The 136002-nt window shown below is 33.6% G+C and overlaps 26 protein-coding genes, 1 non-coding gene and 2 pseudogenes across 46 annotated transcripts; 15 read left to right on the top strand and 14 right to left on the bottom strand.

The window, feature by feature from the left end:
• The first annotated feature begins 10594 nt into the window (after window positions 1-10594).
• Window positions 10595-12389, top strand: LOC103864561 (probable WRKY transcription factor 17). Of its 2 annotated transcripts, none has more exons than XM_009142315.3 (3): window positions 10595-11499; window positions 11850-11975; window positions 12067-12389. In XM_009142315.3, exons 1-3 carry the CDS (start codon window positions 10820-10822, stop codon window positions 12233-12235), a joined length of 975 nt encoding a protein of 324 aa, XP_009140563.2. In that variant the 5' UTR covers window positions 10595-10819; the 3' UTR covers window positions 12236-12389. The 2 variants fall into 2 exon arrangements, with proteins under 2 accessions (XP_009140563.2, XP_009140562.2); XM_009142314.3 differs by having other exon boundaries at window positions 10712-11499; window positions 11847-11975.
• Window positions 12390-14972: 2583 nt separating this feature from the next.
• Window positions 14973-16549, top strand: LOC103864560. Its single transcript, XM_009142313.3, has 2 exons — window positions 14973-15748; window positions 15934-16549. The coding sequence occupies exons 1-2, from the start codon at window positions 15393-15395 to the stop codon at window positions 16352-16354; spliced, it is 777 nt and encodes a 258-aa protein (XP_009140561.1). The 5' UTR covers window positions 14973-15392; the 3' UTR covers window positions 16355-16549.
• Window positions 16550-16760: 211 nt separating this feature from the next.
• LOC103864644 (RING-H2 finger protein ATL67-like) lies at window positions 16761-19204 on the top strand. The gene has a single exon (XM_033289880.1). The coding sequence runs from the start codon at window positions 18412-18414 to the stop codon at window positions 19042-19044; it is 633 nt and encodes a 210-aa protein (XP_033145771.1). The 5' UTR covers window positions 16761-18411; the 3' UTR covers window positions 19045-19204.
• Window positions 19205-19500: 296 nt separating this feature from the next.
• LOC103864643 (E3 ubiquitin-protein ligase Iruka-like) lies at window positions 19501-21364 on the top strand. Its single transcript, XM_009142407.3, has one exon. The coding sequence runs from the start codon at window positions 20421-20423 to the stop codon at window positions 21048-21050; it is 630 nt and encodes a 209-aa protein (XP_009140655.2). The 5' UTR covers window positions 19501-20420; the 3' UTR covers window positions 21051-21364.
• A 461-nt stretch (window positions 21365-21825) lies between these two features.
• On the bottom strand, window positions 21826-23677 carry LOC103864559 (replication protein A 32 kDa subunit A). Its single transcript, XM_009142312.3, has 10 exons — window positions 23447-23677; window positions 23275-23370; window positions 23092-23192; window positions 22965-23006; window positions 22814-22891; window positions 22650-22728; window positions 22480-22551; window positions 22302-22387; window positions 22155-22223; window positions 21826-22063 (listed from the first exon to the last, which is right to left on the bottom strand). Exons 1-10 carry the CDS (start codon window positions 23561-23563, stop codon window positions 21982-21984), a joined length of 822 nt encoding a protein of 273 aa, XP_009140560.1. The 5' UTR covers window positions 23564-23677; the 3' UTR covers window positions 21826-21981.
• Window positions 23678-24203: 526 nt separating this feature from the next.
• On the bottom strand, window positions 24204-26151 carry LOC103864558 (cytoplasmic 60S subunit biogenesis factor REI1 homolog 2). Its single transcript, XM_009142311.3, has 5 exons — window positions 25895-26151; window positions 25178-25759; window positions 24937-25106; window positions 24646-24855; window positions 24204-24563 (listed from the first exon to the last, which is right to left on the bottom strand). Exons 1-5 carry the CDS (start codon window positions 25997-25999, stop codon window positions 24407-24409), a joined length of 1224 nt encoding a protein of 407 aa, XP_009140559.2. The 5' UTR covers window positions 26000-26151; the 3' UTR covers window positions 24204-24406.
• Window positions 26152-28664: 2513 nt separating this feature from the next.
• On the bottom strand, window positions 28665-30774 carry LOC103864557 (annotated as a pseudogene).
• A 298-nt stretch (window positions 30775-31072) lies between these two features.
• Window positions 31073-32963, top strand: LOC103864556. Of its 2 annotated transcripts, none has more exons than XM_033289877.1 (3): window positions 31073-31259; window positions 31562-31659; window positions 31692-32963. In XM_033289877.1, exon 3 carries the CDS (start codon window positions 31782-31784, stop codon window positions 32682-32684), a length of 903 nt encoding a protein of 300 aa, XP_033145768.1. In that variant the 5' UTR covers window positions 31073-31259; window positions 31562-31659; window positions 31692-31781; the 3' UTR covers window positions 32685-32963. The 2 variants fall into 2 exon arrangements, with proteins under 2 accessions (XP_033145768.1, XP_033145767.1); XM_033289876.1 differs by having other exon boundaries at window positions 31074-31259; window positions 31562-31656; window positions 31689-32963.
• An 856-nt stretch (window positions 32964-33819) lies between these two features.
• On the bottom strand, window positions 33820-36355 carry LOC103864554. The gene has a single exon (XM_033289878.1). It carries the CDS (start codon window positions 34872-34874, stop codon window positions 34314-34316), a length of 561 nt encoding a protein of 186 aa, XP_033145769.1. The 5' UTR covers window positions 34875-36355; the 3' UTR covers window positions 33820-34313.
• A 3513-nt stretch (window positions 36356-39868) lies between these two features.
• LOC103864552 (fasciclin-like arabinogalactan protein 3) lies at window positions 39869-45065 on the top strand. Its single transcript, XM_009142306.3, has one exon. It carries the CDS (start codon window positions 43425-43427, stop codon window positions 44280-44282), a length of 858 nt encoding a protein of 285 aa, XP_009140554.1. The 5' UTR covers window positions 39869-43424; the 3' UTR covers window positions 44283-45065.
• LOC103864553 (transcription initiation factor TFIID subunit 11) lies at window positions 44515-46630 on the bottom strand. The gene is made up of 4 exons (XM_009142307.3): window positions 46126-46630; window positions 45767-45863; window positions 45618-45677; window positions 44515-44845 (listed from the first exon to the last, which is right to left on the bottom strand). Exons 1-4 carry the CDS (start codon window positions 46536-46538, stop codon window positions 44765-44767), a joined length of 651 nt encoding a protein of 216 aa, XP_009140555.1. The 5' UTR covers window positions 46539-46630; the 3' UTR covers window positions 44515-44764.
• A 7561-nt stretch (window positions 46631-54191) lies between these two features.
• Window positions 54192-60219, top strand: LOC103864551 (protein CUP-SHAPED COTYLEDON 3). Its single transcript, XM_009142305.3, has 4 exons — window positions 54192-56279; window positions 56582-56821; window positions 58037-58308; window positions 58854-60219. Exons 2-4 carry the CDS (start codon window positions 56635-56637, stop codon window positions 59346-59348), a joined length of 954 nt encoding a protein of 317 aa, XP_009140553.1. The 5' UTR covers window positions 54192-56279; window positions 56582-56634; the 3' UTR covers window positions 59349-60219.
• On the bottom strand, window positions 60007-63572 carry LOC103864550. Of its 2 annotated transcripts, none has more exons than XM_009142304.3 (15): window positions 63317-63572; window positions 63092-63219; window positions 62924-62995; window positions 62723-62836; window positions 62283-62351; window positions 62153-62209; window positions 62003-62056; window positions 61854-61916; window positions 61712-61774; window positions 61477-61632; window positions 61219-61374; window positions 61025-61105; window positions 60873-60934; window positions 60657-60748; window positions 60007-60322 (listed from the first exon to the last, which is right to left on the bottom strand). In XM_009142304.3, exons 1-14 carry the CDS (start codon window positions 63456-63458, stop codon window positions 60670-60672), a joined length of 1296 nt encoding a protein of 431 aa, XP_009140552.1. In that variant the 5' UTR covers window positions 63459-63572; the 3' UTR covers window positions 60007-60322; window positions 60657-60669. The 2 variants fall into 2 exon arrangements, with proteins under 2 accessions (XP_009140552.1, XP_009140551.1); XM_009142303.3 differs by having other exon boundaries at window positions 60015-60322; window positions 60629-60748.
• A 4449-nt stretch (window positions 63573-68021) lies between these two features.
• LOC103864549 (auxin-responsive protein SAUR71) lies at window positions 68022-75615 on the top strand. Its single transcript, XM_033289554.1, has one exon. It carries the CDS (start codon window positions 73680-73682, stop codon window positions 74211-74213), a length of 534 nt encoding a protein of 177 aa, XP_033145445.1. The 5' UTR covers window positions 68022-73679; the 3' UTR covers window positions 74214-75615.
• A 192-nt stretch (window positions 75616-75807) lies between these two features.
• LOC103864548 (protein BUNDLE SHEATH DEFECTIVE 2, chloroplastic) lies at window positions 75808-76637 on the bottom strand. The gene is made up of 3 exons (XM_009142300.3): window positions 76383-76637; window positions 76158-76307; window positions 75808-76073 (listed from the first exon to the last, which is right to left on the bottom strand). Exons 1-3 carry the CDS (start codon window positions 76545-76547, stop codon window positions 75987-75989), a joined length of 402 nt encoding a protein of 133 aa, XP_009140548.1. The 5' UTR covers window positions 76548-76637; the 3' UTR covers window positions 75808-75986.
• Window positions 76638-77235: 598 nt separating this feature from the next.
• Window positions 77236-78372, bottom strand: LOC103864547 (AIG2-like protein D). 2 transcript variants are annotated; one of them, XM_009142298.2, is made up of 5 exons: window positions 78154-78372; window positions 78012-78084; window positions 77849-77941; window positions 77676-77759; window positions 77236-77592 (listed from the first exon to the last, which is right to left on the bottom strand). In XM_009142298.2, the coding sequence occupies exons 1-5, from the start codon at window positions 78282-78284 to the stop codon at window positions 77503-77505; spliced, it is 471 nt and encodes a 156-aa protein (XP_009140546.1). In that variant the 5' UTR covers window positions 78285-78372; the 3' UTR covers window positions 77236-77502. The 2 variants fall into 2 exon arrangements, with proteins under 2 accessions (XP_009140546.1, XP_009140547.1); XM_009142299.3 differs by having other exon boundaries at window positions 78012-78078; window positions 78154-78335.
• Window positions 78373-78410: 38 nt separating this feature from the next.
• On the bottom strand, window positions 78411-78483 carry TRNAR-ACG. The gene has a single exon. It is a non-coding gene; the product is annotated as a tRNA-Arg (tRNA).
• Window positions 78414-83490, top strand: LOC103864543 (U-box domain-containing protein 52). Its single transcript, XM_033289543.1, has 9 exons — window positions 78414-79004; window positions 79336-79829; window positions 79904-79998; window positions 80076-80403; window positions 80478-80592; window positions 80950-81247; window positions 81324-81425; window positions 81492-81920; window positions 82495-83490. The coding sequence occupies exons 2-9, from the start codon at window positions 79616-79618 to the stop codon at window positions 83200-83202; spliced, it is 2289 nt and encodes a 762-aa protein (XP_033145434.1). The 5' UTR covers window positions 78414-79004; window positions 79336-79615; the 3' UTR covers window positions 83203-83490.
• Window positions 83491-83494: 4 nt separating this feature from the next.
• On the bottom strand, window positions 83495-85130 carry LOC103864544 (40S ribosomal protein Sa-1). Of its 2 annotated transcripts, none has more exons than XM_009142297.3 (5): window positions 84896-85130; window positions 84447-84709; window positions 84163-84360; window positions 83863-84076; window positions 83495-83768 (listed from the first exon to the last, which is right to left on the bottom strand). In XM_009142297.3, exons 1-5 carry the CDS (start codon window positions 85023-85025, stop codon window positions 83704-83706), a joined length of 870 nt encoding a protein of 289 aa, XP_009140545.1. In that variant the 5' UTR covers window positions 85026-85130; the 3' UTR covers window positions 83495-83703. The 2 variants fall into 2 exon arrangements, with proteins under 2 accessions (XP_009140545.1, XP_009140544.1); XM_009142296.3 differs by having other exon boundaries at window positions 83511-83777.
• Window positions 85131-85252: 122 nt separating this feature from the next.
• LOC103864542 lies at window positions 85253-86834 on the top strand (annotated as a pseudogene).
• Window positions 86835-88190: 1356 nt separating this feature from the next.
• LOC103864640 lies at window positions 88191-102568 on the bottom strand. Of its 12 annotated transcripts, none has more exons than XM_033289545.1 (12): window positions 101025-102556; window positions 100478-100641; window positions 100202-100376; window positions 99885-100121; window positions 99714-99801; window positions 99151-99626; window positions 98965-99073; window positions 98659-98714; window positions 98380-98466; window positions 98004-98268; window positions 97756-97850; window positions 88191-95008 (listed from the first exon to the last, which is right to left on the bottom strand). In XM_033289545.1, exons 4-12 carry the CDS (start codon window positions 100053-100055, stop codon window positions 94781-94783), a joined length of 1575 nt encoding a protein of 524 aa, XP_033145436.1. In that variant the 5' UTR covers window positions 100056-100121; window positions 100202-100376; window positions 100478-100641; window positions 101025-102556; the 3' UTR covers window positions 88191-94780. The 12 variants fall into 12 exon arrangements, 10 of the variants coding, with proteins under 10 accessions (XP_033145436.1, XP_033145437.1, XP_033145440.1 ...); XM_033289546.1 differs by having other exon boundaries at window positions 100342-100376; window positions 101025-102554; XM_033289549.1 differs by lacking the exon at window positions 99885-100121 and having other exon boundaries at window positions 99714-99836; window positions 100342-100376; window positions 101025-102568.
• Window positions 95224-97121, top strand: LOC103864540 (serine/threonine-protein kinase STY13). The gene is made up of 4 exons (XM_009142293.3): window positions 95224-95366; window positions 95512-95571; window positions 95717-96636; window positions 96724-97121. Exons 3-4 carry the CDS (start codon window positions 95747-95749, stop codon window positions 97061-97063), a joined length of 1230 nt encoding a protein of 409 aa, XP_009140541.2. The 5' UTR covers window positions 95224-95366; window positions 95512-95571; window positions 95717-95746; the 3' UTR covers window positions 97064-97121.
• Window positions 102569-105713: 3145 nt separating the features above from the next.
• Window positions 105714-106154, top strand: LOC103864539 (F-box/kelch-repeat protein At2g22050-like). Its single transcript, XM_033289373.1, has one exon. The coding sequence runs from the start codon at window positions 105714-105716 to the stop codon at window positions 106152-106154; it is 441 nt and encodes a 146-aa protein (XP_033145264.1).
• A 918-nt stretch (window positions 106155-107072) lies between these two features.
• LOC117133358 (putative F-box/kelch-repeat protein At2g41360) lies at window positions 107073-107793 on the top strand. Its single transcript, XM_033289372.1, has 4 exons — window positions 107073-107095; window positions 107173-107554; window positions 107653-107725; window positions 107789-107793. Exons 1-4 carry the CDS (start codon window positions 107073-107075, stop codon window positions 107791-107793), a joined length of 483 nt encoding a protein of 160 aa, XP_033145263.1.
• A 6014-nt stretch (window positions 107794-113807) lies between these two features.
• On the top strand, window positions 113808-116219 carry LOC103864538 (uncharacterized protein At2g24330). The gene is made up of 5 exons (XM_009142289.1): window positions 113808-114252; window positions 114329-114473; window positions 114586-114695; window positions 115174-115597; window positions 115680-116219. Exons 1-5 carry the CDS (start codon window positions 113950-113952, stop codon window positions 115910-115912), a joined length of 1215 nt encoding a protein of 404 aa, XP_009140537.1. The 5' UTR covers window positions 113808-113949; the 3' UTR covers window positions 115913-116219.
• A 1975-nt stretch (window positions 116220-118194) lies between these two features.
• On the top strand, window positions 118195-119634 carry LOC103864536 (alpha/beta hydrolase domain-containing protein 17C). The gene is made up of 5 exons (XM_009142287.3): window positions 118195-118552; window positions 118630-118666; window positions 118738-118974; window positions 119084-119131; window positions 119196-119634. Exons 1-5 carry the CDS (start codon window positions 118251-118253, stop codon window positions 119454-119456), a joined length of 885 nt encoding a protein of 294 aa, XP_009140535.1. The 5' UTR covers window positions 118195-118250; the 3' UTR covers window positions 119457-119634.
• LOC103864537 (cell wall protein RBR3) lies at window positions 119412-120999 on the bottom strand. The gene has a single exon (XM_033289455.1). It carries the CDS (start codon window positions 120569-120571, stop codon window positions 119672-119674), a length of 900 nt encoding a protein of 299 aa, XP_033145346.1. The 5' UTR covers window positions 120572-120999; the 3' UTR covers window positions 119412-119671.
• Window positions 121000-121258: 259 nt separating this feature from the next.
• Window positions 121259-127381, bottom strand: LOC103864534 (calmodulin-binding protein 60 E). 4 transcript variants are annotated; one of them, XM_033289454.1, is made up of 8 exons: window positions 124189-127381; window positions 123913-124002; window positions 123541-123616; window positions 123396-123454; window positions 122820-123316; window positions 122581-122741; window positions 122284-122487; window positions 121259-122214 (listed from the first exon to the last, which is right to left on the bottom strand). In XM_033289454.1, exons 2-8 carry the CDS (start codon window positions 123996-123998, stop codon window positions 121504-121506), a joined length of 1794 nt encoding a protein of 597 aa, XP_033145345.1. In that variant the 5' UTR covers window positions 123999-124002; window positions 124189-127381; the 3' UTR covers window positions 121259-121503. The 4 variants fall into 4 exon arrangements, with proteins under 4 accessions (XP_033145345.1, XP_018513698.1, XP_033145344.1 ...); XM_018658182.2 differs by having other exon boundaries at window positions 123913-124039; window positions 124425-127381; XM_033289453.1 differs by having other exon boundaries at window positions 124425-127381.
• A 240-nt stretch (window positions 127382-127621) lies between these two features.
• On the bottom strand, window positions 127622-130448 carry LOC103864533 (lysosomal Pro-X carboxypeptidase). The gene is made up of 10 exons (XM_009142283.3): window positions 129730-130448; window positions 129459-129639; window positions 129221-129354; window positions 129026-129138; window positions 128809-128932; window positions 128586-128741; window positions 128320-128472; window positions 128153-128232; window positions 128016-128065; window positions 127622-127948 (listed from the first exon to the last, which is right to left on the bottom strand). The coding sequence occupies exons 1-10, from the start codon at window positions 130183-130185 to the stop codon at window positions 127815-127817; spliced, it is 1581 nt and encodes a 526-aa protein (XP_009140531.2). The 5' UTR covers window positions 130186-130448; the 3' UTR covers window positions 127622-127814.
• Between the last annotated feature and the right edge of the window lie 5554 nt (window positions 130449-136002).

Here is a 136002-nt window from a genome sequence, read left to right as displayed (position 1 = left end):
TAGAGGCTGGCCCGCATGAATTTGTTTTTTGGACTCCATCCCGAAAGGCCTCATACTAATTAAAGTGAACATCTCTTTATATATTAGGGCATCTCCAACCCTACTCTATTTTTTGACTCTAAAATAGAGTTTAGAGTAAAAATGCTCAAATTTCTCACTCTATAATAGAGTGATAATAGGTTTACTCCAAATATATAGTGACTTTTCTTTTGTTCATCACTCTATTTTTTACTCTAAAATAGAGTACCATTGGAGCAAACTTAAACTCTATTATAGAGTTATTCTATTTTAGAGTAAAAAATAGATGAAATCATTGGAGATAATCTTAGACACTTTTTGTCTAATTTTCCAAAGTGAGACTTAGTTTAATATCTCACAGAGTTCTCAAAAATTATTTGGATAACATAACTAAGTAAGTATCTCAAAATTGAGAATTTAGAACATTTCCAATGTACATTTCTATATCTTATTCTAAAATAGAAAATTGTATTATAGAGATGATTTTTTTTAATATATAATTTTATGATAAAATTTCTCTAATTCTAGGAAAAATATATAGGAATGGTACTTTGGCCTCTATATTTAGAATGGAAATAACATTTATATATATATTTTTTTTCTAAAAACCAAAAAACACTATTATAAAGACATATTGAATCAAACCTATTTTATAATATTTTTTCTATTTAAAAAAAATGTAGAGATAAATATAGAGGTAAGTTAGAGATAGTCTTATAACATCGTATGTAAAGTGAGGTTCTAAGTATAAAAAACTGATATATATATATTAAATTAGTTTTGTCTTTAGAAAAAAAAAACTGGACACATGTCAATATAATTTCTCAAAAGTATTTTAGAACATCTTCATGAGTTCTAAAGGATATTAAAAACAGTTCTCATGTTAAAACTCACGAAACTGTTTAGATACTTTTATGATACATGTATTATTTTGAGTGGTTTATTTCGTCTTTTACAAAAGAAATCTCCAATATATTAATTGAAAAACATTACAACTTATTTTTGTAGATACATGTCAACACTAGGATGATTCTTAGAATCAGTAGATAAATAGGTTGGTTCATCTAATTATATAATAAGAGTTTTATTAAACTCACCATAAATTTATTATTAATTATTATTTCCTTAAATAAAAGTTACTAAAACTATTAATCCCATGGTAAATTTTTGTTATCAGTAATTTAATTTTTTTTCAATAAATTATACATATTACAAAAAAATCATGTGAGTAGAAAACATCATTTAATACATTAATATTAAAAATATACTATGTATGTTAATATCATTTAATTTTAATTATATATCCTATCAAATAGAAAAAAATATTGTTTGGATTAATAAAATTGATTTATATGTTCACACTAATTTTATTATCCTACTATATAAAAGCTACTAATTTTGAAGCTTCTTAGGAGTGCCACATAGGACAAAATATTTCCCACCAATCAAATTGCCACGTCATCGCAAATGTTTAGATGATGGGTCTCGAACTATCCAAATCCATCAAAATAGTGAGTCCATTGTATAACTTATAGCTACCTTTTCTTTAGCCTACTCGCCTCAGACGTCTCCAGCGACTCCAAATCTGTTCGTCTACCCAATTTCACCGGTGTAACTCCTACGACTACAACAATGGCACTTCAATGCTCCATTATAACTCATCAAGTGAAGACTCTTTGTACATCTCCACATCCCTCCTCTCAATCTCTTGCCCAGTTCCTTAAATTTGATTTGTCACAAAAGTCAGTGCATCAGATAGTTTTTGAAATTCAAGTAATACTAGGTGTTTTCCTGTACCATGTGCAATGATAATTTTTTTAAAGTTAAATTATATTTAAAATGAAATTTATTAATATTATATATTTTATTATTTTTGACTAATATTTAATATAAAGTTGATTATTTTTGAGACTATAATGTTTGCTATTGTGATCAACACATTTTTACAATACTCTGTTTGTATTTTTTTTATTAGTCATTTTCATGTTCTTTTTTTCTTTTTGGTAAAATAATTAAAAAAAAGAATGTAACTAAAATTAATCTTTCTGTTCTTGATCATTCACGTTATCTTCAAAGTTAATAACATGGCCAACGTAAATGATCGACGTTGAGATTTCAACTTTTTCTGATTTTTACTATTCTAATGTTTCAATATAATTTGAATATTCTATTTGTTTTATAATATAATGGTTTAAAAGTATTTTTTGTTTCACTATATAAATTGTTTTTATATTTCAATGCAACTTTATATTTATTGGATATTGTGTGACCAATTAAATTATGTAGATTACTGTGTAATTGATTAAATTTATATATTAAATGACAGTTTTCTAAAGTAATAGCTTTTAAATATTACATATTTTAATTAAAATTGATTACATTTTGAAACATGTAGAGTAATATATAAACTAACTCTATATAGATATGATGACAAAATTGTAAAGTGGTCTCATCTTGAATTTCTCTCATTCTGTGCATTCCTAATTGGGAAAAGATAATCAACATCTAATTTTATGTTACTCTCAGTATATTAGAAATAGTCGAACCGTAAACCAATTAAGAATGATGTAAGGAAGACATAAAGATGTATTTCCAGTTATCACAAATATAGAATCAATTGACAACAACTTAATTATGTCCAGCGTAGGACAACATAGAAGAGTTTTTATACCTTCTAATATTATAATATCTCACTATATTATTGGTTAAATCAGTTTTCTCTAGCACAAATACTCACTCTATTTTTAGAGTTTAAGCTTTTCTATCTGATGATATTAGTAATTTGATCCAGAAAAAAAGAAACGATTGAACTGTACATTATAATTGGAGAAAGAAAACAAACAAAAATCAACCGAAGACTTTTAAGGTATATGAAACAAAAATTGAAAATATCAATTCTCTGCAATTAAATAGTAATGCAATAAAATTGTAAAAATACAAAATAAAGCAAAAAAATACACAGAAAGAAAGATTTAGTAAAATAAAATCATTATATAATTTCCATAATTGATAGTGCTCAGCTACACTAACTGTCTAAATTTACAACATACACAGTTTTATTTACATCTTGAAACCTATTATCTAATTAAAATGATTCTAAAAAAAGTGACAGCACGAAGAGTTAAAAAATATACTATAAAATATAATACATAACGTTAAAAATATATTACCACTAATCACTAAGAAATCATGTTAGTAGTAACAAAAATGAAATGACAACACATTTATTAAAACCATAGAACGACACGCAATAAGGTGTTATTAAATATACAAATTACAAATTAAATATGCTCAACGCAAACACACACAAAAATGAGACATCATATTTGAATATATTTAAATAAATAATTTTAAATATATTATATTCTACATAATTTTAAAATTACTTAAAATAAACTAAATTATTAAAAAAAAAAATCAAATAAAACTAAAGCAATATTTTGTAACGTCAAAATAATAAATGAATAAAAAATATAGTATGCTAATAAAACAGATTTTAGATTTTAAAGACTTCTAATTCATGTAATATTACAAAATTCAAAATTTGTTTATTACAATTAATATTTTACATTAGATATATTAAAATAATATTCTAGATCGATATTGAATTGTCAGTTTTCAACTATTACACTTAAAAAATATTATTAAGTACGTTTTTTTTTTGAAAAGGAGGTTTTATATTTTAAGTAGGTTATTGGAGTATTTTTTATTTTCGTAAATTTATTCAAGATGAGATTCCGATCTTTTAAACTAATATAATTTGTGTTCTATACATAATTATATTTTTTTTACATAACTCTAAAATCTCGGACTTGATTCTTCATATTTTATTAGTTAATTGTGTTACATATAATAGAAATATTTACTTCAATCTAAAAATATAAAAAAAATCAAATTTAAAAATTAGTTATATATAATTTAATATATAAAAATTCACGTACAAATAAAAATGATAAATGTAACAAATTTAAATATATTATCCGCGCGTAGCGCGGAAAAAGGATCTAGTATATGTAATAGTTACTGACTTTTAGTTATTCAATATATATTTATTATTTCATAATATGTAAAAACATAAAATACATAAAAAAATTATATATATAATGTTCATTCTTTGCAAGGCGCGGATCTGAATCTAGTTAAATCATAAACCTAAATCATATCAAAAAATTGTTAAATGAATGTGAACTTCACTTCGTTATCTTTTAGGTGGGGGTTGCTCTTAACCTAATAGTTTATGTTTGAGTTCTTATGTCTCATCTTAATCTAATAATAGACTTTAATATCAAATATGCGGCTGATATGGACACACTGCTCTATGTTTTTGGTACAGATTTAACAAGTCTTATCAAGACGAGGAATTATCGTATGCGTTAACTGCTCGAACCATCAACATTTCAAGAGCATAAAGGCCCTCAAGGATGCTTCTGATATAAAAATTAGTTTATCTTCTATCGTATCTGTTTAATTTTAAATTATTAAAATAAATGAAATAATCATATTAACTATATAATAAAAATAGATTTTATCTATATGTTATATTTTGAATTTTTAAAAATGACTATAAATTATTAAAATTGTTAAAAGTTTCACATTCAAATTTTGTAATCCATAGTTTAAATTTTTTAATATGACAAAATACAAATGATTACAAAATTATATAAGTAAAAAGTCAAATTTAATTAATTATTAATATTAAAAAATATATATATATATATCATTTTAAATTAAATTATGTACCATATAAAATACATAAATATTTTAATTTCGAAATTTACTTAGAAATTATTTTTTGATAAAAACTTTGTACAAACATTGACAACTTAATCTTAACAAAATTATAAATTACTCAAACTATTAATCCCACAGTGAAGTTTTGTTATCAGTAATTTAAATTTTTGCTATAAAAGATACAAGTGATCAAAAAAAGTTTGAGTAAAAAGCATTATTTAATAGACATTAATATTAAAAATATACTATATTTGTTAATATCATTTAAATTTAATTATATATTCTATCAAATAAAAATAATTATTGTTTGGATTAATAAATTTAATTTTTATTTTCACAATAATTTAATTATATATGTAATAGTTACTGACTTTTAATTATTCAACATATATATATACATATATACATTGTTTCATAATATGTAAAAACATAAAATATAATATATATATATATATATATATATATATATATAATGTTCATTCCGCGCAAGGCACAAGTTTTAATATAGTTATAGTAGTATAAAAGATATCAAATCTACAAAGATCAAAATCACATACAAAAATCTGCAAGCGTAGAATCAAGATAAGAGGAAAAGTTATTTTCCTAGAGCTAAGCAGAAAAGTAAATATGCATATATAAACAATGGAAAGACATTTGGCATCAAAAAAATTCACAAAAAAATCAGACCACAAATGTAAATAATTAGGTGTTTTTCTTCTTACGAAAATACTTCATAAGCAAACATGATAATTTATTAATATTCTCAAAAAGTTTAAATTAAACATCAAATCATTTACATATGACAAAGTTTTCATCAATATATATATTTTTATTGTGTTGAAAATTTTAAAATACTTACATATTAAAAACACTCACATATTGAAGACATCGTTCTATGGAACTCAACTTCACAGCGCATGAGTATGTCTTTTAGAAGCTCTTATATTTTGGTTTCTAATCACTTTATTTGCAGGTTTCGTTCCAGCTTCTTTGTGACGTTGTCTCCATTCAACCGTGCGTTTTAGTATCGAGTTTGTCCTTGTTGTATGGTTAGGTTGTTGTGTGTTTAGGTCTCAAGTATTGTTGTAGTGAGTTAAACAGTAAGGAGGAAGCATAAGCTTATCTCTCCCACCCACGGAGCTGGCTCTTACGCATGGTAACATGGACATTTGTCATAGGTCTATGGTCTATAATTTTGTGTGTGTTGTTTTGAAGGTCCATTCAATCTGTTAAAATTATCAAAAAAATTCATAATTAAGTAAACTGAATTTACTTATTAAAACAAAACAATAAAAAATCTTTATTTTTGTAATTAGTTTTGAAATACTTTTTACTTGTTTCAAATCTTAGAGCTCAAGTTAAAATATAGAAAATAGTTATAAAAGGGTCTATATTACGTATTTCTTCCAAGACTATTATATTAGTTAAGACGGCACTGCTACCATATTAATCGGTACCAGCTGAGGATCATGGATGTCGGATCTAAAGTTAGGAGTTATGATAAGCGGCTTGTATGTGTTGTCTTTTTTCAGATTTGGGTTCGGGGTTTAACGAAGTAACTAGATTTTGATCCGCGCTTCAAAAGCGCGGATTATTTTGGATGATACACAAATTTTGATATGAAATAGTATTTAGTGATGTTGTACATTATTATGTTAGAAAGTCGTATTATATCGAAGAGAATTTTTAAATTTTGTATAATTTATGAATTAGTTTACAGATTCAAATTTTGTATGGATCCATGACAAAGTACCTATTGGGTAGTTTTTGGACCGCAAGTTTTTATCGAGTCCATGTCTTATTCGAGATCCAATCGAGTATCCAAAATAGTTTTTATTTATTAGGTATATTTTAATATTTTGAATATGTTTTTGAAATTACGGATAATTTTAAATTTTCATGTTTAGATTTTTGTTATAGTTTCGGGTTTAGGTAAAATTTTATTTACAAAAAATTGCATTTTGATATAAATTTACGTATTTGTTTTTTGTTTTTGGTTTTCGGATCAGATTTTGAGGTAAAATTTTAGGTCTTTTTAGATATTTTAATATTTTGGATATTTGTTTGAGTTTTCAGGTATGTTTTTGTGTCAAGTATCTTTTGGGTTTTCGTGTACTTTTTAAAATTTTTTGGATATTTCAAATCTTTTTGGGTTTACAATATTATAACCGATCAGACCCGTTATGTATCCAAAAGTTAGAGTTATTTACATGTATTTGAATTATGGATTCGGACCTGAAAGAAACCAACCTAAACCCTAAACCAAATGTTTTCAAATACCTAACTGGGTCCAAATGTCTAGGACTTTAAGGATTTATACCCAAAATGAACCGATCTGTTCCAAATCCGAATATTCGATGCCTATATTTCTTATATTTTATGTGCATTTTATAGTAGTTACATTTGTTAAGTTTATGAGAACCAAGATTAATTAGAAGATTTTTGGCTAATTTAAAAATATAGATTTATAGGGTTTTAAATAGTTTCTAAACTTATATTAAGTAACAAAATTTATTATAAATATTTTTAGTTTTAGTTAATTTCCGTACCTATTCCCCAAAATTGTTAGATTAATGATTTTACTATTATGATTTTGTTTTCATATCATACTATGTGCTTTGTTATTGTGCTTCTTTATTTAAACTCTAAGAAATAATGTAATATCTTAAGTACATATGTTATAACATAAATCAATTAGTTTCGTGAGCTGCTAGTGTTTGGCCGTAGTGTTTGTTTTAAATCGATTAGTAAGAACAATTAACATAATCAACTTAGTGTGTTCCTTATAAATTAGAGATATTTTGATTGATTAAAGCAAATATTAAATAAAACATATTATTAATGAATGGGTCCAACAACCTTGTATAAGTAGATTTTTTTAAAATCTTTCCTTTTTAATAGTATAGATTCTACCGTGTATCCTTTGGAAATGTAGAGAAACAGTTCTATGTCGTAAAATATTTGAATCACTATTTTGGACGTACAACTTATGTTCAATTGGGTCGATAAATGAAATTGTTTTTTTAAGTAAGGGGAAAATAGGCACAGAAAAAATGGTTTTAATAATTTGTTAAATCAGAAATAACAAAAGAAGTAGACGTGCACGACAATCATATATAAGTCGGTCGGGTCAACTATTCCCACGTAACCAATTTATAATGCATTCCGTTGACAAATATATCAAAATGTTTCACTCCACTTTCAACACTCTAGGGTCTGTTTTGCCCACATAAAACGTCAGATGGTTGATGTTCTAATTAGGTCAACTGTATACTTTCTACAAGTGTAAAACTTATAAATCTTTAATAAAGTACCTTTCAATTTAAAAGCAAATTGATAAAATTTGAATCAAGTTAACAACCATTGCACTCCGTCTGTTTTATATTATAAATAATTTAATGATATTTTTGTTTCAAAACATAAGTAGCTTTCATATTTTTAGATATTTTTTTATATTTATTAAATATAGTATAACCAATCAAATTATATAGACTTTTTTTTTTGAAACTTAATTATATAGACTTATTTGTTATTAGTTCAATTATATCTAATATATACATTAAGTGAAAATTAAAAAAAAATACTTTCTCTATTCTTAAATATAAGATATTTTAGCTGAAGCACATATATTAAAAATATATTTTTTTATTCAAAAACATCATTAAAATTATAAACTAAATGTACTCAATCAATTCAAAAGAGACTATAAAATATGATTGATTTCACAACTTTTGATAAGTTAAAATTTATCGAAAATATTTTAAAACATTTTCTATATTAGAATATCAAAAATCCTAAAAATATTTTATATTTCAAAACGGAGAGAGTAATAACTTCTAAAATCTTTTTATTTTTAGTTAAAACTATTTACATCATTCATTCATGAAACACAGCGGTTAGTATATAGCCTAGAATTTTCTTATTAACATGCACATTTCCTTACAAAAAAGTAAAAAAAAAAAGAGATGTAAAATATCAATATTTTAAATATTTCACAGATTTTATGTACGAATAAGATAACGTTCATTTATTTATGCACTGGGATGCTAGAGCTAGAGCTCTTACTGGCTCAACTTTGTTATGTCCTTAATTTATCTTAAATTATGGTTGGGTATGGATGAATGAATGATTACAGTTTAAGCTTAAACCTTGATTCTTGTTTTAATAAATGTGGATGTTCTCTGTTTTGGTTCCTGACAATAGTGTTTATTCTGGTTCTCATATGAAGATCCAAGTGGTTTTAACTGTGTTGCGGTATGACTGGAGCGAATGGAAATACCAGCTTATAGTTATGTGAGCTTTGAAGTCTATGTTAAATTGGTTCTTTGGATAAAAATTTACTTCAAGTCCGTAAACAAAATTCCTTGACATGGAAATTGTTTCCGTGTAGTTTAAAAACTGACGCGTTTTTCTCCAATGGTTGTTATCATCAGGATTTCCGCTTTAGTTTTTCTCTATAAGATTCTAAGCTTACATTTTAGTGTTCTATCTTTTCATTTTTTCCATATTCTTGTAGTTTTGTCGGGCTTCAAAAGAATTACGATCCTTGCCGGCTTATACTCCAAAAGGAATGTGTTCATTGCCTTGCCCGTTGTGTAAAAAAAATCATGTTTCTATATAATTCAACACATGAAGAAAAAAAAAGATAATGTTAAAGAAAAAGAGAGCATGCAACTCTGCAATATCCAAACTATTCAACTCAACACTTTTTAGTTTGTTGAAAAAATGGAAAAAAAAAGAACTGTGGACGGGTGACAACGTATGAGTCATCTCTAAAGCCACGTGGCCATATGTCTTTTTTTTTTTTAAACACTGGTTGATATTGATAAACTTTCTGAGAGTACTACAATGGAAGCCAAGATATGACTTCAAAATAAGAAAGGATGAAAGGGAAGCCAAGATATGTCTTGGTGGAGATTTTTTAGGTTCCCATGAAAAGAAAAATAAAAGTTAAAGAGAACAATACGTATCGTAAAGTCAACTCCACAGTTTACAGATCCACCGTTGGATCCTATTTTGCAATATCAACGGTCTAGATAATATAACCGGGAACATTCGGTTACCAAATTGGTCAATAGTTCTGAGTTTTTTTTAATGGGAATGGGTCCATGATCACTTTTATTTTGATTTGTTTAGTCAGCTTTTTCTTTTTCTACTTTGTCGTTTTCTTTATCATCGCTGTTCTCAACTAAAGAAAGACTAGTGGACTCCACTTATTGCACATAGTCAACGATTATCGCTGCTATTATGACATTTAATTTCTTTTAATGATTTTAATTTGTTCCACAATCTGTGTAGACTAATTAGGTTAACTAAAAAGTCAAGAAGGGCTTATTTTCATCTAGTAGTTTCTCCGACTTTCCCAGTCAAAACAATTTTATAGAAGGCTAAATCTGGTTAGAAATTCTTGTTAGAATATCTGAATTTCAAATATCAGTTAAAAGTCTTAACAAAACCTATCTTAATTTATAAAAATTGAAGTATTACATATTTATTTTTAACCTTAGGAATAAGTAAACTAGTAATAATAAATAAATGCTAAAGTCGTCTATCTATACATTTAAGTATTCTTTACAACCATTACATATTTATTTATATTTTATTTGGTCAATGCTGCAACAATTTTAGAAATACATTGTTTGTATATTTGCGCCATATATTTTTTGACAAGTTGTAGTGTTAAAATAGAACAGAGAACAATATTAAATTAGTCTCTTTGAAGCCAGATTTCAAAACGATTCTTCCAAATTCAATATTACGCACTGACCCTTTATTTTGAAGATTGCTTTGTAATCAAGAGGACCCCACCCACTTTAAACTCGAGGAGACCAACATATTTGATTGCTTTATTCCACAGAAATCTTTTTCAATCTCAACCGTTGGATCAAAAAATGCAGTTTGACTAAAAAAGCTTTGACCTGATCTCCCGGTCACCCGGTTGCAACTTCATTCCCCATATATCACGACCTTCCTTCATCTTCCATCTTCCACTTTCGCTCTCATAATTAAAAAAAAACTTCCATTTTCCCAGATCTTCAAACTTTTCTCTCTTTCTCTTGATAACTTCATCATGACCGTCGATATCATGCGTTTTCCTAAGATGGAAGATCAAACGGCTATGCAGGAAGCTGCATCGCAAGGCTTAAAAAGCATGGAACACCTGATCAGTGTTCTCTCTAACCGTCCTAAAGACCATAACGCTGGCTGCTCTGAGATCACCGACTTCACCGTCTCCAAATTCAAAAAAGTCATCTCTCTCCTTAACCGGACCGGTCACGCCCGGTTTAGACGCGGACCGGTTCAGTCCCCTCTTTCATCTTCATCCTCCTCCGCCGCATCTCCTCCTCTTCCACCCGTTTCTCAGCCAACGCCTCCTTCTCAGCTATCTCCTCCGGCACCGGTAGTAACTCCGGGGAGCTTTGTTCAGTCGCATCCGCAAAGCCTGACGCTAGATTTCACCAGACCAACCGTATTTGGCGCCAAAACCAAGAGCACGGAGATTGTTGAGTTTGCAAAGGAGAGCTTTAGCGTCTCCTCGAACTCTTCTTTCATGTCTTCGGCGATCACCGGCGACGGGAGTGTATCCAAGGGATCTTCGATTTTTCTTGCTCCGGCGCCTGTAGCTTCCTCGGGGAAACCGCCGCTTGCTGGTCTTCCTTACAGAAAGAGATGCTTTGAGCATGACCACTCTCAGAACTTTTCCGGCAAGATCTCTGGCTCCGGCAGCGGAAAGTGTCATTGCAAGAAAAGGTATTGTTACGAAATACCTGTAATAAAATTATAGTCCGGTTTACTACTTTCTAAACCGGTTTAATCATCTTGCTTGGGTAGTATGGTACTAGTGTAAGTTGATTCGTGAACCAAATTGATATTCCGGATTCTTAACCGGTTTGGCTTAACCAGACAGTCAACGTACTTCGTAAATATCAACGACATAAACTTAAAGCACGCCAGACGATGACTAGTTAATTGTTTTGTTGTCGTTTTGTGTAGGGAAGGTTAATGTTTTAAAAAGTATTTATTTGACCGTTGACTTGTTTAACATTTTGTGTTTGTTAAAATCATTTAAATTAACTATAATTATTTATTAACTACAGCAGGAAAAATCGGATGAAGAGAAGCGTGAGAGTACCGGCAATAAGTGCAAAGATAGCCGATATTCCAGTGGACGAGTATTCATGGAGGAAATACGGACAAAAACCGATTAAGGGCTCACCACACCCACGGTAACTATCGGACTCTCACTATCCACCGTTAATATAATTGTCTGATTTGATCGTGTAGAGATCTAACGGTGGTGATTTGTTTATGATTCAGGGGATATTACAAATGTAGTACGTTTAGAGGGTGTCCAGCGAGGAAACACGTAGAACGAGCATTGGATGATCCAACCATGCTTATTGTGACTTACGAAGGGGAGCACCGTCACCAAAAGTCCGCGATGAACGAGAACATATCTTCCAGTTTGGTGTTTGGCTCGGCTTGAATGGTTGAGAATTAGAAAAGAGAATGAAACTAATTAGTTTGGTAGACGTTGTAATATTTTGAAAAATAGAGGGGTGATTGTATTTTTAGAATTCTTAGTACTTTAAATGGATTTTAATCTTACAAAAGTTTATATTTAGTATACTTTCAAGTAATTGCTTGCAAGATGAAAAAGTAGTAATTACCACATTAGTTGATCTAGTAGACTAGTAATGACTTTTGGTTGAGTTGTTAATGTAGTGTTTGACTAACTTACGGGTTCTTTAAAGTCAAAAAGAATGTTCGATGAGTTGTTGGAAAGATAGGGAGGTTGAACAATGAATTGAAGCGAATTAAAGGCGGTTTCAGGGTCAACGAAATCATAATGATGTTGTAAGATAAACTAGATTGGACGGGTATATTTTTTGTTTTAAACTTTTTTTATAAATTTAATTTTTATTTTAATGCTTTTTTTGCAATCGTATTTGTATTTTTATTTGTAATAATATTTTTTATAAATTTTAATCAAAATCTATTTTATAAAATAATAGCAATTTAAAAATTGATCCGGCATATGTTCGGTTTTTTGTTATCACATGCACGTATGCTCTTTTTTTTGTAATGATATTTGTATATTCTAGATCTTGATTCGTAGATATAATGTTGGTTTGTAACTTTTTGTTTTTTTTTGTAAATATGTAACATTTTCTATAATTTTTCTTATATGTTAAAGAAATTTAATATATATGTTTGAGTATAGTACTTTTTAAAAACTATTAGTAAGAGGTTTTGATAATTTATTGAATTTGTGATGTTCTATAATTATATTATAAATTTTAATCAAAATCTATTTTATAAAATAATAACAATTTAAAAATTGATCCGGCATATGTTCGGTTCTTTGTTATCACATGCACGTATGCTCTTTTTTTTGTAATGATATTTGTATATTCTAGATCTTGATTCGTAGATATAATGTTGGTTTGTAACTTTTTGTTTTTTTTTGTAAATATGTAACATTTTCTATAATTTTTCTTATATGTTAAAGAAATTTAATATATATGTTTGAGTATAGTACTTTTTAAAAACTATTAGTAAGAGGTTTTGATAATTTATTGAATTTGTGATGTTCTATAATTATATAATTTTGTCAGCCATTTCACATATTAATTTTGTATTTTATTTCTAAACAGCAATTGTTTTTTTAAAGAGTAATAAAATATAGTTACAATTTTGTTAAATAATCAAATAGTAATCGTGGAACTGTTTTTGACATATACAATCAAATATTCCCTTATTTATTGAATAAATAATTTTATATATCTACATCATTGTTACTATGTGGGTAGTTTGATTTACCCTTCTCTAGATAAATTCCATATGTGAAAAAAAAAAGATAAATTCCATATACTTGGTCAAATGAAGGAGCAATTATTCAGTTCTTTGGTAAAAGAAAATCATCGTACGAGAATTGGGTTCCGCGCATTTTGTATTATTCAGTTGAGAGAAATAATGTTACGGTTACAATAGGGCAGACAGTTGGACAGGGAAGTCCATTACCCAAATTACGATAAGACTTTTAATGAAGGGCAAATATCTATTTGAAAAGCCAGTGGCATTTTAAGTAATATGACACGGTATTATGAGGGTAATAAATAAGAGTGATCCTGTTTTAATAATATTGATTAATTTGATGAATTGATACTGTAACCTCTCCGTTTGGCAAAAAAATATTACTTTCATATTTTTGGTATAAATTTAGTATAATTAAAAACATTTATATTTTTCATTAATTGCTCATATGCGGAGTATTATTTAATATAACTTAAATTATTTATAAATCAGTATATTCTATAATTAATATTAGACATAAAATAAGTATAAATTACATTAGAATCCTAAAAATATATTTTTAAAATTATTTATAAATTTATAAATTTTCTTTTTTTTTGAAGTTTATATAAAAAGTTTGGACCAGTCGTCACCTCACGTCTAATGTAATGTTGAACACAATTTATTGTCGCGAATTAACGCTTCAAATGTGGTCCATATTTTTGTTTCGAAGAAGGGACGTGGAAATCGTTACATTGATCCACATGAATTTGAACTTCATCCTCTTCTTGACTCAGAATTGGGCTTCTACGAGTTGCCTTTCGAGTTTGACATCGAAGCAATATATGGGCTTTTATAGGCTCAAATACTGTTCGAGATCCACAGCAAATTTTAACAAAATAACTCTCTAAAACATAAGTCCATCATCCCTTTCATGGGTATGAGGGTATCTCATGACTCAGCAAATTAATCGACTGCTTAAATATTAGATTTGTAGGTGATTTTGGCCGCGAACTCATGACTCAGCATAATTAATGACTGATTAAATAATAAATATAGACTAATCCATATTCTCATTTTGAACTAGTCCAAGTTCTTGCGTCCGCACTAATCCAGCATTAGCACTCTTCATTTTAATATATTTTTCTTACCATTAACGATAATGGTTTTTAATTAATTTTAGTAAAAGTAAACGGGATAAAGTTTAATTTGTCCACTTGGTATAAACAAATCATCCTACTACTTAAAACAATATATTTATCAACATAGTACTTTCCATTTTTAAATATAAAGTAAATATACACGAATATTTTTGTATATCTTTGACTTATCATCGCCAATCAGCGTCTCCTTTTGCAACCCAAAATATTATCCGATGAATTGGCTCGAGATTTTTTCCTCTTTTCCTGCATTTCTATAAATTAAAAGACAAAATCAAGAAACATATAAACAAAAAATATTCAGACAGTAATGAGAACTGGATAAGGTCGAGATATGGTGTAATAGCGACCACCGAACTTTCGGTACAACGACATAATCTGATTTAAACGGAGACAGTAACCCGTAACGTCCGGCAAAGGTCCGAAAATAACCAATATCTATCCGCCAGGTCAACAAGACCGTCATAGTCGCCGTTAGCGTTTCCATATCTAGAACATGTGCGTCTACCCGTAGCCTCATAATACGTATAAAGATACGTATTTCAATAGCATTTAATACGACATTTGTCATTATAAATGTTAATAAGAACTGATCCTTTCTCCATCTTTATTCCATTTTTCTCGATCGGTGGTGTTTGAGCTTTGAGCCAAGAGATCGTATCAGGAGAAAAAAGATAGAAAGGTTAGATGGAGGTCATGGTGGGTTCTCCGTTTGGAATCGGCATGGCGGCGTGCGTTAGAGACCGGACCAGTGTCTCGGCGCAGGATAAGTCCGTACCGGCGGCGGCTCTGTTTTCGGCAGATGAATCGGGACGAGGCGGATCGCAGATAGGGCTTGCTAGTAGGATCGGATTAAGGATGAATAAAAGATCGCCGGAGGAATCGCCGGAGGAATCATCGGAGGATAGTGTATCGTCGATCGGAGAGTGCAGCGAAAACGAGGAGGAAGAAGAAGACGACGCCGTTTCATTCCAGAGAGGAGGAGGAGGAGGAGGAACACTTGTTTCGTTCACTTCCTCTTTAGAAGACTCTCTGCCGATTAAGTATGTTCTTGTCTTCTTGATCTTTTATGTTTTGTCTTTAGCCACCAATATTTAAGTTTTTATTTTTAAAATTTAGAACACCCAGCTTGTATAGATGATCTAGTTTAACCTATTGAATATTATAGTGAAACATGTAGTTTTGTTTGGTTGAAAACTGATGAAAACATGTTGGTTTGTTTGTTCAGGAGAGGATTATCAAACCATTACGTAGGGAAATCAAAATCTTTTGGTAACTTAATGGAACAGACGAACATCAACGCAAAAGATCTTGAGAAAGGAGAGAATCCATTCAACAAGAGGAGGAGATTGCTTATTGCTAATAAGCTGAGGAGTAGAGGAAGATCCATGTCAGTTTCGAATTTTTATTCTTGGCAAAACCCTAATTCTATGTCGTTACTTGCAGTCCAAGAACACAATGAAGTGAATCATCATAATGATGATGACTATGAGGAAAATGAAGGTGGTGATCATCAAACTATGAAGTTGTTGGAGAAGAGGAATATGTTGATGAAAAATAAGAGAGATTTGATGGCTCAGACTCGAAGTTGTTTCTGTCTTAGTAGTTTGCAAGAAGATGATGATGAGGGTGGAGTTGATAATGAGTGATTAATCGGTAACATGGTTTAGTGATACTTGTTCTTCAATTTGTTCTTCTCTTGTGAATTTGATTAGAGTAAGTTTCAGTTGTCACACAAGTGGTCGAAGATTTGATTTGTTAGAATATTATTATTTATTAGTAGACTTTTTCCTACCTACAAAGGACATTTTCTTCTTTTGTGTCGATCATTCATTTTTTTTAATCATCTGAAATTAAATTACAGAACATGTTTACATGAACATTTCAACATCCCAGAGAAAAATAAATAAAGGGGATAAAACTCAAAACCAAACAAATAAACAGTACAAACACAGTTCTTACTCAAGAAAAGCAAATCGAAAATATGAAGAATCACACAAGATTTATTTATTCAGTTGCCGTCAACAATATTAATAAACATTCTCAAGTGTATAATAGGATAAGTTAGGAGATTGTCCACATACGCTTGAGTGATGTTGTGCCAACTATTTAAAACATAATTAGGCTCCGAATGGTAACATTCGTCCCGCTCCGCACTGCAGTTAACAGTAACAAAAATCTCTACATATACTATATATCTATATGTTTTTATAACTGTCTGAACCGCACCGCAGTCAAACCGCTCGTCCCGCACTGCTCAATCCGCTCTTACCATTCGGAGCCTTAATTTTTTTTTCAGTTATTCAGTGAACAGCTTTTAGCAGTGAAAACATGTTCGGTCATTCTTTTTCTTTCATTATTTCATTTCATTTTTTGTTGACTAATATTGTTGTTTTTGTTTATTTTTGGAAGGAATTTTTGAATATATATTTTAAAGACTTTTACAAAGCCAATACTATAGTACCGTGATGATGGAATGGATGGGAAGAGCTATTAGTTAGCAACCCTATGTGCTACATACATGTCTTTAATATTACAAGCTTCTCCAAAAATTCAGTATTGTAAACATTTTTTTTCTTTGTTGATAAATAAATTTAACATTTCAACAAAAAAAAAAGCCAATACCTAATATTACAACTTATGGGTATACTTTGGCGTCAGTCATCCTCCCTGCCGCTGCGTTCTTGAAACGAACAGGGCTATCGTTTAACCTTGATCAAATCAAGTTTGGTTTGCCACAAGGCTTAAGCTTCTGTTTTATGCTATATCCTCTGTTTTCTGCTTCTCTCAAATACTAGTGGCAATTGATGTAAAAAATGATGTGGTGACTTTATAAGTTACAAAGATATTGAAGGCTCAGAAACAATCTTCCGCAGTTTTCGTCACAACTCAGTAGGATCAAACAACGATAGCAAGAGCTTGATATATATACGTTATTTATCAAATACTTAATCCACCCTCACGTTGCGAGTCTTATCTACAAAACACAAGGAAAACACCAAAAGTAGAAAATTCAGTTCAGGCCTACATACGGAGAAAACTCAATGAAAACAAGTGAACTATATTCATTTCTCCCCCTTGGCCCTAATCCGACAGAACTCTATAAAGCACTCTCTAGCTTTGATAAGTCTTACTAACGAAACCTAATCCGTAAAGGTATAACTGAAAAACAGATCATCAGAAGAAAGAGCAAAGTATAATATAAATCTCACGGAATTTGTTGAAAGCAATAAAGACCTGTTCAACAAATCTCTGGATGTCCAAATTTTAGCAAAACAAAAAAAAACTTTGGATGTCATAATTATTGGTTGATAAGTTAATTAAAAATACAAAGACATCAGGTATAAACCATCTTTAACCGATTAACAATAGTAGTTCCAAATTTTACTTCTCTTAAAAACCGGTAGAATTAAAAAATGGAAAACAATGAACTTGACTGTACCAAATACGAATAGAAGGAAATACAAAATTAAATTAAATGACCGTTACAACTTTTCCCAGGAAAAGGAAATAATATGAGAGGTAAAAAAGGAAAGTGAACATTGGCATTGGCGCGTTTGATGTTACGCTCTTTTCTTTATAAATACAAACATCAATCCATTCATTCTTTCATTCACCAACACACTTTTCTTCTTTCACAACACTCGCTCTCTGTTACGACACAATTTCTAACGATTCGTTGTGTTGTCCAACTTCAAGGAAGAAGATGGAAACTAGCTCACTCAAAGTAGAAATCAGTGCACAGGTAACGTCTCAAGGTCTGTCATTAGGGTTATTAAACTCTGTCTTGATTAGTCAATGTCGGGAAATCGAAGAGTTTCTCATAGACGAGAGCGATGATGGTAACATCACGAGCCTCGGTTCTTACACCGATTCTTCTGTTCGTGCCCAATTATCGCTTCTCAGGTTCAAAGACTTAGAACCAACCACAGTTCATCAGCAAATCAAGACCCGCTTCAACGACCTTGCCTTGTCCCGACTTATCACCGATCAGATTGTTCTCGAATCACAACGGAAAGACTTGCCACAAGGACCCGTGTTGATCACGGTATTTCTCAAATTTACAAAAAAAGAGTACATTGTCGCTCCTTTTAGTTCTGCTCCTTGGACGACAGCGAAAGTAGAAGGATCTTGTGCGATTTGTCTAGAGGATATGTCTGAAGAGGAGTCGGAACAAGTCCTATGCCAACCGCCTGAATGTTTGCATATGTTTCATGAAGATTGCTTGACCAATTGGTTAGATCGACATGACTCTTGCCCTCTCTGTCGCCAATCCCCAAACCCTTTAACCAACAAACCCAGTGAAGCTTTGGAGAAGTTAGGACAAGGTTTCGAGTAATGATCCGTATGTTGCAAGTCTAATTAGGGTATTCTTTTAATGCTTTGTCTCAATTAGGGTTTCTTTCAATTCTCTTCTTCTTCTTTTTTTGTATTGATCTCGGTAGTAATTTTGTTGGCAAAAAAGTATACTAATTTTTAATGAAATTGAAATTAGTTCACATTAATTCTCGTCTTAAAACTCAAAAAATTCATTGGCTCCTAGTTTGTACCAAAACACAATTAACAATGGGTGTCAATTAATCTTATACAACTATTAACTTGCTAAGATTGTTGGAGATAACAAAAAGGAATGAGTCTCATCTGGTTTATGCATAGTCGCCACCATCAGCGTTCTACATTTATACGTCAATTACATTTGAACCTAAGACACTATTCTACAGCTGAGTGCTAACTACTAATCATTGAGAAATATACAAAACCTTGGTGCAGTACACTTTCATGTCGACATCTCTTCATTGATAATTTTTTAGAAAACCCAAGGGGAATGCTCGAGAATGACATCATGCAATACGTACGGGATCTCTTGTTCTTGGACTATTCAAGATAATTTTAATGAAACTTAGATATGGGGCTCTCTTCATTATTATTTTTTTCTGTCGTTGTTAGTAAGTTGATTGAGAAAACCATAAACCACGTTAAATCGGCCGACAAAAAGAAAAGTTAAACCGATAACAAATTTAATTTGGTTAAACCACCGGTAGAGTCACCCACAAACAAACCGGTAGAGTCAAGAAAAGGAAATAATGAACACGAAAAAAGAAATACATCATTAAATTAAATGACCGTTATAAAATTATTTCAAGAAAAGGAAATAAGGGATGTAAAAAAAGAAAGTGAACATTGTGATTTACGCGTTTTTCAGCCTTTTTTTTCTTGTAAATACGAACATCAATCACCAACGTACCACCTTCTCAACTTTCTCTTTTTTTTTTTTCTTTTTGAATGAATGTTAAGTTTATTCAGAAAAGCCTTATTACATAGAATGCATACTGTTTACTTAAAAGAAAGCTATACCACTAACCCATAGCTATTCAGTACTAAGAAAATTACATTCTAGTACTAAACCAATACTGCATTAAACCCTCCATTCCCTTGACCCCATATCTGCTCATCAAAGTAATTCTTTTTCGAATCCCCTTATCGATCATCCGTATCAGAACAGGAAGTGGTAACAACTTGTCACCATGCCTGAGCTTATTCCTCTCCCTCCAGACGGCTTGGAAAGCATATCGAATACAGAACAGACTTTTCTTGTCTCTAGTCAAATTTGTTAGAATCTCCAAAATCTCAGACCAAGAATTAGTGAAGGAGTTACACACAATCTCTTTCTCTCTTACGACTCTCTTGTGTTGTTGAGTTTCAAGGAAGAAGAAGATGGAAACAAAATCGCTAAAGGTAGAAATCAGTGTACATGCAACGCCTGATCAAGGTCATCTGTCCTTAGGGTTTTTAAACTCTGTCTTGATTAGTCAAATTTGGGTAATCGAAGAATTTTTCGTAGACGAGAGTGGCGATGGTAATATCACGAGTCTTGGCTCTTACCCCGATTCTTTTTCTTTTCCCGACATGCCATCCCTTCTCAGGTTCCATGACTTTACACCAAGCAACGTTCATCAGCAAATCAAGGGACACTTCAACGATCATGTCTTGTCTCGACTTATCACCGATCATATTGTTGTCGAATCCAGAAGAAGAGACTTGCCTCAAGGACCCTTGCTGATCACGGTATTCCTCAGATTTACCAAGAAAGAGTACATTGTCCTGCCTTGTAATTCAGCTCCTCAGACAACAAAAGTAGAAGGAACTTGTGCGGTCTGCCTAGAGGATATGTCGGACACTAAGGAACAGGCCCTATGCCAACCGCCTGGTTGTGCACCTTTGTTTCATGAAGTTTGCTTGATCAAGTGGTTGGATCGACATGACTCTTGTCCTCTCTGTCGCCAATCTACAAATTCCTTGACCAACAACCCCAGTAAAGCTTTGGAAGAGTTAGGAGAGGCTTAGCTAGGGATGATTTTGTTAATCCGTTTGTGAAAGTCTGTTTAGGGTTTAAATCATTTATTTTTGTGATTTGGTTGATATTTGGCGTATAGGTTATTGGTTTATTATGTATCGACATTTTTTGCTGCCAACAGTGTAATGCAGTAGTTTTTTTTTAATGAAATTGGTTCGCATTGATTCCCGTCTTAAATTCATTGCATTATCAATTTTTCATTACAAGCCTTGTTTCTGGCGTGGAACTGACAAAACATTACCTATGAAACCAAGTTATACTTTATCGTATGCGAGCTATGATAAGGCCGAAGCCGAAATACTAAACTAAGAGCATCAGCATTAGTGAACCCCTTGGAAGGGGGTTCACAAAGCATTTTTTTATTATTATTTTTTTTCTGTTTGATTTTTGTTTTTAAAAAAAAAAAAAAAATTTATAACCGGACCAACCGCGGGCCGCTACGTGTCGTGGGGCCCGCGCTACAGTGATGATCCGGGTTCAGTGCAGTGAACTTCTAAGGCTTCGAATGGTAACATCCGTCCCGCACCGTACCGCAGTCAACAGTAACAAAAATCTCTACATATACCATATATCTATACGTTTTTATAACTGTCAGAACCGCACCGCAGTCAAACCGCTTGTCCCGCACCGCTCAATCCGCTGTTACCATTCGGAGCCTAAGAGAGAGGTTCATTGCTTTTGTTTATTTTAATATTTTTTTTTTTCAAAAACTGTGTGAACTCCTCATGGAGTTCACTAATGAAGATGCTCTAAGGGCTTGAGAATATGGAACATCAAAGTAAATGGAAAACTAAACCAATAAACATAATAGGAAAATCAATCCATTTTCAGTTTAAGCAGGCAGGCACATAGCTAGATCGTCATAAAAAAAGAAAGAAGATAAAATGCAAATTTCTAATGATAAACCGCACTCTAGACTGATCAAAGCTCGACATGCTTGAAGTGATACTCGTCGATTGTTGAGTATATAAGACCATCTCCTTCCAGTGACTGAATAACACCCCTGAGTAGAGACAAGCCAACTCATTAAAAGATCAAGAATTTGTAAGTGTAGAGATGGAGATTATAAGAAGAAAGAAAGAAAGAGGAATTACTCAAGCTTGTTCTTTGGAACCTTCAACTGCTGGGCAATTTCATCCAGGTGTATCCCCTGTTGTCTTGCACTGCAGTTAACAAAACAACAACAATTATCAGGCACAACTTTAGGTGGATTGCAACAGGTGAAGGAAACTGAAACTCACGTGCAAGCAGGTTGCTTTAGATAGTCTAGAATCATATCATCCAAGTTCTTCCGCCCATTTCCATCACTGTTTTGAGAGGGCATCACCTATAAACGAGTATAAAAGATAAGATTTTTTAATGCACATGTACCATAAAGTCATGTAGAAAACAGAAAAAACTTGGTAAATCTCAACGTACAGGGTTCAATGTGGTTGCCTGGTTTGTGTTAACCGTATGGGATTGAGTGACATCACCAACTTGCTGTCCCGACTGAGAAAACCACACATGTCAAAGGCGAAATGAATTGTCAACTTACAACAACAACAACAGAGTTAATTATATTGCTATATACTACCATTTTCCTTTACCTGTGAGTCAGAGTTCTTGGAATAGAAGTGTATACACTCAATATAGTGAAAGGTCACCTCGTTGAAATCCACAATAGGTCTGCATTAATAATCAATAGCTTATCTAAATAACTAGTTAACAAAGCCTATAGCCAATGCTAAAAGGAAGCAAAGATTTGACAAACCTGACAGAGAAAACAAGAAGCTGTTTATTCCCTTGAAAAGTCTTCAAATGACCATTGAGACGCACATAGGTTCCATCTCTGTTTCACAAGATTAAATTTAAACCCATAAGAAAACAGCTTTACCAAGACAAGTGAGGAAAAGAAGACTCACTGAACTGACTCCATTTCTCTAGCGTCGAAACTCTCATTCACCCTAATAACGAAAAGTCCACAACCCCAATTACAAACCATTATCTAAGTTCCACTTCATACCTAAAACAAATGTTGAATAAAGTTACCATCTTTTACAGTCGATGCGTCCTGTGCCATCATCAAGAGCGAATCTAACTTCAGTGACTTTAGAGATGTCTTTGTCACACACTAGCCCAACGAGTGACACCTGTACCAAGACCAAAAACATCACCACACAACTGAGTAAACTTTCGTAACAGAAGAAATCTGGAGATTGGAAGAGAGTGTACGTTTGTAAGTTCGATTCCGTTGATGACGATACCGGATTTTTCACCACCGGAGTGAGAAGATTCATTGATTTGCTTCACCGTCACTGGAACTAGTCCCTAAAAGTCACGAAAAGTGGATTTAGCATCCCTAAATCGACAAATCTAGGGCAAAATCAACAAATAGGAAGCGGACCTTAGTAGTGGAGGAGGAGGAGGAGGAGGAGGAGTCGTAGGGCTGAGAAGGCTGAGAGGACATGAATCCGCCGCCGGAGAAAGCTGAATTCGGCTCGAATTGACTGCTGGAAAACATCTTCTCGATGTGGAGAGTGAATACAAGGGAAGCGATCGGAAAAGGAGAAAGGTGAATGAGGAGAAGTTCAACAAGAGAGAGAGAGAGAGAGAGAGATTAAAAATACTATTTTTCCCGCCGGATTCGATTCAGCTTCCCGCCTATTAGGGCTTCTTCACTGTTGGGCTCTCTCCTTTTTTTTGGGTCAACTTTGTCTTTTAAAGCCCAAAAGGCTACGAAAGTACACGAACCAGCCCAATTACATCAACCTTTATCTAATCTAATTTCCTACACTTTTGAACAAAAATAAATACAAAATATCTTGCTGTAAAGGTCAGACTCTCTGTTGGATTCAACCAGTGTTCAAAAAGGCGGCCGCCTAGCCGATTAATCGCCCGGCTAGACGCTCGACGGCAAGGGACCGCAGCGACTATAGCCTATGCGGTGCAACTACTCGGTCGACCGAATAATCAGACAATTAACCGATTAATCGGCTTTAAACCGATTTTTCAGCCGCCTAAACCCGATCAAATTTGGACTATTGGGCTACCATTGGGCTACCATTCAACACACTGAACACACAAAACTATATTGTTTCATGTTTGTTTTTAAAGCTTCCCAGTCAAGGAAACACAGACAAATTACGTGGAGAGAGTAAAATATAAGAAACTGTTGTCAAAAAATAAGAAAATAGAAATAAAGTAATGTGTAAGAGATACAAAACTCGGACAAAATCGGCCTTAAGAGACCCTTTGAAAGTATACAAAGCTTCATCTCATATAAGGTTTTAGGCTTCACTCCACCAACACAAGTTCCATTTAAAAAGCGTTTACAGAAATTAAAGAGCACACTAGTTTGGAAAGACTAGTACGTGACGTTGTTGGGCAAGTTTCTGATGACGTTGCTCTTCATTCCAAGCTTAACACGACTCCTAGCTCCTCTCTTGTTCATCTCTCTCATCACCTTCATCCTCACTATATCCTCCTTCGACTGCACCGTTGCCAAACCCATGCTCTTGTACCTGCGTTTGTTTTACATCCGTTGTCCAAGTCAGATTCTGCAAAGAGAGTAGTAACAAGAGATAATCTCTGATGGGTTCAAACCTGTTGGCTAGAGAGTTGACAATGTGTTTCTGAGAAGATGGTGGCGGCTTCTGTTTGTAGTAGCGCATGAACTCTCGAGACCCAAGAGTCCTCGACGTTACTTTGTTATCCTCTCTTTTGGTGATCACAAGCTCCAACCCACCAAAGAGCTCAACGGTATTAGCTGATTCACCAGCTACAACCATCTGATTCTCCCCTTCATTGCCGTAACTATACAACACACACATTTCAATATAAAACAATAGTTTCTATTTGATTACAAGATACCAAGCAGAGGAAGCGTAAAGAGACCTGCTGCTGTAGTCATAGAACTCTTCTAGCTCTGCATCTTCCTCATCACCACCATCACCGTAATGCACTTTGCAGTGACTCTTGGCTTCCATATGCTTTCTAACAGCTTCCAAACTGGTGAATGGATGGCGCAGTTCGTTGCAGTACAGACAAAAGAAGTCCCTCTTGACCTGTAAGAAGAGACAAAGATCTTTTAACTGTCTGAACATAAAAAGTGACGAGACAAAACAAAACTACATACCTTTAGACCAACGTAGGTTAGAAACCCTTTAGGATCCTTGAGGTACTCGATGTCAGGAATGAAGAACCCATGGAGCTTATGCATATGAACCATACACTTCTCTATCGTCTTATGCTTCTTATCACACATCAAACAGCTAGTGGGGTCCAACTCAAACTCCATATCATCATCCTCATCTATATCTTCACCAGAACCCTCCTCATCATCCTCATCCATATCTTCTTCACCCTCCAAGTCTTCGTCAGAGTCAACCTCAACCCATTCATCCTCACTCTCTTCACTCTCTTCCTCAATCAAACCCTTTAGCCTAGCAGGGCCCTTCTTCTCAACACTTCGAGGAGGAGGAGGAGGAAGCTCCTTGATGATGGCTTTATCCTCCTCTCCGTTGCTGCTTGAAGAAGCCTTGAGAACGTGGCTCTTTGACTTGAGATGCTGCTCGTGAGCTTTGGAGCTTCTGTAAGATTTATTACAGACTCCACAGGTGTAAAGCAGAGGCGCTTCGTTGGATTTGATCTTCTGCTGAGCAATCGCAGTTTGTCTAGCTTCAAACAAAGCTTCTGTAACTCCAGGAACACCAGCGATCTAACATTTTTCCGACAACAAAAACAACATCATAAGAACATGTTAAAGTGTTTTCTTCTTCGTTCTTTGTCATTTAAATTACAGAACCATAAGCATATAAAAACCCCCTAACGAAGCTACAATCACAGTACTGACCTTGCGCTTGAGATTGTAACGGTGCCATTCTGACTTGTAGTGGAGCTTCTGGTCAGAGTCGTCTTCGAACTCCTTGTTACACGAGTTACATGCTAAGCCTGACATCTCTCTCTCTCTCTCTCTCTCTCTCTCTCTCTCTCTAGCAGGAGCTCTGAGGTTAGCGATGAGATATTTTATTTGCGGCGACGGCTCACCTTCATATAGGTCGGTCGGTCGGTCGAGGGAAGAAGGTTAAAGAAACGACGATAAATATGTGTGTTTTGCGTTACCAGGTGATGTATTATGAGTCGGGTCAAGATCCGTTTAGATTTTAATATTGGGCCTAAATTAAAGTTTACCTGGCTCTTTATTCCAGGCCCGTTTCTTATTTTTACCCCTTTTTTTTGTTTTTCAAGTCAATATTTGTTTATGAAATGAAAAAATTTTACCAAACAAATTGTACTCACTTATACAAAAAAAGACATATCATGAAAATGTTCAGCAGATGATGTGAAAGTTTTATTATCGTACATTAAAAAAACTATTACATGCTAGATAATTAAAAAAAAACATGAAAATAATTAGTATGTGGATCCAAAAAGCTTTCTCCAGTTGATTAATATTCCCTCCGGATTTGAATATATGATGTTTAAGGTTAACACATATTAAAAGAAATTAAATACTTACTTATATCAAATACTTTTTGGTTTTACTTTTAGTTAGTTTAAAGATTTATTTGAATCCTAATAAAATTCAACCACTTATATTGATTACATTTTATTTTAAAAACAAAATGCATTAATGAAAAGTAGAACATCATACATTTCTTTTTTTTTCCACCTGATTAGTTTCATTCCAAACGGAAAACCAGAAGTTATAATACATAAGCTGGCGGCTTAATCGAAAAACCCCAGAACCAAGAGCCCACATGAAGGCGGCAATTAGAACCCACACAGGGGCGACTTAAGCCCATAACAGGGTGACTTAAAAAAAAACATAAAACTTAAAATGCTACTATACAAGGATGTTACTGTATTCGGATCTAGTAACATCATACATTTCTATACAAGGAAAAAAACTAAAACATCATATATTCAAATCCGGAGAGAGTATATACTGCCACATAAACTAGCAAAATATAGACTTTCAGAAGTAAAGGCTCGAAAAGAAGCACCCTGGATACTTTTTGTTCTTTGTGACATCAGAACCAGATTGGTTGTTGCATTGAGAGGCTGGATACTCTCCCAAGTACAACATTGCCAAAAGGACAATAATATTGACTTTACAATCTAAATGTTTTTACAAAATTGTTTTTTTCTTAAAATAAATTAGGATGAATTCCTTTTTCTGTAAGTATCATCTTCAATTGGTAAAACTACGAAAATGACCTGTCTTCTATTGTTTATTTTTTAAATGTGACAAGTAACTTGTCACCTTCTCATCTCATTTTTCTATTTTAATCCATATATTGATGTGTAGTTCTGAATTTGCATAAAATAAATATCCAAACATTCCACAGAATAACTGTAGGGAAAATAACCAAACTTAAAATCGTCACAACGTTATCAATTGTGAGATTAATTATAAACAAAACAAATGTGCTAAACTTTTGATATGACAAAAAAAAATCTTATATATATATTGTATGTTTATTTTAAGATTCATAGTCTTGTAAATAACATACAATGTTTATTTTTATAACATAAACTGTTAATTTTTCACATTTCATTCTTAATATACACAGAATAATCCAGTAGTTAGAAATATCAATTATCATATACATATTATTATATTTGCGTGTGTATATGTATCTTTCAAAACTGTATTAATCGGATGATTAAAAAGATATCAATATATGAAGTGATACTCATTTTATTTTCTATTGCATCAAAATGATTTGTTAAGCCTTTTCGTTGATAAATTTATTAAGCGCACATGAAACCTTTATAGAACCTAATTATCCAATAAGAAAAATTTATAATTAGGATAAAAGTGAAAGCTTTTAATTATTAATTAATTTCTTAATCTATTAATAATAGCAATCCCAATTAAATCTAATGTATATATTTTTCATAGAATTTTCTAAACCGGTTATTCAAGCTAGCTATCCTAATTATATATATCCAACTTCATAAACCCATGAATCAAAGTGTTGAAAATGTAAGTGTCAAGCTCACAGATTTTCTCAACCATCTGATTGTACAAAACAAACTGTAGTTTTCAGGATCTTTGGTGCATTATTCTTTTTTTTTTTGTTGACAAATGTTGGTGCATGATCCTTTACATCTTCTAACTTGTACTGCTACTCGTGAACTCTACGCTTGAGAGCTTGAGTGGAAAGGTTCCATTGTGAGGAGTTAAAGATCCAACATGGTAAGTTTCTACCTTTTGTTTGCGCTACTCGTGAACTCTACGCTTTACATCTTCTGTTGTTCATGAAAAATCTTATATGTGGTAATTAATGCTTCATTTCTGTTTAAATCGTAATCTTTGTATTGTAGGGTTTACACAAGCTGCATTCACTCTAGGTTACGAGGAAGGGATTAATAAACCAAACATCGATGAGATATAATTCCACTGGTACATGGGGATGGAAGCTAACTTGAGCAATATAGTAGTTATTCCTACACGGTGTAAGACTGAGTTATGTTTTTTTACTCGTAGGGTGGACACTGATGAGGATTTATCATTCTTTCAACCACTGGATCTAATCTCCAAGGATGTAAATGAGTTGCGCAGGAGAGGCTGAGGGAAAGAAAAAGGAAAGAGAAGGACATAGAAAGATTTAAAGAAAACGAGAAAGAGGATATCATTATGTTCTTTTTTTTTTTTTGGAACACATATCATATCATTATGTTCTTATTAGCAACTTTAATGACCGCCGATAAAATATATAAATTTATATGACGCAGTTGTCTAGGATTGAAGAAGGCTTGCATTTGGCAACTAAAGGCACAGCTTTAGGCATAGTATGACCCTTTCCTTCGGACATGTCAACGGCCATGTCTACCTCATCTCTCTCCCAATCAAAACACTGAATCAGTGACCCTAAAGCCAAGCTTAGTATAAGTTGGGCCAGCCCCATTCCAGGACACGCTCTTCTACCCATTCCAAAAGGTAGAAACTTACCATGTTGGATCTTTAACTCCTCACAATGGAACCTTTCCGGCTTAAAAACCTCTGGCTCATCCCACACTTTTGGATCTCGCTGAATGGCCCATGCGTTGATGAAGAGCCATGTGCCACGTGGAATATCATACCCAGCAACTTTGCATGTCACGGGACGATGCGTGTGGGACCAGCAATGGCGCTGCAGGATACAAACGAAGAGTCTCTGAAATTACATTATTGAGATACGTACAAGTGCTCATATCAGATTCTTCCATCAGACGCCCCTCTCTTGAAACGATGTTTTTTAGTTCCGTCTTGACTTTCGCTAGAACATCTGGATGATTTAGAAGGTTAGACATAGCCCACTCTAATGTCACTGACGTTGTCTCCGACCCGGCAAATAACATCACCTGCAAAAAAAAAAAATGATTCCAATAAATCGAATAAATATTTTAAAGAATTAACGCGAATATCAATGAATTATTTATATATCGAGAAAATAGATAAAAGAAAAAACAACAACAACCCGAACCAGTACGAGCCCTTTGATGGTCTCGTCGGTGTAGTACTCAGGCTGCGATTCTTGAAGAGTTAGCAAATGAGTGATCATCGTGTTCTTGAACTCTGTTTTTCCTCTGTGTTCGTGGAGCAGTTCTTGCAGAAACTTGTCCAATTTCGAACCAAGTTTCTTCGCTCTCTTAACGTATCCATCGAAATCAAACAGCTTCACAACCGGAAGAAAGTCACCGACGTAAGTAAACCCTCCGAGCTCGAGCGGGGGAGAAGATCTCGGCGGTGCAGATACAGCGGAGGTTGCGCCAGTGGTCTCCGTAGGGAGCTACGCTAACCGCCGTGTTGCTGTAAAGAACGTATGCATACATAGTAGTGACATGCCTGTTTGCGAAAACGACGTCGTTCTCGTGAGACAAGAACTCCTCCGCCGCGGAAGATGACGTGACGACTACGGCTAGGCAAGAGCCAAGCCTGAGAGATAACACGGGACCGAGGCTTTGAGAAAGGTCACGTAGGCAACGGTGGACAGGTTCTTTGAGCAAATGAAGGTGTCCGATCACCGGGAAGCCCTTTGGACTTGGTGGTAAATTTTGCTTTGCTCGGAGGAGATAAGCAGCTACAATTAATAAGAGGAGGACTAGAGTGAATGAAAGCAAATGAAACATCTTGTCGCTTATTATGATTTGGTCTGCTAAGTGAAGACGATTTATATACAACTTTATAGAGACGTCAGTCAAGGAAGGATATATGGATGGTATGTGGTCTCACAGTTGTTTTTGCCCGTGATGAAAGGGCCCAGTCTTTGTTAGAATTTCTACAAAATCCAATATAGAAAAAGTATATACACTAGAAGTTTTAGGACATGTGTTTCGCGATGTTTTTTTCTTTTGTGTGTAAATTTCAAATCTCTGAATAGTATACTATTACAACGATACAACTTATTAATATGCATACGAGTTTACAAAGTGAAGAACACGAAGGAACCAAAGAAAAGAAGGTAGAATTTTAACTAAAGATAATGTAACCAAAATATCAGTCAAAGTGTGAGTAAGATCAATATAATCCAAACATCCACGATTGACATCGTTAACTTGACATTTTAAAATATTGCTTTCTAAAATTTTCTCTACTCACCTTGAGTTACTGCTGTGCGCATCCAACCCGCTCCGCAGCGGATTGAGTCATTTTTTTGATTCAAAAAATTGATCTACCAGACTCAAAAAAAAATTATATTTTATCCGCATCAGTGCCGGTTTTTCATTTAAAAAAACAGCTGCAAAACTAATATTTTTTTGACTAATATGATTAAACTAATATCTTTTTGAAATATTAGTTTGGAGAATTTTTTTTTCGATTTTTTTTCTTTTCTGAAATCCAAAAGTTCTTTATGAAACTATTTTCTAAAATTTTTTATTTATTTTTTAATATTTGTTTATATATTTATACACATCCTTCAAATCTAAATCCTAAGTTTAGATTAATTAACTTTAGAGTTATAATTGTTTTTTTTAAGCTGGGAAAAAATGGTTAAACTTGAAAATGGTTAAGAAGTGATATTTTAGACAATTTCCAAAACGAAAAAAAAAAAACAAATTAAGACAGAAAAAGGAAAACTGAGGAAACAACTCAGTAAGCAAGAGATCAAAGCTTTGAACACATTCAAATCCCACGGGGGCAATACTCTAGAGCAATCCCAAGATTCTGGGGGTTCATAGAATTGAATCAAATACATATACGGCGTTTCGAGCAAATTAATCATTAGGTTAGTTTGTTGGTTATAAGTTACTTCTTCTGTTTTGTCTGAAATTCTTCTGGTCAATCCATCTTAGAATTCAAATTAGTATTAAACACTTGTTTTTCTTGCTTACAAGCTTTACTCTCGCGCCTCATTGCCTCTTTCTCTTTGTCCAATTCGATTAATTTCTTTGGTTACCCAATTCGTCGTGTCTCTTTGCTCTGTTGCCAAAGCTTAGACCTTTTCAAAACTTCATCACTGATCTCAATTTTACTCTTTACTAAAATTCCCAAGATTGACAATGTTGGATCTTTCTTTGCTGGGTGCAGTTCTCGTGAAGTTGGCAAGACGCTCCTCCTTGCATTGTTTCTTCCTCTGAGGGAGAGAGAGAGGGGTGACACCCAAAAAGCTAGGGGTTCTTAAATTTGATACTGAATCAGCTTTAGAGTTGGGGCTTTTTATGTGAAGGGAAATAGAAGCTGAGAGAGTGCGTTTGTGTGCACGCACTCTCCATTGTTCGCTTTTTGGTTGTAGAAGGAATTAATCATCATGCAACGTTGCCAAGATCGAAGGATTCATCTTGGTGATTTGAAAGGGCACATTGTGAAGAAGATTGGTGTTGAAAGATCTAAAAAATATTTTTATTACCTAAGTAGGTTTCTGTGTCAGAAGCTTACAAAGAGGGAGTTTGATAAGTCATGTTTCAGGGTGTTAGGGAGGGAGAATCTCTCTCTACACAACCACTTGATCCGTTCCATCTTGAGAAACGCAACTGTTGCTAAGTCCCCACTCAAACCTGTTCAGAGTAGAGAAGATGGATGTTTAGTCCCTAACCATAATAATCAGAATGGTCCTGTTTGGTCCAACGGGAAGGTTGAATATATGTTGCAACAGCCAGTTTGTAGTAATGTCGGTTTAGAAAACGGTGATTTGAGTCGGTTTGATGATCAAAGATCAGGCGGATATGGAAGAGAAGGTGAGTTTCTTGGCCCAAGTAAAGATCAGGTTGCAACTGCAGCTGTAAATGTATCAATGAGTAATCCTCTCGTCGCACCTCTAGGGATTCAGTTTTGTTCAGCTAGTGTCGGTGGTAGAACGGTTCCTGTTTCAACCGTAATGAGTTGCTTACCAGAGACAGAGATGGTGAGGAAAAGGATGGAGAGTATTGCAGTAGCACATGGTCTTGAAGGTGTTTCGATGGAGTGTGCTAATACGTTGAATGCCATGTTGGACGTTTATCTCAAGAAGCTGATCAAATCGTGTACTGATTTGGTCGGAGCTCGGTCCACCAAGCAGCAGAGTCAGAACAGTTTGCAAGATCATTACTCTGTGTCACTGCTTGATTTTAGAACGGCCATGGAGTTAAATCCACAACAGCTTGGCGAAAACTGGCCTACTCTCCGAGAGAGAATATCCGTGAGGTCTTTCGAGGAACAAGACTTGGAGGTGTGAAAGAAAATCGTGGACATGCATGTGTGTCGATGGTAGATAATGTCTGAGTCCAGCATGCTCTGGTCCAAAAGTGTGAAAGAGAGTGAAGTTATGAGAGAGCAGGTTAGTAGATTATTTTTTAAAGTGCAACTAATCCCAAACTAACCGTCTAAAAGATCTATGTTGTAAGATTATTAGCTTTGCTGTTTATACTGAGTTTTGGCGGAGATACTGTATGTAACCCTTAGTCTTTTAGCATTTGTTTAGAAATCATTTCTTAATAAGAAGAAATTCAACATTCGTTTTCGTTCTCTCATTTCGATAGAAAATTTTATTTTATTCAAAATTGCCTCGTTCCTTTGCTTTCTAGTAGTGACACTGTGTCCTCCTGTCTATTGCGTAATACTTCACCTGGAGATTTGACCCTTGGTATATGGAAAGTATTGAACAGAAATGATTAATCTTTGTTCAAGAATTTGCAGCTACAAAGGGGAAAATATCTCATGTTGTAGCCTTTTTTCAGCTTCTCGTCCTATTCAAGCACTGCTCACTTGTGTTTTGTTACATATGTCACGAGGTTAATGGTGTGATAACTATGTTAGTTAGAAGATAGGTTTGTGCTATAAGGAAATGTTAAAAAAGATATCAATGCAGAAGAAGAACTTAGCAAATGAGCTTCACAGGAGTCGTCTTCTGGCTAGTCTCCCTCGTTGGAACGAGACATGTTACAATGCATGTTTGACTAGTGAACCGGGCACTTTTTTCTTTCTTTCTTGTGAGTTCTTCTTGAACATTACTGCATCTCTTGTATCTCTGCGCTTTGTGCTACCATGAATAAGCTTCTCAATTGGCGATTATAATATAACCGAAATCCCCTGGAAGATTACATCTTTTCTAGACTTTTATGATATCCTACGAAGAAAACAAATCTTGCTGTTCAAGGAGTTTGTAAGGATCTGTCGATTTCAGATGAGTAGAGAAAATGTTTTGAGATATGCATATTGAAACTACTCGTGTGGTGATTCTCAGACATGTCACAGCACCAATCTCACATGTGAGATGCACTATCTCTCTCCCTCTCTCTCTCTCTCTTTTTCTAGTACTAAATGTTTTTGAGATAATGTTAACAGTTTTGTTTTATTTTGAGTACTTTTTGAGTATATATATTAACGGGACTTGGTACATATGGGTTGGTTGGAAATAAAAGTGTGCACCAAAGGCTTTGTATATTTCTTCTCAGTCTCTAGTTAGAATGGTGTCTTATGCTCAATGTATTAGACCTTTTAAATGCAGGATACTGATGGGGGCGACTAATGCCAAATCAGATGAAACTCATTCCTTTTTTTGTTCAACAATTTTAGCAAGTTTCAAAAAACAATTTTAGCAAGTTAATAGTTGCATAAGATGAAAAATTGACACCCATTTGTTAGTTATGTAACACAACTTGTGTTTTGGTACAGATAGGAAGGCAATGAAATTTTATGAGTTTTAAGGCGAGAATTAAAGCAAACTAAAGATCATTAAAAATTATACTTTTTGCCAACAAAATTACGAACGAGATCAATACAATTTTTTTTTTTGAGAATTGAAACCCTAATTGAACCAAACATTAAAAGAAAATCCCTAATTAGACTTGCAACACACGGATCATTACTTCCTCAAAGCTTCACTCAGTTTGTTGATTAAAGGGTCATGTCGATCTAACCAATCGGTCAAGCAATCGTCATGAAACACATCCATACATTCCGACTCCTCCGACATCTCCTCTAGACAAATCGCACAAGATCCTGCTAGTTTCTCTGTCATCCAAGGAGCATAACTAAAAGGCGCCACTGTGTACTCTTTCCTTGTAAATGTGACCAATAGCGTGATCAACAAGGGTCCTTGTGGCAAGTCTTTCCGTTGGGATTCGAGAACAATCCGATCCGTGATAAGTCGGGACAAGACAAGGTCGTTGAAACGGGTCTTGATTTGCTGATGAACTGTGGTTGGTTCGAAGTCTTTGAACGTGAGAAGCGATAGCATGTCGGGAAAGGAAGAAGAATCGAGGTAAGAGCCGAGACTCGTTATGTTACCATAATCGCTCTCATCTACAAGAAACTCTTTGATTTCCCGAATTTGACTAATGAAGACAGAGTTTAATAACCCTAAGGACGGACCTGGAGACGTTACCTGTGCACTGATTTCTACTTTGAGTGAGCTAGTTTCCATCTTCTTCCTTGAAGTTGAACAACACAACAAAGTCGGAGATGAGTCGTTAGATATTGTGTCGGAACACAGAGAGAGATCAGAGATTGTATCGTGACAGAAGAATGGTGTGTTGGTGGATTGATGTTTGTATTTATAAGAGAAAAGGCCGTAACATTAACGCGTCAATGCCAATCTTCACTTTCCTTTTTTTACCTCTCTTATTATTTCCTTTTCTTGTAAGAATTTGTAACGGTCATTTTAATTTAATTTTGTATTTCCCTCTTTCGTGTTCATTATTTCCTTTTATTGATTGTGGTTAGGATGCGGAAGATGACTCTGTCGGAGTCTTAACCAAGTAAGTTTTGCTATTGTTACTCGGTTTTTTAGTAAGTTAATGGTCCTTGTTATCATAGGTCAGAATTGGTGAGAAGTTATTTTATAGAGACGGATCCTGAAAATCTGAATTTTTTTTCAAGCCACTACTGTGGATAAAAAGAAGAGCCAAATTGAGGATTTGAACTGATGTTTTAACAGTTTAGCCCCTAATTTTGGATCTTCTATATCGGTAATAAACATACAACATAACAATGTCATTTTTATGTACCCATTGTTCATGTTCATGATGCTATTTTGCACAAGTCGAATTACTCTCACTTGCGAAATAGAGTGAAGCGATAAAAAGAGATCACAGTCTTCTTTGGCTCATAATGTTTTCTTTTTGCTGCAACAACTACTCAATGAAGAGGCTGGTCAATACTGCTTATGCCTTGAGAATTAGTACAAAAACCAGTTTATTGGTTGGTATTGTTTTAATTTTTGGTGGATTCTATCTATATGTTGTTTTGGGTTTTTTGAACTTTGCTTTTTTTATGAACATTTTTAGATTATATCTACCTACTGGTGATTTCTTTAGATTTATATAGTTTTTTTTAAGCGGGTTGTTTGAACTTTGCCTTTTTATGGATTGAAACTAAAAGTGTTTAAAATTTTTTTTTTTTTTTTTTGGAATAATCAAATTGTTCAAATTACCCAATTTTGCTTAAATGTTGGTTTATTTACATCTTTTGGGATTTTGGATTTGTGATCTTAACTCTTCAATATAACTGAATAAAGGAAAAAAATCAAGCTCCAATATTTGAAATAAAGTATACGTTTTAACTTAGTTATTGGTGGATTGACTTTGTGATGACTGATGAGTTTGATTTTGATTGGGTTGACTAGTATCGGTCCGTGTATTTGATCGGGTTTGCTCTGAAGCCGGTTCAGATATATTGTTATGTGTATGTTCGAATATCTTACATATTAAAACAGAAGTCACAACTTTGATTCATGTGTGATTTTTTTTAAAAATAGACCTAATGGACCTATTCATAAAAATTCATACTATATTTTAATTCAGACTAATAATAAATATAATTTTTAAAATATTTTAATCATAGTATCTTTTGATATCTTTTCATTTAAAATATAAATATATTTATTTTAAAATTTTAACAAATCTGTTTAAAAAGATTTTTACAAGATCTTCATTTTCGAAATTATATTTAAATATTTTCACTAATTTCGAAATTAGTTTAAAATATTATTATACATTAATATATTCAGTTATATAAAATAAAAAATAAAAAAAAATCTATAATATTTTAGTTATTATATAATCATAATCAATCATATTAAATTAAAATTATTATATTGAGCTAAATATAATAAAATTGTATTAAATTTATATATTTATATAATTTATTTTCGTAATTATAAAATATTTATGATCAAAAATAAAATCTAATATGTTGATAAGATGGATTAACATTATCAAACTATATAATACATGTATAAAAATTAACATGTATTTCTTTAAAGTTAATAATATAAAATCTTTGTAACTACTTTAATCATAATATATTTTCATTTTAAATATAATATATATTTATATATTATATTTAAAAAATTCTAATTAATCTGTGTAATATTTAAACAATAACTTAATGTATTTTAAGTTATTGTTTAGAAATGAAAATAAATAAATTATATCCTATTTTGTCTACTTTTATAGTCATGATCATGTTAAAATATAATTATTATACTAAAATAAATATGATAAAATTATATTCAATTGATAAATTTATAAATTTTATTTTCATAAATATAAACTATTTATTTAAAATATAATATGATGATAGAACGGCTTAAAATTAACAAACTATATAATACATTCTAAAAATTAACATATCTTACACTTTTATATATACAATAATAAATTATCTAAAATGAATAAGCATAAAAATATTGGTAAAAAGAAATCAAGTTTTAAAATACGGGTCAGAATTTAGCATAAATTAAATACAAAATATTTTTAAATATATTTTCTTATGAATATATTAATTTGCTTAATAACTAAATGCAAATACAATAAGATAAATATATAATAAGAAGGGACAAATACATAAGGTTTAAAGTTTAAACAACTAATTAATTATAACATGTAAATTATAAAATTATTGTATTTGAAATAGTTATATAAATATTTGTCCCTTCTTATTATATATTACTTCTACACTTTATTTAGTACCACATTTCAAGTATACCACTAGTATGGGGACATTTTCACAAATACACTTTTCATTAATGACCAAAAGACCATATTAGCCCTAACTTTATCTCTCTCTCTCTCTCTCGCGATCCTCTTTTCTTCATCTCTCTTTCTCTCGATCTTTTTTCTTCTTCTCTGTCTCCGATTCACCGGAGATCCACCGTCTCTCCTCCTTCTCCTCCGTCCCTAACCAAGGCTTGGATATCGCGTCTCTCCTCCTTCTCCTCTTACTTCCTCCGATTCTGCGATCTCGGATTGCTTCGCAACCACACCAAAGCTCTCTGCCTCTCCGCCGGCGCCGGACACGCTCCGATGGCGATGGCCCAGATCGAGTTATCTGACGTTACCGCCGTGGAGTTGGTGGATTCGCTTCCTCTCGAGAGAAGAGCTGATCCTCATAACCTTCATTTTTCGACGGTGCGTTTGATTTCGTGTTTACTGCGCATCTTGATGATGCTCTGTTTCCGTGGAGGGTCGTGGAGGAGATGGAGAGGACGGTGAGGCGAGGCGCAGTTGATTATTTAACAAACTTTATAAACTGTTTTATAAGCCTTTCTAAATTGTCTTTTAGTTGATTGAGTTACTTAACACATCGTTTTCTGCAGCTGAGTTGAAGCCTTCACTTGCGTTATATCATACTTTTTATCGCTGCTAAAAGAAACAGACTCGGCAATCTAAGACACAAGAAGAAACTAAAAAATGTCAATGGTTGGTCAATAAGACTTTAGAAAAAAAAACAAGAGACAATGATGAATTTGATGATTAACATTGTAGATCAAAAAAAATGTCTGATGGCAGAGTTGTGGCTCTCATATAAGCTTGAACATATGCTTCTTTTATGAGTGTCGGGAACTGAACATGTCAATTACATTACTAAATAACTTCGATTTATAAAGAGTTATAAATTTTCAAAAACTCAATGTTCACTATTAGAAATCTTTCTCTTAGATCAGAATATTAATAGATAACTCTTTCTCTTAGATCAAAACAACAAAATCCGAAAAAATACTTACAGGTTGTGATTCTTGCTGAGGATTCAACATTTGAAGTTATAAGACAGTTTATAAAGTTTGTTAAATAATTTATAAGGTTTATAAATTCTGCACAATTTTGAAGTTAACTACGAGGTATTGTGATACTTCAACAGAGCTACCAGACAAGCCAAAACTGATCATCCAACGTTCAAATATAAATTATGTTGAAAATGATTTTTTGTATTTTAGGTAAGGAGGAATTTAGTGAAATTGAGAATTCACACCTTGTGGAAGTGTTGTAGAACTAGCTAGAAAGAATAACATTCAATTTTCAGAAGAACCTTATGCAAATAAGATTATTGATGAATGGGGGTAGATCTATGGTTCACTTTCTCATATCAACCAATGGGGTTAGATCTATGATTATTGATGAATGTAAATAATTTATAAAAGTTTATAAAAAAACGTTATGAAAGCATACATTCAATTTATAAGGGTATTATATGAGTTCCATAGGTTTATAAATCAACTAAAAGAGTCTAAAACCATTTAGAAAGCCTTATAAAACAATTTATAATGGTTTGTATAACAATTTATAAGGGTTTATAAGGATATGTAAATAATGTATACGGGTTTATAAAAATAATTTATTAAGTTTATACACCACTATAAAATATTATAAAATGATTTATAAGGGAATTTAAAATTTCTGAAGCGGTGGAGTCTTGATTGTTGTCCACATGTACCTCAGAATCTGCCACGTATCATCATCTCCTTAAAAATCCTTATAAGGATATGTAAAATTATTTGTAAGAGTTTATAAACTATTAATAAATGCATATAAAACAAGTTATAAAATCTATAAACCATTTATAAATGTTTATAAGAAAGTTATGAAAGTTTATAAATAATTTATAAGGGGTATGTATACTATTAATAAGAGTTTATAAAAACTGTATAAAAGATTATATTCAATTTATAAGAGGTATTATAAGAGTTGTATAGGTTTATAAATCAACTAAAAGAGTCTAAAACCATTTAGAAAGCCTTATAAAACAATTTATAATGGTTTGTATAATAATTTATAAGGGTTTATAAGGGTATGTAAATAATGTATACGGGTTTATAAAAATAATTTATTAAGTTTATACACCATTATAAAATATTATAAAATGATTTATAAGGGAATTTAAAATTTCTGAAGCGGTGGAGTCTTGATTGCTGTCCACATGTACCTCAGAATCTGTCACGTATCATCATCTCCTTACAAATCCTTATAAGGATATGTAAAATTATTTGTAAGAGTTTATAAACCATTAATAAATGCATATAAAACAAGTTATAAAATCTATAAACCATTTATAAATGTTTATAAGAAAGTTATGAAAGTTTATAAATAATTTATAAGGGGTATGTATACTATTAATAAGAGTTTATAAAAACTTTATGAAACATTATATTCAATTTATAAGGGGTATTATAAGAGTTGTATAGGTTTATAAATCAACTAAAAGAGTCTATAACCATTTAGAAAGCCTTATAAAATAATTTATAATGGTTTGTATAATAATGTATACGAGTTTATAAAAATAATTTATAAAGTTTATACACCATTATAAAGGATTATAATAAAACAATTTATAAGGATATGTAAAATTTCTGAAGCGGTGGAGCCGTGCTTGCTGTCCACATGTGCCTTAGAATCTGTCACGTATCATCATCTCTTTACAAAGCCTTATAAGGGTATGTAAAATTATTTGTAAGAGTATATAAACCATTAATAAAGACATATAAAACAAGTTATAAGATCTATAAATCATTTATAAATGTTTATAAGAAAGTTATGAAAGTTTATAAATAATTTATAAGAGGTATGTATACTTTTAATAAGGGTTTATAAAAACTTTATGAAAGCCTTATAAAATAATTTATAATGGTTTGTATAATAATATATAAGGGTTTACAAGAGTATGTAAATATTTTATAAGGGTTTATAAAAATAATTTATAAAGTTTATACACCATAATAAAAGATTATAAAATAATTTATAAAAGTATGTAAAATTTCCGAAGCGGTGGAGTCTTGCTTGCTGTCCTCATGTGCCTCACAATCTGCCACGTATCATCATCTCTTTACAAAAGTATATAACTATTTATACAGGTTTATAAAACTATTTAAAAGGGTGTATTAAACTATTTACAAGAACATATAAGCTATTTATAAGTCTATTGTTAAAAGTACAACTCGACGATTTATAAGTTTTTATTAAGAAGTTTTTAAACAAGAGTTGATTGTATATGTCTATACAAAACACATAAATGTTTGAAGTTGAGAAGTCTTGTGAGGAATGCTAGGCAGAATGAGTGTAAGAAACTCAAAGTGATTTATAAGCGTTTATAAATTTATTTACAATGGCTTATAAGGTAATTTTTCTAAAATCCCTCCAAAAGACAATCAACACAAAAAAGACATATCTGGTGAAAGAGCCACGTCCTTCAACAAGGGATATATTGCTTTAACATAGTCTGAGAACATCAAGGCTTCTCCATATCTCACTCTTCTATAAAAGAAACAATTGAAACCAAACTCACTTACATGTCCAACTAATATCTTCAACTATGTAACTACTAAAAGAGAGATACAATTGTTTTAGTATAAGAGATGTCTAAATAAGATGAGAGAGAAGAATGTACTAAGAAGCCAACTCTGCAACTTTTATAAAGCGTTATAAATACGTAATTCTTTGATAGCACAAACCACATTCTTCTTCAGAGTCTCTCTTGCCTCTTCAAACAGCTCACCAACCTCGTAAATTTTCAAAATCTGAACAAAAGCCAGTCACATATTATTTCTACGCATCAGCATTCACTTCCAAAAATAAGATTCAAAAATAGTATGCTTTCGTAACTCAACAAACTCATCATTCATCTCCACTGCTTCTGTAGATATTATACACAAAACAAGACATAAAAAATAAACTCACAAAGTATAAATAGAACGTTACACTACCAAAACACCAACGTTCCACCTCATATACTGCACATACTAAAACATTGCTAGTCAAACTACAAATAGTAGCATTGTATTACCTTAAGGAAGTGAGATACTTAGATATGCATATCACCACACATATTCTCCGCAACATCCTTTAAATCCAAAAGCTGACAACACACATTTGTAATTCTCTGCAACATCACCAAATCAACCAAGAGAAGAAGTAATCATAGAATAATTATACTCTTAGGTTAGTACCTTCTCATGAATTAAATAATTATATAAATCTGAAAACTATGACAATAAATCAACAAAATCAATAATTGTACTCTTACGTTAAGCTTTGTGTCTTTTGATTGCTAACAGATCAACAGTAAGATTTGAAAGGACCCAATTTATAAGATCTTATAAATTTGAGATCTGAAAACTTCACTTGAAAAACTTCGTCTTCTTTCTTAGAAACATATCGATTTTGATAAATCAAGCTAAGATTACAGAAAGAGGCAAAAATCACCATATACTATCATCTTACCTTTGTTAGTGTTTCTTAGGCGTTGGGAGAGAGATCGTCTCGTTCGTCTGAGCTTGTCGAGTCTGTCAGCTTTGCCGGAGAACTTCTCGGCATGCGATTCGTGACGAACATGACCGATTTAGCATCGGAGGATTACTACGACTACATAATGCCGGCGGAGGAACGGCGGGATGTCCACTCGCCGCCACGCTCTCCCAATCCGGTCGAGTTCGTCGGAGATCGTCGAGTTCACCGGAGATCGCCAAGTTCGCCGGAGATCGCCGGAGATCGCCGAGTTTGCCGGAGATCTCGTTGGAGCTCGTCTCAATTTGATCTCAGTTTCATCTCGTGACAGACATTTGGAGAAGAATAGATCTTGGTTAAATTAATGAAATGAGGGGTATAATGGTACTTTAGCCATTAAAATTTTAATGGTAAATTTGAAAAGTGTAAAGTTGAAAAGTGGTATTAGGAAAGTGGTATTAGTGGCAATTCTCCTAAATATTTAAGTATATGATTAACATTAAAAATATATACCAATTATGTTTTAAAACAATAATTTATGTATAGAAAATTGAAAACAAACACCCGTGCGGTTGCACGGGTCAAAATCTAGTGTTCAGTTAATTGTCAATTGAGGTTCCGAATATGTTCAGTTTGATTTGTGACAAGAGTGTCCTCTTTCGATTTTAAATTGAAAATTCAAATAGTTTTATTTGTGTTACGATATGGTTATGGATGGAGCTAATGGAAATATATACCAATTTAAAGTTGTGCAAGATTGAGGTTCAACTAAATTGATTTTTTGGAAATGAAGTTTCTTCACATCAACAGACAAGTTCTTTTGACTTGTCTTTATCCGCAATATGAAGATCGGTGCGATCTTCCCCAGTGACCGTGTTATTATCAAGATAGTTTTTTTCAACGAGACAACCAACTTAAATTTTAGTATTTCATTTTTATATCTCTGTAGTTTGTTTTTGTCGTTTTTGATTGTCCGGAAAAAATATATTTTTGCTGGCTTGTATAAAACTTTTAATATAATCCAATAGATGAAAAAAATAAGAGAAAATAGGAAAAATGAGACACATAGAATTTGGGTTTGTCCCAATAGGACTTTTAGAAGATTATTTAGTGAAGATTATTTAGCTAAACCACTCATCTCACTGTCACTTCTTTCGAATTTCACTAAATAAAGACAAGCATGGACTTATCTAAGTTGACTCTACATTCAAACATTTTACACTGAAACTTGAAACATCTCACATTCTTGAAAGAAAGAAAAAGTCAAAAACAATTCTCAAGATTGCTAATTATAGAGGTGACAACAAAAGAGACAAGTTTAAGCCAAGGATCTTAGAAAATGTCTCTCCACCATTAGTATTGACCTCCTCTCAATGTTTGTATATATACACAACCAGATCCTTTTATGACAAACTCAGTCTGAGGTTTAGCTTTTACTATAGAAAATTAAGGGTAATATATAAAAAAAAACATTTAACATGTGTCTCAAGGCCTCTTCTTCTCTCCTCTCTCTCACCATCTTACTCGGTGTATCATCCATTGTATCAGCTGTTAACATAACCAGAGCACTCGATAAATACCCTGAATTCAGCACCATGACCGAACTTTTCGCCAAGACCAAGCTCACACCAATTATTAACAAACGTCAGACAATCACCTTGTTGGCTCTTAGCAACGATGCTATCGGTTCCATCTCTGGTCGACCCGAGGACGAGCTTAAGAACATTTTAATGAACCATGTGGTTCTTGACTTCTACGATGGGCTCAAGCTCAAGGCTATAAAGGACAAGAGCACAATGCTCACCACACTTTACCAATCCACCGGCTTAGGCCAACAACAAAACGGTTTTCTCAAGTGCAGCAAAACTAACGGAAAGATTTACTTCGGGTCTGCTGTGAAAGGCGCTCCTCAGACCGCTGAGTACATCACGACCGTGTTCCGTAACCCTTTCAATCTCTCTATTGTCCAGATAAGCATGCCCATTGTGGCTCCTGGACTAGGGGATCCGGTTGAGGTTCCTTCCACACCACCCATGTCTTCACCACCGGCTCCATCTCCCAAGGAGGCTGCAGACGCTCCAGCTCCTGGACCAGCTGAGGAGGAGGGTTACGCAGATTCTCCTCCCGGTGGAGCTCCAGAAACCGCACCTGCATCAGCTCCATCAGAAGATGGTTCTCCTGCTCCAGCTCCAGGTCCAGGTCCAGAAAATTCCGGTAAGAAGAAGAAGATGGCAGCAGCTGATGAGGCTGAACCACCTACGTCTGCTTCTAACACCGGTTTGAGCTTTGGTGCAATTCTAGTTCTCAGTTTTGTGGCTAGCTTTGCTGGATTCTAAGATGTTTTAAGACACAGCGAGTTGAAAACAGTTTGAAAATGTGACTCGACCGTAGACTAGTGATAATCATAGTGATACGAAGTGGACCAAAATTCCTAACAAGTTCTATCCACACTAATGTACCTCAAAATCATTTATCATTAGGGAAATTTTTTATCGTTAGATCTTAGATGTAACCTGTGTTTTTTAATCTTCATTCATCCAATTCAACACGAGACAACCCAACAAAACGTGCAACCAAATTGCTTCATGGGATCATTTCAAATCAACCAATATCAGAAAGTTTTAGCATAATGAAACTGCACAGAACTGATCAAGCACTGCTAAAATGATGAAACCGAGCTTAAAGGGTTTTCACCAAAGTATCAAAATAAATCCTAAAAAAATCCAGCAATTGCTCATACTGATGAAGTCTATTTGATAATATTGCCGAGGGCCGAAGAGAGATACAAAAGATTCGGCATTGGTCTAGCTGCAGTCTGTCACTTAAGCTTCTCTACGATGTCTGCAATGACCTGTTCCATATCAAGATCCTTCATCTCCTTAAATGGGCGCTTCATATCCTACAACATTAAAGAAAGTCACATCACCTGCTATGTAACTTGAGAAGATTAAAGAACATGAAAGCCACATCCTACGTCACCAACAAACTGATTAGCTAATTATTCATGCTTCAAACTACTTAGCACTTAACTTGATTCAGCTAAAGAGAAAACAACCAAAAAACCATTTTATGATGCTCACAAAATACCATTCGTGATCAGTTGACCCAGAGCAAAAACATCATCAAAGAAACAGTGCTATGAGAATTACACTATGGACAAGATGAGAAAACCGATTAATAGGAACAAAATTTCTCAATGAAAACAGAGTTATCACTCAGTTTCAAACTAGTAGCACTCAGTTTGATTCAGCTAAAGAGGAAACAACCAAAACCCATTTTATGATGCTCACAAAATCTCATTCGTGAAACTATCAGTTGACTCAGGGCAAAAATATCATCAAAGAAACTATCAGTTCTAAAGCAAATCATCAAAGAAAGAGTGTTATGAGAAAACTGATTGAATAGGAACAAATTTTCTCAATGAAAACAGAGTTAGTTATCACTCAGTTTCAAACTAGCTAGCACTCAGTTTGATTCAGCTTAAGAGGAAACAATCAAAACCCACAAAATCTCATTCGTGATCAGTTAACTCAGCCAAAATAGCATCAACGTATCTATCAGTTTAGAGACACAATGATATAAGAATTACTATGGACAAGATGATAAAAAAAACTCATTGAATAGGAACTAAGTTGTTCAAAGACACAATGATATAAGAACTAAAGACTTACCAAGAGACTGACAAACGTCTGACCACCTTCCTCACGAATCTCAAAGCAACCACGCCTTGGCTGTGAAAAATCAAATAAAAAAGGAAAGAATCAGCAACGAAAAAGATAACTTAGCAAGCATAATGTGACAACATCAAAGAGGTAACTACCTTATCAGCATTCATAGTCACAATGATGCCAGGAACAGCAATCTCGAGACCATCCTTCAGCTCGTTGGCCCTCTCCTTGAAAGATTTGCATTGTTTGCTTCAACAAAACCAACAACAACAAGATTCAGTAGTATGAGACAGATAATCTTTCAGATGAATCACAACAAAAAATCCATAGAGAGAACAGAGAAAGCTCATTATCTCTACTGAAGAGAACGAATCAGAACAAATTTGAGTACAAAACCCTAACGACGAACCCTAAATAGAAGGCGAGTGCACAATCACAGCAAGAATGCGAACAAAACCCTAACGAACCACCAACGATTACGATCTAAAAGAAGGGAGACGGTTTCCTTTACCAGTGCTCGATTTCGATCCTCTTGTGCTCAGCGCCGTCGTCTCCTTCTTCTTCTTTTTCAGCTGCGACGTCGTCGTCGTCGTCGTCTTCCACCGGCTTCTTAGATTCGTCTCCTTCTTCCGTTGCAGCAGCAGCGACGTCGTCGTCATCTTCCTCCGCCTTCTTGGCCTCGTCGTCCTTTTCTTGCTTGATCTTCTTAGTCGCCGGTCCAGCGTCCTTGGCCTTCGGCTTCCTTTTCTTCTTCTCGGGAGACTCGTAGGTGAAGAGCTTGGAGGAGGAAGAACCACCGCCACCGGACGAGTCACGCTGAGTTTGGCTCCGAGTCTTCCGATCCATGCTGCGAGTCTGCCTCGTCGGCGTAGTCACCGTCGTAGGTTTCGCCTTCCCTTCTCCGTCACTCTTCTTCGGCGCCATTTGTACGGAGCGAAAAGCTTTTTTTCTGTTACTCTCTCTCTTCTTCTTCCTCCTCTAGATATTTCACTTTTTTTTCACCCGCTTCTTGGACTCTGTTTTAACCTCTTTAACGCTAGTTAGAAGACGTTGGAGAGGACTAAAGTTACCTTGGGAAGACACGTGGCCTTGAATTTGAATGGACGGTTAAGATCAACTGTGGATGATAAAGACTCGTCCTTACGATTGATAGAAAAGATGGTAGCGATTGTTTACTGTTTACTACGTCTAGACGAGTTATATTAAGGTGTAATCCTGGTAAATATACAATCTAAGCTTATATGTTTTCAAGATTAATGACAAACATTACTTCCAAATAAAAATATTCTTTTAACGTTTCACGTCTAGAATGTCTCTTTCTAAACATTTCTTTGAATTAATTTAGAGGTAACAACTTTACCACCATTACTTGTTTTACAAAATGGTCCACTTTAGTGATTGGGCTTGAGATCCATAAATTACAACTCTGTTAAGAGTCCTTTAAACCACAACTGAAAGTCTGAAATTCAATTCCCTGACTCCGTAGCAGGCCCCGGAGCAACCCAGTAAAAGCTTCTCCCTTATAAACTGATTAAAAACCTTAAAAGTCATCATTATCAATGGTTTTCTACCTGAATATTTTACAAATTATACCAATATTAAATTAGAAAATCTCTAAAAATATCATTTGAAAGACTTATTTTTCAAGTTTCTTTAGATATTTCTTAATCAAATTTTAATAAAATTTATGTTCCAACTTTAGGAAATTCAGTTTGAGAAATCTCTACGGATTCACTAATTTTACTTGGAGAAACTAGACCCCCACTTCATTTAGGAACCATAACCAGAAACTTCATCCTCTCATGCAAGCGAGAACCAAGAGTGCAAGGTGTTACTCGCTTCTCTTGGGATAAGGAATGAAAACCTACGATTCTATTTATAGATAATGTTCATACGATCGAAAAGAATCATGATGCAATCTATTCTCCGGTGATCTATGATGGTGAGATTAAGAGAATAGATAATGTTGATAAGGAATGAAAACCTATGATGGTGAGATTAAGAGAATAGATAATGTTCATACGATCGAAAAGAATCATGATGCAATCTATTCTTTCTTTCTCGCCAAAAGTCACTGACCGTGGCCTGCCAAGCGAAAGTAGATAGATACTTCTTGTACATGTTAGAGTGAGTAACGAGTAGAGCCGATGACAGAGTCCAAAGACCGATTAACATAGATGAACCGAAGCTTGTTTGTCTTAGCCGACCAGACGAAATTAAAGAATGAGCCTTCAAAATGGTCATCCCGTGGTCCTGGGATTACAGAGAAAGAAGGTAAGAGGCGTCAATGCGATGAACCGATCTCTAGTATAGGGCATATGTCACATTAATCACAGTATTACATGAACAACTTGTTTCAAGTCACATTAATCACTGTCACATTAGTGTATATATATCCTAATAAATATACAACCTTTAGTTAAGATGTTTTCGAGAATAAAAAGAAGTATTCTTATGATTAAAAAATATATCAGGATAATTTAAGGATCTACTTGAAAATTATCTAAGAAAATGGAATATGTCATCAACACCGAACTGGACTACAAGTGCGTGTCCCATCTCGAAAGATTGTTTTTCTTTTTGCAAATTTGTGCAAATAATTATTAGATTTATATAATGACAAAGTAGTAATCAACTTATCAGATATTTTATAGATAACCGTACGGTAAAAACTACCTGGATTGTATATGAAGTGTGCTACAAGTAGCATACCAAACATGAATTTCTGCATAAATCAATCCTTTTTCCATGGATATGTCACTTTCTCGATTAATATTAAATATTCATCAACTTGTAGTGATATATATATATATATATATATATATATATATATATATATGAGAACTATTTTTGAAAGTTTCTAAAAGATTGCCTTAATCCAATATAAATGGAATTTATAAAATTTTCTAAGTGCGAACAAAATAAATTCTCATTTTAACTTTATTTTATAAATTATGGCAGATTTTAGAATCTGTGTTACTTTGTAAAACAACATTGATTTAAATAATTTATGCATGTTGGTGAGCGGCCTCTCCCACACAATGGTTCTGACTGAAAAGCATTTCTGGAGTAAAAAATTTAGGTGAAAAATATTTTACTTCTAGTTACTTTACAAGTTTGCCAATCAAGTTAAAAAATTATTTATGTCTCTTCCTCTGGTTACTCCAATTTCTTATTTTTTCCCACTTTATATTTCCTCATTTTTCCACCTATTTATTTTTCACTTTATCTCCTAATGTTTCCTACAATGCTATCATCATCGTCAGGGGAGAATCCAGAAGCTCTTGTAACCAGGTGCATAAATAGAAAGAAAAGTTAAAAATACAGAAAATAGGAAATTGATCACGGATTTATATGGGTGCACGAATCAGTTTTAGTTACCATATTTAGAAATATAATGAATTTCTGTATACTAAACCTTGAATACCCAAATCATTAAGGGTGCACGTGCCCCCATAACACACAACCTAGATTCGCCCCTGATCATCGCCAGGGGCGAATCCAGAAGCTCTTGTAACCGGATGCATAAATGGAAAGAAAAGTTAAAAATACAGAAAATAGGGAGTTGATCGCGGATTTATATGGATGCACGAATCAGTTTTAGCTACCATATTTAGAAATATAATGAATTTCTGTATACTAAACCTTGAATACCCAAATCATTAAGGGTGCACGTGCCCCCATAACACACAACCTAGATTCGCCCCTGATCATCGCTACTCTTTCTAAATGAAATGGGATCTTCTATTTTTTAAAAGATTTGAGGCTCTCTTACCAATATTCCTGGTGAAATGCTTCAGGCACGGTTTTGGATTTTGAAGTCTAGATATTCTATATATTCTAAGATTTTCTTATAACAGAAATTTTCTTTAATTTTCGTAGTAGAAAAAAATACGCACTGGCCACCAGAGAATTTACATGCGGACTTGTTTTGGCGTCCGAGACCGAAGATCGTTGTCTGACCATGACCCATTCTTGGATGTGCGTCCGCGCTGCTAAAAAATTCGGTCTCTAGTCTAAACCACCATGGTGGGGCAAGAACACTCGGTTATAAAAAAAAAAAAGCAATAATGCACGCAAATGATGACATGAAGATTCGCCACTGTACAAATGAAATATTATTTTAATTTAATATATTTAAAGGTCTATTTATGTTGAAATGCTTCAGGCATGGTTTGACATAGTTTTTTTTATAAAACGGTTTTGATTTTTGAAGCGTAGACATGCGATATTTATTATCTAAATTTTTTTTATACCAGACATTTTCTATAATTTTTCGTAGTAGAAAAATTAACCCAAAACAATGCACGCGAATGATGATATGAAGAGATAGATATGTCGTAATTTCTTGTACGGTTGAGCATATCCAGACATTTGAAAAAGTTGAACTGAAAACAGATTATAACAATCTTTTACGTATTTTTTTTTGCAAATAAGAAATTCGTTTATACGTAATGATGATGGCATCGTAGGAAACATTAGGAGATAAAGTGAACAAAGAAAGGTAGGTTTTAATGATCGAGACACTCGTCGTTGATTAACGACGCATTTCGTTTTCTTACATGAGGTGCTTGATAAGTTGAACCTATTACTTTCTGGAAGATTTGGAAATTTGAGAGAAATATTATACAGTATCTTCTGAAAGTATAACTGTCGTGGTTATTTTCAAAACTATCATGTTTTATCAGATTAAAAATGAGCAAACTTAGTTTAAATTCGATGGTATTTTAGCCCAAAATAAGTTTTTTTTTCTCAATATCTAAGCGATAATTTCGATACCTAGTGATACAGATGGTTCATTTTATTATTACTAGAGGTATAGTTGTCAGTTGATCTCTTTGTTCAGTTATTTTATGAACTTTTATCCTTCCCACTGACGATGTCGGTAGTCCAAGATTATATTTGTACTTTTTTTTGAAATTTTGTTTGTTTGTATTTATGAGATATGAATCTAAAACTTTTGAAGTTACGATATTGTTTTGTTTTATTCCAACCACAAGTCAGTAAAACCGGGAATTTCCAATGAAATGTTGGGTTTCGATTAATTAATTACTACATAAGCATTTGTTTGTCAATAGTGTGTCCGCAATATTTGGACCGAAATGAAAATCAGTTTAAAAAAAAAAAAATTGGACCGTAACTTGAATGAACATATGATAAGTTATCGAAGTGAGGAAACCTAAAATTTGAGCTTGATATATTTATATTATCAATTATTTCATGTTTTTGAATCCTCTTCGAACAAACTTCCGTCGATTGTTGTATGATCATTTGAAAATCCAAACCCCAATAGTTAAAGGAAATACCAATGATACAAACACGTATATAAAAACGAAAATGTGATACAAACACGTATATATATACGAAAATGTGTTTGAGTAGATATATAGATCACGGAGCTCTACTATCAATGGCAATACAGACGATCATCACTTTCTGATTTTCGTATGATTTTCACCAAATCATCAATAGTTAAAGTGGAACGCTTTATAGGTAAGCCTAAGCCCTAGTGGTAAATAAGTTTTGAGAACGTAAGCTCTAAAAATGGTGTACTAAAAGGAAAGCGTTGTAGAATTTACCAGTCTATTTTTGCCACATATTGAATATTTTGTCGTCCGTTTGTTTATACGCCATCTAAACTATTAAAACTGAAATACAAATAAATCGTAATCCTAAGTTTTCCTTAATAATTACCATCCAATGCCACTTACTTTATAAATAGCAATTTTTATAAAATTGTTAAATAATTGCGTAATATTTAGCTACCTAATAAATTTAAAAGATATGCAATCATTCATTTATTTAAAAAATCAAAAAATCAATTTTGCAATCCATAAAAAACTATAAAATTGATTAAATGATCAGATTAATTTATTGGTTTATTAAAAATTAAATTAATCAAAATCGTTTAAAAATTTCAGAATAATAAAACTAACTCAGTTATATTTAATTAATTAGCATCTTCTAATTTAATTAGTATAATAATGTGTATTTAATTTTTAAACGTTTACAAAAATTAAAAATAAATACCCGTGCAGAGGCACGGGTCAAGATCTAGTTATCATTATGAGTTTTACACAACCTTAAATTAAGTATTATTCGGTCTGAAAATTTCGCATGTATCTGTCTATATATAGTCATGTAGTAGTATCCCTACTATACGACTTCTTTGTCCTTATTTCATTTGGAATCTCATCCTATACCGTTTTTCGCATAATCAAATTATATAGAGTCAAAGAAACAGTCAAGTAAACAGAGAAATAACAATATAAGTAATCATCAAACACATCGTCGAACTATCGATCTACTATTTTGTGGCAGGTCCAAATTTGTTTGTTTGTTTTTCTTGTTTGAGTAAAGGATCATCCCACGGAGCCCAGGGTATGGTATTGATATATTCTCACCGGCCATGCATGATATGACGGTTGTAACTAGCAAGCCAGCGGGGCGTCATGGTTACATTACTTTTTTTTTTTGTTAAAGAGTCATGGTTACATTACAGTTAAATAAAATAAAATATTTGTTTCAATATAAATTTTTGACAGCGAAAAAAATAAACAACATATGTTTATCATTTCTTACTATTGAAATTTGTTGTGTACGCGTGTACGATCTGTATCTAAAGAGATCTAATAAAGTAATAATAGTGCATATTCCTGGCGACAGCTTTATAATACTCCATTGAGTATTAGCTAATTACAGAAAGTATATCTAAATTATTGGATGATTGAGTATTTCGATAGTAATAAACCTTGTCGCGAGATTAATGGGCATGGTTGGTGTGAAACCTAAATGTGACGTATATGTTATGAGAGTGTGTGCACGCCTGCACGGGTGTCTAATTTGTCGTCGTAACGTTATGTCTCTTTGCATAGATATGCCTACTTTGACTCTCATCATGGCTCATTGCTTTTATTTGCCGTTACCACGTTGGCACGTATATACAAATACAATTTGCGACCAAATAATATTAACACAAATTCTTTGTAAATTTTGATTCGACATGATTTACATCTTATATCCATTGCTAACTAATCGAGTAAAAAACTTGTTAGCAAACATACATAGTACATGTTTCACTTATTTAAGTGTACTAGGTTTTTGTCCGCGCTACGCGCGGATAGTATTTTGATTTTTTTTCATCATATTTTTGTACTATTATGTCAATTGTTTAGTTTTATAAAATGTTATGTTTTTACTGTAAGTTAATTTTTTTGAATCTTACCACAACACATTATACACAAAGAGAATATATTTGGTCTTTATATTCTTATTTGGTGTAATATTAAAAATTTTGATGGTTTGTTTAAATAGTTTTTTTAAATTATATATTTTAGGATTGATTTTCGTGACTATATTCTATAATTGTATAAAAAAATTGTTTGTCCCATATAGACATCCATATAAATATGGACTTCTGATAAATTTGTTCATTGGGATATTTAGTTTCACTTTCAACTTTATTCTCTTTTTTGGCACCCTCATGCTAGCTTATGGGGCTAGCCAACTTGGTGCAAAAGGGTTTACAAAAGCTGATCGAGATACGCGTGATCGGACACTTTTTGCTAGGCTATTCGTACGGAATTTTAAGATCTAGGAATATAAGCAATAAAAAGTTCAGAAAATTCTTTGGATACAACCTTTATTTCGTCGAGCTCCGAGTCCAACGCAGGCTAATCTTCCTTCTTTTGAATGAGTATAACCAGTTGTTCACAGTCGATTGAAAGACCATTTCTCTGTGTCCAAACTTCAGTATCACTTGCATTGTCCATAGTAAACTTTCAGCTGCCGTTTGCAGTGGTGATTTGGTGCGTGTATATCGGCCCTTGCTCCAAACAACATTGGAAAGTCACCATCTATTAACACAAAGCCAAGTCTAGATATTTCTCTTTCATTTATCCAGGTGTCTAGCAGGAGCGTTTCTTTACGGAGGAACAGTTGTGTCCGTTACCTTAACTCCCATATCAATCTCCATAATCTTGTCTATACGTTGAGCTATCCTCCAACACTCTGCTTCAATTTTATTCGCTAAAGGGAAAGACATAATTCCTACGACACTATTAATGATTGTTTTTTTTTGCAACACCGATACGGCAAACTTATGTTTTATTTAACAAAACTCTTATTTTAATTTTGTATTAAAGAATCAATCATATTTTATATTATCCATAATTTTAGTAAATTTGCTTATTTGTCATGTTTTATTAGGTTTTAGCTAAATTATTGATTTATTATTTATTTTTAGCTAAGTCACTAATTTATTAATTTAAAAAATACCTTTAATTAGTATTATATATATATATATTAAAAATGAATTTTATTTTAATAATATGAAATTTCTATTTTATATTAAAATTTAGTTAGTTTTTTTATTTGTCATATTTTATTAGGTTTTAGACTTTTAGATAGGTTATTGATTTATTATTAATTTCTAACTGATTCGCTAATATGTTAATTAAAACAATACCCTTAATGAATTTTATATATAATTAAAAATAAATTTTATTTTAATCATATAAAATTTATATGTTACATTAATATTAAATATTTGATTCTAAAATAATATAATAAAATTATAAAAAAAATTAAAAATAAGATAATTCTTATATATATTTTGTTGCTATCTGAAAATAATATTTTTATTATAAAAGTTAAAAAGATACAAAAAATTATAATTAAATATTATTAAAAAAAACATTTATATAAATATATTTTTAAACTATTTCTAAGATATGAGTGTTTAAAAAAATTTAACACGGGATGTTCAGAACACGGGATTATGCTTATGAGAGAGTGGCTCGGGAGTGGGTTAGGAGATGAGTCTAATGGGCTGCGAATTGTTGAATTTTCTTTTTAATTGCAAGCCCACTTCGTGATGATCTGACATATTGGTTGGTCATGAATATTTGTGCACATGTGGATAGACTTAGGATGCTAGAATTTAGCTCCTTTTATATAGTAGGATGAAATGGAAATTTCTACAAATTAATAGATATAAATTTAAAATAAATATATTCTCTCATATGATGTAACTCATATACTTATTGTTTTCCTTTATATTTTGCTCTGAATTAATTAAAATAGCATTATTTAACCTATTTTGCACAAAAGCATTATAAAATCTATATTCATTTTTAATATATATCTCAAAAAACTCTGTGATCTTTTGGCACCTTTTTCGAATTGAGGCTTATCGTTTGGCTTTTTGTTGGACAAACAAATCTAATCTCTAAACTATTTTTATTTGAAAAATATTAAGATATGTCTTTTTTTATTTATTAATATGAGGTATCCGGACATATAAAAACCCCAGATTAATCTCCAATAAGAAGTACAACTCACAGATAGACATTCTCTTCGTAATCATTTTTTTTTGGTTAAACAAGACATTGTAGGAGTTTCAATATGACGAGGCTTTACGACAAATCGGTGACATATGTCTTATTCATAGTAATGACTAATTCATACTATGATAACCGTTAACTACGAATGGTTGAGAGAGCAGGTTAGGATCGGACAAATGCGTCAAATGCATGACTTGTTCTATAGCAATCCTAGTTGAATTCATTTGGCAACAGAAAGAATACTAGTTGAATTGAATTGTTGGATTGGAAAAATAAAACTATAAATCATGTGGACAGTACATGATTTATTGTGATGGTCTAATTTGTGCTGTCCTGGCTGAATCCAATACCTTCGACAGTATCCATCATTTAAATACTATAGTGACCGCTAAAGATGCGCCTATAAATTTGGATGTTTGGTTGAGTTTTATTAATTTTCAAACCAACCAGGATTGCATATATAAGAACTACCAATTTTTTTACTGAAAAAAAGAATCACCAAATTACTAAGAATTACCAATCTAAGACGATTCTTTGCATACTAATCGAGATGCATTAACTTTAAAGATTTTCTATGTCGTATTTGTGCGTGAATCGTATTAGCCTTATAGGTTTATAGACATGTATGTATTGATATGACTATATATGAGTATATATTACAAGGTAAGAAGAATTAATAAGGGTTCTAAAAGAAGAATTTCTTGACCAACTAAACAAAATAAACAAAGGATAAAAGTTGGACGTGTGAGATATAGCTGCATGTACCTTGTACTTGAAGACCCTTATTAGGTGAGAGCTTCATGTACACTCTCCCTTCCGCAATTTCCTTATTTTTTTCTATTAGAAATTCTGTTCAATTCTTTATTTCGAAAATAATCACATAAAAATCTCTGGAAATTTATAATTTTTTTTGGTAAACATGTTAAGAATTTATAGTTGTTACAAAGCATGCACGGTCATATTTGAAACGTATGTTCCTGAATATACCGAATTAAGAAACATACGTTAGATAAATATATGCAGTTGACAGAAATTTAATTTTAATCTTGGTCAGATATAAGGCAAAAATTGTATTAAATTAATTGTGTTGTATATCAAAAAAATAATTGTTTTTAATCGCGTGCATGACAAAAGCAAGAAGGAAAATAAACCTACTCTTTGTCTTCTCTTTTTTTCTTTTTTGGCACGATCCTACTCTGTCTTCTTCCTTCATCTTTTCCTCCTTAGAATAGTCACAAGTCATCCTTGTCACGATATATAACTGCAACTTAAACCCTAATCTCATAAAAGTTGTCTTTCTGATTTCTCTCCGTCCATGCAAGTAAGTCCAATCTCCCACCCTATACATGAAATAATATGGATTTTTTTTTGTGATTATTTTTTCTGATTTCTTTGAAATTCCTCCTTTTGATTAATGATCTTTGAAAATAACAAGATAACTAAGTCCAGTCTCCCACCCTAAGTCCAATTGCTTTTTTTTTCTTTCTGATTTCTGATTTCTTTGAAATTCCTCCTTTAGATCATTAATTTTAGGGATACAACATTTTAAGAATCTTAGGATCTATGTCCTCTCCTTTTTCATGGATGGTGAAACCTAATTAGACACGTTGCTATTTGAAGCAGATATAGAAAGGTATTTGGATTTGGATTTTGGAGTGAAGTAAAGAACATATATAATGGAACAAGGAGATCATCAGCAGCAAAAGAAAGAAGAAGAAGCTTTGCCTCCGGGGTTCAGGTTTCATCCAACAGATGAGGAGCTAATCTCGTATTACTTGGTTAATAAGATTGCTGATCAAAACTTCACCGGAAAAGCAATTGCCGATGTTGATCTCAACAAGTCCGAACCATGGGAACTTCCTGGTAGGTTAATTACTCCGAATCTTTTCTTTGTACACACACAATAGCACATGAGCATCTATATGTATGATCTCTAAATCATTTTTTCATAACTGGATATACACATATATATATGCATGTGTATTGATATATATATCTTTGATTTTTATATATATATATTTTGCTACAATGTTTATCTTTAATATTAATATACAAAGTTAGTAAGACCTAGTTTCGTTTATAAACTGTATGAGCAATACGTGTCTATATATGTGCACATTATGTGTATATATCTATGTTTCTTCTACATTAAACATATGGTATATCTGTACATAACATGATGCGATACATGAATCAACGAGTCGTGTAGTCTTAAAAACATGTCATGTGTATGGATATATATGTATGAACGTACTACTTATATGTATATGCTATATACACACACACATATATATATATATATATATATATATATATATATATATATATATATATATGCATGTGTATTGATAATTGAGAACAAAATGTTCTAGAAGTTCGTAAGACCCACTATTTATTTTAGTATTTTTTAAAAGAAAATGCGAAAAAGTCATGAATATATTCTTGATTGCTAAACGTAAGTCTGTTAGTGTAAAACAAATTAAATTTGCACGTCGGTTGTATACATGCTTATTATCCCCTCCACAATCTAAAATCTTCTCGTGTGTGCTGAACTTATGAACATGTACTTCTTAACCCAAAAAAACTTATAAACATGTGGTTGGATAATGAAACCTAAATGCATAAATAATTTCAATCTATGGTAGTTTTGAGTTTCGGTTATAAGAAAGTTGTAAGCGCGCATACCTTAAAAATAGATGAAGTTTCCTAACAAACTTTGATTACATCAACGGAAGTCATGCATTCACCACCGTACGTACGTTAATTTCTTATCTACTCATTTTGCCACTACTTCATCCATAATCCAATAAATAAACAATATATTTTGTTTCTTTTCATTTTTCCAAACTGAATGTGATTTTACGTTAAACAAATTTGTCAACATTCCGTATCATGTAATAGAGTTTTACACTTTATCAAATAACAGAGAAATAATGTATAGACATGGATCACCGGAGCAAAGTTTATTGCTTATTACTAGTGGGATGTTATTTTGGAAAAATCAAATAAAAGGTAGTGTATTTAGATTAAGTGAACACATTACTTACAAAGTTTCTGTTTGAGTAAAATTGTTAATAGAGAAGGCGAAAATGGGAGGTAAAGAATGGTATTTCTTTAGTCTACGCGACCGAAAGTACCCGACGGGTGTGAGAACAAATCGGGCGACAAATACTGGGTATTGGAAAACCACAGGAAAAGACAAAGAGATATTCAATAGCACAACCTCGGAGTTGGTAGGAATGAAGAAGACATTGGTCTTCTACAGAGGAAGAGCTCCTCGTGGGGAGAAGACAAGTTGGGTCATGCATGAATATCGACTTCACTCTAAGTCCTCCTATAGAACCTCCAAGGTAACTTCTTTACCTATACTACTATTTTTCTTACCAAATAATGCTCATATATGTCATGCTAATTGACTTTTGGAGCTAAAGTATTCCTACAACATGGTGATTTTTACGGAATATCCACAGTAGCTCTGATCTTAATAAACAAGATGGTATCCATATGCCCGAAAAGTAACACAATCTATTTGTTATGGTGTTAATAATAAATGGGCATACTATATAGTAAACATGGTAAACCTGTATATAGCTAGTTCTCCTCTCATTTGCTTTATTCACCAAGTATTTTTATATAAACTTACATGCATATATCTCATGTTCATGATTCAAATGGTTTTTGATAATCGAGTTTTTGCTTCCTCTTTTTACAATATTCACAGTGGCTAAGTTGTATGTTTAGTGTGAAGACATAATCCTCATCCGCAGAAGAAAATTGTGGATATAAATTAACACAATTTAGTCGTCATGGTCACAAAGTTGAACCAGTTGTTTCACAAGAAGTATATACAAACTCAATATCCTCAACTTTTTTCCATGGTCAAATGTAAATGCAGCAAGACGAGTGGGTAGTGTGTAGAGTGTTCAAGAAAACAGAAGCAGCCAAGAAGTACATAAGCAATAGCAGCAGCAGCACAAGTCATCATCACCAAAACCAAACAAGAGCCTCTATACTATCAGCCAACAACAACAACCCTAGTTACTCATCGGACCTCCTTCAATTCCCATCACATCTACCACCACACACCAGCCTCAATATCAACCAAACCCTCATGGCTAACGCAGTTCATCTAGCTGAACTCTCTAGAGTCTTTCGTGGCTCCACAAGCAGCACAATGGATTCTGCTCATCAGCAGCTAATGAGCTACAACCACATGCCTGTCTCAGGGCTCAATCTCAACCTTGGTGGTGCATTGGTCCAGCCGCCGCCTCCTACTGTGTCGCTTGAGGATGTTGTCGCTGTTACCGCTTCATTCAATGGCGAAAACGGGTTTGGAAATGTGGAGATGAGCCAGTGCATGGACTTGGATGGATACTGGCCATCTTACTGATTAGGAGTTGTCACTTTTGAAATATGTTTTTGTTTTCTATCGTTGGTCTGAAGAAGAAAGTTTCGTTTACAGGTTGGTAATACCTTTTGTTTTTGTTTATGTTATTGCATTTGTTTAGCTGTTCAAGGAAAGATTTAAGAATCGAAGACTATAGTCAAACCAAATGTGGTATGCCTCTATGATTCATATCAAATCCTTTTGCTTACAAATAAAATAAAAGTTTGTATACTTTTCTTTTTCTTTTGTCATCTCAAAAATTTCTTCAAAAATATTGTAATTACATAGCTTTTTTTTTTTGGACAAAACATAGCTTTTTTACTCATAAATCCGCAAGACATCTAATACAGTAATAATGTAAATGAAAACAAAGCAATTTTAAGAAGCCTATATAGAAGCTCTTTTCTTTTTTTGAACCACTTTTTTTCTAAACCACTATAGAAGCTCTTTTAATCTTGATAAGATATGCAAGGTAGAAGCAAGCAGTGACCGAAACAACCCAAAAAGACTTCTATAATTTCAATGTTTCATATCCAATCCTTTTAGTTACTATAACAGTCTCCTGCTCCAGACTATTTGTTTAAAAGGCTTGAAATTGTTGGTTAAATACATTAAGTTTGGAAGCAAACGCAAACAAACAGCTGAAACCCAAGTACTAGTAGCCAAATGGAAAAGATAATGAAGACGAGAGTGATAGGTTTAAAAGAGTGGCACAAGTCCGCAAATCCATCCACATGAATTACAAAATATACAAACCAAGACTTTACTAGATTTACTCTTTATATTTGTCTAATCTTCTCTGTATTATAAGACTGAAAACTTTATCCAAAAGGCATCCAGAGTGAAGAAACACTTTTGCACAGAGAGCTTCAACAAAACAAAAAAACATACCCTTGGATACCCTCTAACATGGGCTGTTTAGACAACATATGACTGTCGCTGAGACACAAAGAGACCGCCTCATAACCTGTCACTACCCGCAAGAGTACAGAGAAAAATTATGAAACAGGAGACACAAAAGGCTATATGATCATTCCAAAGTTTCTAACCTCAGTCACTAGTGGCTAATCACTTCTACACTACATGAGTAAGTGTTGAAAGCGTTCTGGATTTAACAAAGGGACTAAGTGCATATAGGATTTGGAAACCGGACAAACACAATATCCACAGACTGTATATATCAGTTAAGTTCTGGCTCAGCCTATCAATCAATCAGTAACCACGGATTCTTTGTTCATGATGATCCGTCACAGACGACTAATAGAGCAGAAAGAAAGACGCACAACTAATTTTTCTGAGTGGAAGTAGTACAAATCATGTTACTTCACTTGTCAGAATGATCCCTTTTGGCCCTACGACGAGCATGGCGATGAGAGTGTCGAGTAGGCTTCTTTGTCTTTGTGCTGCAACCGAAGATTATAACAAAGAAACTAAATGTCAATAGGTGGAAATCAAGTATGGAGTATCTTTATAAACTAAATGAATATTAACATCTTATAATTAATGGATTAGTTATAAAAGACTTGCCAGAAGAGAGAACAGAGGAATTTGTACACTACGAAGATGGGTAACGCCAACAAAGCAGATGCCTACAGTGAACAGTTTTTCAATTTGTAAATTAAGTGAGGAAACAACTACGAAGCATGTTTGTCTTAAGATTGCAACTCCAGAAACCATACTGTAAACCAAATGAACTCTTTGGTGGCGAAAGGTGCCGCCAGCTCATGGCTCTTCAATTTTCTCTCGATATTAGCTTGAACCTTTACAGATATACACAGTTATATAAAGCTTAAAAGCAAGCGTAATCCTCCAGAAATAGCACTACTGATATCTGGAATCTCTATAGATCATACACAATGGCTCTGATTCTGACCTGATGGTGATACGTTGTGGCGGTTTTTAGAAACTCTTTGTAGTAGTGAACAGCCTTCTTTGTGTAAGGCTTCATGGTAGCTCTCACCTTATCAACATGTGGTTTTGTGGCCGTGGCCACTTGGTCAACGTATGGTTTGCTAAACTTTTTAGCCCCCTGGGGAGATCATAGACACATTAAGCAGATATTGTCATCTGTCCTGAAAAATTATTTTCCATGTAATACTTTTATTAACTATATAAATAAAAGCTACTTCACCTGGTAATAGGGATCTACATGTTCTTGAAACTTGACAATATGTGGAGTAACAGCACTCTTGGAAGCATGGTAAGCCTCTTTCGCTTTGGTAGATAGTGTTTGTACGTGTGGCTCAACATGCGTTTTCACAGTTTCTTTTATCGCTGGAATATATTTCTGGAAAATAGATTTTCATAAACACAACAATAAGAGCCTCATCTGAGTAAAAAAAATACATTGCCTTTAATCTGCTTACAGTTTTAACATTAACCATGTGCGGTTCCGCCCACTTTTCAGCTTGAGTCTTCGCTTGTGTCACCTGATAGATAATCAAACTTAATAAGGGATAACTTTGCTCATTAGACCTCTATCGCCACTTAACTGGATAATACAAATACCTTTTGAGTTACTTTCTCCATAACCGGTTTCCCGTGGGCATCCCAGTGTGTCCCAGCAACAGTCTGAGTTGAGGAATTGCTCTCATGTAAGTTCATTGAGAAAAGTCTCGTGTTATAAAAGTAGTAAAGATAAACCGTATTAGTCTAACCTGGAAATGAACCCAGTGTACAGCAAGCCAATGGGGAAGCCATGAGCCATGAACCTGGTTATCAATTCAAGTCTTAACATTCTTCTCAAATTGACCAACTAATAGTGAGGAGAACTCAAACACCAAAGAGACACGGTAGGGAAAAGTTACCTCCTGGAGTTCCCTAGCCTTTGTGGCTGCTTCATGCCTCATACGCAACATTTCTTCCTATAATTATTTTTTCATAAAGAGTCAAAAGTGTTGGGGGGAACATAAACTCAATCTGAGAGAATCATCATACCTCAGAAATTTTAAGAGCACGCTCAAGTTTTCGTATTTTGCCCTTTTGCTCTTCCTTTGTCTTGTGAAGCTGCAGCACTTTCTTGTTAATATTGGCATAAAACAAAACGCATATATGTACATATATCTACAAGAGACTTGCATACAACTCCAAATATCTAAATTCACATCAAACACAAGTATGAAAGTGCAGCAGTGAACCTTCTATAGAGAAGACCATAAGACAGAAAAAAGGCTTATAGGAAATAATGAAGAGCGGTAAAAGCTGACACTGAATATAAACGTTTGCTTAAACCTTAACAAAGTCAAGCTAAAGCTAAAACAAGGTCGATGAATCACTTCACACTACCATTTAAGCTATTTAAATGATTGGAAATGGAAATAAACTTTGATGATAATGTGTGTAAAGAAAGAATAAACCGAGGGGAGTTAAGAGCATACTTTCTCCAGTCTCGAGTTCAATTTATTTAGCTTTTTATCGGCTTCACTTCTCCTAGCTTCAGTCGATTCTTTCTCCTTGTTCTTTTGCTCCAGAAAGTTCCTAAGTACTTCAACCTGAATGCAGCAGTAAGAACATTGGACTCCAACTTTGCAAAATCATAAGCAAATGAAAGATGATTCCTCATAATATAAAGATCTCACCTGCTTCTCTAGTTCAGTAGCTTTTGCTTTTGCTTTTTCCAACACTTGCACAGAATCTGATGAACCCTTTTTCTGGAAACAAGTGAAAGAAAAAAAAAACAATCTAAGAAGACTCCAAACTGAAAGCAAGATTGTTCAAAATATATGTCTAAACAAGTAAAACAGTACCATTAGGGAAGAAAGCTGAGTCTCCAAGGAAGAAAGCTTGTCCTGTCTCTCATGGAGAAGTTTATCCTTGTCTGCTACTAACTCTTCTCTCCCTTTAACTTCTCTACTTTTCTCATCAATTTGGGACTCTTCACTCAAGACAACCAAAAAAACAAAGCTACAAGCTTCAGTGCAGTTCGATACTAAGAATTTTAAAAATCAAAACTGAGCAACAGTTAAGCTAACCTAGGGCACGGATTTTAGCATTAAGCTGATCTAACTGAATCTCCGAAGCGGAATCCACCGATCCAGCGGATGTCCGTTCTTCACCGGTGGTGAAAACGAAGAGGAAGAGTAGTAACAAAGCCACGAGCTTCGCGGCCGCCATGTCTGAGACTCGAGAGTGAGTAACAAAAACAAAATGATGATCAATCTCGCCGGAGATTTTGCTTGATGAGGAGGAAGGGAATATGAAATGTGGTTACACGTGGCGACTTTTCAAGATGATTCATTAATAATACCAAAACATAACTTACCTCTGAAGGTAAAGTGAGTGTAAAAAACACTGTGATGTCATAAACTATTATATTCCTATATTGCAGACTTTACTAATATTTAAATCAGTTTTATCTTGAGAAGACAAGAAAATATGTACTTTGTTGTAGGAATTTAAAATATTTTTTTCCATAAATCGTGACATGTAAATGAAACAAAAAAAGATATTCAAGTAGATTTTAGATAAAAAGAAAGAAAATGTGATAAGTATGTGATACAAATGTTATTTTAAACAATTAAAACTGATACTGTTGTTTTTTTTTTGTTTTGAAAAAAAAAAAAACTGATACTGTTGTTGAGTTGCACTGTTGCAGCTTCGCACGGCTCAAGAATTTTGGGTAGGTGGTACATGAGTAAATGGAATATAGTTGAGCCGTATATAGATATAATTTATGGGCTTTATTTTTTACTTTGTCAAACTTGGGTAATAATAATGTCAGAACTACTTATCAGCGACTTTTAAGTTTTAACGCAAACTAAAAAACTAAAACTGACACAATAAAAGTATTTTCAAAAAGACTATATTTTAAAATTTCTAAAATTTAATATTTGAAGTCTCACATTATTCTTCTCCAAAACAAAACTTCAAAATTATTTATATTTTACATTTTACATTATAGTCTTTATATTTATCATAATTAATATAAATCCATAAAAATTATAAATAACTAACACAAGTTCAAGAGAAAAACACATCGAGATGAATGCAGACCAAAAAGTTTATGCAAATGTACACCTTGTACGTGAAGGAAGAGCCAGAAACTTGACTGGAACAGAAGAAGACAATAATTGCAATGCCCTTTCTCAAGGTCATTTACGAAGGCAAAGCTCGGTTTACTTATTAACATCATAAAAATTCGCATTTCTTACATTAAGCTGATATATAAGGTATTGTATAAAATGATATAGAGTTAATTGGCTGATCGTGAATCCATTTTGTGTTGAAAGTTAATGATACTTAACATAATATCAGATTTTGAATATACATTGTTTAGATCAGAACTGAAAGCAATACATGCAGCTCAAAAATTTGACTGAATTGATCGAATCAATCAAAAATTAGTTTGACCGATTTAACTCAAAATTAATCATAGCATAATAGAATTATCTCGATATGGATTTGATGAAATTGATATGAGACTAAATATATAATGTATAAGACGCTAATGAAATAGAAGCTCAAAAACTTTTAACACAAGATTCTTATAAAATTAACAGAATCGACCCAGTTACTAGCATTATGTACTTTGTTACATTTTAAAATAATTATTAAAAAAAATTCTCAATCAATTACAGTAAATGTTTCTTGAGGATTTTTTTGAGTTTCTTAATTATAGTTTAGAGAGAATTCTCACTCAACTAGAGTAAATGTTTCTTGAGGATTTTTTTAGTTTCTTAACTATAGTTTAGCAAACATAGTTCTTACATTTTAGATAATTATACATAAACTTAAATTCAATTTTAACTATATGGATTATATGGTTTATGAATTTTAAAATAAAAATATCTTTCTAACTTGCATTTTATACGGACCATAATCTAGTTCTATAACAAACTAACAAATAAATATTGATCACAATATATATATTTGTAATGTTTAATATCAATGTATATATTTTGTATTCAAGTGACTTGTTATATTTCTACCCATATATTATATTTCCGTAGTGTTGCATGTGGAGAAATGAAAATTTTATTATGAGATTTTGCGGAAACAAGATGTTTTTATGAAGCCAAATCTCTCGAACCAAAAAAAAAAAAAACTCTCGAACCCGATATGCTACCCAAGTCACCCAACAACCTACAAACCTTTTAAAGAACTCTCGTCTCATCTTATAATTATAGTACCCACTCCACACCATTGGTATGTTCATCACTTTTATAATTGTAAACCCGTTAAAGTAACAAGAAAAGATTGGACTATCTTCTCATTTTCCATATTTTATTGTTGAATAATAATTCACTATCTCATGCCTCAACACAGTCTATAAGGTCATATCCAAGCTCCTTGCTTCTAGGCTAAAGGAGATCCTCCCTGTTATGGTTTCTAACTCTCAATCGGCCTTCCTCCCTGGGCGATTATTAGCAGAGAATGTTCTCTTGGCTACGGACCTTGTAAACGGTTACAACTCCCAATCTGTCACACCGCGAGGTATGCTCAAAGTAGACCTTAGGAAAGCGTTCGATACCGTGCGTTGGGATTTTATTCTAGCGGCTTTGCGGGCTCTCGCCATTCCTGAGAGCTTCATCAGTTTGGTCTCAGTATGCTTATCCACAGCCTCCTTCTCGGTGAGCATCAATGGAGTAATGGGAGGGTTCTTCAAAAGTTTTAAAGGTATCAGGCAAGGCGACCCGCTGTCACCATATTTGTTTGTCCTTGCCATGGAATGTCTGTCAAGATTACTCATGTCTCGCTACGAAGCTGAATCCATAGGCTACCACCCGAAAACTGAGGAGCTTAGGATCTCTCACCTAATGTTCGCTGACGACGTTATGATCTTCTTCGATGGCTCTAGTAACAGTCTCCATGGTATCTCCGAATGCCTTGATGATTTTGCTTCCTGGTCAGGTCTACACATGAATAGCAATAAAACTGAGCTCTTCACAGCAGGAGTCGACCATTGTGAAACCGAAGCGCTTGCTCGCTATGGTTTCCCAACTGGTAAACTTCCTATAAGATACCTTGGACTTCCCCTAATGAGCAGGAAACTCAAAATTTCTGAGTATGCGCCGCTGATGACTAAGCTCACTTCATCTTTCCAATCGTGGGCAGTTAAGATCCTCTCTTTTGCAGGGAGGCTTCAACTGCTTAAGACTGTAATCTTTGGCATTGTCTCTTTTTGGATGTCGGCATTCATACTGCCTAAAGGTTGTATCAGGGCCATTGAATCCCTCTGCTTGCGGTTCTTATGGTCAGGTACCGTGGACAAGACAGGGCTTGCTAAAGTTGCTTGGAGTACAGTTTGTCTCCCCAAGTATGAGGGAGGTCTTGGTCTTCGGAATCTGTTCGTATGGAACAAAGTGCTTTGCCTAAAATTCATATGGAGACTGCTTTCTAAGGACCCTTCCCTTTGGTCGGACTGGCACAGAGCAACGCATCTCCATGATAAATCCTTTTGGGCTCTAGAACGGGCAGCGGCTGACTCTTGGGCGTGGAAAAAGATTTTGGACCTAAGACCTCTCGCTCTCCTGTTTTGTAAAATGCACATTGGTAATGGTCTAGAGGCAAGCTTTTGGTTTGATGTCTGGACCCCTCTTGGGCAATTGATAACTTACCTTGGAGACTCTGGTCCTAGAACCTTGAGGATTAACAGAAATGCGGTTGTCGCTGAGGCAATCAATAACTCTCACTGGTCTCTTCCCCATCCTCGTTCCCAAAAGGAAGTGAACCTTCATTGTTATCTTACAACTGTCTCTTTGCCTTTAATAGATGATGTACCTGATAAATATGAGTGGATTGTTGGAGACTCATCCTCTTCTGTTTTCAGGTCTGCAACCACTTGGGAATTCCTGAGACCGCGCGAGGAGACTAAGGACTGGGTATACATTGTTTGGTTCAAAGGAGCCATCCCGAAGCACGCGTTCAACATGTGGATAGCTAACTATGATAGGCTGCCCACAAGGTCAAGACTTGCAGCTTGGGGCATGCCCGTTTCACCTGCTTGCCCTTTCTGCTCCACGCATGATGAAACCAGAGACCACTTGCTGTTGACTTGCGAGTACAGCATTGATATATGGAGAGAAGTACTATCAAGATGTCTGCCTCCATCAACAATGTTCACATCATGGTCGGAACTACTCTCTTGGATTCGATCCTCACCCTCACGGAAGCTCACGCTTCTTAGGAAACTTGCAGCGCAAACCGTTATATTCCACCTCTGGAAGCAGAGAAACAATCTCATCCACAACCAGACTTCGATCCCAGCTGCAACGGTTTTTAACGGCATTAATAAGGAGATGAAGAACATCATCTCAGCTAGGAGACTTAGGAAGCTATTCAACTATCTAATGCCTTTGTGGATAAGATAGTCTCTTCTCTAAGTTTATTTTGATCCATCTTGTTTTTTCTTCTTTTTTGCCAAGATGGCTCAGAACATAGATCTTTTTTGTAAGCTCTTTACTCATCTTAATGATATTTACAGTTTAGCAAAAAAAAAGAATAATAATTCACTATTAATCATATACCAATCATGAAGGTCGTTACTGAATGTGGCACGTATAGAAGAAGATCCGGAATACAAAGCCAGCTGGTTGTAACAAATTAATTAGCTAATGAATTTCTTGATTATTCATTAGTTTCAATCATTTGGGTTGTTGTAAATGGTGTGGTTAGTGGTTACTCAAACTATCGTTTAATACCCTTTTTCTAATAGAATTCGTGAAGTAAGATATATATATATATATATATATATATATATATATATATATATATATATAACACAACGTCTTCATTTTATTCAAATCAAACCTCTATACAAAATTCTTTCAAGTTCTGTATCTAACGTCAAAAGAGTTCTTTATCTAAAAACTCTCTTTACTATTGAATCTGGTAATACATGGGCTTGTTGCAGAAATAAAACTAACAAACAAAAAAAAAAACCTAACAGATCTTTTACAAAAAGATTAAATATAAATAGATATCTTTTAACTATGCGGGTGTGGTATAGTGGTAAGATGGACTTTTGGGAACTTAAACCCCATGTTTAAAATTTACTTCTCAAATTAATTACATATGTGTGATTACGCAGAACATATTTATGTTTTATTTGAATACATAGAGAGAGCACTTTCTGTTTGAGATTAGTCTAGATCTACACCTGTTATATATTCCTAAGTTAAACAAAAATAAAATAAAAATATATTTTCTCCGTTTCTTAATACTTGACGTTTTATAGGTTTGTTATTGTTCCAAATTACATGACGTTTTAATTTTATATGTAAAAGTAATTAAGTTTTTTGTGTTATATGAACTTTAATATTATGCAGATTGTTATATTATTGGTTGAATTGTGATTAATTTGACAATTAATAGTGTTTTTGTATAGAAAATGTAAAAACTAAATGTTTAAAAAAAAAATTGTGCATAACTTTAAAACTGTCACATGATAAAAATGGAGGGAGTATAAATCAACAAGGATATTAGAAAGTTCAATGTGTTCTTCTCCTTTATTAAGCTGACTTGCTAAATGTTAAGAAAATAATAAATAGTAGTATTTATCATTCGACCAAATAAACTTTCAAGAATGATCTTAAGAAACTTTTTATACGTATTATACTATACACACAATCACATGCAACGTAACCACAATAACGTGTATTCCCAACACGAACCATTACCGTATTGTCACAGCCGTGCTAACGGTTATAGCTGCAGATTAAAAAAATATTTTATAAAAACTTCTGCACTAAAAATAATAATACTTATAACTATAGAGTAGAAACATGTAAACTAAATTAACAAACAAAATATTAATTACAAAAAATATTTATTGTAATTTAACCAATTAAAAAAAAATAATTCTATTTTATAATTAATTTTTATAGATAAAATATTTTTTTTTAACGTTTGATTAATTATACTATTACAATGATGAGAATATTACATAGACGATTTTACAGCCGACAATTCTACCACCTTGTGAGAATATACGCCTGACTGCATCACTCCGAGCCGTTCTATGAAATCCATGTTCGATGGTACGCCATGCACCAAGCTGAAGATCTCTTGTAACTTATTTCTCCATAATCTGCATAATTTAGTATTTTCTGGAGTTTGAACCCCAGATCTGCAGGTATAAAAGCATTAATGAATCCTTAGTCAAACCACCAGACCAAGGGGGCTTCCGCTAAAAGTATTAATAGATAAAATATTCAAACAAATGTAAAATTTTATTTGTTTTGGCACTAAAAGTATATTAGAAACCACTTTAACCATTCTATTTTTTTTTAATAACTAACAACTGTCTTCATTTTGTTATCTAAGAAACTCAAGTGTTCAGCATAAATCTAATCTTTTAATTATTTTATGCCCTGGATTTATATAAGATTAGTAAGAGATGATGCCCTTAAATTTTTGTAAAAATCTGATGCCGTAGGCGAATGTTTCAATTTTCCTTACCGAGTCACGGCTCTTGTACAAGACATACGAAATATCAATACTTATTAATTAGAGAACTAGATTTTGACTTACGCTTAGAAAGCGCAGATTTAATTTTGGAATTAAATTATTATTATTTTAAATAAATTTTTATAAAATAATGTGGATTCACATAAATATTGGCATAGAACCGCGATTTGGACCGGACGTTTTCAAAACACAGTTTATTGTTTGATTCAGTTGACATAAAATTATTATATATATGTTATACTAAATTATATATATATATATATAATATATATTTGGTTTAAATAAACACTATTGATTTATACGGAATGTGTTCAAATTTTAAAATGAAATTTGTATATTTAGTAGTATAGAAATTATAAACTGGGGTATATATATATAGAAACAATTCTGATCACATTTATTTATATGTATATTAACTATCAAAATGCACAAAAATAAAACAAAGTATATAAAATATTGTTACATGTTTAAATTCTGTAATAAGTTGATAACAATGAATTTATTAAATTACAATAGTTGTGACATACATCACAACTTATATCATTCTATACTATTAAAAGCAAATCATCTCAAAAATCTACTTGCAAAATTTGTTGCACCCCTTCATTAACTATTCTTCAGTCATATAATAATTTAGTCTAACATAACCGTTTTAATAATTATCCTTACAATATAATATGACATATTATGTTAATCAAAAAAAAAATGATGACATATTATATTTGTGCCATCACAATTTCAGAAATTTTTGTTACATTTAACAATTTTTAATACTTCAGCCTTATACAGTAGAACCTCTATAAATTAATATTCGATAAATTAATAATCCCTATAAATTGATAAATTTTGCCGGTTCCAACTTGGGCCGGTTCAAAATTTGACACAAATCGATAAAATAATAAGATAATAATTTTTTTAGAAAATTATATGTAAATATATGGTCCCATGAAAATTATAAATTAATAATTTATATATATACATATTTTATATAATTAATAACCTATTATTATATTATTTGTTTATATTCACAATGTAAGTATCTTTATATTCTCTTAACACTTCATATATTTTTGATAAAATTTAGTAATATTATATCTAAAACTACATTTAAGCTCTATGTAATATATATTATATACACCAAATAATATAATAAAATTAATATAAATTTCAAATTTCAGAAATAACAATTAATGTCTATACACTAAAATCAAATATTTTTCTTATCTTAAAATAAGAAATCCAAATAAATTTTTTTTTGTAATTACTATCTCTATAAATTAATAAAATTTCAAAATTTCAACATTATTAATTTATAGAGGTTCTACTCTGGTTAACACACATCCACCTATATATTAACAACTCGACCACCACCTAAGCATACTAATATTTAACGGCTCATTTTATTAAATTAATACATCTACCTATTAATATATCTAACGCACACGACTTACTTACCTTTTGTCGAACTTACTTCTCATCTAAAATATATCGTTCAATAATATCAATATATTGATTGAATAAAAATTAAACCTAGAGAAAATAGATATTTGGGTTGAAAAAGATATATATTTTCCTAATATATATAGGTGGATATAAAATTAACTACATAACTGATGCTAACATTTCCAAATATATAAGTAACAATAAATGTCTACAATATCAATATATAAATTATGATTAGAGAAATATTTGATTATGTACTGCTATTAATTAAATATTATGGTAAGATCAAAAATATTATTAGTTTTTTTTTTTGTCGGGGATTTATTTAGATATTACAATTATGAGAAAGATTACAAAGACGATTCGATAACCGACAATACTACCTGCCTTATGAGGATCTACGCCTAACTGCATCATTTGAGCCATCCTATGAAGATCACGCCTGATCGGATTTACTTGCACCATGTAATAGTATTTAAACAACTTTTATAAGTAGATTTTTTAAGACTTATTTCCTTTTAATAGTATTGATATTACATTACCTTTAATATAGCGTCATGTTAAGTCATAAGTGCTTCTCCACTAATTAACCACCGGCACATGCATACATCACCACCGTCAGAACTTTAAATTCAAAAACACTTTCGTAAAGCTTTTTAATGCTCAAACAATAAACCAATTTAATCAACAGAAATGTAGTGACTAAACTTCATCTGTTCACTGACATTTTAATATTTACACGATGCTTGATTCTCGACAATATATATTCTCTCTATTTAAAAATCTATGATATTTTGAAAGTTGTATGATATTTCTAAAAATATATGGTGTTTTAAAATAAAAAATATACAGCTAAAAAAGACACGATCATTCATTCCAAATATCCATTTCTATAATTGCTTATTTCTTTCCAAAGCAACCTAGAACGTAACAGAAAACTAAATAAAAACAAAACACTCCAACATGACTGCTATACACAAACTATCAAATTTTCTTAATAAAACCTACAATAAAAACCGATAAAAATATAATATTATCTAAACAGTATTTGTTAAGTTAATTTTAAAAAATCAATTATTTGTCACCACCACATTTAGAAAAAAGATTAGGGGGGTGATTGGTTGGACTGTAACTATAGAATATTTACTTTATAATTTAGTCTGTATAATTTTTTTATTTATATTTAAAGGATTTAGCTTTAAAATTTCCTACAGCTAAAAAGACGTGGCTTTAGAAAATAAGATTTTTACAACTATTTTTTGTATGTTTTTGTTGTAACTTTAGTTTTTTGGTTGTAGCTTTAAAAACTAAGATAAAACATGATTGGTAGTATTTAAAGTTGTAGATGAAAATTAAAACTAAATTCACTTCCTACAGTCCAACCAATCACCCCCTATATAGCTTAGTAAAAATATGACATTGATTTTTTTTGTCATCAACTTATACAGATTCATACAGACTCTGTAAACCAACCCAGGTGATCTGCATCCATGTAAATAACGAAAGACGGTTGCACCCTAGCACTACGGACTAAACTATCCGCCATTAAATTTTGCTTCTTTCTTATTATGACATGTCAAATTTTCATTTATGAAGTTTATATTTTTGATCAGATTCTTAAAATATTATAATAACTTATATATTACCATTAGTAAAAAAGCTAAACTATAACATAATCATAAATATATATAAAATTTCACATCAATTTAGAATTTAAAAATATTTTTATAGATATTTATACTTTTGTCATAGAAAACTAAAATTTTTTGAATTGTATTTTAAATTGATTTAAAAACAACTAGTCAAAATATTGAATTATTAATCTATTCGTATATAATCACCATAAAATATGTTCGTTTAGAAAGTGTCGGTCGATTCATTGAGTTATTGGTAAATTAATTTTTTTTACTTGAATGTTTTTTCAAAAACTAAAATTAATTTATAGTAAAATTTAACTAAATCTTTAAACATAAATAAAAAATTGTCAACCCAAATAGAAAATAACTTACAAATAATTATTATAATTTTTATACTGATAAAACGATTTTTTATAAAAAATAAATAAATATAGATTAAATTATTACGTTTTAAAATAATTATAATTTTTAGAAAATTATTATCATTATGCATGGCACAAAAAGCTTCGTGATATCAATATGCGCAAAAGAAACCTCCTAGTATCAGTATATAAGGCACCACTGTTAAGTTCAAACCCTTTTTTTTTCAACATAAGTTGGTTTAGATAAATAATGATAACCCTCAAGAATGTGATTAGCTCAATAGTTTTAACTTAAAAATACAGAAAGATAATCAGCCTTTTAATTCTGCAATAAACTAAATCAGAAGTCGAAGGTCGCCCACTTCTATTTCTATATATCCCCTTATACACACGTAGAAAGAGAAACAAACACCAAACCATCACATTAAGACAAATTCAGAGCCACATAACCCATTTTGTGTTTTCTTCTGCCTTCTGTCTCCGCCATGGAAGCTAAGAAGTCCAACAAGATCAGAGAGATCGTTAAGCATCAACAGATCCTAAAGAAATGGCGGAAACAAGCACATGCATCAAAAACAGCCGACAGCAAGGAAGACAACAATAGCAATGGCGGAGGAAGCAAGGGCATCAAGTTTCTGAAGAGGACACTATCATTTACAGATGCAACAGCTGTGCCTAAAGGGTATCTAGCTGTCTCGGTCGGCTTAGAGAAGAAGAGGTACACAATACCAACCGAATACCTTAGCCACCAAGCTTTCCATGTTCTTCTGCACGAAGCAGAAGAAGAGTTTGGGTTCCAACAAGCCGGTGTCTTGAGGATTCCTTGTGAAGTTGCTGTTTTCGAGAGCATGTTGAAGATAATGGAGGACAAGAACGAAGGGTACCTGGTGACAACAACAACAGCTAAACAGGATTGTAAATTCAATAAAGCAGCAGATGACAAGACGAGATATGGGCATCCATCTGGTTGCCCTCCGACTCCTAATTCACACCAACCTCACAGCCCAATGTGCAGATAGTTTCCTTCATTAATGCTTTGCTTCTGTCCTCTCTTGTTGACTTTGAGCCATTCTGCTTATTTCCATCTTCCCACTTTTTCTCTAGGGATATTTGGATTTGTGTGCTTATAACTTCTGAGAGGTTTTTCAATTCTGCTTATTTCAATGTACAAACGGATCATTGTAACTCTCTATTCCTGGTTTATCTCCTCTGTTTTCGAATTTTGGTGTACTTTCTCAGAAGTACCCACCAGGCCAATGATATAACCATCTATGCCTGATGAAATAGCAGTAATCTCGTGCACAAGAACTAATCAAATACTGTATAAAGTGACTCAAGCAAAAACAACATCTGAGCTTTTTATACACAAAGATTTTAACCATAAGCAATCTAGTCGACTGCATTTGCAACGCAAATCAGTAGAAACATGTCATGCAAGCAAGTTCATGACAACCTTCATGATGTTACCAAAGAATTTGAATGTCTATTAGTTTGTAGTATCATACAAGTTCATATATGATCTTAGCAGATAGAACCTAATGAAACTGGAGAAGATCAAACATTTGCATTTTTGTCCTTTTTAACTCTAAGCAGAAACGAATCCAAAATGCTATCTTGATTAAGAAACAAGAAGAGACAAAAAAGGGAATGGTTCATGTTTCTGCAGTTTGCGATGTGAACAGAAGTTGCAATTATGTCATAAGCAATCATAGATTAAAAATCAATAGATTAATCAATATTAATAATCAATAGTGCAATCATACTAAAAATCAATAAAAATAATTATTACGGAACTGTACTGTTAATCACCAACTGGAATGCGGTTGTTAAACTATATAAAACGAAAAAGGTACGGTATCCTAAGCTAGTCTTACGGAAACTAAAAGCTGTAATAAGTTAGTAATATAATAAGGTAATAACAGAATCACATGAACATTCTTAAGTAGCTCCATTATTGTGTTCACATGCATATATACCTTCCATCTCTAAAGAGTACGGCAAATCAAAAGGACTGATCCCATTAACCAATCAGGTATTCAAGAAACGTTTCATGGAAATCATATGTAAACTAATGATTGTGAAAGTCAATACATAAACGTGGCGATTTCGAGATCCGATAATTCAGAAAAGGCCACATGACATATGTATCTGAGATCATGTAATACCATCAAAAACTATATTACCGTAATACATGTGCGCTGATCTCCTGAACATGATGGACAAATAATGAAATAAGATACTTGGAGAAAGAATAGTTGCAGATTCTATAAAAAAGATCAAGAAACAAATTAACAAGAACAAACCATATGCCTTGGAATCATAAAAACCGTTGATAGTTTTCAAGATAAACCGACAAGGGAATCCCGTTTTTTAAAGGCATTGTAACTACAGCGACACATTGAAGACCAAAAAAAAAAAAATCAACAGGGAAACATAAAGATCAGATTAATGTTTAACAATTACAAATGTGCTTATATATAAGGCTAAATTGGAAATGTGAGCTTGACGAGTAAGAATAAGAAGAAGAGTAAGTTATATATAACAAAAGATGGAATAGTTGCAGATTTTATTTAGAAAATACAGCAAGATCCATTAGCAGATTAACAAGAAGAATTGCATATAAATATCTACTGAAGACAATTCAATCACTTATCAGATTAATGTTACAATTACAAAATGTGCTTATACATATGACTAAATTGGTTTGAGCTTGGGGAACAAATGGGAAAAGGAAAGGAACCTGAAAGTGAAACACAAAAGGGCCTTTCACTAAAGATAAGGACAAGAAGAGCTTAGAACAAAAGCTCGTCGCCGTCTTCTGGATTAGGAAACGTGACACACTTGAACACTTTACACCTTTTGCATAACACAAATCCCACCTGTTAACCCACAGCTTCATTGGTCACCAAAAGCATGAGACAAAAACCGAGTTAGAGTTTTGTAATGAAAGTATGACAACGTACAGCTCTACAAGTGGGACATCGACGGTAGATTTTCTTGTTCTCGGATTTGACATTAGTTTTCTGCCCTTTACAGAAATCGCAGAGCAACCATCCTTTCCCGTTACAGTCCTCACACATTATCGCAGCCTCATCCTCTTCTTCTTTGCCTCCCTTCACGTGATCAATTCACTCAAATCATTTCTCAAAATCATACCAGTTTCAAATTTCAGTTTCGTAAGTTGGTACCTGTGACTGCTCGAGCTGGGGTTCTTGTCGCTGAAGTGGAGCGCATCGAAATGGTTTAAACAGAGGAAGGTGATGTCGACGTAAGGAGTATGAATCAGGCGACGAAGGAGATGATGGCATGAAGCGTAGATAAGGAGGGTGGTGTAACGTTATCCAAGTCGCCATTTTGCTTATCTCCCCCTATCCAATCCTGCTTCCGTGGCTGTTGGTTGATTCCCAACGACACAGGTTCCGAGTGCAACAATTAATGGGCCGATCAAGGCCCATTAGTAACTCTAACAATAAACAGTCGACTGCGGTTTTCAGTTTTATCATTTTTATTAAGTTTTTTTTTTTTAACGCTGATTTATTATGATCTTTACAATTATGATATAGGAAAGATTACATAGACGATTCGACAACCGACAATACTACCTGCCTTATGAAGACCTACGCCTAACTGCATCACCTGAGCCGTCCTATGAAGATCCACGCCTGACCAGATTTAATTGCACCATGTTGAAGATCCCTTGCAAGTCTTTCCTCTGTAGTCTGCATAATTGTTTAATAAATCGCTCTCTCCGGAACTTAAAACCTGGATTTTCTGTAATCTGCAATAAATTGCATAGTCTGGGATTCGAACCCCAGATCTGGGTGTAGAAGCCTTTTAAACCTTAACCAATAGGCTACGGTGCTTCCACAATTTTTTTTTTTTTTTTTTTAAGTTTAAATCCACAATTTTGCCAAGTTCTTGAACTCTAGAACTTCTCGGCTATAGGTGGCCAGTTGATATGCCGGTTGAAGTACCAAAGGCTGATAACATATTGGTTTGGTTTTGTTCTTCATTTGTTATCCCTTTTAACACACATAGATATTCCCAAATGCATAACCACTATATTGTTGCAAATTAACAAATTGTAAATCATTCGTCTCAACTTCAAGCATAGCTCGATTGACCATAACAGAAACAAACAATCGAAACAATACAGAAGAGTCTTATTCCTAAACACAAGTGCTACTTATATGTATTGTATTCATGAAGAAGAATCTTAATCCTTCAAATAATACAAATAATATATCAACCCAATTCTAGCGTTTTCCATGAGATAATACAACATCAAATCTCATGTACTGACTCAAATCATGTCTCAGATGATTCTGGGAACTTCATCTCTTGTGCAAATTCTGTGGTCATCTTCAAGAAACCTTCCATGTGAACTTGCTTCCATTCCTTTTACAGAAATATATTCAGCATACAGAGAAAGAGTTATACATGTAGTGCTTAATCCATGAACAAGTTAAGACATAACTCACTTCGAAGTCCCATGTACCGTACAGATCAGGATCATCTTTGTTGGCCCAGATGTATGCCTTTGTTTCAAGTTTCTCTGAGCTATCCTGTTCGATCAAAGAAAGAAGCAAACATAAACGTCTCTGCATCTTGTATTAAATCAGATATTTATATAAAATAATATGAAACAACTCACTGTCAGAAAAACATTAACGTTGTCTCTTTCGTACTCGATATCTTCAAACTCATCTAAAATGTAAAGTTCATCATCTGTGATCCCAAACAGTACCTGCAATTTAAAACTATACAAAATCTCTAAAACTGAAATCGCTAAGCATGATTCGATCTTGAATTCGAACCTTGCCAGAGACTTTATCGGCTTGGGCTGGTAGAATCGCGGGGTAAACACGTCCTTTGATGCTGAATCTATGGCTGCGAATTGACCATTAGTTTCAATTCGATTTCGACAATCACAGAGAGAGAGAAAAAAAGGGATCGTACAAATCAGGGAGGATCGCGGGGGATGTTGGAGGGACACGGTTGAGGAGCAGACGAACGACGTCGTCCGCCATGAGGCTGCCGTAGACGAACACACTGTGCATTGCCAATGGACCACCACTCATCGCTGACATAATCAGCACATAATCATCAGTGAATAGTGTTTGTCGTTTGGTTTTCTTAAGAGATGGGCTGACGATACTAGTTGGGCCGGGTAATTATATTATATGGGTAAAGATATCGGATAAAACGAAAAAAAACGACTCTGCTGGGGATCGAACCCAGAATCTCTGGTTTCGTAGACCAGCGCCTTATCCATTGGGCCACAGAGTCACTTGTGTTGTTATTAGTAATCACGTTTTAATATAATTCCTTCTCTGGTTTCTAGACCAATTACAAACACATACTTTTAGAAACAAAACAATAAATTTTTAATTTTATTTATAGCTGCCATTCAAACGATTATTTAATCTTGTAGATTTTGAAATTATAGAATACATTTCTATGTGTCAACATGTTACTGTTATAAATAGATGCTGCACGCACCAACGTTTAAATCCACATTCAACATTAAAAAATCCTCTCATATTCTCTATCTATGTCTAAGGTCGTACATTTAACTAGAGGTTACGGGTCCAGTAGCAGTAATAGCATCACTGCATCGGGACCTACAAAACAAGAAGAGGTCGATGAATCTTTAGTATCTCTGATGTCAAACTCCAACAACCATCAGAAAATTAACGGCACTATACCTAATAAATATTCCGAGTGAAACCAGACGAACCCCTAAATGCAATCCTTCAGCTGCAACTCAAGCCAGTGTTTTATAGTCCGGCTTCATGCCTCTTCTATTGGTACCCCAATCACTTTATAACTTTCTTAGTCATTTTAGCCACCTACGAAAGGTGGTCACATCACATAGCTACCTTCTCTTGGAGACTCCATAGAATCTCAGGGTAGGATCAAATCACAATAAACGTTCGAAACATAATGTGTAGGTGTAACCCGCTTTGATTCAACGTATCATGTGTAGGTTTAGCCAGCTTTGATTCAACCATACATGGTCTTGCTTGATTAGTTTTTTTCAATCTTTCCTAACCCTCGACCAAAATAAAATGATTAGATAACTACAAAAAGAAGCTTCCTAAACAAGTTATCTTTCTTTTTTTTTTTGTAAAATGGTAGGAAAGAGAAGCGGAGAAGAAGGGGAAGCGTCCATAGAAAGAGAGAGAGGAATGAAAGACTTAAATAGAAACTCTCTTCCTCTTCATCCTCTCATTTTGCTTTCCTACAAACTTAAAACAATAATGAAAAATAACTCGGCAGGTTTCAGAGACGAAGAGACAAACCCAAAAATTTAAGACAACAAACAACAAAAAAAAAAAAAAAAAAAATCCATATTAAGACAACAACAACGTCCCTGAATCTTGATAATCTTGAATGAACGCAAGAGAGGTACAAAAAGATGTGGCTAGCGAAGAACAATAGCGTGGGAATCAAGGAAGGAGGATCGACTGGAGTTGTGGCTGTTGCTATAGACAAAGAAAAAAGTAGCCAACACGCTCTTAAATGGGCCGTTGATCATTTGTTGCAGCGAGGCCAATCTGTTATCCTCGTCCATGTCAAGCTTCGACCTTCTCCTTTAAACAACAACTCTTCTCTTCATGCTTCCTCCTCAAGTAAACACATTAACCCTTTCTCTTCTTCTTATTATGTATTTCTATATTTCTGATGGTTTATCTTTTTGTTTCAGAGCTGACTCAAGAGCCTTCATTAGTATGCAGAGATCCAGAAGGCGCTTCCAAGGACATATTCCTTCCTTTCCGCTGCTTCTGCACCCGCAAAGATGTGAGTTTCTTGTTTCATAGATTCTTTTCTTCTGTGTGTATTCTTCTCTTCTTGTAAGCTAATGAAGAATTGTCTAGATACAATGCCAAGATGTGTTGATTGAGGAGTACGATGTAGCCAAAGCGTTAGTCGAATACGCAAACCAAGCGGCCATTGAGGTTTTGGTGGTTGGTTCCTCCAACAAAGGTGGCTTCCTCCGGTTCAACAAACCAACAGATATTCCTGTTGCCATAACCAAAACCGCGCCTGATTTCTGCACGGTTTATGTCATATCCAAAGGAAAGATTTCAACAATGAGATCAGCTTCTCGCTCTGCTCCAACCAATGCTCCTCTACGCAGTCCTATTCAACCGCCTAGCTTAAGGCCACCTCAACCTGTGCCATCTACTTCCAATAACATGCGAGGTTAGCTCATCTTCTTTCTGCTTCTTTCACTTGCTGATGATTTCACCTTAAAACTTTATCTTCCTTTCTTGCAGCTGATAGACAGTCTTTTGAGTCACAACGCCGGTCCATGGAGGATCGCAGGTCCGTGGAGGATCGCAGGTCTGTGGAGGATCGCAGGTCCGTGGAGGACCAATCTGACTCATTCAGGTACATGACAGTAATTTTTCGGTTTGGGAGGAAAAACATGATTTTACAGTTTTTGTGAAAAAACTCGATTTTGTGGTTTCAGCAGATTTCTTTGTTTCGGTGGGAAAATTCGATTTTGTTGGTTTTCACCAAAACTTAATTTTACGGTTTTGACAGAAAAACTCGATTTAGCAAGATTTCAGTTTTGAAAGAAAAAATAATTTTGCTGTAATTTTACGGTTTTGACATAAAAAATCCAATTTTCTGTGGTTTTGGTGGAAAATCTAGAAGAGTTCCTTTTATCTCTTGTGTTTTCATTTATACATTCATCTTGATAACTCACCGCCATAAAACTGAAACTCCATTGGATGAAAACAGATCTCCTTTTACTAGAAGAGGTTATGGAAGATCATATGGGGACCTATCTGTTCCAGAATCAGACATATCCTTTGTCAGTTCTGGTAGACCAAGCATTGACCGTATGTTCCCTAATATAAATGACATGAATGATCCAAACCGAACTCCTCCTAGGCTGTCTAATTTCTCTGATATGGACTATGGTTCTAACTTTGAGTCCTCCTCCAACTATGGAAGGAGATCAGTGGATGTAAACTCACCTACTGATCTCTCATCTGGTTCTTTTGAGAATGAAAGGTTTTCATCCGCGTCAGCAATGGTAAGATCATACCTTAAATATCATTTGTTTGATCTTTTTAGTTGTTGAGATTGTGACAATCAATCACCATAAGCAGGATGATGTAGAGAATGAGATGAGGAGGCTTAAACTGGAGCTGAAGCAGACAATGGAAATGTACAGCACAGCTTGCAAAGAAGCACTTACAGCAAAACAGAAGGTACCGTGGTTTCTACCAGACACAAGTGTTTCAGTTTTGTTCCTTAACGTGTTGGTATAATCACAGGCCACCGAGCTTCAGCGTTGGAAGTTAGAAGAAGAGAGGAAACTAGAAGAGGCAAGACTTGCAGAGGAAGCAGCATTGGCCATTGCAGAGAAAGAGAAAGCGAGGTCAAAAGCAGCTATGGAGGCAGCCGAAGCAGCTCAGAGGATAGCTGAATTAGAGTCTAAGAAGAGAGTCAACGCGGAGATGAAAGCTCTCAAGGAGTCTGAGGAGAAAACGAAGGCACTTACCGCTTTAGCAAACAATGATGTAAGGTATAGGAAGTACTCCATTGAAGAGATTGAAAGTGCAACGGAGTTTTTTGCTGAGAAGTACAAGATTGGAGAAGGTGGCTATGGACCTGTCTACAAATGTTATCTTGATCACACACCAGTTGCTGTTAAAGTTCTTCGTGCTGATGCAGCTCAAGGAAGATCTCAGTTTCAACAAGAGGTGAAAAAGTTCTTAACTAATAGCCTTAGGCCTAGAGACATTTATAGGAAACGAAAATGAGGTTCGGTTCGAGTTTGGTATCACTTACCTGAGCAAATCCTTATCTCTAGAACCAAAAAAACGAAACAAAACCGGAATCGAACCAATAAGCGATTATATACTAAATATTATATATATTCAGTTTTAAAATAATCAGATAAGTTGAAACTATTATTTATAAACCAAAATATTCAAAAAAGCAAGTCACTAGAATACTTTTTATTCAAAATAATTAAAATTATACAAATTATCTAAAATTTTATATAAAAACTCAAAAAACTGATATTTAATTCAAGAGCTTGAAATTTCTAACTATTTAACCCGATCCAAAGTTACTCCGGAAATTTAGCCGGTTTCCAATTTTGTTACATGAATCGAATTGTAAACCAAAATAACCAAACTATATTTTCTAAATATTCGAATAAATCATAAACCTCTAGAACAGAATAACCAAATTCACATGGCTAAATCTCCTACTTCCTCTATTTATCTTAACTTGGAGTTTGTCTTTTTGTTTGATAAATATGAAACACAGGTTGAGGTATTGAGCTCCATAAGGCATCCTAACATGGTTCTCCTTCTTGGAGCTTGTCCTGAATGTGGATGTTTAGTCTACGAGTTCATGGCCAACGGGAGCTTAGAAGACCGCCTTTTCAGACTAGGCAACAGCCCTCCTCTCTCGTGGCAGATGAGGTTCAGGATCGCTGCAGAGATCGGCACTGGACTCCTGTTCTTACACCAGGCTAAACCAGAGCCTTTGGTGCACCGTGATCTCAAACCGGGGAACATCTTGCTAGACCGTAACTTCGTCAGCAAAATCTCTGACGTTGGTTTAGCAAGATTAGTCCCACCCACGGTTGCAGACACGGTGACACAGTACCGCATGACTTCAACCGCTGGCACGTTCTGTTACATCGACCCGGAGTATCAGCAGACAGGAATGTTGGGTGTGAAGTCTGATATCTACTCGCTCGGCATTATGTTTCTGCAGTTGATAACAGCAAAACCACCAATGGGTTTAACTCATTATGTCGAGAGAGCACTCGAGAAAGGGACTTTGTCGGATTTACTCGATCCTGCTGTTACTGACTGGCCAGTTGAGGACACAGCAGAGTTTGCTAAGTTAGCACTGCAATGCGCAGAGTTAAGGAGGAAAGACAGACCTGATCTTGCTAAAGTTATACTGCCGGAGCTCAACAGATTAAGAACACTCGCTGATGAATCTCAGCTAGTCTCTCAATAGCCCCGGACAATCTCCGAGCCTCTACACATAAGAAGTGGCAACCTTACAGGACTATTGTATAGCATCTCAGATCAAACTTGGAGGTTACAGTTTTCAATTAATGTAGATGAAAATCTTTTTAAATATGTTAATGTGAAAATGAGAAACTCAGGAACTTGCATGCTCGTAGTATAAAGAGATGCAAGTAGAGTGTCTTTCACTTGTAGATAAAGTGTTTCAAAATTGTACAGATCATTCTTGTAATCTAACTTAACCATATATTAAAAGTTATCACCATACCACAGACAATTGATTACGCAATTTCTAAGTTTTATGATCAAAAACACATGAGGTAGAGAGATTCTTGGTAAAAAATAACAGATGAGAAAAGATAATTTAGTAGAAATTCAATTAAAAACAACAAGTAAAGCCGCAAAACTAATATCTAAAGGTCTTAAAGAGAAACAATTGAGAAGAAAACAAAAAGCTAAAACTCTTGAATCTCAAACAGGACCAACAAAATTACTCCCAACCAGCAGCTGGAACTGCTGATGTGGGTGGCACAGCTGTGTCCCATCCATCTGCAGCTGGAGCAGCTGAAAAGAACGATTTAACATCTGACATCAGATTCCGATAAAGCAACAGAGAAGCTAAAGCTTAGTAGATCTTGGCAAAACTTACCACTGTCATCATTCCAAGAAGCAGCAGCAGGAGCAGCACTGATTGGCTGCTGAGCATCTCCTGTCCATGAAGCATCAGGAATCTGAGCAGTGGTCCATTCTCCACCGGCAGCTCCATATTCAGGTGCAGGGAGTCCAAAATCTGCCTGAGGTGCAGCCTCTTCGTCTTCAGGTTGCTTAGCCTCCTCAGGTTCCCTGTAAAAGAACAGATCCACCTATACAACACAGAACGTACCAAATGTGAACAACCTCAAATAACCAAGACAATAATAAGACATAAGAATGACATTAGTCCTCATACCATGACATCCCACTTCTGTGCAGGACGGATGGTTCCACGCATCTGAAGGACCATGCGAGCAAGAAGCCAGAAAAGACAACCAATGCTGTGCTTTCCCTTGTTGTTAGCAGGGATCCCAATGTCGACAAATCTCATGGGAGAGTCAGTGTCGCAGAAAGCAATGATTGGGATGTTTCCCAAAGCACCTTCCTTGATTGGCTGCAAGCCCACACACACACAGAGAAATTATCATCTCAAGACACTAACTCATCATTTACATAAGTGAAAAGAACTCGTAACTTTACCTGATGGTCAGTCCTAGGGTCTGTGAGAATGAGCAACCTAGGCTCGCTGAAGGAAGTCTGCATCTGATTGGTGAAAGTACCAGGAGTGTGTCTTCCAGCAATGGCGTTAGCACCAGTGTACTGAGCAAACTTCAACACAGCTCTTTGTCCATAAGGTCTAGCAGATTGAACAATGATGTCTTGTGGGTTCTCAATGGCAACGATGACTCTAGCAGCCATCTGCAACTTCTCCCATGTTTTCCCAAGGTTGAATATATATATACCTGACAACAACGAAACATTTCTTACATTAGAAATAAAATATCAGACAGTATCGTAAGCAGATGCAACAGTGTCGCGTTCTGAAGTAGTAACAACTATAAGACACACAGTAACTACAAGTCTAAATTAGATGTTACAAGACTTAAAAATAGCACACTCATCATTACAAAAAGTGAGGGAAGGAGTACCATCGTTGCGACGCTTGAAGACGTAACGCTCCATCTGGTAATTGCAGTTTTTGGTACCGAGGTGAACCTCAGCGGCACACATCATTTTGATGTCAGATTCCTTCTGGGAGAGCTGTGCGTTAGTCGCCATTTTTGTTACTCTCTTCTTCTCTTCTCCGGGAAGCAACTTTTTAGATCACGAGCGGCGTCTAAGTCTGAGGAAGAGTCTATAAAACTTCAACGCTAATATCTCGACTACCAGAAACCCTAATTTGTTCAATGTCTGTTTTACCCCTGTAAATTAATATAAAACATCGCAGTAAACTTTTTTTACTTTTTGTCACAGCAGAAGAAAAAAAGTTCAATTTTCGATTTAGGGTTGATCTAAAATGAGGAAGTGGTGAGTGTAGACTCTCTGCTTCTTTTTGGTTGAGATTATATGGACACTTTGAGTGATGATTTGCTCATCAAGATACTCTCATCTACTCCGACCAAACTCGCCGTGTCCACGAGCGTTTTGTCGAAACGATGGTCGTCGCTTTGGACAATGGTGCGAAGACTCACATTCGAAGATCAATGGATCCATACTGTGGATATGATTGATTGCATAGCGTTGCCCTCACATGCGGTCTCAGGGACCTTGCTGTTACACAAGTCGCCAGTTATAGAAACTTTCCACCTCACCAAAGCTTATGGATGCAGCGATTCGGAGATTTATCTATGGGTTAGAATCGCAGTCGACCGTTTCGTGCGTGATCTGAAGATAAGCTATACAGATGAACACCGCTTTATAAGGTTGCCGAGTAGTCTGTTTAGATGCGAAACACTCGAGACCTTGGAACTCCATAAGGTTGTTTTCTTGGATGTTCCTTTTCGGGTTAGCTTACAATCGCTTAGGACGTTGCGCCTTCGAGCTGTTAAGTATGCTAACGAGGAATCTTTCGTCAGGCTTATATCCGGTTCCCCTGTTCTTGAAAACCTGAGTTGTTCACAGCTGTAGCTATGACAATGTGGAGATTTTCACCATCGACGTGCCTTCCCTTCGTAGTTTGACTGTTTGGAACACATCGGGCGATCCCGAGCCTGGTTACAGTTTGTTGGTGATACATTCCCATTCTTTGAACGTTTTGGATGTTGTAGATGAGTGGGGCGAAGTTAATGTGATGGGTGAAATGTCGGAGCTTGTGGAGGCGAGTCTTAATACTTTGGCAACCCGAGGGAATGTTTTGGGATCTCTTACATTCGCCAAACGTCTTTCTCTAACCTTAGCCTTAAAAGGACTTGTAATTTGCCTTTTTTTTTTATTTTTTTTATTATGTGATTCTAACAACACTTGCAAGCAGCGTCTGACTTTTTGTTTTGTTGCTGGTGGCTCAGGATCCTGTTGGTAGCATATACTTTCAGCTTGTGCATTTGGAGTTCCGCGGATGCGATGAAAGCTGGTCGAGTTTGCTCATGCACGTGCTCCGACATTCCCCTGTACTTCAAACTCTCAAGCTTGTTGTACTGGACAACTGGAATTTTGAGCGAGGTGTCAAGGTTCGTTGGTACCGGCCGAGCTGTGTTCCCGAATGTTTGTTGTTCCATCTCAAAACCTTCGAGTGGGTAGACTACAATGGAACAGAAGATGAGAAACGAGTGGCAGTTTATGTGCTGAAGAACGCAAGACGATTAGAGACCGCAACTGTCTTCCCTGAGTCACTCATGATGAACAAACGTCTGGTGTTTGAGGAATTGGAAATTGCAACGAGGGGTTCGAGAGCATGTGAGCTCACAATGGGTTAACAAAAAGAAAGTTAGTTTTAGCTAACTATGTTTGTCACTGTCCAGCTTCTTATTTCATTTGCTCACCAATTGAAGATTGAACAATTACAAACAGTGCAATGAACTGTTGATTTTAGTTATTTATGTACCCCAATCGATTCTTAATTTGTGTTCTTTCTAAGAAAAACAAAATCAATATATATTCAAAATTCAAACCAACTATCCAAATAAACTGTTAATATCAAAAGAAGAATATCTTGATTACTCCCTCCATACGTATCATAAATTCAAAATTAAATATTTATTATAACAATAAAATATAGAAAGCAAAACACACAAAAACAATTAGAATATAGGTGATTACTAAATCACATAATTTGTTACCAAAATCATTCTTTCCCCTTGACTTGCGGATCACTTTATTTATACATGAAAATTTAATGTATAAAATCTATCAAAAAATTAGCACATTCTGTAAATAAAAAAATAAAGTCCCGCAAATCTCTATATCAAGTATTGTGAATAATTAGCGTTCAAATTATTTTCTAAATTTCGTGCTAACCAATATACTGTCGGAACAGAATATATTGTGGAATTAAATACACGGGATTTGCCTTGCAAAGTAGGTTGAGATATATCCTTTACTTTATGATTTCATATCCCCATTATTATATATAGTTTCACTTGCACACGTGTTCAATATCGTCGTACACCCAAAACATCATGTCAAACAAAATTTTTACCTTGCTTAAAAATGTCAAATCCTATAAAAAATAGTTATATTACATTATAAAAAAAATAATTTTTCTGATAATAAATTAAAATATCAAATATTAAACAAGAAATGCAGTAACTAGTTCTATAAACTAATTTTTTATAGCATGAAAAGATAAATATACATGTCTGGATACATATTAATCTTCCTAGTTCAATAATTCATTATCTAAAATAGATTAGAGCAAACCAACATAATTTACAAAAAAATAAAACTTGATCAATAATAAATTGTATACATAAAAAGCACATCTGCGTGGGTATTCATATATAAGTCCAACTATTTATATATGTTTGATATGCTTATATGATATGATATGGTGATATAATAAACGGATAAATCACACAAAATAAATTACTCAATGTAATTATTATTTGGAGTAATTAAAAATTATGTACTACGTTTAAATTTATATATTTATATTATAACATTTAGTACAAAGAAAAAATTTAAACTGAAAACAAATACCCGCGCGTCTGCTCAGGTCAAGGTCTAGTATTCGGTTAAAACACTTTCCATAGTTTCAGTTCTGTATGCTTTGGTTATGGGTTAGTATTTTAATTGTAATCCTAGTTTAATGGTAAGAAAGTTTATAACATCTTCCTGGAGATTGGAGAATGCTTATGAACTAGGATAAGACCTGCGTCCTGCGCAAAGTGAATTTATATGAGAATTATTTAAGAAATATCGTATGGAAAAATAAAATTTATATTCTTGATCGAAATAATATTTTTGGCCCTTAAACAATTTTTTTTAATTTTTTTAATTCTTTTTTACTAATTATATAATTTTTTTACTGATGAGCTGATCCCATTTTTAAAAATATTTTAAGTCAAAAAAACATATATCGCATAAGAACCTAAAGTTTAGGTTGAAGAATCTCAGGCCTACTATTTGGTTACAATGAAACTGTGTAAGCTGGGTTTTAAATCATGATTTAGCAATTTAAAAGTTAATTATGGTTATAAGAAGTTTACGTTCACATGCCAATCCTATCTATCTTCAATATTTTTTTCATTATTGTGTCGATTTTTTCATTTTGGTTATTGTTCGATATAAATATTGATTTTTGAGTTTATTCTCATTTTGTTATTTTGTTTTGGCCTAAGATTTAGAAAATATTTAAGATTTAAAATTATTAAAGAGATATATACTTAGGTTAAGATTCGTTTCTTGTGCAGAATAAATATTTTATATTTATTTTTTATGTTTTTTGCATACTATGAAATCATAAAATAATAATTCTATATTAAATAACTAATAAATAAGTTACTATTATGTAATAAATTGGCGTGCGGATATAAATTAAACGACTGCTTTTGTTTAGTCGCAATCATTTTAGCATAAATATAGCAAAACAATCAATTTTATCTATCGTATATGATATATAATTAAATTTAAATGTTATTAACATAGATATATAATATACTTTTAATATGAATATTTTTTGAATGAGGTTTCTACTCAAATTATTTTATGATTATTTGCATATATGTGTAACAAAATTTTACACCAACAATTTCTTTTAATATGGAATGTCTAGTTGTTTCAATCATTTATAATCATTTTTAAAAAATAATGAAGATTTTAAAATTAAAATATTAACTTTTCAATATATGTTCAACGCAAATATCAAAATATAAGTATGTATTTTCATATTGTATAGTTTAATTAAAACGATATGAAATATATATATATATTATAACATAAACACCTATTAAAATAAATTTATTTATTGATATGATTTTATAATTACTGTATCTTATTATTGAAAAAAAATTTAAACCTTGATCACAAAAGTTTATGTAAGACTTTAACAGTTTTAGGAATTTATTCTCGTTTTAAAAAATTCAAAATACAACATATACAAAAAATTTACATTTTTATTATATGATTAATGTAATTGTGTAATTTATTTTAATAATAAACAATTAAACAAAAATGATAGAAATTATACAGATTATTAACAAAAACCTTTATTATTTAAAATCATTAATTGTCATATATATTTTAATCACATTAGGTAATTTCGTAGGTTTTATTTAAGGAAATAATATATAATAATTTCAATTTGATAAATGAATGGTCCATAATGGACATACTATATAATATAACATTCTTTAATAACTTAATTTTGGATTAAAAAAATTTTCAATTGATTTTCAAGCCGCCACATAAGCAAAATTAACATTTCAATTACGTGACAACTCAACAAAATATTTTTTTTTATTTAGTACGAACTACATGTTATAACTTTTTTAATATTTCTCTATTAATATATAGGGGATTATGATGCATTCATGTTGCAATATTTTTCTAATTCAGTAATACCATTTCACATTTATTTTTGTGATGATGCAAGAAAATTGATGCATACTGATAATGATAAGAATCGTCATAGGATTTAGAAAACTACGCTTTAAGATTGAAAACATAAAAGCGGTATGGATTTGGTATAGTGTGAGCAGAATTAAATAGATGCACCACTCAAGTATAATTTAACTAGCGTGGTTATTTTCTCATTTGACCAACAAATATTTTTTTTGTTCTATTTTATTAACAAGTGAAATTAGAGACTAAAATAAAATGAAATTAGAGAACAAAGCTCAAATATTATGCAAACCCCATCATATTCGATAAACCCAAAGCTAAAATATATTGAACCCGATAAATCTCGACTATAGATAAGAAGGAAGAACACGAAATAAAAAAATATATTAAACTAAGATTTGGAATAATTATTCATGTAACATATACTTATTTTATCCAATAAAATTTCTAAGTATTTTGGATTCTTATTCAGGATTCTCTTTGGGTTTGGTATGCATATTTTCTGGAGTTATGAATTTTTTTGAGGGTTTTCAGATATTTATTTGGGTTCGGATAAACTCATAACCTAAAATACCATAAAACAAGTTTTATTCAGTATTTTATGCCAGATTTGGTTTGGTTTGTATTTATTTCTCTTAGTTCGAGTTAAGTTTGGGCTTTCGCTTCGGTTAATTTTCCACCCCTAATCATATGCTATAACTATGAATCAATTTTTACATACTATTTATTTAATAAATATAATATAAATTATACGGAATTTTGTTATAAAATATATTCTTATGACCACCGTAAACCTAGGCATGGGCCTTCCCATACCTGTCGAGGTTGGATATGATAATTTGCATTCAATTTTAATTTGTATCACATCCTAAGTTTCATTCTACTAAATTTTCAAGTACAGGTAGGGTTCGGATATAATACATTGGTTTCAGTTCTAATTTATATCACATCCTAAAACCTACAAAGTAACCATATTTCGTTTGGATTCGGGTTGTGTTGGTTCGTCTGGATATACCCAAAGTAAATTCTAAAATTTAAGCGCAAAACATAGGAAATAAATACTTATTTATATATAATTAGGTATTTAAGGTACCTATTTAAAATTTAAATATTTATTTCTAGATATTATATCAAAATAAATCTGAATTGGATATTTTAAATACATATATATGTTTCAAATATTTATATTGCATATTAATTTGGACACTTAGATCTCTTTCTTCAGATTTTTTTCACGGTTTTCGTTTTTTCGAGTTTCTTAGGTTACCTGTTCGATTTCAACTAATAACACATCAGGTTTGGATATGTTTTGTAACGTCTTACAAGACCCATTCTAGTTCGGTTTGGATTTCGGTTACAAATTTTATCTCCAGCCTAAGTAAACCATTAAAAACATAAAATTTTCAAGATCATCCATTTTGACACAATGATAAGCCGTTAACAAAAGCCTTTATTAATACTTTCCAAATAACATGTTTTTTTGTTATTACTAAACAACGCTGATTAGTATATACAAATCATCTTCATATAAATGCATAAAAGTTGATAAACATTCTTAAAAAAAAAGAAACAAATCATTACCAATTACGAACCGTTTAACTATAAAAGATATTCTAACAACAACGGTTTACCGTTAACAACATAAAATTGTTGAGATGATCCTTTCTAACACAATGTTAAATTGTTAACAAAAAAATTATTAATACTTTTCAAATAATACATTTATTTTGTCGTTATTACTAAACAATGCGGAATATTATTAGTATATAAAAAACATCTACATATAAATGCATAAAAGTTTAAAAACATTTTTAAAACAAAAGAAAAAAGTAATCATTATAAAATTATGAATTAATTATAAAATATATTCTAACGACAACGGTAAACCGTTAACAACATAAAAGTTTCGAGACAATCCTTTCTGATACAATGTTAAAACGTTAACAAAAAATAATTAATACTTTCCAAATAGAACATTTTTTTATTACTAAATGACACTTAATATTATTAGTATATACAAATCATCTAAATATAAATGCATAAAAGTTGAAAAATATTCTTAAAACAAATGACAACAAAAATCATTACAAAGTTATGAACCATTTACTTATAAAATATATTCTAACGACAACTGTAAACCGTCATCAACATAAAATTGTTGAGATGATCCTTTCTAACACAATATTAAATCGTCAACAAAAAAATATTAATATTTTTTAAATAACACATTTTTGTCGTTATTACTATATGATGCTAAGTATTATAAGTATATACAAATAATCAACATATAAATGCAAAAAACATTCTTAAAACAAAAGAAAAAAATAATCATTATAAAGTTATGAACCGTTTAATTATAAAATATATTTTAACGAAACTGGTAAACCGGTAACAACATAAAATTGTCGAGATGTGATCCTTTCTGACATAATGTTAGATCGTTAACCAAATATTATTGCTACTTTCCAAATAACACGTTTGTTTTGTCATTATTACTAAACGATGCTGATTAGTATATACAAATCATCAACATATAAATGTATAAAAGTTGAAAAACATTCTTAAAACAAAATACAAAAATAATCATTACAAAATTATGGACCGTTTAATTAAAAAAGATATTCAAACGATAACGGTAAACCGTTAGCAACAAAATTTTGCCGAGATGATATTTTCTGACACAATGTTATACCGTTAACAAAAATATTATTAATACTTTCCAAATAACACGTTTGTTTTGTCGTTATTCCTAAACGACACTGAATACTATTAATATATACAAATCATCGACATATAAATGCATAAAAGTTGGAAAACATTCTTAAAACAAATGACAAAATAACCATTATAAAGTTATGAACCGTTTAATTATAAAAGATATTCCAACGACAACGAAAAACCAACAGTTAACAACATAATATTTTCGGGACGATCTTTTCTGACACAATGTTAAATCATTAACAAAAATATTATTAATGATTTCCAAATAACATGTTTGTTTTGTCGTCTGCGTTTGTTTTGTCGTTATTACTAAACGACGCTGAATACTATTAGTATATACAAATCATCGATATATAAATGCATAAAAATTAAAACATTCATAAAACAAAAAACAAAATAATCATTATAAAGTTATGAACCGTTTGATTATAAAATATTTTCTAACAACGACGGTAAACCGTTAACAGCATAAAAGTTTCGAGATGATCTTCTTTTACAATGTTAAATCCCTAACAAAAATATTATTAATACTTTCTAAATAACATGTTTGTTTTGTCGTTTACGTTTGTTTTTTCGTTATTTCTAAACGAAGCTGAATATTTTTAGTATATACAAATTATTGATATATTGAAAATATTGGTAAAACAAAAGACAAAAATAATCATTATAAAGTTATGAACCGCTTAATTATAAAAGATATTCTAATGACAACGTTAAACCGTTAACAACATTAACTTGTCGAGATGATCCTTTATGACACGATGTTAAATCGTTAACAAAAAAATCATTAATACTTTCCAAAAAAAACACAAATAACTTGATGTAAACCGTTAACAACATGATATTTTCGAGATGATCTTTTTTACACAATGTTAAATCCTTAACAAAATTATTATTAATATTTTCCAAATGACACATTTGTTTTGTCGTTTACGTTTGTTTTGTCGTTATTACTAAACGGCGCTGAATATTTTTAGTATATACAAATCATCAATATATAAATGCATAAAAATTGAAAACATTCGTAAAATAAAAGACAAAAATAATCATTATAAAGTTATTAACCGTTCAGTTATAAAATATATTCTAACGTCAACGGTAAACCGTTAACAACACTAACTTGTCGATATGATCCTTTATGACAAGATGTTAAATCGTTAACAAAAAAACATTAATACTTTCCAAATGACACAAATAACTTGCTAGTTTGTCGTTTTACTAATTACGATGAAAATTACTAATATCTAAAAATTTGCAAAATATTAAATACATTAAAATTAAAAATATTCTTAAAAAAAGGCAAAATATTACAATGAAAATTACTAATATCTAAAAATCCGAAAAATATAAATACATTAAAATTGAAAGTATTCTTAAAAACAAAACGCAAAATAATGTTTCTATAGTTATGAGCCATTTTACTTATAAAATATAACCTAACTATGTTTACATCATAAAATTTTCAAATCATCAAATTTTACACATATGTAATTTATTAATAGATAATGTTTTAATATTTTTTGAATAGCACGTTAATTTTGACATTATATTAAACTATAATGAATATTACACATTTTTCAAAATCAGCAAACTATAAACACAGTTAAAACTGAAAACATAGTTAAGATACAACGAACAAAATAACCATTATGTTAAAGTTATCATTCATTCTTACTATAAAAGATCGTTTAACTAAACGGTAAATAGTTAACAACACTTAATTGTTGAAAATTATCAATTTTGACATTTCAAATAATCTTGTATTTATACTTGAAATATATTTACATTATATAAATTATTTATTAAAATATTCTAAATAACACATTAGTTTTTGACATTAGATTAAACTACATTGAATATTACTAATATTTAAGAAAATCAACATAATCGAAAACACTTATAAAACTGAAATGTCAGAGTTTAACTTGGATTAAAATTATGTATCATTTATATTTTAAAATTATTTATCATTTTTATTTTAAAATAATTTATCATTTTTGTTTCAAAAATATTATATTAAAATTATGTATTATTTTTCTTACAAAAGATTCTTTAACCACAATTTAAAACCATTAACAATATAAAACTGTTTAAATTTTGGCAATTAAAGATAACATTGGATTTATACTTGAAAACAATTAAGTTACGTAACTCACTTGTCAAAATCTTTCACAAAATATATTAATTTTGTTGCTAAGGAATCCAAAAACTAGCCTGTAGAAGAAGAGGATAAAAGTAACGGTTGTGAAAAACATAAGCCACCTGTTTTCAAACAAAAAACGCTTACCTGATTTTATTCCATCTGTAAACTTTCATCAAAATACGAGATTTTTCTTCCTTTTTTTCTTTAATAGAAACGAACGAGTTTGAGAGGTTGGAGCGTTACAAAATAAAAGTTGCTGTTTAGGCAATTTAATAATAATTGTCTGAAAAGGAAAACAAGCGTGAGTAAGAAAAGAGTACTGTTTTGCGTTAAAGCGGCAACGCGCTGCCTCATACGACGAGCTCATGCTAGCTAATGAAAGATCAACACTTGTCGTTCCCTAAAATGCGTATGAAACAGACACTGTGAGCGAGAGTATGACTTCAAAATTAATAAAAGACATTTAAAAATTAATTAAAATGAACTCAAAAATTAAATAAATAGCGAACAACGACTGACTCGTATTCTTCACTCTTCATCTTTTCCGCCTTCCTCTTCCTTTCTTTTCTCTTGATTCTTAATTAGGTTTTTGATTAAAACTTTTAAAACTTTGAGATTTTATGAGCTAAATGTCTTAGTTTCTATAATTATATACTAGTCACTATTTTCTTCGCTCTTTGATCATTTTACTCATATGTTGTAAAAGATGTTGTATTTCATGTGTTTTCTACTGTTTTATTGAGCTTAGAAAGTTCTAGGTAAATCCTAATTTCTTCTTTTAATGTACTCGAATCTTCGGATTTGTGTTTACTTCCTGTATTCTTCACTTTTTCTTTGTCAAGAGTTTAATGCTAAATTTGCATCTAATGTTAAAAACTTAACTTTGCTGTGTTTGCTTAATAGTTCATTTGTTTCGAAGGCGTGCACGGTATAAAGCTCAAGGTTCTTCATTTTATTTCATAAGTAAGTTTTATTCGTGATTTCCTGCACTTTAAACACAAAACCAGCTTGATAATACACAAAATCAGTTTTGGTTATCTCTTTTGTTGAAGTGATTGATATGTGTCACCTTTTGTTTAAAGTTTTTTTTATGTGTGTGCGCTTTCAGTTGGGTCGGATAATAACTGAGGTTGGAAAGATGCTTGACGGAGCAAAGTTTAACGTGCTAAACCACAACAACAATGACAACAACTACTATGCTTTCACACAAGACTTCTACCAAAAGCTTAACGAAGGTACCAACATGTCCATGAATATGCAGACTAGCAATGCTGGAGGTTTTGTGTCAATGTCTGTCGACAACAGTAGTGTTGGTTCCAGCGACGCTCTTATCTCCCACCCGGGGTTGAAGCCGCTGCGCAATAATGCCTACTCACCTTCTGTTGGGCAAAGTGTGTACCGCCCGAGGAAAATCACACATCCGTTGGACAATGATGCCTTGACTCATGCACTGATGGACAACATGTATCCAACCGAAGGGCTGGCTAACTATGAAGAGTGGACGATAAATCTGAGGAATCTCCGCATGGGTCCTCCTTTTGCTCAAGGTGCTTTTGGTAAGTTATACAAAGGGAGTTACAACGGGGTGGATGTGGCGATCAAGATACTTGAGCGTCCAGAGAACAGCCTGGAAAAGGCACAATTCATGGAACAACAGTTCCAACAAGAGGTGACTATGCTTGCGAATCTGAAGCATCCAAACATCGTGAGGTTCATCGGGGCCTGTCGGAAGCCGATGGTGTGGTGTATAGTGACTGAATATGCCAAAGGAGGTTCCGTGAGGCAGTTTCTGACAAAAAGACAGAACCGTGCAGTGCCGTTGAAGATAGCTGTCAAACAGGCGTTGGATGTCGCTAGGGGTATGGCTTATGTTCATGCACACAACTTGATACACAGAGATCTCAAGTCGGATAACCTTCTCATCTCTGCTGACAAGTCAATCAAGATTGCGGATTTTGGTGTTGCTAGAATCGAAGTTCAGACCGAAGGAATGACACCAGAAACCGGAACTTACAGATGGATGGCTCCGTAAGTTTCATTTTAAAACCTTTCTATCATTCTTGTTTCTATGGAAGTTATACTAATGTTGATCACGTTTTCTGTTGATGGATGCAGAGAGATGATACAACATAGAAACTACAATCATAAAGTGGATGTGTATAGTTTCGGGATCGTGCTGTGGGAGTTAATCACGGGACAACTACCGTTCCAAAACATGACAGCAGTACAGGCTGCGTTTGCGGTTGTGAACCGAGGAGTGCGTCCAACGATCCCTAACGACTGTCTCCCCGCGCTGACTGAGATCATGACTCGATGCTGGGATGGTAACGCGGAAGTGCGTCCAAGTTTCGTTGAGGTTGTGAATATGCTTGAAGCTGCTGAAACAGAGATAATGACGACAGCTAGAAAAGCCCGTTTCAGATGTTGTATGAGTCAACCTATGACTATCGACTAAATAAAAGAGAAAGGAGAAGAAATATTATATGAAAAATGGCTAATAGATAATTAAGTTATGTGTTTGTCCAAAAAAAAATAACTAAGTTATTTGTCTGTGTTTGTGTATTTAAAAAGAAAAAAAAATATGAAGGTATGTTGTTGTCTCAAGAGAAGATCTAGTTTGTATGTTAATGTTCAGTTAATTAAGAGGGCGACTGGTTTTTCCGCTACCACCCGCAAACGCAGCTTTTGCGGTTGATAGCGGTTGTCGACGGTTTGCAACAATCACTCAAATCGCTCTAAATCGCTTCAAACCGCTCTGAATCTCATAAATTCAAAAGCTGGCTCCAGCTAGCGTTTGCGGTTGCGGGAGGATAAATTTTTTTTTTTTTTTTTAAAACAATATATATAAAAGTAAAAATATTTAATAAAAATTTTAAAATTGAAGTTATGAAAATATTAAAATATATCTATTATATTTTAATTAATATTATAAAATTTTATAATAAAAACAAGTTCAATAAATTTTTAAAAATTAGAATTATAACTTTCTAAATATAAATTTTATATTTATTATAATTTTATAATTTTTGATATTTTTATAATTATATTAAATATAAATATTGTTAATTTATTATTTGACTGTTACCGCATTTGGTAGTTAACCAGTCATAAGTCACCCGCAAACGCACCAATTTTTAACTGCATTACCAGTCGTACAAATCTCTTAAAACCGCTAGAAACCGCAACCGCCCGCATCCACAAACTCCCGCAACCGCAACCGTTGCGTTTAAACCAGTCAGGCCCTAAGAAGAAAAAAGAGCAGAAATTAAAGTTTGGACTCTGTCTGAACAAATGTATGCTTATTAGTTTTTTCGTTCTTACTTGGAATCAAAAGTCTTAATACTATTCCATAAAAGCTGTACAACAACGTCGTTAAGCTGATGTTTTCAGACTACCTTTATGTATTACCCTACCACAATGTTTTTGTTGGTTTAACTTCCAATGACTACCTGTAGTGCCCCAGTCACTACTCCAGACATTATCATGTGTGACTCCCAAAACTTGGTACAGTTGGAAAACAAATAAGTTAGTGTCGGAATATGGATCAAGACACATAGAAGAACTGAAGTGGACCTTGATTGGTCTTGAAAAGAACATTGTGCCGCTCAGAGCTATTGCTTTGTTAACTGACTCCTTTGTAGCAAACGTCACAAAAGCAGCCTTGGAGAAGGAATGATTTTGTATACAATGAGGATAATTTCTTGCTTAAAATGTGTACTGTGTGTGGTAAACTCTTGCAAAGAACAAAAGAGATTAAGAGGAAAAGTGTACTGGATCAGTTACAATTGTAATGTTTTTGACAGCTCCACACTTGCTGAACAACATTGATATAACTTCTTTACTTGCCGCATAGTTTACCTGATAAGTTCAGGAATAATGAGTCCCATATAGTCTTTAGTGACAAATTCAAAACGATACAACATCCAAATCATCATGCATTTGGGAGGACTGAGTAATTTCTCAACCTAAGAATCATGTGGGTAGAGGATAGAGACTAGGGTCAAGATTCTAGCTAGCATCATCCAAGGAAGAAAGTTTAAGGAAATATACATTGGTAACATGTATGATGCTTGATTCTGTGTCATCATGTTTTTGCTGCAACTCGCCTGCACATAAAAAACTTATCGACTGATATGAGGCAACATGATAGTCAAAAAAGTAGAAACCGCAATGGCTTATTTAGATGATTACATAAGTTTAAGCCTTGGGTGCTTCTCAAATTGAGTTTAAACATTCAATTACATGAATTTGGATAGGAAAGCAGTAAACTTAAGGCTTCAACGAACAAAACATATATGGTTAGTGGAAACTTTAGAATATTAATATTGGATGTTCCAAAGCGTAAAGTTTGCATACCAGATTGTACTGAACCTTTGAGTTCTCCAAATTTTTGTTTCTTCAAATGCTTCGCTTGATTAATTTGGTTATCTAGTTGTTGCAGCTTCTGTTTCATATTCACTATTTCCTAATAAAAGAAAAGACATCATTGTTTGAGATGTGAGAAATCTCAAGATTCACATAAAGCATAACTATCAAACGTACTGAAAAAATATCCGGCTTTTTGGACTGAGAGGAGAGCAGGCTTGGCTTTTCAACATCCTGTTTAGCTTGCTTATACTGAAGAACACTGCTAAGATCACCAACTGAAGCATCTACGGAATTAGGGTTGATGATGCCATATCGCCTCTTTTTGCTGAAGTTATGCATGATATGAGGTTCAGTGTATGTAATAGTTCCACTCTTGGGTTTCCTAGCTTCAAGGGGTGGGAGAACTCTGTGCATGTAAACGACTGCAGGAACTTCTCTCTGAAACGTCTCATTATGCTGTTCAATATATGCTGCAGAAAATGCGCGTCCAAGCTGCTTAGGCGTTCTGTTTTCATCTAGATTAAGTCTAACCTTAGACAATATATGGTATTTTTGGTCGCCTGGTTGCCCCAACCGATCCCAAACACTAACATGAAGCATCATTTCCTGGCTCGAAGCTGCCTCATGAGATCTTGCATACACAGCTCCTCCTGGGATGTTGTTTTTTTATGAGTATGAATATATAGCACTCGTCATATCATTAAGAGATCGTAAGAAGTCAAGAACCGAGATAGTACCTGAAGGGACATATGAAAAATATGATTGCCTTACTTCTCTTTTGGGAAAGTATAGACGCTTCTGCATCTTGTTCCCTTCATCAACAAACTGTTGTGCAAATGTGCAGGGGTCAAGTTACAGATCTGCACTCCATAAACATTTGGAAAACTAGATAGGAATAAGAAATTAACCTTTTCATATCTATCAGGATTCTTACAACATGGTTGCTTAGTGGCGGAAACGATAACAGAGCAGAGTACTTTTCTAGAGTAATTAACATCAGACAAGCTCTGATCCTCTCTCAGTTTAGGTTGTGTCCTTTTACAAGGGTTATTAATGAGCTCTTGTTGTAACATTTTCATGCTTTTAGCTTTTGGTGACACATGATCCTCAACGTCTTATAGAGCAGTAGATGGTACCATATTTTCCTACAAATCTATCCACAATGATACTATATACCCAAGAAACTGGTTCAGCATTCACACATATGAAAATGTCTTTGTATTACGTTCATCCGATAAGTAAGAGTAGTAGCTTTGTGAACATAGTCACAATGACTTCGGGAGCTTGAACCTTGTTCGATTAGAGTATCATGAGAACCAAATTCAACACCAGTCCTAGGTTTAGAAGCATAAGTTTCTCTTTTACCTTGAGTAATGTCCTTCAAAAAAAGCTTCCATAAGCTGAAAAAGAGAACACACACATTGAAATCGCCATGTTCAGCATCCTTATGTGTATTCACTGAGTACATGAAGCTAACAAAGACGGGATCCAGAAAGCAAACCATGCAACAAATTCTCCAGATCGCTCCCCAAGAAATGCCTCCAAGTAGTCTTGTGCATGCCTTTGACTCTCGCCGTTACAAAAAATCACCGTAATATACTCTTGAAACAAACTAATTCATCATCAGTAGATACCACAAATCCATAAATCTCAACACAAAGTCACCTGCAATTACCAGCGGATCAGATGTACAATACAAAAAACACGATAAGAGTCCAACGATGAAATTAGGTATACACAGAGATCTTAGAAGTCATTTCTGAAATCCAAATGCACTCGTAACCTTATATGAGTCAGCCATATGCTACACTAATCAATCATCGATGAAAATTTCCTTCGAGTAACCAAAACCGTAAGGGGAAAAGAAGAACCAGTATAAGAATTTATACGAGAGAGACGACGAAGAAGCTAAATTGTACGACGTTAACTTCTGTGAACAGAGAAGAGTACGTACACGAGCGAGCGCAACGAACAAGATAACTTGAAAATAAAACCCTAGGAATCATCTACAGAGATAGACAAAGATAAAGGAGAGGAAGATGACGTACAGCGAGGATGTCGTCTTCGGAGTGCTGTTCAGAGAAGAGAGGAAGCATATCGGAGATAATTTGTCTCAGCCGAGAAGCGGACTCCGATTCTCTCCGCATCAGGAATATTAATAATATCCTTCAGCCATTCTTCGTCTTGCATCACTCGTAACTCTCGCCGCCTGTGATTTTCGGATTATGCTCATCACCGGCGAATATTGGGGAAGGAGATTCGACGGGAAGCAAGAGAGCGAGGCTAAGATTTTTGTGAAATTGAAAAGAGTTCAGTGACAACTGTTCCCTATGATTCTGTTATTAAAAAATGGCCCATCTGCGCAAGGCCAATTTCCCTTCCTCGCACACATTCATTTATGTAGTGGCTTGATTAGGTTATAATAATCTGGCAAACAGAAGTTTTTGTTAATCAGTTTTTGTTAAAAAAATTGATTAGTTCTTTATTTTTTATCGAATTTTATAGACTAATATTCTGTCCAAATCACACTAAATATCAGTAGCCAATATTCAACATTTTTATTAGTTGAATAACATAACATAAGAAAAAATAATCATATTCTAATTCTTCTCTTCGTATATAATATAAGAAAGAAAGAAAAAAAAAAGAGGAAGGAAACAAAATTGTGGTTCTAAATGCCTATTTATCTATTTTACTAAGTGATTTTCATGTGCTCATGCACGTGTATAAATATTATACGTTACAATAATTTATTAATATTTTATTTTTAACTTTAATTATTTTATTATTTATATGATAATCAATATGAATGGTTTTAAATAAAATTATGTTATTTTAATTAGACGTATAATTTTGGATATATAATATCTCGAATGTTTGATTATTATTTGGATATATAAGATACCATTTAATTTTTCGATTCAACCATAATATTTTTGTTGTACAACTTAAAATTTTGATTAATTTTGTTATTTTGATGTAGTTTGATTCTTGTCTTAGATTTGTAAACAAATTTTAGTAAAATTATGTATAATTTAATAAATGTTATTTTGAGAATTAAATAGTAAAAGTAAACTAAAGTGTTAACGATTCAAAGTTACATAGATAAATATAATAATGACAGTTCTTTGAAACCTTATGCATATATATATAAAAGTTATGCAAAATATTTAATTGTAATAGTTGGTTAATATATATATAATATTATTTGAAAATTTAATATTTATTTATAATATGTTGAGCCGTTCTATAATTTATATATATACAAATATTACTGTAAGTAAAAATATATTATTTTTAATTTAATGTTTGATTTTGAATAAAAAATTGATTGGTCTAGTTACTCATTTTGTGGGTTGTGTTACATATATTCTGTCAAATTAAAATATAACTATTTATATTCATTGTATTAGTTTTTGGTTGTTCATCTTAGATGAGTAAATATATTTTTATTTTATAGTAATTTAGTATATGTTAATTTGGAAAAAAATTATAAAAATAAAGTGATGATAGGTACAAAGTTACATAAAAACGTAACGATAAATTTTAAAAGGAAATTTTTTAATTACTTTAATATTATTTTTCCTTTATATGAAATCACATTATATATATAAAAATATATTCATCTTAAAATTTATTAATATTTTATTTATCATATATGTTATTTGAAAAATATAAAAGGAAACTTAAATAAGAAAAAAAAAGATTAAATTAAATTTTATTTGTTAAAGATATCTTAATTTATGTTATTTAAATTATTTTGTAATAATTTGAGCAATGAATTGGTTTAAATAAAATTCTTAATACTTTTTAAATGTATATTATGTTGTTTAAGATTATCTTTTAAAAAGGAAAATTATTTCTTTACTTTAAAATCAGATTTTTTTGAACTTTCCTTATTATGAATTACACTATATATATAAAAGATATTTTGTTTTTAAATTTATAAATTTTCTTTATTATATTGGTTATTTTATAAAATAAAGAAAAAGTAAACCTAAATACAAAAAAAAAAAATATTTAATAATGATAATTATATATATTTGATTCGTAAAGGATATCATCGTAATCAACTACCATGAGAGTTAACGTGAACGCGACACGTAGAAAACTTACAAGGATTAGAGTCAGACAATGGAATGCAATGATATCAAACAATGGAGATATAGGGAGAAATGAAATACCATAACTTAAACCAGATGTCTCGTTGAAAGAATTGAAGTAAATGTCATGATAACAGTGACCACAGGAGAAAAAAACATTCTGATCTTTAAACATTAAATAAGTCAAGGAAGTTTGTTGGTGGACTTAAAAAACTTCATTTCCATAAAACCAAATAACCAATTTAGCGGGACCTCAAAGCTCGCTCAGCCTAAGTTAATACTTCCATCAGCTCCAGCCATATCATAGCACAAATAAACCATTTGAATTTTCATATAAGAACCGGAAAAGACACCTTTGTCACAAGCCAAAACAACAATCATCCACATTTATTGAAACAAGAACCAAGGCATTTATAAATTTAAACAACAATCAACACGTATATAATATAAGAAAGAAAGAAAAAAAAAAGAGGAAGGAAACAAAATTGTGGTTCTAAATGCCTATTTATCTATTTTACTAAGTGATTTTCATGTGCTCATGCACGTGTATAAATATTATACGTTACAGTAATTTATTAATATTTTATTTTTAACTTTAATTATTTTATTATTTATATGATAATCAATATGAATGGTTTTAAATAAAATTATGTTATTTTAATTAGACGTATAATTTTGGATATATAATATCTCGAATGTTTGATTATTATTTGGATATATAAGATACCATTTAATTTTTCGATTCAACCATAATATTTTTGTTGTACAACTTAAAATTTTGATTAATTTTGTTATTCTGATGTAGTTTGATTCTTGTCTTAGATTTGTAAACAAATTTTAGTAAGATTATGTATAATTTAATAAATGTTATTTTGAGAATTAAATAGTAAAAGTAAACTAAAGTGTTAACGATTCAAAGTTACATAGATAAATATAATAATGACAGTTCTTTGAAACCTTATGCATATATATATAAAAGTTATGCAAAATATTTAATTGTAATAGTTGGTTAATATATATATAATATTATTTGAAAATTTAATATTTATTTATAATATGTTGAGCCGTTCTATAATTTATATATATACAAATATTACTGTAAGTAAAAATATATTATTTTTAATTTAATGTTTGATTTTGAATAAAAAATTGATTGGTCTAGTTACTCATTTTGTGGGTTGTGTTACATATATTCTGTCAAATTAAAATATAACTATTTATATTCATTGTATTAGTTTTTGGTTGTTCATCTTAGATGAGTAAATATATTTTTATTTTATAGTAATTTATTATATGTTAATTTGGAAAAAAAATATAAAAATAAAGTGATGATAGGTACAAAGTTACATAAAAACGTAACGATAAATTTTAAAAGGAAATATTTTTTAATTACTTTAATATTATTTTTCCTTTATATGAAATCACATTATATATATAAAAATATATTCATCTTAAAATTTATTAATATTTTATTTATCATATATGTTATTTGAAAAATATAAAAGGAAACTTAAATAAGAAAAAAAAGATTAAATTAAATTTTATTTGTTAAAGATATCTTAATTTATGTTATTTAAATTATTTTGTAATAATTTGAGCAATGAATTGGTTTAAATAAAATTCTTAATACTTTTTAAATATATATTATGTTGTTTAAGATTATCTTTTAAAAAGGAAAATTATTTCTTTGCTTTAAAATCAGATTTTTTTGAACTTTCCTTATTATGAATTACACTATATATATAAAAGATATTTTGTTTTTAAATTTATAAATTTTCTTTATTATATTGGTTATTTTATAAAATAAATAAAAAGTAAACCTAAATACAAAAATAAAAAAAATATTTAATAATGATAATTATATATATTTGATTCGTAAAGGATATCATCGTAATCAACTACCATGAGAGTTAACGTGAACGCGACACGTAGGAAACTGACAAGGATTAGAGTCAGACGATCGAATGTAATGATATCAAACAATGGAGATATAGGGAGAAATGAAATACCATAACTTAAACCAGATGTCTCGTTGAAAGAATTGAAGTAAATGTCATGATAACAGTGACCACAGGAGAAAAAAACATTCTGATCTTTAAACATTAAATAAGTCAAGGAAGTTTGTTGGTGGACTTAAAAAACTTCATTTCCATAAAACCAAATAACCAATTTAGCGGGACCTCAAAGCTCGCTCAGCCTAAGTTAATACTTCCATCAGCTCCAGCCATATCATAGCACAAATAAACCATTTGAATTTTCATATAAGAACCGGAAAAGACACCTTTGTCACAAGCCAAAACAACAATCATCCACATTTATTGAAACAAGAACCAAGGCATTTTAAATTCAACACCCCCCCCAACTCCGAGACGCCACCGCAAGAAGATAGTTATCGGCCATCTTCATGTCTTTCTTCGTTGCCCGACGATGTTATTTTGAACTGCTTAACCCGCGTTCCGAGAAGCGAGGACCTAAACATCTCTTGCGTCTCCAAAACCCTAAGGTCACTCGTGCGTTCGCCTGAACTCTGCCGTCTGCGATCTCGTCTCCCCCAAGAAGTCCCTCTATCTCTTCTATCATTTCCACCAAGACTCCAAAAGGTGTCACTGGATCACTCTGCGTCGGGGTGAGAAGATGATCACTAGTACTCATGACTATCAGGTGGAACAGAGATCTTGTTCATTGGCGGGTCTCCTGACCTCTCCTCATTTTCCTACGTTCTATTCTTCCGGCGTCTCGGTGGGATCAGAGATCTATTTCCCTGATCACGGATGGCCTTTTCCCTCCAAGAAGGTTAGGGTCCTTGATACTCGATCTGGTACTATACGGATGGGTCCAAGCATGAAAGTGGCTAGGTGGGCCCATAAAGAATCAATGGGAGTGGTCGACGGGAAGATATACGTGATTGGAGGAACTTATGGGAAGAACCAAGTGGAAGTGTTTGATCCAGAAACTCAAACCTGGGAGTTCGCAGGTGAGGAGAAAGTGCAATGCAATTCGCGGTTTAGTGGGTCGCTGGAGGACAAAGTTTACATGGTGGACTTGGAACATGGGAGAATCAGTGCGTATAGTTAGAGCTGTAAACTGGGCGAACCAATGTCCATTAGCCCATATCCATTTGTCCATTCATTGTTTGTGGACAGCAAAGTGACCATGTCCATTAAGAACCATGTCCATTAAAGACCATACCCACTAACACCCATATTTTTATGGGCTGCCATGGGGTCCATAATGACCATATAAGAAAATTTTAAATTTTAATTTATAAGCATACAATTATATATAAAAGTTCATAAAATTAAAATTCATCCATAAATTCAAAAGTACAACAATACATAAGTTCATAAATACAACAATTACGGTTTTGGTGGGAAAAATTGATTTTGCAGTTTTGGCGGAAAAACTCGATTTTGCAGTTTTGACGGAAAAACTCGATTTTGCAGTTTTGACGGAAAAACTCGATTTTTCAGTTTTGGCGAAAAAAAACTCATTTTTGCGGTTTTGGCGGAAAACTCGATTTTCTGATTTTGGCAGAGAAACTCGATTTTTCGGTTTTGCCATGGGGTCTATAATGACCATATAAGAAAATTTTAATTTATAAGCATACAATTACATATACAAGTTCATAAAATTAAAATTCATCCATAAATTCATAAGTACAATAATACATAAGTTCATAAGTACAACAATTTCGGTTTTGGCGAGAAAAATCGATTTTGCGGTTTTGGCAGAAAAACTCGATTTTCCGGTTTTGGCGGAAAAATTCGATTTTGCGTTTTGAAGAAAAACTCGATTTTCTGGTTCTGACGGGAAAATTTGATATTAAAATTTAAGCGAACAAATCGATTTTACGAGTTTAGCGGAAAAACTTAAATTTTATAAACCTTAGGTTTTGTGACCATTGGACAGTCCACGTCCATAAAGCCCAAAACCAATAAAGACCATTTTCTTAATGGTCTTCCATATTTTGTCCAATGAAAACTAATGGGAAAAATGGGTTTGTCCATATTAAGCCCGTTTGTATATGGACATGGGCAACCATTGGACGGCCCGCCCATTTGACACATCTACGTATAGTCAAGTGAAATGCTAGGTTGGCACGGGAAGAAGCAGTGGGAGTGGTCGATGGGAAGATATACGTGATCGGAGGAAGTGTTGATGAGAGCCAAGTGGAAGTATTCGATCCAGAAACACAAACCTGGGAGTTCGCAGGCGAGGAGAAAGTGCAATGCAAGTCGCGGTTTAGTGCGTCGCTGGAGGACAGGGTTTACATGGTGGACTCCCTACATGGGAGAATCAGTGCGTATACTCCGAGAGAAGGTATAAGCAACGTGGCGACAGAGAGTCAAAGTGATAAAATGAATTGCTTGTGTGTGGTAGAGAATGTGATATATGCTTGTTTTAAGCGGAGTGGGTTAATGTGGTTTGACACAAAGCTAAAGGTTTGGAGAAGATTGGTTGATTCTGATGGGAAGGTAATATTCTATTCCTTTGATGCTGAAAAATGGCGGAGTACGAGGGGAAGTTAGCTGTTTTCTGGTTACAGTTTAATACTGATCATGCTCTGATGAAGATGGATATTAGGTGTAGAATGATCGCATTGGATAGGGTAGGAGATGAGATTCGTGGGAAGATTGAGTGGTCTGGTATTATGGCCACATTCCCGTGTGGCGAAATTACTTTAAGACATTGTTTAGTTGTGTCTGCAGATTGATCCACTCATCATACGATTTAACGTACTAAACTATTTTTTAATACCTAGCAATTGCTCATGGCGATTTATGTTTACTAGTTTTATTTCTTTTGTCTAAATACAAATCTATCGCTTTAAATCTCTGAGCTAGGTCTTAAGCAGGGATAACCGAAGGAAGGAACCTCAAGAATTGATTTTTATTAACGTCAATTCAATGAGAAAATTTAACAGAAACTCGTTTTCCAGACTTGGGATCTACAGATCAATATATGAAAACAGTTACAGTCTTTCTGCTAATATATGATAGATTTGTAGAAGAAAAAAGAATGGAAATTACCAGGTGAGAAGCTTGAACTGCTCGGAGAACAAGAGGGGAACATATGAGAAGGAAAGAGCCTGGACTCACAATGTGTAGACCATGGCAATAGTCACCACATAGATCGTCTGTACCAGGGAATTCCATACTAGGTCCGTCCTTCATGACCTCTCTCTGATGGATCCTAATAATCCACCCAGAAAATAGAGTTAGGGTTTTCTGTTGATTGTATGCTTTAAAAACTATTGCTAGGTCCTTTGAACTCTACTCCCCATTCATTACTCCATGCTTTAATGATGAGAGATCCCTTAGAACTCGGTGAAATAGTTGATTTTGTTGTGTCTTCTCAAAACGTTTAGAAATCAAAATCTTTTGGAATCATATGAAAACACATTGAAAACACATTTCTTCAAAATAATTTTGAATACACGATGGATTTGAGTTTTCACTTTAGAAACTTGTGATTCTGTTTTGGAAACGCAAAAGAAAAAAAGCCATTCTTCCTGCCCCAATGGGACTCTTGTGAAATTTATGATTGATGTGTGAAACATATCGAATACTGAAATTGAGGTGCTAGTCCTTCATTACCGAACCTAAAGAACCAGTATTTTCTTCTTGGTTCTTGATTCAATGTCATTCTTCAATGAATTATGACTTTGGATCCAGGTTAAGAACCCTCATGGAACCTTGATGCTTTTGGGACATTCAGTAAAATTTGTTTGTGACCTTTAAGGATGTTTTGATGATGTAGTTATATCTACAAACACAAGCGAATGTCTTTGATTTTATCACTTGATACACGCTTCTACTCTAAATATGGCAGGCAGATCCGTGGAGCATATGAAATTCGTTTCGTATTCTTTGTGATCATGACAGTAAGCTGTCTGTTGCTCTTGATGTTGGATGAGTCCAGAAAATATAATTTCATTTAACATTTTTTTTCCTTTAGCAAACTGCAGTTAAATTGTTTTGTCTTTTCTCTAGGAATTTGGAAATTTCGTTGGTTTGGAGAGCCGGTGAAAGCAGCCATGATAAACACTCAAGTAATAGCAGACATATCAATCCTTTTCTGCGTCATTTGGCACTGAAAAAATCAACCTGTTGATACATAAATATGAATATAATTCCATCTCCATGTGTTTCTTATCAGACGGTCAGGATGATCCGTACTTGTCACTGTATTAACAAGAGCAAATAAAAAAAAATTCCGTCATTCTATCCCGGTAACAACATGTAGAAAATATTTAATTCAGCTTGTTAAAGAATTATTTATCATTTGTTTTGGAAAAAAGAATTGCTTGTTTGGTTTTGTTCTAAGAGTTATCAGAAACATGTTTTCACCACTTTTCCTAAAAATTCTCTATGATACGTCTCTATGATAAACTGCGTATTAGCGCTGTGCCTAGAAAAACAACAGAACATGTTCGGCTGGTAATATGCTATTTGCTCTTCTTGTGTGGCGCATTCAAACTTTGAAAACAATAGAGTTTGATTTTCGTCCACGGTTGTTGTTGTTGTGATCAGGTTGTCAATGTATTTTCCATTGAGGAAGCCTGTTGAAGTTTAACTCTAACACTAGAACAGAAGCATGTATGTGGAGATGCAGCGACTCCAAAAAGATATATATATATATATATATATATATATATATATATATATATATATATATATATATATATAGAGAGAGAGAGAGAGAGAGAGAGAGAGAGAGAGAGAGAGAGAGCAAAAGATTGAGTCAACTGAACAAAGCATTCACACATTTTGGTGGTGGTGGTGGGCAGGTGTGGTACTAATGGTGCGTACGTGTCTTCGTCTACAGTTACACAGATTCATAACACCAACGGAAGCTCATACCGGATCAGCCTTTAAGATACTGTCTTAGAACACAATGGAAGGCAATTTGTAAGTAGAATAAAAAAACAAGAAGGTTTATAAAGAGAAGTTGTTGTATATACAATAATACAATGTATAGCTTTCATTGGGGGTATATAGCCTGACAAAATGGTATGGTATGATTGATTGTTGAGAACGTGTTGTGTTGTTTAGAAGAGAAAACGCGTGGCAGTAATGATGAATAAACGTAGGAAGAAAGTGGATGGATACAACTTAACACGTATTGAATCATATTATCAAATCATAGAAAGTGGTGGTTGGATTCACACCTAATAACACAACACTTGCTGATTTATTTCTACTTGCGTTCTGGTTAAACCGTTGGTTCACCCTCTAATTAAAGGACTTGAAAAATAATGAGAAACTTGTAAAAATTGAAATATCAATGGATTTTCCCAACTTCCAACAAATAACTGATTTTTAACTACCCTGATAACATTTGATATTTTCTTTAACAAATAAGTATTTGAAGAGTTTTTTGGGAAGACGAGCTATTTCCCCATGAGAAGTATCGTATAGCACTATATGTCTCTCAAACTATGACCTCATTCTAGATGTCCCCGAAATAAAAGTTCTAAACCTATTTTTCCACTAAACTTAAGCTTACTACTTATATCTCCATAGATTAAAAGTTCGAAATCCATGACCCCATAAAATTAAATTACTTGGTTTAAAAATTTTATTGATAAACCAAAACCATCAAAATTTTAATAATAAACCAAACTAAACCAAATTCAAAAATTAAACCTGACTCTACAAAAAAATAAAACAAACCAACGCTTTTGGTCTTCTTATTCCTTCATCAATCTGTAACCATGGTTGAATTCAAAGACTCAGCAATTTTCAAAAACCCAGCTTGAAGCCATAGTAGAAGTAGTCGAGAAATCAAAATCATAAACCCACAAAGTTTCTGTTGGGTTCCTTCTAGATGGAGGAAACCCAAATGGGTTTGGTTGGTGATAACCAAACTTGGTGATAGGCTATTGATATTAGTCCATGAGATTAGTATTGGGCCTTGGAGGTTATTAAGGTTAGTGAGACACATATATAAAGTCTCTTAACCCAGTTTGTGAGAGGAGACATAACACAAGAAAGAAAGAAGAGTACTCAAGAAGACTCTTGACACAAAAGAGAGAAAAGGAGAGAAGAGACAGATTTTCGTCTGGGTTTGTCAAGGCAGGTTTGGAGGGTCAAACGGATCCTGATCGGACTGATATTTTGTGGGAAGTTTCGTCAGTCAGTGGGTTAAAGGTTCACCGAAGGGATTTGGATTCTAACGGTTGGATCTTCTGTTGTCTGGATTTTCGTGAAGCTGGTCGTCACAGTTCTTCAGTGGTGCTGTCTTGAGTGTTTGGTAAATCCGACGGTGAGATCTTCTCTGATTGAGCTGATATTTGGCAGAGGTGTTACTGACTTGTTCATCTTGGATTTGTACGGTGGGATTAGTCTCTGGTTGCCGGAATACTTGTGAGCTGAGGTCGTTTGGTTGCTGCCGGTTTTGAAGCTTTGTGTTGCTCTCTTATTGTTGTTGTTCTTGTGTTGGAGATAGCTCTTTGAAGCTAGTGTATCTGTTCTGTTCAGGCTGTTGAACAGGGAGGACGTGGTTGTACTCACATACATTTATATAGTGGATTGTTGAGTGGACTACGGTCCCGTGGTTTTTCCTTCTCACATCGAGGAGGTTTTCCACGTTAAAATTGCTTGTCTCATTTTATTATTGCTTATATCAAATCCTGCAACTGTCGAAGTATTCTCCTCTCAGGTTCTCACAAGGTCAGGGAAAACACGACCGCAAAGTTCCGCTGCGCCGTGTCCGTTTTCTTATTTCCCCAACAGTGTGGGTTCAGAGCTAGCGTGATTTGCTTATCTGATCCCAACAGTTTCTTCCTTTTTCTTTTACTTCTACGTGAGACTTGTCTTCTCTAATCCATTGATGTTCTGTCTAAATATTATTAAACTTGAGACACTAATGACAGTTTCCTCCAATTAAGAGATTTGATTTATTCAGAATGGGGCTGAAGGAGAAGACATAAAGAAACAATGTGTTAATGGTGATAGAGGTGGTGGGGCCGTTGAATCAAAACTTGTAAACCATTGGGTTAATGGTGATACCAATCTCTTTATCTCTCTTGAAGAACATGTCTGTATTTTTAGCGACGAGATTAACAAGCATATCCAAAACAATGAGAGAAGAAAGAAGAAATCAATTAATGGAAGCAATACATATGTAGATGAAGAAGTGATTGGTTAGGGATTAGGTGAAGAAAAAATTGGGTAAAATCTGGGGAAAAAGGGGTGAGGAAGAGGATGATGGTCGGGTCACGCTTTTTAATTGGTTTAACTGAATTAGGTGTCGGTTCTATTTACGAGTTTTTTTTGTTTGGTTTTGTGATTAAACCGAAAATTGTCTTAACCAATATCAAATTGAGTTTCATGGAGAAATATGTTTAGAACTTTTATTTCGAAGACATCTAGAATGAGGTCATAGTTTGGGAGACATATGGTACTATACGATACTTCTCATGGGGAAATAGCTCGTCTTCCCGAGTTTTTTCTACATCAATTGTTTGAAGATCACAAAGTTTAGGAGGCTGTATTGAATAGGGGTGGGCACTTTACCCGATATCCGAAGTGGCACCCGAACCCGATCCGAAAAACCCGAACCGAAACCCGAACCGAAGTAGCAAAATACCCGAACGGGTATTGAATAAGGAGAGATTGGATACCCGAACCCGAACGGGTAATACCCGAACCCGAATGGATATCCGAAGATAACCGAACATATGTATAATCAACCTTATATTTCTAGTTTACATCTCTCATTTTATATAAAATATTTATATTGATACTACACATACTTTAAGTTCATATGATATACATACAATTACGGAAAAAATGATTTGCTACTCAATTAAAATGCATGTCAAGTTTTTTATTTCAAAAATTAACAAAAAGTTACAACCAAATTTTTTTTAAAAATAACTAAATTAGTGTCTTTTTAGTTTTAAAATGTTATGTCCAAATCTATTTAACCATTCAATCTATTAAAAACAAAAAATTAGTTAACTTAATGTTATACTTTTAAATACAAGAAACTTGAGAAATGAAAATTTTAATTTTTTTTTCAAAATCTAAATATCCGAACCCGATCCGAAATAACCGAATCCGAACTAAAAATACCCGAACCCGACCCGAAGTACAGAAATACCCGAACGGATTCTACACCTCTATACCGAAATACCCGAAAATCCGAAATACCCGACCCGAACCCGAACGGGTATCCGAACGCCCACCCCTAGTATTGAATCTGATATTTTAAGTGATCTGATATTTAGTGAGTTTTTAGAAATTTTTAGGTGAATCTAAGAATTTAGTCGTGATTTTTGTTAAACAATCTAGAATCTCATATAAAACAATGAGAATTAGATTTTTATTTTTTATAATTAAGAAAATCTTTTCAAACACTCTAAAAACAATTAAAGCATTCTAAAATCTCTAATTTAAATTTTGTTCAATAATTATGGATTTCAGAGTATTTTATGAAATGACAAATTCAATAACACTGAATTTTAAAATGTTTTTTTTAATTCATATTTGAATAACAATAGATTTATTATTTTAATACAAATCACTTCAAACTTCTGATGTTTTGAAAGATTTATTCAGATTTTTAAATTATGTATCTAAATTATTGGTTAAATATAATTTAATGTCATTTTGGTATTTTTTCCATACACACTACTATGTAAAAAATGTGTGTGTTTAATTTTAATTACTAATTCAGAAAACCAATACATAGGTTAACGATAAAGGGTGTAGGTAATCAATGAATATTAAGTTTATTTCTTGTTTCGGCGTTGCTTCAAAGAAGGGGAAGAAGAAACCCTTTGGCTGAGAACGAAGCATCGCGTTTCTTCGATTCCCAATTTCGGTTTTGCGAGAAACCCATTTCTCTCTAGTGGAGATCGATGGCGTCGGTGGAGAAGGATCACGAAGGCACCGTGGCTGATACCGGAGATCAGAATGATTCCGCCGCCGTACCCTCGGAGACTGTCGGCGGAGGGGAGAAGAAGACGACGACGACGACGAAGGGTAAGGGTATGTTCTCGCGAATCTGGAACTGGATATTTAGGGTTAAGGGAGACGACTTCGAGAAGAGGCTGAAAGGGATATCGAAGGAGGAAGCGACGATCAGATCCAGGATGAAGCGAAGATCGGTCACGAGGAGGAAGCTCATTAGGAATCTAATCGCGTTCTCCGTCTTCTTTGAGGTCAGTGAGACAAAAAGTCGAGATCTTTTGTGGTTTTGGGGATGTGATCAATGAAACAGTTTTTGTTTGTGTTCAGGTGATTGCAGTGAGCTATGCGATTATGACGACTAGAGATGAAGATTTGGATTGGAAGCTGAGGAGTTTCAGGATCTTGCCTATGTTTCTTTTGCCTGCTCTTTCTTTCCTTACCTATTCTTCTCTCGTTAGCTTCACCAGGATGTGTGAGTCTTTGTGTTCTTTTTCTTTTATTTGCTTGTTTTCGTTTGAAAGGTTGAAACTTTGGTGTTGGGTTTGTTGTTTTGATCGTGTTTGTGTGTAATGGTTTTGGTGTAGGTGACCGCAGAGATCAGAACACATTGGAGAAGCTTCAAGGTGAAATGCTGGGGAAGATCGATGAGTTGAAAGAGAGGACCAATTACTTCACCACGCTCGATATTCTTCGTGTAAGATTTTACTATGACACAAGTCTTTTTGAGTGGTTTGCTGGTGTGAGTGCATTACTTTAGACATCTTTTGTAGGTCACACGCGTTACACAGTTATCATATAACACGTAATGAGGCCAACATGTTTATTGTCCCTCGATAATTTGTTATCTTTGCAATTTATGAGATGTCTTTAAATTCAAGTTAGGCAAAGAGCATGGTTTCGTGAATTTGGATTGGAACAGTACAGCTTTAAAGAAGGAGCCCCCTAGTTTTCGAGCTATACTGACTTTATTAGCTCTGAAAGTAGTTTCTCTATGTGTCAGCCAAAGAATGTTTGATTATGGTTTTGGATAAAAGGGATATTAGGAATGTAAACTCAAGTGTTATGATTGAAATTCCAATTGTGATTATGTGTCCCAAGTTTGAGTTAATTGGAGACCCACAAAGAGAAATGAAATGCTGATATATGTCTTGATGCTTGTTATATTTTGTCAGAGGTTTGACCCTGATCCAGCGGCAAGGGCTGCTGCTGCAACTATTCTGGCATCCAAGCTGGGTGCTGATTCAGGCTTGAAAGTATATGTTGGAGACGAATCCCAGCTTGACCCCGCCACAGGCAAGAGCAATGACATGGAGATCAAACACTCTCACGGGCTCAGGAATCGAAAACAGCCAAATGCAAAACGCAGCGTTGCTGGGACCACTTCATCAACCCACCATTCAGATAATGAGTCTAACCATTCTGGAACAAGCGAAGGCACCACAGAGCAAAACCAGCAGATGGCTTTTGAGCATTTTAACCCTCAGGGATATGCTGCTCATGATGGTAGCTGGATCTCACGCATAGCGGCTCTCCTCGTGGGTGAAGATCCAACTCAGTCGTATGCACTCATCTGCGGAAACTGCCATATGCATAACGGTGAGCGAGCCCCGTTATCTTTGTCTTTTGTTTACATCAATAACATTGTTTAACAGTGTCTCTCTTTCTCTAACATTACTAGGACTTTGCCGGAAAGAGGACTTCGAGTACACTACTTACTATTGTCCTCATTGTCGAGCTTTGAACAAGCCGAAGCATTCAGGAGAGCAATCACTTGTTCCTCCTGCTAACACAGTCTCTCTGAATCCAATGGAAAGTGAAGTGATTAATAGCAGTAGCTCTACTAGTGAGCGTGGTGACAGTCCAGTCCCTGCAGAGATTGTGGGAGAAGCGCCACAAACAACTGAGAGCTGAGCTAAGAAAAGTTATTGTGAGGTAAAGAAAAAAAAGGCTTTCATATGTCTGTGATAGAAAGAGAGTGTGAAGATGATCGTTTTGGTAATGCTAATATCTTATACCTGCTTTGCAATTTTGATTGTGGAATGAAAGTCTGAACAAAAGACAAATCCGAATAGGTTTTTATTTACTTAATCTTATTTTTCGTCTTTCCTTGTAAACACATCGCACTTTGTATTTTTATTTATCTTCTTTGGTTTGGCTTTTGGATTTGGCTTGTTTCTTGTTTGAACTCAATGGAACTCAAGATAATGGTTTCTAGAAATCTCTCTTTTTACTGATTATCAAAATGAAAAAAGGAACACAAAGGCTTTACATAAAGCAATCTTTTAGAAAGAATTATAAACTAAAAACACACTATATAGAGCATCATTAGTGGGAGTTTCTTCCCAAAAATCTCTTCCCCATTTAATTATAACATAAGTAAATTAAACAGATAAAATTTAAATAGAAATGTAGTTCCACTAGTAATTAAATGACACTTATACAAAGGAGTCTCTAATGGTTCAATCAAAGTCTCTTCATAAAGAGTTCATACTTCTTCTTTTATCTACATTTTCTCTTTCAGTTTTAAATTTTTTATTAATTCTTTTGGTTAGAGACTATGGTGGAGAAATCACCATTGCAGATACTCTTAACACCATGCGCAGGTCCAGCTTATTTTTCTATGACTCTAATACCAAATCTATAAACACATAATAGGTAAACCACACAAAGGAAGTATTTAGGATCAAAGATATATTGAAAAGGTATATTGATAAGGTGTTTAAAAGTATACACAAATGATTTATAATAAAGGAGGAATTTTATTTTATTAAAAACATTTAAAGATACTACAATGATTCAAGAGACTCGTTAGGAGTTAATTCACTCTACTTATTTGGCTTGAATCACAACACACTCCAAACCTCCTTATTTATGGTACAAGGTCTAAGAATATTTGATATCTTATGTTATACACCATAGTAACATCTTTACCTTACACACCACATATAATTGTCTCTAGTTACTTCAAATCTTATCGGCAATCTCGTATATAAACTAGCTTAAAATCCTAAGAAATGCTGCTAGACATCCATTCGACTTTTACTACAATCACTTAACTAGGAAGTTAGAACTAGGTTTCATACTCCAAACATTTACTTCTATTATAAATATTAACAATATACTTTTTTTTGTCAAAATATTGATAAAATATTACTTTTCATCTTTTTGACCTTTTTATTTTTTGTTATTATAGTATCACAGTGAACTAGTCCTTATTTTATCCTAACAAGAGATATTATGATTAAATTGGCTAAAATGACATTTAACATTATTGTTTTTATTGAAATTCTAAAGAAAAATCCAAAGATTTTCAATAAATTTTGTAAATCACACAAGTGAAAAATGTTATATCTGTATAATTTTCTGTTTTTATAAGACATATTATCCAATATAATTGAGTTTTTTTTTGTTGAATTTACTCAGAAAGAGGTCTTTTAAAGTCACTAAAGCATATTTGTGAATGTCTGGAATCTTTTTCTGCATTTGAGAATGGTTTTTGAAATTTCTAGAGTTTTCTTGAAGATCATGAAACACTGGCATTCAGTTCTAGGCTCTCAGAAGCTTTTAATTCAAATGAATCACCACGAGCTTTGATACTCCTCCGGGTGGCGGAGACCATCGATGTGGAAGCAACAATAGAAAGGTCTCTCGACCGCGTTTGTCATTCGTCGACCTTGATCTAGTTATATAGTGAACGCTTCCTTGTTGGCGACGGCTCAGCTTGTTGAACTAACAAAGTCGAGGTAACCTACGATATTTGTTGATTCTTAACATGTATCTGATATTCCTATTCATTCTTGTCAAGATTCTGTATCTAAAGATATATCTTGTTGGAATGAAAAATTTCGAAGGTTGAATGTATTTATGGAGTATACACACAACACAACAGTAAACCGTAGTCTAGTCTATATATATATTTAGAAAATATATATTGTACGTAACTATAAAATGTCCCATTTTGGTAAGAAAAGACGACTTAAATTCAATAATAATTAATGCTCATAAGAATAAACACACATAAAAACGAATAAGGTTTGTAACTTTGTATCACACAGCTCAGCTTCTTCTCCCCCACAAGATCGGATGAAATATTCTCCTCCATCACTTCCATTTTCTTTGCCTTCCTCTCCTCTAAACATAAACCCACCAAAAAAACAAATATTTTAACCTCTTTTTTTTTTTTCTTAGCTCTTAGAAAAGGTTTTTTCTTTTTTCGTTTTTGTTTGCCTTAGCAAAATTATTATTTGCTATGGGTAATATGACGTCAAATGTAGCTGCAAAATTAGCTTTCTTTCCACCGTCACCGGCTACGTACGGCGTAAGTAAAGACGAGGAGACAGGAAAGCTCATGTTCACCGGAGTCACGCCGGAAAAAAGCATGGACGTCCATCAAATTACCACTAAATCAGGCAACAAAGTTGTGGCTACGTTTTGGAAAGACCCATTTGCAAGATTCACTCTTATTTATTCCCATGGCAATGCTGCGGATCTTGGCCAAATGGTCGAGCTGTTCATCGAGCTCCGAGCTCATCTCCGTGTCAACGTTATGAGGTTTAAATATACCAAAAAAGAATCCAAAACCATTTTTTTTTTTTGAAACTTAACACCTTTATATATAAATGAATCAGCTATGACTATTCAGGCTATGGAGCTTCAACAGGCAAGGTAAGAAATATATTTATTCAAGAACATTTTGTTATTGATTTGCACCTTTGATTGTTTTTTAAATAAAATAGCCGTCTGAAGTAAACACGTACCACGATATTGAGGCTGTCTACAATTGCTTGAGGAGCGAGTACGGAATCAAGCAAGAGGAGATGGTATTGTACGGTCAGTCCGTTGGAAGTGGACCGACGTTGTACTTAGCGTCTCGATTGAAGAGACTAAGAGGGGTTGTTCTACATAGCGCAATTCTCTCTGGCATTAGAGTTCTGTACCCTGTCAAAATGACATTCTGGTTCGACATATACAAAGTAAAAGCTCTCTCCTGTCTTTCTCCCTGGTTGCTTTTGGTTCTCTTGTCTATTTTTTTTTTGAACAACTGTTCGCTTGTCTCTAAAACTCTGTAATTTAATTATGCAGAACATTGAAAGGATACGCCATGTGACATGCCCTGTTCTTGTCATACATGTAAGATTACATAACACCTATTTTTTTCAGAGAAATCATTAAACCTTGGTTTATGAAACTGCAGGGAACAAAAGATGAGGTTGTGAACATGTCGCATGGGAAGAGATTATGGGAGCTTTCAAAGGATAAATACGATCCATTGTGGGTAAAAGGAGGAGGGCATTGCAACTTGGAATCATACCCTGAGTACATAAAGCACCTGCGCAAGTTCATAAACGCAATGGAGAAACTAGCTCTCAACAATCCCCCAACTAAACAAGCAGACGACGAGCCAAGCATCACCAAAACTAAGCACAATTGTTGCTTAAGATTCAGGAAAAAGTAGAGCTGAGCTTGAATTGAACCAACTACAATTATTTCAATGCAAACGGCGAACCAGTTTTAATCTTTGTAGGGATTTAGCCTTGTAGAAAAAGAAATGTAACGTAGCTTATGATTACTTGTCGCTCAAGCAACCAAAACCGTAAAGCTCTCAACTTTTCTTTTACGGATGTAATTGTTATTATTGAAAAAAGGAAAGAAGTTGGATTCGTTATCTATTTAGGGAAACTTAAGGCCAAATCGTTTGAGGATCTCAACGTAGCTAACTCTTTCATCTCTATCGTCGAGATTCTCTCCATTGTTACGAAGAAGAGCTTCGATAACTTCTTTGAATGGAATCTCAATTTCATAATCATCAATTGCAGCTGCAGACTCAGGAGAAGAAGAATCGAGATCCGGCTGCTTTCCCGGAACCCTAACATCGCCGGCGGAAACAGTCGGGGGAGAAGGCGATTTGGAATCGAAATGGCTTCTTGTAACCCTAACATCGGCGGCCGCGAAAGATGACGGAGAAGAAAGAGGCGGCACCTCCGTGAGAGACGGTGAAGCAGAAACACGCGACGGAGATTTCAATTTCGAAGCTCCTCCTCCTGGAGCCTTAACGTTTCCCGCCGCGAAAGACGGCGGAGAAGTCAGAGGCGTCACATCCGTAACCGTAACAGGCTCCTCGGGATCATCAGCAATACGATTCGTCTCCAAAACCCTAACGTTTTTCACCGCGAGAGACGCCGAAGCAGAGACAGGCGTCGTCGGCGGAGATTTCGATTTCGATTTCGATTTCGAACCTCCGCCTCCTCGTCGTCGAGGTTTGAGCTCCGAAGCCCTAGCTCTGGGCTCGGATCCGGCTGCGGAGGAGGAGAGAGACGCGTTCTCGGGAGGAGTACGGAACACGTCCTCATCGTTGATTGAATCGAGGCTGATCGGGGTCGAAAGCGAGAGGATCGGAGTTCGGGTAACCGGCGGCGAAATCGGGGTCCCGAGAACCTCCGTGCCGTCCGAGTCAGTGTCTTCTTCCACTCCGGCGAGAGGATCGGCGAAGGGGCAGTTCTTAAGGAAAGATACCTGAGAGGAAGTGACACTGCCGAACTCGCTCTCGCCGCTTCCAACATTTTCCGCCATTTTTGGTGACTTCTTCCACAATTTCCCCCAATTAAAATGGATACCAAGTCTGGTTTAGTCATTTCTAATCCTCGTCCGGTCTGACATCGGTCTTTCTTGGTTCAAAATACACGATATTAATCATCACTAGGAGATGATTAGTGACAAACAAGATTCAACTTCCTTTTTTTTCCGTAATTTCTTCACCATTTTTTTTTCATTTTCGGAACAAAAAGTGATATTTGAATTCAATTAGTTGGCTGAGAAAGCAAAACATGATGATTAATGGGATCCACCATCATCATCATCATCAATTCATCATTTATAAAATAAAAAATTTCCTCTATATTTAACGAAAAATCATCTTCCTATTTTTTCACTATAAATATGGATGACTGATATTAAGAAATGCACTGGAGTAAATTTCACCTATATTATTGTGTTTATATATTTTATACGAAAATAGCAAATGCAATATGGTCTTAAATATATGTTTTATATCTTTCTGTGAATATTATTTTGTAGTTTTCATTTTTTTGTGTATTATTTTTGAGACAAAAACATGTGTACTGTTTGAAATGATTTCTCCAAATAATTGAGAAATACAAAATATATATTGTTTAGATGGTTTTTAAAAGGATTGGTTAGTTGGTTTTATAAATTAATCATCATGCTCAGTTCTAATTAATAATAAAAAAGGTTATAAAATGAGAATAAATTGTTAATAAATTTAACATAAAATACGATTAAAAAAAACAAAAATTAACATGAAATGTAAGAGAGCAAACAGAAAGCATTACAATACGAAACAAAGTACACTTCTCTCTACTCTTAAATTGTTCATCCAAAAGATGAACTCTTTCTTGTGTTTTTAGAAGCCGTCTCCAAAGCTTTTCGTGAAAACGAAATGTCATCAAAGAAAAGCCTAAAAGACTTCTCTCTTCTCTTTTTTCTCATTCGATCTCCACAATCTGAGGCCTCCTCTCTGCAGCTTTCTTGCGTATGAAGATACCCCATCTCAAAGCAGCTTTGAGCTTAAGCCACCCCACAACAGCTTTTCCCGACCCTCTATTACGCTCTCTCCTGTACGTGTTATCGATCTGAGCTTGGTACGGCATATTGTAGCCGTAGCAAGACTCATCCGTCTGACCAAACCCGCCTTGTGTTGTTCCCATAGTGTTCATACCGATCCCAAAAGTCTTCAACAGTCTCTGCATATCGTCAGTCTCGAGCATCTCAGAACTCCTCAGTCTGATCTCTTCACTGAAAATGTCTTCGAGACCTTGTCCGGCTCTTGGTCGACACCAATCTTCTCCATTGTATGCGTTGGAACCTTCCATCGGCCTGCTGTTGTACTCTTGTACGTTGCTAGGTAGTGAGGGTAATAATTGGCTGCAATGTTGCTGCACAAACTGAGGATATTCAATCGGCTGGGGAAGGGGAGAATAAGGTATAACATTCTGATGACACTGCACGGCTTGTCTATTGTTCTGGTTATGCAGCTGCTGATGGTTCTGAGCTGTTGGTGCTGTTACCATCTTTGGTTCTGGTAAGCCTTTTATCTCCTTCTCGGCCACTGGTAAGCAATTCAACAGCTTACCATCGTATTCAACAGCTTTATGCCAGTTTTCATACGCTATCTTCACCAGAATGTCTGCAGAGATCTGTTGACATGACCACTGATCAGCTTAACAACCATAGAAACAGTTTTCGAATCTTGAAAGAGTCTATACCTTTTGGTCATGGTTAAGAGACTCGAGAGATAAGAACTGTCCGTTTGCAATAAGGCCACGGAACTCATAGATATGATTAAATACAACTCCTGTAGCGTGAGTCTGGTCCGTGTAAAACACATAAAGCTTCCCACCCAACACGCATGTCTTTGCGTGCTCCATAGTGTTCTCCCACATTCTATTCGACATTCCACTCCCTAGCAACTACAATATGAGAAACAAAATCAATGAACATGTATATAGATTTTCGCTATATTGTTTTTTTTTTCTATCACATAAACAGAAGAAGATACTTACATTTCTCAGCTTTTGTGGATCCTTAACTAGGAGTCGAAGGAAGTCTTCCACTGTCACAATGTTAGCTTTAAGTAGCTTCTTGTGTAGCACTCCGTCTTTGGCTATTCTATCCAGTCTCCAGACTTCATCGTGTAGAGCCGGTGGATAATGTTTCTTGTATACTGAAAAAAGTAAAGAGCTGAGTTACTAGTAACTAACACTCTACTTGTCAATATAATCAAAAGGTAAAAAAAACTCACATTCTCCTCTATGATCTTTGACAGCAAACGGTTCTGTTTTGGCTTCACGAATGTGAAAGCCATCACCATACCCTGGAGCGGCCTTAACACCAAGCCTAAACTTTCGGCTCCTGATCCAACTCGAGTTGTCGGTAAAAGTAAGGTCTCCTAGAGTTCCCACACCTTCCTTAAGCACTACTTGCGTGTCACCGGTCAAGATTGGGCGTTTCCCTTCTCGCTCTTTCACTTCAAAGCTCTCGAAGTGCTCTCTCGTCCAATCTTCATCATCCTCATCATTGAAGTCTCCCTCCAACACTACAACATTGAGCTTCGAAGCCGACTCTTCTCCTGTTTGGACTACATTTCCAGTGTTTGCATCGATAAGAACCACATGAATGGCCGAGCCTCGCTCTCCCTCCACTTTCCCACCTGTGAATAAGTGAGGAGGCATTCGCGTCTTAAAGTGAAGTTGAAGGTTTCTTCCATCGCGGCCTTGGATCCTCTTAGGTTCTGGTGATCTGGAGATTTTATGAAACTCAAACGCTACAAAGATCACAGAACCATTCTAAAAGGAAAAAGTATAACTGGAGAAAGTACCTGGACGTTAATTTTGAATTTCCCAACTTTGATAAAGCTCGTTCAACCTCTTCGCTAACCTGTTCATTTGTCCACACCAGAGATAAGTTTACAACTACACTACCATAAGAAAGTTTACTCTAAAAGCAGAGGAATAAAAACTCACGATTCTGCGAAACAATGGCTCCAAAGACGAGCAAAGCCTCTGCAGACTATCTACCTTGACAGCTTCCACAATAACACTGTAAACAGTTTATTCATATGACGGATGAGTAAACCAATAAACTTCAAGTGAATCAAGAGCTTTGGAAACTAAACAAAACAATTTTGAGAGCTTAACAAATGAGCCATCTCCCAACAAAGGTTACATCTACACTCAAGAAAAGTTAAAGAATCTTAGTTTTAAATGCAAGAGAGTTTACATTCTCCCCTATGATCTAACAACAAAGCAAGTCCTTCTTCAATAGTTGTTTGTGAGGAATAATCATTGAGTAACTTTGAACTGAAAAATGACATAAAAAGTATTTAAGGAAGTTACCTTGCCAAAGCAGGCACTTTTTGTCTCTTCGATTCTGCCAAGTTGTCTGCATCCTCTTGACTGCATTCGTATCCACGCTTGTTCATGGAACTTTCCATTTAAGAAAAAAAAATAGATATCACAATCTCTGTGTCAAGAGATATACAAAAATTAGAAAAAAAAAACAGCAGAAGTCCACGAAAGGAAGCTTCAGAGGAAGAACACAAGAAACATAACACACATCATAAGTTGAATATAAAACAAATAGCCACAAGCTATAGAGTCTAGACAACCCACATGGGTTTTGGACGGTTTGCAGAAGTCACTGAACCGAGATCTGTTCTTTAATGGTAGATCCAAAGCGTTTATAAAAAAAAAACTTTATGGAATCTGTCCATGTGAGCATTATAATAATGCATAGAGAGAGACACTATTTTAATGGCTGACACTAGTATAAAAAAATCGAATTATATAGAAAAAAAGCAGCTGTTTTTGTGCTTGAATGAATATTGAAAGCTGATACGGCGTGATACCTGGAGCTATCATATGCTGCATTATGTCAACCTTATTGCGTTTTTGACTTCTCCAGTTTTGTCTCTTCTCTGCACTTGTCCCCCTTCCCACATTCTCATGTTTCTTAACATCTGAAAATGTATTTGTTAAGTCTTTACAAAAAAAAAGAAAAGAAAATAGAGTCAAGTAAGTAACTCTTGACCTACTAATGCACAGGCCATGTTCATATCAGTTATTACAGTTAATACAAATCCTCATAAAATCAAATCATTCTTGCTGTCTCAATCAGATGCAAATCTCAACAAACACAAAACGCTAGTTTAGATAGATCTTAAATCATATATTTATCTCTGGCTAGTAAGAATTTGATGGTTGGGTTTTATAAAAATACAGAAGTCGGTGACTTCTCTTCCAATGTGACTACTAGACAAAAATATATCTGAACTTTGAAGAAAAGTCAAAATAAGTCACTTTCATTATCTATACTTGGATTCGAGAGCAAAACAAAAAAAAAGATCTACATATAATACTTTGCCTTGAGAGTTAAGCGATCCTCATGTTCTCATGAGCTATATGCGGAAGAGAAAATCTAGTTTGCTTGCAACGAGAAACTCTCCAGGGCACAGTGAGTGAGAAGAAGTCACGAAACAGTGAAATGCTTACTCATCTTTCCAAGCCCCAAAGAAGTAACCTTCTTCTCTTTGAGAAACAATGCTTGAGCTCTCTATCTCCCTAGCTGACTCGCAAATTTCTGTTGCAGCGTTACACTTATCAGCCTCCTTTTTGGTACTGGGAAGCAATCCTTTTAGCTTCGGCCAATGTAAAATTCGTGTGATGATGACTATGCTCTTCTGAAACTGCCCACAAACTGCTTCTCCATCTCCTTTTTGAAGTTTGAACTTAGGATCATCACTTCCACAATCTGTCACACAACATAAGTAAGGATCTTTAAAAAGAGATAAAAAAAAATAAACACTATCAAAGTGTGCCTAATGCAACAGATAAGAAAATCATGACTGCTCAAAAACCCCTAATAGAGTTACCTTAAGAAAACTAGTTACCGCTCATCAACTGGTATTTTGAGGTTTTTAATTGATTCACCAAACTCGCAGGTTTTTACAAGATTCCATAAGGTTCATAATCTCATTCACGTTAAATCATTAGAGACAGTAGAATATTTTCTCTAAGAGAAGAGAGTTTAAAAAACAAATTCAAAGGCTCAAGAACGAGATCTAAATAGAGAGGTTTGCAAGCCCTGCAAAATAACACAATAAGAGGAGATGAAAAGAGTCTTTGCTTGAGACATTTTTTAAAGCAGAACCTATTTTTGATTTAGTCTCTATGTTAAGGCTGATTTCAGACTGTGAGTTGGTCTTAGTTTCTTCTATTGTCGTCGTCTTAAGAGTTAGTCGTTTCTATCCATCCAACTCATATTTTTTGTATACTTTTAAGCTTATCTGTATCGAGCATAAGTGACTTGAAGTCTTTAAGCCATTTGTCGTTTTTCCGTTTAAGGCTTTTGTCTAAGCCGCTGGTCATTTTTCTTAGAACTTTTTTTTTGATTCCATCAAGGACCCTTTTCTAAGCTACCACATATTGTATGTGTCGTTTCAGACAAACTTAACTTAGTTGTTGGTCGTTTTTCTTTCGATCCAAGAAAATTGTAAACCAACCGATTCTCTTTGTCTACAGACTTTTCAAAGCAATGGGTTGTTCTTCTATCCAGCAAGTCAAATAGCCAATGGCCAGTCTTTGTCTAGAGACTCCAAAACTCTTATAGCCATGGGTCGTTCTATATCAGCCATGGAACATAAATGGGTTTTTTTTTGTAACATAAATGGTTCATGCAGAGTCTTTGCCTTAAAGCCTTTTTTTTTTAAAACCGCTATGTAAGAATCTTTTTTCTGTTTCATAATCAGTGTTAAGAATCTTTGCGTTATGGTTTTTTAAGGCGTTGGTAGTCTTTGACATAATAAGACCTTTCTAAGCAGTGGGACTTCCCAAACCCGTGGGTTGTTTTTTTGTATCAGCTGTGTCTTAAGCCATATTCAGACAATTGATAATTCTTTCCATCCATTATATTATACACCAGCTCAAGCACTTTTTCATACTTAGGTTGTTTGTCTTTGTCTCAAGTCTTTTTTAAGCCATGGTTTGTTTCTCAGCAAGTCCAATAACAACCCATAGTCTTTGACTTCAGGCATTTTTCAGCAGAACCTATTTTTGATCGAATCTCTATATTAAGACTGATTTCTAGACTATGAGTTTGTCTTAATATCTTCTATTGTCATCTTAAGAGTTGGTCGTTCTGTTCATCCAACTAATAGTTTTTGTATACTTTTAAGCCTTATCTTTATCGAGCATAAGTGCCTTTTGGTTAGTATTTGTCTTACGACTTAATTTAGCTATTGCTCGTTTTTCTTTTCCATCCAGCAAATTGTCTTTAAGCCGCTTTGTCATTTTTCTTTGAACTTTTTTTTTATTCCGCCAAGGACCCTTTTCCAAGCTACCACATATTGTATTTGTCGTTTCAGACAAACTTAATTTAGTTGTTGGTCGTTTTTCTTTCCATCCAAGAAAATTGTAAACCAACCCATACTCTTTGTCTACAGACCTTTCTAAGCAATGGGTTGTTTTTCTATCCAGCACAAGTCAAATAGGGGAATTTTAAAGCTCTTATTAGCCATGGGTCTATATCTCAAGAGTCTTTGGCTTCGGACATCTTCAAGCTTTTGGTCGTGTTTCTTTCCCATCCAACAAGTCTTATTTAAGCCATTATTAATCGTTTCCATCTAAGGATTGGTTCATTTTTCCCCATCCCCATAGTCTCTGTCTTATGACTTGTAAGCCACAAAGAATCTGTTTAGATCATCAATAGCCTCTGCCTCAGACTTTCTTATGACATTCCATCCAAATAATCAAAAAACAGATCCATACAGCCTTTGTTTTAAGACTTTTAAGCATGCACCACCAACCAATAGATTCCAAGTCTTACTTTCCATCCCCATACCATACGTTTTTAGACATGCACTACCAACCATTAGATTCCTTACGGGCCAATGAACCCAACGTAGACAGAGACATGCACACCGGTCTGGTGTTTTCTGTTCGATCGTTCGTGTGTGTTTATAGTTAGATTTGTTTGAACGAAACCCCTTTGTCTAAAAATCAGCCAGCTTTTTAAACAGCAGGAGCATGACTTTTTGTGTTGTTAAAAAATGAAATTTTTAGTTCTTGCTATTCTTTTAGTTTTCATATCTTTCAGTCAAAACTTTACATTTGTTTAGTTTGATAAACATTAAGTTTTGATTTATTACACTGAAACTGAATTTCAAACTACATGATAAACACAGTTTTTATTTGTTAAACTGGTGTAATGAACCTTTGGCTTTATATTGGTCTTCTTAAACTTACTCTTCTTCTTTCAAATCTCTGTAATACTCACTGATCCATTTCTCTATAATAACCACCTCTTGCCTCCTCTGCTCTTTCAGCCACTCCGGGTCTCCTTTCGTAGCTGCCCTGAGATCGGCATGGTGAGCACCTGTTTCATTCAAACAATGTTATGTTTCTATTTTTCTCAACACCACCATTTGAGAAAAGGATGTTACCTTTCTTGGTTACAAGTGCGATAATGCTGCTCGAAATGTTCTTCAGTACCCTAAATATATATGACAAAAATAAATCAATATGTTCAAATCCAAATCCAATAAAAGTTTTTAACATAATGAAGTACTACTACTCTTACCCTCCACGGCTCCAAGGATCCTGCAGTCCATTGGAGAATATGATGTTGCTTCCAAACCTCTTCAACACTGTCTCTATTCTCTACAAACACATAACCAATAACCTCATTTTATTGAAATTAATCCAATGGACGAGAAGAAATGAGACAAGACACAATACAAAACTAACCTTCCCACCAAACTCTGTGGTGATCCAATGTGGCCGAGGCTTGACCCCGTATTTACTCATGCATTGTTCTTCAAATGCCTCATAGTCATTTTCGTACGGTGGGAACATGCTCTGGTTCGAGCAGCTCATTGGCATCACCATCTCCGTACACGCCTGGTTCCACTCAGTGTCAACATTATGTTATTTATAGTTTCATAACATACTCATCTTGTGTTACGCACACTGCAAATTCACTAGAGGAAAGATTTAAACATTTATGAGATTACCTGATAACCCCAACCGTCAAGACCATGATCATCAGTTGGTTGTTCAAGCTCAAAGCATTTCTCTGAACCCGAGTAGTTGTAGTATAAGCTTGCAGCAGCGAAAGCACGGTCAAGATTACTTGATCCTCGAGGGAACCCATCTATTATCTTACACATCTGATCCAAAGCTAAACTGGTAAGAGATTACTTGATGACACACTTTGGTATTAATGATTGTTCTCACCTGCTCCACTGGATAACCAGGCAGTGGCGCCATGAAATTAGCTGTGGTCGCATAATTAACCATGGCTGTATACACAAACGCTCCCATCAACCAATCTCTTGCTGAATATATTGAATGAAGGCCTCTGTAGTTACAAGCAAAACAGTTCCGGTTAAGCCTTTTTCTAGAGTTTAGAGAACAAAGAATGGATATCACTAAGCTTTAAGACACAACTTACTTGCAAGTTCTGAACTTTTTGCTGAGTTCTGGCAAGCCATGTTTCATGGTGGAAACTGCATCTAGCTCTTCCCAGCTTCTCTTGATGACTTTGAAACAATTAACACTAGCATCCTGTTTGTAAAAGTGGTTCATAATAACTTCATTGTAACATCATTTTTGTATGAACTTTTTTTGGACACAGAGCATACTACACCTTGAAATCCTGAGAAATGGCATCATAGAAGCTGGCCAATGGCACGATGTTATCGAAATGAAGAATTGGAGCAGAGGATGCTAATGCTCCGATTGCTATGTGGGGATACTTGAGCCTGAACCACGCTGCAAGCACTGAACTCAAGACATAACACACAACAGAACGTAGTTTATGAGGACTGATAGTTAAATCATTAGAAGTTATTAATTCCATTGAGAGAGGGTGGGTGTGAGCTTACTTCCACCATAAGAGCCACCAAAGACAACCACGGGTGAGGCCTCAGATGATAGATTCTGCTTCAAGCTTCTTATCAGGATTGCATAATCAGCCAACGCCTGCTGAGAGCTCAAGTAACCCAATGTCTCAGCCGTCTTATGCGACTTCTTACCAAATGGTGTCGACTCTCCATAGAACCGGTGCTGCAATGATATGCAACCAACACAAAAAACACTATTATACACATTTTAAATCTCTCATTCTTGAAACCAGACTTGAGACTATGTTCTTACCTCAATGAAGACAAGAAGAGCCCTGAACTTGGGTGCAATATCTGACATGAAACCGGTGTTGGAAGCAAACCAGTCGATGTCTCCTTCATTTCCGGTGTAGACAAAGATGGGGCCACCTTTGCGCCAGAAACGTCGGTTGATGAGGTACTTCTGCTGGAAGACTTTGTAGCTCTCTGGTCTGAAACTGAAGTGGTCAAGATTCTGAGGGAAGTAGCGAGTCTCAAAAGGCGACTCTGATTTTGACTTGGAGGTCTTCTTGTTTTGTCTTAGAGAAGAAAGATGGTGGAAACCTCCTGGAGGATAAGTTGCTTCTGCAAAAATAGTGAAGAACAGGAACAGTAGACACAAACAAGCAGACATGTTTTTTTTTCTCTCTCTCGCACAAAACAAGAGTAACTCAAATACAAGCAAGAAGTGGGCTTTGGTCTTATGCTTATAAAAAATTAGTTTTTGCATTCATCGAGTTTTGGTTTCCCAAGTAAACTGTTTTGTCCTTTTCAGAACTTGTGATGATGCTGCCTCTACCTCTCTCTCTCTCTCTAGTCTCAAGCATGATGATGACACAGAAGAGAGTAACAATCAACCGAACTTTCCATACAAGTGGCCATAATGATCCAAAACAAAAGACAGACTCCACATCAATATTTAGTTAAAATCTATGTTATTGTTGTTGTAAGTGATTGTCATGAACAATACTGCCAAAACAAAAAAGGTTGGGGAAAGGCCCCAAGTGAGAAAACCAATGAGGCTATGATGTAAAAAAAAAAAAAACACTTTCTTATCTTAAGTTAGTTTCTGATAAGAGTTTTGAAATTAATTGAGACTTTCAACACCAATAATTCCACATAAGACATAACAGAACCTAGGAAGTCTAAACAGGTTGTTAATCTTGAATATTCCACTACAAAAGTCACATTCTTTATCAAAGAACAAGATACAGCTCACATCAGTATGTTCTGTCATCACAACTCACAAAGTTTGAGAAAAAGCTGAACTGAGCACAACCACAAATGCACAAACTTTTTTACCCAAAGATGAGAACTTTCATTATTGTTTAGGCCCACAATTTAGATACATGTTGTTGCCAAAGAAGAACATTTTGTAGACTAATAGTTTCAAGATTCAACATTTTTAAACCTAGACCCTTCTTAGATTATGAAACTGTTTTGATATAATATCTAATGCTTTTTGGCATAACACAAATGAGATATGAACACAGTGACATATGAACACAGTGAACACTGTAAAGCAAAAGTGAGGAAAATTGATTAAGATTAGCGCTCAAGAAGCTCATCATCGCGCTCATGTGGCTCGAATCGAACACATAGGTGAAGATCATTGGCTCCGCTTCCACCAGAAGGTAACGACATTGAGACCATAGGCACTTCCGGGAGGGCAAAGCACAGATTCAGAGAGGTTTCTAAGTGATAGAGAAGAAGTCTTAACCGATGTAACACAATGTATCTGAACATCACTTCTGATTAGGCCGAGATGAACCGTCACAAACCGGAATAAACCGAGTTGACCGACTTGTTAGTGATTTAAGTACTCTTTTCTTGGTCAACAGATAGATTTACTCTCACTCCGTTCTTTTTCTTATATGAACTAGAGATTTTTTCTTCGCGCGGATTGTGTCTTATAAATTTATTTTATTTATAATATTATTTGTCGGTTTTTTTTTCTTTTACATTAACTTCTTATTTTTTCAATGTTAGTTTTTCTTAGTTTAAATTTATATGTTTATAATTTTTCATTTTTCTTGTTGTAGATGGAGAATTATATTTTTTATTGATGGTTTTTTGTATGTGACATAAACTTTTTGAAATTTTAAAATAATGATATATATAGTACGATTAACACATTAAAGAAGAGAAACATATTCAGGCACATTTTACACAGGTTTTATATGCATAATTTTAAACATTATATATGTATATATTATAAGTTTGAAACATGTAAATGCTTTCTAAAGCTAAATACTTGTTCTGAGTTTACATAACTTATCGAAAGTTTCATCTCTTTTTAAATTCAAATCACAGAAAAAAAATATCAAAAAGTCAGTATAGATGGGTTTTTTGGGCTTTTAAATCAACACTGAAAAATTACATGAATCAGATAACAACAGTTTTATAAACAACTGGATAAAATTTGACCGAGCCAAAGATTTTTACACAATATGTTATTTCTTCTTCAAATTGCGAAGAACCTATAGGCACAAGAAAAAAAATCATAATTTTTGTTTTCACTTATATAACATTTTTTCTCCTTTACACACAAAGTTTATTACACTGCTATAAGCAATGGAGAACTCTATTCATATAAGATTCACATCTATGCATTTTGACAAAGAAGAATTTTAGTCATCTTTAGTTTCGGAATGGACCAACTTCAGTCATATACACTATATTTTCTCTATGATTCAAATCGTACAATTTTAATATATGTGCAGATTTCCATGTGAAAAAGCACGCACGCCATCTATCATTCAACCTATTACTTCCAAAGTAAACACTATAATCCTCGTTTGGTTAGCTCCACAAACTAATCTCTTTGGATCAGTTTACTAAAAAATATGGATACTAATATCAGAAAAGAATATAAAAACTATCAACAACAAATATTGGCACAAGACTATTTGGTTGAAGGAACATAATCCACGTAATGCGTTTATATTATGGCTGGCTTTGCGGAGAAGACTGCCAACCAAGGATCGTTTGAGGCGTTGGAGGTTAAATGTCTCAGGAACGTGCGTCCTTTGTAATATGGAAATAGAGACTCACCATCATCTCTTCTTTGAGTGCTCTTTCTCTCGCTTGATATGAGAGCCTTTTGCTGCTGAAGTTTGGATTTCTCCTCCGGCTGATCTACACTATGTTGCAGCCTGGATCAATCAACTTCACGTCAATGCAGATGCACATGCTACTCCAGTCATCAAGCTCTACTTTCAGTCAGACATCTTCCCGGTGTGGAAAGAGCGTAATGCTCGTGTGTTCACAGCTGTCTCCTCACCTTCATCAGTCATTCTTGCTTCTCTCGACCGTATGATGCGTGACCGTCTCCTCTCTTACCCGGCAAGTTCTTCTTTCTCCTCTTCTCTACTTCTTTTTATCTTTCTTGTATAAGACCTCCTTAAGGCTTTTTTTACCTTGAGTTGTTGTTGGTTGTTTTTGTTTCCTTGCTGTAATAAGTTGTTTAAAAACAACAGTGTAACCATTCAGAAAATGATAATCTTAACATCTTACCAAAAAAAAACAACAAATAATGATTTATTTATGTGAATATATATTTTATTTTAAATCATTATAGTGGACGAAGAAAGCACCATAATTTGTACAACAAATTTTCTTAGATTCACCTCATCATACTCACTATTTTACCATTTTAATTACATAATTTTACATGAGATTCTTCACCATCCCCGGTTATTTTCTCTTTATTTATAACTACAATATAAAGTTATAAACTATATATATTATAAATTAATAATTTATTTACCCTTGAAATCTAACGATTAAAAATAGAACATAACTCAATATAGATATATGATTCTATTAATAAATTAGCAGTTACAAATTTGAAATTTCTAGAAATATTAAAAGTCGTATGTTAGTTAATTATCTTCTAAATGACGTCTATTTCTAATTCTTTTTGGATGAGAATATTTTGGCTGAGGTGGATAGTCCCAAAAACCTTAAATTTAATCTCTTTTATATAGCAGGATTTAGTGAATTGCCATTAAATATGCTTTTTCCTTATAATGCTTCAAGAGCAGCACTATGCCAATTCAACCAACAGCCACTCGTCTCTTTTGATTATCATGACCGCTTAGAAATTACACTTATACACACCTGATGGAGGGTGTGTCCACACTCCACTATGACATACATAATGAATGTAATGAAATATGCTCAGCCATAGCATCGTCCTGACCAAATACAGTAATTGCCAACATCCAGTCACAAGCGATATATTTTCAGCGGAGAGGGTATATGTTTCTTCAAAATGAGATTGTTGTGTGATTTCAGAATCCGCCACAATAGCCACTAAGGAAGTAGCTGTGCTTGGACAGCTGTCTCAATGTCCAAGGATATTAACTATAGGGCAAATATTTGTTTCCAAAATCAGTTGAAGGCTCAGCTGGTAGAGTGTTGGACATGCACCAAGTTTCCTGAGAAATTGGACATTCGAAGAGGAGATCGATGATCGTTTCTACCGAAAAACAACATCGTTGGAAAGTAGTATCCATATGAATACCTTGGGAGTCAAGTCTCATAAACTTGCCTAAAGCTCCAGATATAATCCTCCAAAGAAAGTGTTAAAGTTTAGGCAGCTCACGTACATACCCTTATTTTTATAACAGGATTGCCTCTTGGTGGAGTAACAGCATAAACACATGAATCCATCAGTCGTGCCTAGTAATACAATAATCTGAATGTATATGACCAAAATGGGTTGTTCTGGACCACAACATTTTCTCAAATAAATTTGTTTCACCAATACTCTGCCGGTCTCCGTAAGATACGAAGATAGAGCATTCATTCCAAAATATTGTTAACCAGCATTTATCATTAGATAGATTAGTAGGGATCCAGAAAAATAAGAATCCATTTCCCATCTACAACATTGAAAAAGAACACCATGCTTAATGATTCAATATTGATGACCATCCATATGATTGTTTACGCTGAGAGGAATCTTGTAATACAAATCCATCCTTATAGTAATATTTTGTTTTGAACATGCGAACGAACAGTGTGTTAGAATATGTTATAGTAGACGCCAAGCTTCTTTTGCCAATAAGGCATTATTGAACTTTTCCAAATCTCGAAAGTCAAAGCCGACATCTTGTTTCAGGAATTGTAATTTATCCCAATGCAGCTGCTGAAATGAGAAACATATTTTCTCTGATTGCCCTTCTTCAAAACAGGTATGGTCTTTTCTTTACCAACAAAGCATATCTCTTGCCTCCTACTAAGTTTGAGAATAGCATCAGATGATTAAGACCCTACAAGAGAGCCAAACATTGTCTTGATTCTTATAAGCTCGCTGTTCAAGCGTCTATGTATGTCATCTGGAGAAAAAAAAACTCTCGGTATACAATTTGGTTTGCCGACCCGCTCCATCACTAATCTTGAATGTTCAACTTTTTTTTTTTTTTTTTTTTTGATAAGTATGTGAATTATCATTAAAAATGAGGCAAGTTTGTACATGTACAAAAAGAAATAGAAGTTTGTACATGTACAAGTTTGAATGTTCAACTTACTCTTAGGGCCAAGCTTGATTCTCTATCGCGAGCTCATAGGAACCGGCCAACAATACTAACCTTTCTCTCTACATGGCTACAGTTGTTTAGTAGTTGATTTCTTTGGTTATTTTATTATTATGCAGATCGTGCTGATCTGAGGCTTTCAATACTGTAATCCTGTGGGATATTAGGAAACAATGTTTACATGTAATTTTTTGTAAAAATTAATGAAAATTAATTGAAAACATGACTCACTTGAGAAGAAAATAGGTTAATCAAAGTTGCATAGTCACATAATCCTACGAGGCCGGTTGAGAGAGACAAATGACTAACGATAGTGCAAACCCCATGATAATGCTTCATTCTTGTACATATGTTTTGATGATAATGAACATGACATGTCAATGACTCGCTTAGACCATCTCCAAGGGGACTCTATTTTTTCCTCTATAATTTACACAAAAATAGAGTAACTCTATTATAGTGTAACTTTTGCTCCAATGGTGTTACTCTATTATAGAGTAAAATATAGAGGAATGTCACTTTTTCACTCCAAATATAGAGTAAAATATGACATTCCTCTATATTTCACTTTATAATAGAGTAACTCTATTATAGAGTAACACCATTAGAGCAAAAGTTACACTATAATAGAGTTACTCTATTTTTGTGTAAATTATAGAGGAAAAAATAGAGTTCCATTGGAGATGCCCTTAGGAGAAAAAAAGAAAGCAGCTTTTTTTAAAAGTACACTAAAAAGGAGTAAATTAAAAAGGGGATGCGAATGCATTGAGGGACTGATTTTCTAATTATAACCGTTAGATAAAATGAAAAGTGGTGGTAAGATTTATTTCTAAATAGTAAATACAAATGAAAATGAAACATTTTACGCCAATGCATGAAAGTCAATTCACAAGTGTTAAATCATGATTATCATAGTTTTATAATATGCTAAAACTTAATAATTACAATAGAAAGTTGATACAAATTTGAATAATATAGAAATATATATAATTAATTCCCAAAAC

Source organism: Brassica rapa, chromosome A04, assembly GCF_000309985.2.
Source record: "Brassica rapa cultivar Chiifu-401-42 chromosome A04, CAAS_Brap_v3.01, whole genome shotgun sequence".
In the NCBI taxonomy this organism is placed as follows: domain Eukaryota; kingdom Viridiplantae; phylum Streptophyta; class Magnoliopsida; order Brassicales; family Brassicaceae; genus Brassica; species Brassica rapa.
Note: the sequence above shows the minus strand (reverse complement) of the source record. Positions and strands in the feature narration are given on the sequence as shown.

Bases quoted from the DNA above. Each gene is read 5' to 3' on its own strand.
- LOC103864544 (XM_009142296.3), bottom strand. From the start codon at position 85,025: ATGGCGACTAACGCACAGCTCTCCCAGAAGGAATCTGACATCAAAATG. The intron at 84,710-84,895 runs GTACTCCTTCCC...CGTTGTTGTCAG, and splicing joins CTTCAAGCGTCGCAACGATG to GTATATATATATTCAACCTT. The intron at 83,778-83,862 runs GTAAGTTTTGCC...CGTTCTTTTCAG, and splicing joins TTCTTGGAATGATGACAGTG to CTGCTCCAGCTGCAGATGGA.
- LOC103864539 (XM_033289373.1), top strand. From the start codon at position 105,714: ATGATCACTAGTACTCATGACTATCAGGTGGAACAGAGATCTTGTTCA.
- LOC103864547 (XM_009142298.2), bottom strand. From the start codon at position 78,284: ATGTCAGCGATGAGTGGTGGTCCATTGGCAATGCACAGTGTGTTCGTC. The intron at 78,085-78,153 runs GTACGATCCCTT...GTCAATTCGCAG, and splicing joins CCCGCGATCCTCCCTGATTT to CCATAGATTCAGCATCAAAG. The intron at 77,593-77,675 runs GTGAGTTATGTC...TTTCTGTAAAAG, and splicing joins ACGGTACATGGGACTTCGAA to GAATGGAAGCAAGTTCACAT.
- LOC103864640 (XM_033289545.1), bottom strand. From the start codon at position 100,055: ATGAAAATGTTACAACAAGAGCTCATTAATAACCCTTGTAAAAGGACA. The intron at 99,802-99,884 runs GTTAATTTCTTA...TTTGCACAACAG, and splicing joins ATCCTGATAGATATGAAAAG to TTTGTTGATGAAGGGAACAA. The intron at 98,715-98,964 runs GTATGCAAACTT...TTTTATGTGCAG, and splicing joins CAAAGGTTCAGTACAATCTG to GCGAGTTGCAGCAAAAACAT.
- LOC103864537 (XM_033289455.1), bottom strand. From the start codon at position 120,571: ATGGCGGAAAATGTTGGAAGCGGCGAGAGCGAGTTCGGCAGTGTCACT.
- LOC103864551 (XM_009142305.3), top strand. From the start codon at position 56,635: ATGGAACAAGGAGATCATCAGCAGCAAAAGAAAGAAGAAGAAGCTTTG. The intron at 56,822-58,036 runs GTAGGTTAATTA...AATTGTTAATAG, and splicing joins CGAACCATGGGAACTTCCTG to AGAAGGCGAAAATGGGAGGT. The intron at 58,309-58,853 runs GTAACTTCTTTA...ATGTAAATGCAG, and splicing joins CCTCCTATAGAACCTCCAAG to CAAGACGAGTGGGTAGTGTG.
- LOC103864538 (XM_009142289.1), top strand. From the start codon at position 113,950: ATGGCGTCGGTGGAGAAGGATCACGAAGGCACCGTGGCTGATACCGGA. The intron at 114,474-114,585 runs GTGAGTCTTTGT...GTTTTGGTGTAG, and splicing joins CGTTAGCTTCACCAGGATGT to GTGACCGCAGAGATCAGAAC. The intron at 114,696-115,173 runs GTAAGATTTTAC...ATATTTTGTCAG, and splicing joins CCACGCTCGATATTCTTCGT to AGGTTTGACCCTGATCCAGC.
- LOC117133358 (XM_033289372.1), top strand. From the start codon at position 107,073: ATGGGTTTGTCCATATTAAGCCC. The intron at 107,096-107,172 runs GTTTGTATATGG...GTGAAATGCTAG, and splicing joins GGTTTGTCCATATTAAGCCC to GTTGGCACGGGAAGAAGCAG. The intron at 107,555-107,652 runs GTAATATTCTAT...GCTCTGATGAAG, and splicing joins TGGTTGATTCTGATGGGAAG to ATGGATATTAGGTGTAGAAT.
- LOC103864540 (XM_009142293.3), top strand. From the start codon at position 95,747: ATGCTTGACGGAGCAAAGTTTAACGTGCTAAACCACAACAACAATGAC. The intron at 96,637-96,723 runs GTAAGTTTCATT...TGATGGATGCAG, and splicing joins ACTTACAGATGGATGGCTCC to AGAGATGATACAACATAGAA.
- LOC103864553 (XM_009142307.3), bottom strand. From the start codon at position 46,538: ATGGCGCCGAAGAAGAGTGACGGAGAAGGGAAGGCGAAACCTACGACG. The intron at 45,678-45,766 runs GTAGTTACCTCT...GATTTTTCACAG, and splicing joins TGACTATGAATGCTGATAAG to CCAAGGCGTGGTTGCTTTGA. The intron at 44,846-45,617 runs GTAAGTCTTTAG...TTAATGTTGTAG, and splicing joins AGACGTTTGTCAGTCTCTTG to GATATGAAGCGCCCATTTAA.
- LOC103864549 (XM_033289554.1), top strand. From the start codon at position 73,680: ATGGAAGCTAAGAAGTCCAACAAGATCAGAGAGATCGTTAAGCATCAA.
- LOC103864643 (XM_009142407.3), top strand. From the start codon at position 20,421: ATGGAAACAAAATCGCTAAAGGTAGAAATCAGTGTACATGCAACGCCT.
- LOC103864559 (XM_009142312.3), bottom strand. From the start codon at position 23,563: ATGTTTTCCAGCAGTCAATTCGAGCCGAATTCAGCTTTCTCCGGCGGC. The intron at 22,892-22,964 runs GTGAGTCTTCTT...CTTGTGAAACAG, and splicing joins AGAGAAATGGAGTCAGTTCA to AGATGGAACCTATGTGCGTC. The intron at 22,388-22,479 runs GTACGTTGAGAT...ACTCGTTTATAG, and splicing joins AGGCAACCACATTGAACCCT to GTGATGCCCTCTCAAAACAG.
- LOC103864536 (XM_009142287.3), top strand. From the start codon at position 118,251: ATGGGTAATATGACGTCAAATGTAGCTGCAAAATTAGCTTTCTTTCCA. The intron at 118,553-118,629 runs GTTTAAATATAC...TAAATGAATCAG, and splicing joins CTCCGTGTCAACGTTATGAG to CTATGACTATTCAGGCTATG. The intron at 118,667-118,737 runs GTAAGAAATATA...TAAATAAAATAG, and splicing joins ATGGAGCTTCAACAGGCAAG to CCGTCTGAAGTAAACACGTA.
- LOC103864554 (XM_033289878.1), bottom strand. From the start codon at position 34,874: ATGGAAACTAGCTCACTCAAAGTAGAAATCAGTGCACAGGTAACGTCT.
- LOC103864534 (XM_018658182.2), bottom strand. From the start codon at position 124,010: ATGGAAAGTTCCATGAACAAGCGTGGATACGAATGCAGTCAAGAGGAT. The intron at 123,455-123,540 runs GTGAGTTTTTAT...ACAAATGAACAG, and splicing joins AGCCATTGTTTCGCAGAATC to GTTAGCGAAGAGGTTGAACG. The intron at 122,215-122,283 runs GTATAGACTCTT...TCATGTCAACAG, and splicing joins CTCTTAACCATGACCAAAAG to ATCTCTGCAGACATTCTGGT.
- LOC103864561 (XM_009142314.3), top strand. From the start codon at position 10,820: ATGACCGTCGATATCATGCGTTTTCCTAAGATGGAAGATCAAACGGCT. The intron at 11,500-11,846 runs GTATTGTTACGA...TATTAACTACAG, and splicing joins AAGTGTCATTGCAAGAAAAG to CAGGAAAAATCGGATGAAGA. The intron at 11,976-12,066 runs GTAACTATCGGA...TTTATGATTCAG, and splicing joins AAGGGCTCACCACACCCACG to GGGATATTACAAATGTAGTA.
- LOC103864558 (XM_009142311.3), bottom strand. From the start codon at position 25,999: ATGTCAGGCTTAGCATGTAACTCGTGTAACAAGGAGTTCGAAGACGAC. The intron at 25,107-25,177 runs GTATGTAGTTTT...CTCTTCTTACAG, and splicing joins TAACCTACGTTGGTCTAAAG to GTCAAGAGGGACTTCTTTTG. The intron at 24,856-24,936 runs GTCTCTTTACGC...TGTGTTGTATAG, and splicing joins TTCTATGACTACAGCAGCAG to TTACGGCAATGAAGGGGAGA.
- LOC103864552 (XM_009142306.3), top strand. From the start codon at position 43,425: ATGTGTCTCAAGGCCTCTTCTTCTCTCCTCTCTCTCACCATCTTACTC.
- LOC103864644 (XM_033289880.1), top strand. From the start codon at position 18,412: ATGGAAACTAGCTCACTCAAAGTAGAAATCAGTGCACAGGTAACGTCT.
- LOC103864550 (XM_009142304.3), bottom strand. From the start codon at position 63,458: ATGGCGGCCGCGAAGCTCGTGGCTTTGTTACTACTCTTCCTCTTCGTT. The intron at 61,633-61,711 runs GTAAGCAGATTA...TCTATTTTCCAG, and splicing joins ACATGGTTAATGTTAAAACT to AAATATATTCCAGCGATAAA. The intron at 60,935-61,024 runs GTATGGTTTCTG...TGTTCACTGTAG, and splicing joins AAGAGTTCATTTGGTTTACA to GCATCTGCTTTGTTGGCGTT.
- LOC103864543 (XM_033289543.1), top strand. From the start codon at position 79,616: ATGTGGCTAGCGAAGAACAATAGCGTGGGAATCAAGGAAGGAGGATCG. The intron at 81,426-81,491 runs GTACCGTGGTTT...GTATAATCACAG, and splicing joins CACTTACAGCAAAACAGAAG to GCCACCGAGCTTCAGCGTTG. The intron at 81,921-82,494 runs GTGAAAAAGTTC...TATGAAACACAG, and splicing joins GATCTCAGTTTCAACAAGAG to GTTGAGGTATTGAGCTCCAT.
- LOC103864548 (XM_009142300.3), bottom strand. From the start codon at position 76,547: ATGGCGACTTGGATAACGTTACACCACCCTCCTTATCTACGCTTCATG. The intron at 76,308-76,382 runs GTACCAACTTAC...GATCACGTGAAG, and splicing joins CCCAGCTCGAGCAGTCACAG to GGAGGCAAAGAAGAAGAGGA. The intron at 76,074-76,157 runs GTACGTTGTCAT...GTGGGTTAACAG, and splicing joins GATGTCCCACTTGTAGAGCT to GTGGGATTTGTGTTATGCAA.
- LOC103864560 (XM_009142313.3), top strand. From the start codon at position 15,393: ATGGAGGTCATGGTGGGTTCTCCGTTTGGAATCGGCATGGCGGCGTGC. The intron at 15,749-15,933 runs GTATGTTCTTGT...TTGTTTGTTCAG, and splicing joins GAAGACTCTCTGCCGATTAA to GAGAGGATTATCAAACCATT.
- LOC103864556 (XM_033289877.1), top strand. From the start codon at position 31,782: ATGCAACGTTGCCAAGATCGAAGGATTCATCTTGGTGATTTGAAAGGG.
- LOC103864533 (XM_009142283.3), bottom strand. From the start codon at position 130,185: ATGCAAAAACTAATTTTTTATAAGCATAAGACCAAAGCCCACTTCTTG. The intron at 129,355-129,458 runs GTAAGCTCACAC...TCTTGAGTTCAG, and splicing joins TGGTGGCTCTTATGGTGGAA to TGCTTGCAGCGTGGTTCAGG. The intron at 128,066-128,152 runs GTAAGAGTAGTA...ATATATATTTAG, and splicing joins GATCCTTGGAGCCGTGGAGG to GGTACTGAAGAACATTTCGA.